Here is a 144,179-nt window from a genome sequence, read left to right as displayed (position 1 = left end):
GCCTCAAAATCTTCGGTTTCGAAGCATCAAAATTGGTGTTTGGAGGACAAAAGGCTAATTTTGGTGCACATCGTGCTCTTAGAACCTCATTTCAAAGCTTGTGCCCCGAAAGCCTCAGTTTTAGAGCATCAAAATCAGTGTTTTGAGGCACAACAAGGTTTCAAGATGCAAGCCCCGATTCTAGAGCTAGTAGCATCAAAATTCAATTTTGATGCACATTGTGCTCTTAGAATCTTGTTTTAGAAATTGTACCTCAAAAGCCCCAGTTTTGGAGCATCAAAATTAATGTTTGGAGGCACAACAAGGTTTCAAAATGCACATCCTGATTCTGTAGCTGGCAGCGTCAAAATTTGATTTTGACGCACATCGTGCTCTTAGAACCTTGTTTTGGAGCTTATCTCTCAAAATATTCGGTTTCGAAGCATCAGAATTGGTGTTTGGAGGAACAACAAGCTTTCAAGACTCGAGTCCCTATTCTGGAGGCTACCGTGTAAAAACGTGATTTTGATGCACATTGTGCTCTTAGAACCTCATTTCGGAGCATGTGGCTCGAAAGCTCCGGTTTCAAAACGTCAAAATCAATGTTTAAAGGCACAATAATTGTTCAAGACACAAGTCCCAATTCTTCAGTTGATAGCATCAAAACATGATTTTGAGAAACATGGTGTTCTTAGAACCTCATTTCGGAGGTTGTGCCTCAAAAGCCTCATTTTTGGAGCATAAAAATTAGTGTTTGGAGACACAACAAAGGTTCAAGACACAAGTCCCAATTCCAGAGATGGTAGCTTCAAAATGCAATTTTCATGTACATCATGCTCTTCGAACCTCGTTTCGAAGGTTGTGTCTTGAAAGCCCTGATTTTGGAACATCAAAATTAATGTTTTGAGGCACAACAAGGTTTCAAGAAGCAAGTCCCTATTTTGGAGTCTATAGCGTCAAATTTCCATTTTCACGCACATCATTCTCTTAGAAGCTCATTTCGGAGCTTTTTCCTCGAAAGACCACACATCGTGCTCTTAGAGCCTCGTTTGCAGAGCTTGTGCCTCGAAAGCCCTGATTTTGGAACATCAAAATCAATGTTTTGAGGCACAACAAAGTTTCAAGAAGCAAGTCCCTATTCCAGAGCCTATAGCATGAAAATTCCATTTTGACACACATGATTCTCTTAGAAGCTCATTTCGGAGCTTGTGCCTCGAAAGACCTAGTTTTGGAGCATCGAAATCAATGTTTGGAGGCACAACAAGGTTTCAAGATGCAAGTCCCGATTCTAGACTCAATAGCATCAAAATCTGATTTTAGAGCACATCGTGCTCTTAGAACCTCATTTCGAAGCTTGTGCCTTGAAAGCCCTGGTTCCGGAACATAAAATCAGTGTTTTGAGGCACAACAAGTTTTCAAGATGCAAGCCCCGAGTCTAGAGCCAGTAGCATCAAAATTCATTTTTGATGCACATTGTGCTCTTAGAACCTCATTTCAGAAGTCATACCTCAAAAGCCTCATTTGTGGAGCATAAAAATTACTGTTTGGAGGCACAACAGGTTTCGAGACACGAGTCCCAATTCCAGAGTCGGTAGCGTCAAAACACAATTTTCATGTACATCATGCTCTTAGAACCTCATTTAGGAGCTTGTGTCTTGAAAGCCCTGATTATGAAACAATAAAATCAATTATTGGAGGCACAATAAGGTTTCAAGAAGCAAGTCCCTATTCAGGAGCTTGTACCATCAAAATTCAATTTTGACGCACATCATTCTCTAAGAAGCTCGTTTCGGAGCTTGTGCCTCGAAAGACCTAGTTTTGGAGTATCAAAATCAATGTTTTGAGGCACAACAAGGTTTCAAGATGCAAGTCCCGATTCTAGAGTCAATAGCGTCAAAATCTGGTTTTGTTACACATCATGCTCTTACAACCTCATTTCGAAGCTTGTGGCTCGAAAGCACCGGTTTCGGATCATCAAAATCAATATTTTGAGGCACAACAAGTTTTCAAGTGCAAGCCCCAATTCTAGAGCCAGTAGCATCAAAATTCAATTTTGATGCACATTGTACCTCAATAGCCCCTGTTTTGGAGCATCAAAATCGATGTTTGGAGGCACAACAAGGTTTCAAGATGCAAGTCCTGCTTCTGGAGCTGGTAGCGTCAAAATTTGATTTTGATGCACATTGTTCTCTTAGAATCTTTCTTTTGGAGCTTATGCCTCAAAATCTTCAGTTTAGAAGCATCCAAATTGGTGTTTGGAGGCACAACAAGCTTACAAGACACAAGTCCCTATTCCGGAGCCTGTAGTGTCAAAACATGATTTTGATGCACATCCTGCTCTTAGAACCTCATTTCGGAGCGTGTGGCTCGAATGCTCCAATTTCAAAACATCAAAATCAATGTTTAAAGGCACAACAATGTTTCAAGACACAAGTCGCAATTCTCAAACTGATAGCATCTCAAAATTCCATTTTGACGCACATCATTCTCGTAGAAGCTCATTTAAAAGCTTTTGCCTCGAAAGACTGAGTTTTGGAGCATCAAAATAAATGTTTGGAGCCACAACAATGTTTCAAGATGCAAGTCCCAATTCTAGAGTCAATAGCATCAAAATCTGATTTTGGCGCACGTCATGCTCTTAGAATCCTATTTTAGAAATTGAACCTCAAAAGCCCCAATTTTGGAGCGTCAAAATCAATGTTTGGAGGCACAACAAGGTTTCATAATGAAAGTCCTAATTCTGGAGCTGGTAGCGTCAGAATTTGATTCTGACGTACATCGTGCTCTTAGAACCTTGTTTTGGAGATTATGCCTCAAAATCTTCGGTTTCGAATCATCAAAATTGGTGTTTGGAGGCACAACAAGCTTTCAAGACGCATGTCCCTATTCCGGAGCTTGTAGTGTCAAAACGTGATTTAGATGCACATTGTGCTCTTAGAACCTCATTTCGGAGCATGTTGGTCGAAAGCTCCAGTTTCAAAACATCAAAATCAATGTTTAAAGGCACAACAAGGTATCAAGACACAAGTCCCGATTCTGAAGGTGATAGTGTCAAAACATGATTTTGACAAACATAATGTTCTTAGAATCCCGAAACGGAGGTTGTGCCTCAAAAGCCTTGTTTTTGGAGCATAAAAATTAGTTTTTTGGGGCACAACAAGGTTTCAAGATACAAGTCCCAATTCCAGAGTCGGTAGCATCAAAACGCAATTTTGATGTACATCGTGCTCTTAGAACCTCATTTCGGAGTTTTTGCCTTGAAAGCCCTGATTTTGGAACACCAAAATCAATGTTTTGAGGCACAACAAGCTTTCAAGAATCAAGTCCCTATTTCGGAGCCTGTAGTGTCAAAATTCCATTATGATGCACATGTTTGTTTTAGAAGCTCATCTCGGAGCTTGTGCCTCGAAAGACCCAGTTTTGGAGCATCAAAATCAATGTTTGGAAGCAAAACAAGGTTTCAAGATGCAAGTCTCGATTCTAGAGTCAATAACATCAAAAACTGATTTTGGTGCATATCGTGCTCTTAGAACCTCATTTTGAAGCTTTTACCTCGAAAACCCCAGTTTTGGAGCATCAAAATCAGTGTTTTGCGGTACAACAAGGTTTCAAGATGCAAGCCCAGATTCTAGAGCCACTAGCATCAAAATTCAATTTTGATGCACATTGTGCTCTTAGAACCTTATTTTAGAAATTGTGCCTCAAAAGCCATAGTTTTAGAACATCAAAATCGATATTTGGAGGTACAATAAGGTTTCAAGATGCAAGTCCCAATTCTAGAGTCAATATCGTCAAAATCTAATTTTGGCGCACATCGTGCTCTTAGAACCTCATTTCGAAGCTTGTGCCTCGAAAGCCCCAGTTTCAGAGCATCAAAATTAGTGTTTTGAGGCACAACAAGGTTTCAAGATGCAAGCCCCGATTCTAGAGCCAGTAGCATCAAACTTCAATTTTGATGCACATTGTGGTCTTAGAACCCTGTTTTAGAAATTGTGCCTCAAAAGCTCCAGTTTTGGAGCATCAAAATCGATGTTTGGAGGCACAACAAGGTTTCAAGATGCAAGTCTTGAATTTGGAGCCGGTAACATTAAAATTTGATTTAGAACCTTATTTTTATGCTTATGCCTCAGAATCTTCAGTTTCGAAGCATCGAAATTAGTGTTTGGAGGCACAACAAGCTTTGAAGATGCAAGTCCCTATTTCAGAGCATAAAAATTAGTGTTTGGAGGCAGAACAAGGTTTCAAGATACAAATCCCAATTCCAGAGTCGATAGCATCAAAACACAGTTTTTATGTAAATCATGCTCTTAGAACCGCATTTTGGAGCTTGTGCCTTTGAAGCCACGATTTTGGAACATCAAAATCAATGGTTTGAGGCACAACAAGGTTTCAAGAAGCAAGTCCCTATTTTGGAGCCTGTAGCGTCAAAATTCTATTTTGACGCACATCATTCTCTTACAAGCTCATTTCGGAGCTTGTGCCTCGAAAGACCCAGTTTTCGAGCATCAAAATCAATGTTTAGAGGCACAATAAAGTTTCAAAATGCAAGTCTCGATTCTAGAGTCAATAGCATCAAAAGATGATTTTGGCGCACATCGTGCTCTTAGAACCTCATTTTGAAGGTTGAAACTCGAAAGCCCCAGTTTTACAGCATCAAAATCAGTGTTTTGAGGCACAACAAGGTTTCAAGATGCAAGCCCCAATTCTAGAGCCAATACCATCAAAATTCAATTTTGATGCACATTGTCCTCTTAGAACCCTATTTTAGAAATTGTGCCTCAAAATCCTCAATTTTGGAGCATCAATATTGGTTTTTGGAGGCACAACAAGGTTTCAAGATGCAAGTCCTCATTCTTGAGCCGGTAGCATCAAAATTTTATTTTGACGCACATCATGCTCTTAGAACCTTGTTTTGGAGCTTATGCCTCAAAATCTTCGATTTCAAAACACCAAAATTGGTGTTTGGAGGCACAACAACCTTTCAAGATGCAAGTCCCTATTCCGGAGCCTGTAGTGTCAAAACATGATTTTGATGCACATCTTGCTCTTAGAACCTCATTTCGAAGCGTGTGGCTTGAAAGCTCTAGTTTCGAAACATAAAAATGAAAGTTTAAAGGCACAATAAGGTTTCAAGAAGCAAGTCCCTATTCCAGAGCCTGTAGTGTCAAAATTCAATTTTTACGCATATCATTCTCTTAGAAGCTCATTTCAGAGATTGTGCTTCAAACGACCCAGTTTAGGAGCATCAAAATCAATGTTTGGAGGCACAACAACGTTTCAAGATGCAAGTCCCTATTCTAGAGTCAATAGCATCAAAATCTGATTTGGGGCACATTGTGCTCTTAGAACCTTATTTCGAAGCTTGTTCCTTGAAAGCCCCAGTTGCGGAGGATCAAAATCAGTGTAGCACAACAAGGTTTCAAGATACAAGCCCCGATTCTAGAGCCATTAGCATCAAAATTCAATTTTGATGCACATTGTGCTCTTAGAACCCTGTTTTAGAAATTGTGCCTCAAAATCCCCAGTTTTGGAGCATCAAAATCAATGTTTGGAGGCACAACAAGGTTTCAAGATGCAAGTCTTGATTCTAGCGTCAATATCATCAAAATCTAATTTTGGCGCACATCGTGCTCTTAGAACCTCATTTTGAATCTTGTGCCTCGAAAGCCCTGGTTTCAGAGCATCATGCTCTTAGAACCTTGTTTTGGAGCTTATGCCTCAAAATCTTTGATTTAGATTTTGAAGCATCAAAATTGGTGTTTGGAGGCACAACAACCTTTCAAGACGCAAATCCCTATTCCGGAGCCTGTAGTGTCAAAACATGATTTTGATGCAAATCTTGGTCTTAGAACCTCATTTCGGAGCGTGTGGCTTGAAAGCTCCAGTTTCAAAACATCAAAATCAAAGTTTAAAGGCACAACAAGGATTCAAGAAGCAAGTCCCTATTCTAGAGCCTGTAGCGTCAAAATTCGATTTTGACGCAAATCATTCTCTTAGAAGCTCATTTCGGAGCTTGTGCCTCAAAAGACCTAGTTCAAGATGCAAGTCCCGATTCTAGAGTCAAAAGCATCAAAATCTGATTTTAGCGCACATTGTGCTCTTAGAACCTCATTTTGAAGCTTGTGGCTCGAAATCCCTGTTTTCGGAGCATCAAAATCAATGTTTTGAGGCACAACAAGGTTTCAAGATGCAAGTCCTAATACTAGAGCCAATAGCATCAAAATTCAATTTTGATGCACATTGTGCTCTTAGAGCCCTGTTTTAGAAATTGTGCCTCAAAAGCCCCTGTTTTAGATCATCAAAATTGATGTTTGGAGGCACAACAAGGTTTCAAAATGCAAGTCCTGATTGTGGAATCAATAGCATCAGAATTTGATTTTGATGCACATTGTGCTCTTAGAACCTTGTTTTGGAGCTTATCTCTCAAAATCTTTGGTTTTGAAGCATCAAAATTGGTGTTTGGAAGAACATCAATCTTTCAAGACGCAAGTCCCTATTCTGGAGCCTGTAGTGTCAAAACATGATTTTGATGCACATCGTCGTGGTCTTAGAACTTCATTTCGGAGCGTGTGGCTCGAAAGCTCTAGTTTTAGAAAATCAAAACCAATGTTTAAAGGCACAACAAGGTTTCAAGATACAAGTCCCAATTCTCAAGCTGATAGCGTTAAGACATGAATTTGACAACTATGTTGTTCTTAGAACCTCATTTCGGAGGTTGTGCCTCAAAAGCTTCATTTTTGGAGCTTAAAAATTAGTGTTTGGAGTCACAACAAGGTTTCAAGACAGAAGTACCAATTCTAGAGTTGATAGCATCAAAACACAATTTTGATGTACATCGTGCTCTTAGAACCTAATTTTGGAGCTTATGCCTCAAAATCTTTGGTTTTGAAGCATCAAAATTGATGTTTGGAGACACAACAAGCTTTCAAGACGCAAGTCCCTATTATGGAGCATGTAGTGTCAAATCATGATTTTGATGCACATCATGCTCTTAGAACCTCATTTCGGAGTGAGTGGTTCGAAAGCTCCAGTTTCAAAACATCAAAATCTGTTTAAACGCGCAACAAGGTTTCATGACAAAAGTCCCGCTTCTCAAGTTGATGGCGTCAAAACATGATATGGACAAACATGGTGTTCTTAGAACCTCATTTCGGAGGTTGTGCCTCAAAAGCCTCATTTTTAGAGCATAAAAATTAATGTTTTGAGGCACACCAAGGTTTTGAGACACAAGTCCCAATTCTAGAGTCGGTAGCGTCAAAACGCTATTTTGATGCAAGCCCCGATTCTAGAGCTAGTAGCATCAAAATTCAATTTTCATGCACATTGTGCTCTTATAACCAAGTTTTAGAAATTGTGCCTCAATAGCCCCAGGTTTGGAGCATTAAAATTGATGTTTGGAGGCACAACAAGGTTTCAAGATGTAAGTCCTGATTCTGGAGCCCGTAGAGTCAAAATTTGATTTTTATGCACATTGTGCTCTTAGAACCTTGTTTTGGAGCGTATGCCTCAAAATCTTCGGTTTCGAATCATCAAAATTGGTGTTTGGAGGCACAACAAGCTTACAAGACACAAGTCCCTATTCTAGAGGCTTTAGTGTCAAAATGGGATTTTGATGCACATCGTGCTCTTAGAACCTCATTTCGGAGCGTGTGGCTCGAAAGCTCCGATTTTAAAACATCAAAATCAATGTTTCAAGGCACAACAAGGTTTCAAGACACAAGTCCTGATTCTCAAGTTGATAGCATCAAAACACAATTTTGACAAACATGATGTTCTTAGAAACCCATTTCAAAGATTGTGCCTCAAAAGCTTCATTTTTGGAGCATAAAAATTAGTGTTTGGAGGGACAACAAGGTTTCAAGACACAAGTCCCAATTCCAAAGTCGGTAACGTCAAAACGCAATTTTGATGTACATCATGCTTTTAGAACCTCATTTCGAAGCTTGTGCCTTGAAAGCCCTGATTTCGGAACATCAAAATCAATGTTCTTAGGCACAACAAGCTATCAAGAAGCAAGTCTCTATTCTAGCTTGCAGTGTCAAAATTCCATTTTGACGCACATCATTCTCTTAGAAGCTCATTTCGGATCTTGTGCCTCAAAAGATCCAGTTTTGGAGCATCAAGATCAATGTTTGGAGGCACAACAAGGTTTGAAGAAGCAAGTGCCGATTTTAGAGTCAATAGCATCAAAATCTGATTTTGACACACATCATGCTCTTAGAATGTTATTTTGAAGCTTCTCTTTTGAAAGCCCCAGTTTCAGAGCATCAAAATCAGTTTATTGAGGCACAACAATGTGCCTCAAAATCTCGAATTTTGGAGCACTAAAATTGCACATTGTGCTCTTAGAACCCTATTTTAGAAATTGTCAAAATTTGATTTTCACGCACATCGTGCTCTTAGTACCTTGTTTTGGAGCTTATGCCTCAAAATCTTCAGTTTCAAAGCATCAAAATTGGTGTTTGGAGGCAAAACAAACTTTCAAGACGCAAGTCCTCATTTCGAAGCTTGTGCCTTGAAAGCCCAGATTTTGGAACATCAAAATCAATATTTTGAGACACAACAAGGTTTCAAGAAGCAAGTCCCTATTCCAGAGCCTGTAGCATCAAAATTCCATTTTGACGCACATCATTCTCTTAGAAGCTCATTTCGGAGCTTGTGCCTCAAAAGACCTGTTTTGGAGCATCAAAATCAATGTTTGGAAGCACAACAAGGTTTCAAGATGCAAGCCCCGATTCTAGAGGCAGTAGCATCAAAATGTAATTTTGATGCACATTTTTCTCTTAGAACCCTGTTGTAGAAATTGTGCCTCCAAAGCCCCCAGTTTTGGAGCATCAAAATCGATGTTTGGAAGCACAACAAGGTTTCAAGATGCAAGTCTTGATTCTAAAGCCGGTAGCGTAAAAATTTGTTTTTGACACACATCATGCTCTTAGAAACTTGTTTTGGACCTTATGCCTCAAAATTTTTGGTTTCGAAGCATCAAAATTGGTGTTTGGAGGCACAACAAGCTTTCAAGATGCAAGTCCCTATTCCGGAGCCTATAGTGTCAAAAGATGATTTTGATGCACATCGTGCTCTTAGAACCTCGTTTCAGAGCGTGTGGCTCAAAAGCTCCAGTTTCAAAACATCAAAATCAATGTTTAAAGGCACAACAAGGTTTCAAGACACGAGTCCCAATTCTCAAGCTGATAGCGTCAAAACACGATTTTCACAAACATGGTATTCTTAGAACCTCATTTCAGAGGTTGTGCCTCAAAAGCTTCATTTTTGGAGCTTAAAAATTAGTGTTTGGAGGCACAACAAGGTTTCGAGACACAAGTCTGAATTCCAGAGTTAGTAGCATCAAAATGCAATTTTGATGTACATCATGCTCTTAGAACCCCATTTCAGAGCTTGTGCTTTCAAAGCCCTGATTTTGGAACATCAAAATCAATGTTTTAAGGGACAACAAGGTTTCAAGAAGCAAGTCCCTATTCCGGAGCCTATAGCGTCAAAATTCCATTTTGACGCATGTCATTCTCTTAGAAGCTTATTTCAGAGCTTGTGCCTCAAAAGACCCAATTTTGGAGCATCAAAATCAATATTTGGAGGCACAACAAGGTTTGATGCAAGTCCGGATTCTAGAGTCATTGTCAATAGCGTTAAAATCTAATTTTGGCGCACATTGTGCTCTTAGAATCCTTTTTTAGAAATCGTGCCTCAAAAGCCCCAGTTTTGGAGCATCAAAATTGGTGTTTGGAGGCACAACAAGCTTCCAAGACGAAGTCCCTATTCCGGAGCCTATAGAGTCAAAACATGATCTTGATACACATCGTGCTCTTAGAACCTCATTTCAAGACACAAGTCCCGATTCTCAAGCTGATAGCACCAAAACACGATTTTGACAAACATGGTGTTCTTAGAACCTCATTTTGAAGGTCGTGCCTCAAAAGCCTCATTTTTTGAGCATAAAAATTAGTGTTTGGAGGCACAAAAAGGTTTCAAGACACAAGTCTTTATTCCAGATTCGGTAGCATTAAAATGCAATTTTGATGTATATCATGCTCTTTGAACCTCGTTTCGGAGCTTGTGCCTTGAAAGCCTTGATTTTAGAACGTCAAAATAAATGTTTCTAGGCACAAAAAGGTTTCAAGAAGCAAGTCCCTATTCCATAGCCTGTAGCGTCAAAATTCCATTTTGACGCACATCATTCTCTTAGAAGCTCATTTCGGAGTTTGTCCCTCGAAAGACCTAGTTTTGGAGCATCAAAATCAATGTTTGGAGGCACAACAAGGTTTCAAGATGCAAGCCCCGATTCTAGAGCCAGTAGCATCAAAATTCAATTTTGATGCATATTGAGCTCTTAGAACCCTATTTCAGAAATTGTGCCTCAAAAGCCCCAGTTTAAGGGCATCAAAATCGATGTTTGGAGGCAAAACAAGGGTTCAAGATGCAAGTCCTCATTCTAGAGCCAGTAGCATCAAAATTTGATTTTGATGCACATGGTGCTCTTAGAACCTTATTTTGGAACTTAGGCCTCAAAATCTTCAGTTTCGAAGCATCAAAATTGGTGTTTGGAGGCACAACAAGCTTTCAAGACCCAAGTTCCTATTCCGGAGCCTTTAGTGTCAAAACGTGATTTTGATGCACATCGTTCTCTTAGAACTTTGTTTCGGAACATGTGTTTTCAAAATGCAAGTCCCGATTCTAGAGTCAATAGCGTCAAAATCTGCTTTTGGCGCACATCGTCTTCTTAGAATCTCATTTCGAAGCTTGTGCCTCGAAAGCCTCGGTTTCAGAGCATCAAACTCAATGTTTTGAGGAACCACCAGGTTTCAAGATGCAAGCCCCGATTCTAGAGCTAGTAGCATCAAAATTCAATTTTGATGCACATTGTTTTCTTAGAACCCTGTTTTAGAAATTGTGCCTCAAAAGCGCCCTAGTTTTGGAGCATCAAAATCGATGTTTCAGGCACAACAAAATTTCAAGATGCAAGGTCTGATTCTGTAGTCGGTAGCATCAAAATTTGAGTTTGACGACATCGTGCTCTTAGAACCTTGTTTTGGAGCTTATGCCTCAAAATGTTTGGTTTTTAAGCATCGAAATTGGTGTTTGGAGGCACAACAAGCTTTCAAGACGCAAGTCCCTATTCTGTACCCTGTAGTGTCAAAATGTGATTTTGATGCACATTGTGCTCTTAGAACCTCATTTTGGAGCGTGTGGCTCAAAAGCTCCAATTTCAAAACATCGAAATCAATTTTTAAAGGCACAAATGGGTTTAAAAGAGACAAGTAGCGATTCTCAAGCTGATAGCATCAAAATAGATTTTGAAAAACATGGTGTTCTTAGAACATCATTTCAGAGGTTGTGCCTCAAAACCCTCATTTTTGGAGCATAAAAATTAGTGTTTGGAGGCACAACAAGGTTTCAAGACACATGTCCCAATTCCAGAGTCGGTAGCATGAAAAGGTAATTTTGACGTACACCATGCTCTAAGAACCTCATTTCCGAGCTTGTGCCTTGAAAGCCCTGATTTTGGAATATCAAAATCAATGTTTTGCGCCACAACAAGGTTTCAAAAAGCAAGTCCCTATTCTAGAGCCTGTAGCGTCAAAATTCCATTTTGATGCACATCATTCTCTTAGAAGATCATTTAGGAGCTTGTGCCTCAAAAGACCTAGTTTTGGAGCATCAAAATCAATGTTGGGAGTCACAACAAGGTTTCAAGATGCAAGTCTTGATTCTAGAGTCAATAGCGTCAAAATCTGATTTTGGCGCACATCGTGCTCTTAGAACATCATTTCGAAGCTTGTGCCTCGAAAGCCCCTATTTCAGAGCATCAAATCAGTGTTTTGAGGCACAACAAGGTTTCAAGATGCAAGTCCTGATTCTAGAGCCATTAGCATCAAAATCTAATTTTGATGCACATTGTGCTCTTAGAACCCTGTTTTAGAAATTGTGCCGCAAAAGCCTCAATTTTGGAGCATCAAAATCGACGTTTGGAGGCACAATAAGGTTTCGAGATGCAAGTCCTGATTTTGGAGTCGGTAGTGTCCAAACGTGATTTTGATGCACATCGTGCTATTAGAACCTCATTTTGGAGTGTGTGGCTTGAAAGCTCCAGTTTCAAAACATCAAAATCAATGTTTAAAGGCACAACAAGGTTTCAAGACACAAGTCCTGATTCTCAATTTGATAGCGTCAAAACAGATTTTGACAAACATGGTGTTCTTAGAACCTCATTTTGAAGGTTGTGCCTCAAAGCCTCATTTTTGGAGCATAAAAATTAGTGTTTGGATGCACAACAAGGTTTCAAGACACAAGTCCCAATTCCAGAGTCGGTAGCATGAAAACACAATTTTGATGTACATCGTGCTCTTAGAACCTCATTTAGGAGCTTGTGCCTTGAAAGCCCTGATTTTGGAATATCAAAATCAATGTTTTGAGGCACAACAAGGTTTCAAAAATCAAGTCCTTATTCCGGAGCCTATAGCATCCAAATTCAATTTTGAAGCACATCATTCTCTTAGAAGCTCATTTAGGAGCTTGTTCCTTGAAAGACCCAGTTTTGGAGCATCAAAATCAATGTTTGGAGGCACAACAAGGTTTCAAAATGCAAGTCCCGATTCTAGGGTCAATAGCATAAGAATATGATTTTGGCGCACATTATGCGCTTAAAACCTCATTTTGAAGATTGTGCCTCAAAAGCCCCTGTTTCAGAGCATCAAAATTAGTGTTTTGAGGCACAACAAGGTTTCAGAGATGCAAGCCCTGATTCTAGAGCAAGTCCTGATTCTGGAGCCAGTAGTGTCAAAATTTGATTTTGACGCACATCTTGCTCTTAGAACCTTGTTTTAGAGCTTATGCCTAAAAATCTTTAGTTTCAAATTATCAAAATTGGTGTTTGGAGGCACAACAAGCTTTCAAGACGCAAGTCCCTATTCCGGAGCCTATAGTTTCAAATCATGATTTTGATGCACATCGTGCTCTTCGAACCTCATTTCGGAGCATGTGGCTTGAAAGCTCCAGTTTTAAAACGTCGAAATCAATGTTTAAAGGCACAAAAAGATTTCAAGACATAAGTCCCGATTCTCAAGCTGATAGCGTCAAAACACGATTTTGACAAAATGGTGTTCTTAGAACCTCATTTCGGAGGTTGTTCCTCAAAAGCCTCGTTTTTGGAGCATAAAAATTAGTGTTTGGAGGCACAAAAAGGTTTCAAGACACAACTCCCAATTCCTAAGTCAGGAGTGTCAAAACGAAATTTCAATGTACATTGTGTTCATAGAACCTCATTTCGGAGCTTGTGCCTTGAAAGCCACGATTTTGAAACATCGAAATCAATGTTTTCAAGCACAACAAAGTTTCTAGAAGCAAGTCCCTATTCCAGAGACTGTAGCATCAAAATTCCATTTTGACGCACATCATTCTCTTAGAAGATCATTTCTGAGCTTGTGCCTCCAAAGCCCTTGTTTTGGAGCATCAAAATCAATGTTTGGAGGAACAACAAGGTTTCAAGATGCAAGTCTCGATTCTAGAGTCAATAGCGTCAAAATCTGATTCTGGGCCCACATTGTGCTCTTAGAACCTCATTTCGAAGCTTATGCCTCGAAAGACCCGGTTTCAGAGCATAAAAATCAGTGTTTTGAGGCACAACAAGGTTTCAAGATGTAAGCCCTGATTCTAGAACCAGAAGCATCAAAATTCAATTTTGATGCACATTGTGCTCTTAAAACCATATTTTAGAAATTGTGCCTCAATTTTGATGCACATTGTGCTCTTAGAACCTAGTTTTGGAGCATCAAAATCGATGTTTGGAGGCACAACAAGGTTTCAAGATGCAAGTCCTGATTTTGGAGCCCGTAGCATCAAAATTAGATTTTTATGTACATCGTGCTCTTAGAACCTTGTTTTGGAACTTATGCCTCAAAATCTTTGGTTTTGAAGCATCAAAATTGGTGTTTGGGGGCACAATAGGCTTTCAAAAGGCAAGTCCCTATTCCGGAGCCTGTAGTGTCAAAACGTGATTTTGATGCACATTGTGCTTTTAGAACCTCGTTTCGGAGCGTGTGGCTTGAAATCTCCAATTTGGAAACATCAAAATCAATGTTTAAAGGCACAATAAGGTTTCAACACACATGTCCCAATTCTAGAGTCCGTAATGTCAAAATGCAATTTTGATGTACATCGTGCTCTTAGAACCTCATTTCGGAGCTTGTGCCTTAAAAGCCCTGATTTTGGAACATCAAAATCAATGTTTTGAGGCACAATAAGGTTTCAAGAAGCAAGTCCCTATTCCAGAGCCTGTAGCGTCAAAATTCAGAGCTTTTGCCTCAAAAGACCGAGTTTTGACCCACATCATTCTCTTAGAAGCTCATTTCAGAGCTTTTGCCTTGAAAGACCAAGTTTTGGAGCATCAAAATCAATGTTTGGAGGCTCAACAATGTTTCAAGATGCAAGTCCCGATTCTAGAGTCAATAGCATTAAAATCTGATTTTGGCGCACATCGTGAAAGCTCCGATTTCAGAGCATCAAAATCAGTGTTTTGAGGTACAACAAAGTATCAAAATGCAAGCCCTGATTCTATAGCCAGTAACATCAAAATTCAATTTTGATGCACATTGTGCTCTTAGAACCCAGTTTTAGAAATTGTTCCTCAAAAGCTCTAGTTTTGGATCATCAAAATCGTTGTTTGGAGGCACAACAAGGTTTCAAGATGCAATTTTGATGTACATCGTGGTCTCTTAGAACCTCATTTTGGAGCTTGTGCCTTGAAAGCCCTGATTTTGGAACATCAAAATCAATGTTTTGAGGCAAAACAAGGTTTCAAGAAGCAAGTCCCTATTTCGGAGCCTGTAGCATCAAAATTTCATTTTGACACACATATCTTAGAAGCTCATTTCAGAGTTTGTGCCTCGAAAGACCCAGTTTTGGAGCATCAAAATCATTGTTTGGAGGCACAACAAGGTTTCAACATGCAAGTATCGATTCTAGAGTCAATAGCGTCAATATATGATTTTGGCACACATCGTACTCTTAGAACCTTATTTCGAAGCTTGTGTCTCGAAAGCCCCAGTTTTGGAGCATCAAAATCAATATTTTGAGGCACAACAAGGTTTCAAGATGCAAGCCCTGATTCTATAGCCAGTAGCATCAAAATTCAATTTTGATGCACATTGCGCTCTTAGAACCCTGTTTTAGAAAATATGCATCGAAATTGGTGTTTGGAGGCACAACAAGCTTTCAAGACGTAAGTCCCTATTCTAGAGCCTGTAGTGTCAAAACGTGATTTTGATGCACATTGTAATGTTAGAACCTCGTTTCAGAGCATGTGGCTCGAAAGCTCCAGTTTTAAAACATCAAAATTAATGTTTAAAGACACAATAAGGTTTCGAGACACAATTCCTGATTCTCATGCTGATGATAGCATCAAAACATGATTTTGACAAACATGGTGTTCTTAGAACCTCATTTCGGAGGTTGTGCCTCAAAAGCCTCATTTTTGGATCATAAAAATTAGTGTTTGGAGGTGCAACAAGGTTTCGAGACACAAGTCCTAATTCCAGAGTCAGTAGCCTCAAAACACAATTTTGATGTACATCATGCTCTTAGAACCTCATTTCAGAGCTTGTGCCTTGAAAGCCCTGATTTTGGAACATCAAAATCAATGTTTTGAGGCACAACAAGGTTTCAAGAAGTAAGACCGTATTCCAGAGCTTGTACAATCAAAATTCCATTTTGACGCACATCATTCTCTTAGAAGCTCACTTCGGAGCTTGTGCCTCGAAAGACCTAGTTTTTTAGCATCAAAATCAATGTTTGGAGGCACAACAAGGTTTCAAAGAAGGTTTCATGATGCAAGCCGATTCAAGAGCCAGTAGCATCAAAATTCAATTTTGATGCACATTGTGCTCTTAGAAGCATGTTTTAGAAATTGTGCCTCAAAAGCCCCAGTTTTGGAGCATCAAAATCGATGTTTAGAGACACAACAAGGTTTCAAGATGCAAGCCCCGATTCTAGAGCAAGAAGCATCAAAATTCAATTTTGATGCACATTGTGCTCTTAGAACCCTATTTTAGAACCTCATTTTGGAGCGTGTGGATCGAAAGCTCCAATTTTAGAACATCAAAATCAATGTTTAAAGGCACAACAAGTTTTCAAGACACAAGTCCCGATTCTCAAGCTGATAGCGACAAAACACGATTTTGACAAACATGGTGTTCTTAGAACCTCATTTTAGAGGTTGTGCCTCAAAAGCCTCATTTTTGGAGCATAAAAATCAATGTTTTGAGGCACAACAAGGTTTCAAGAAACAAGTCCCTATTCCAAAGCCTGTAGCATCAAAATTCTATTTTGACGCATTCTCTTAGAAGCTCATTTCGGATCTTCTGCCTTGAAAGACCCAGCTTTGGAGCATCAAAATCAATGTTTTGAGGCACACCAGGGTTTCAAGATACAAGTCCCGATTCTAGAGTCAATAGCGTCAAAATCTGATTTTGGCACACATCGTGCTCTTAGAATCTCATTTCGAAGCTTGTGCCTCGAATGCCCTGGTTTTGGAGCATCAAAATCAGTGTTTTGAGGCACAACAAGGTTTCAAGATGCAAGCCCTGATTTTAGAGCCAGAAGCATTGAAATTCAATTTTCATGCACATTGTGCTCTTAGAACCCTGTTTTAGAAATTGTGCCTCAAAAGCTCCAGTTTTGGATCATCAAAATCATTGTTCTGAGGCACAACAAGGTTTAAAGAAACAAGTCCCTATTCCGGAGCCTCTAGCGTCAAAATTCCATTTTGACGCACATAATTCTCTTAAAAGTTCATTTCAGAGCTTGTGCTTCGAAAGACCTAGTTTTGGAGAATCAAAATCAATGTTTGGAAGCACAACAAGGTTTCAAGATACAAGTCCCGATTCTAGAGTCAATAGCATCAAAATCTAATTTTGGCGCACATCATGCTCTTAAAAACTCATTTTGAAGCTTGTAAAGCCCTGGTTTCAGAGCATCAAAATCAGTGTTTTGAGGCACAACAAGGCATCAAAAGCTCCAGTTTTGGATCATCAAAATCGATTTTTGGAGGCACAACAAGGTTTCTTGATGCAAGTCCTAATTCTTAAGCCGGTAGCATCAAAAAAAAAATTTCAGGCACATCGTCCTCTTGGAACCTTGTTTTGGAGCTTATACCTCAAAATATTTGGTTTCAAAGCATCAAAATTGGTGTTTGGAGGGACAACAAGCTTTCAAGACGCAAGTCCCTATTCTGGAGCCCATAGTGTCAAAACATGATTTTGATGCACATCGTGCTCTTAGAACCTCATTTCGAAGCGTGTCGCTCGAAAGCTCCACTTTAAAAACATCAAAATCAATGTTTAAAGGAACAACAAGGTTTCACGACACAAGTCCCAATTCAGAAGCTGATGGTGTCAAAACATGATTTTGACAAACATGGTGTTCTTAGAACCTCATTTCGGAGGTTGTGCCTCAAAAGCCTCAATTTTGGAGCATAAAAATTAGTGTTTGGAGGCACAACAAGGTTTCAACACACAATTCCCAATTCTAGAGTCGGTAATGTCAAAACGCAATTTTGATGTACATCGTGCTCTTAGAACCTCATTTTGGAGCTTGTGCCTTGAAAGCCCTGATTTTGGAACATCATAATGTTTTGAGGCACAACAAGGTTTCAAGAAGCAAGTCCCTATTCCGGAGCCTGTAGCGTCAAAATTCCATTTTGACGCACATCATTCTCTTAGAAGCTTATTTCGGAGCTTGTGCCTCGAAAGACCCAGTTTTGGAGCATCAAAATCAATATTTGGAGGCATAACAAGGTTTGAAGATGCAAGTCCCGATTCTAGAGTCAATAGCATTAAAACCTTATTTTGGCACACATCGTGCTCTTAGAACCTCATTTCGAAGCTTGTGCATCAAAATCAGTGTTTTGAGGCACAACAAGGTTTCAAGATAAAAATTAGTAGGTTGTGCCAGAAAATCCTCGTTTATGGAGTATAAAAATTAGTGTTTGGAGGCACATCAAGGTCTCAAGACACAAGTCACAATTCCAGAGGCTGTAGCGTCAAAACGCAATTTTGATGTACATCGTGCTTTTAGAACCTGATTTCGGAGCTTGGGCCTTCAAAGCCCTGATTTTGGATCATCAAAATCAATGTTTTGAGGCACAACAAGGTATCAAGAAGCAAGTCCCTATTCTGGAGATTGTAGCGTCAAAATTCCATTTTGACGCACATCATTGTTTTAGAAGCTCATTTCAGAGCTTGTGCCTCGAAAGATCCAGTTTTGGAGCATCAAAATCAATGTTTGGAGGCACAAAAAGGTTTCAAGATGCAAGTCCCGATTCTTGAGCCAATAATATCAAAATTCAATTTTGATACACATTGTGCTCTTAGAACCCTGTTTTAGAAATTGTGCCTCAAAGCCCCATTTTTGGAGGATCAAAATCGATGTTTGAAGGCACAACAAGGTTTCAAGAAGCAAGTCCTGATTCTAGAGCCGGTAGCATTAAAATACGATTTTGATGCACATCGTGCTCTTAGAACCTTGTTTTGGAGCCTGTAGTGTCAAAACGTGATTTTGATGCATATCGTGCTCTTAAAACCTCATTTCGGAGCGTGTCGCTTGAAAGCTCTAGTTTCAAAACATCAAAATCAATGTTTAAAGGCACAACAAGATTTCAGAGGTTGTGCCTCAAAAGCCTCATTTTTGGAGTATAAAAATTAGTGTTTGGAGGCACAACAAGGTTTCAAGACACAAGTGCCAATTCCAGAGTCGGTAGCATCAAAATGCAATTTTGATGTACATCATGCTCGTAGAAGTTCATTTCGGAGCTTGTGCCTTCAAAGCCTTGATTTTGGAACATCAAAATCAATGTTTTGAGGCACAACAAGGTTTCAAGAAGCAAGTCCCTATTCTGGAGCTTGTAGCGTCAAAATTCCATTTTGACGCACATCATTCTTTTAGAAGCTCATTTCGGAGCTTGTGCCTCAAAAGACCCAGTTTTGGAGCATTAAAATCAATGTTTGGAGGCACAACAAGGTTTGAAGATGCAAGTCCTGATTCTAGAGTCAATAGCACTCAAATTTGATTTTGGCCCACATCCTACTCTTAGAACCTCATTTCGAAGCTTGTGCCTCCAAATCCCTGGTTTTGGAGCATCAAAATCTGTGTTTTGAGGCACAACAAGGTTTCAAGATGCAAGCCTCGATTCTAGATCCAGTAGCATCAAAATTCAATTTTGATGCACATTGTGCTCTTAGAACCTTGTTTTAGAAATTGTGCCTGAAAAGCCCCAGTTTTGGAGCATTAAAATCAATATTTCGACGCACAACAAGTTTTCACAACGCAATGCCCTATTCCGGAGCTTGTAGTGTCAAAACATGATTTTGATGCACATCGTGCTCTTAGAACCTCGTTTCGGAGCGTGTTGCTCAAAAGCTCCAGTTTCAAAACATTAAAATCAATGTTTAAAGGCACAACAAGGTTTCAAGACACAAGTCCTGATTCTCAAGCTGGTAGCGTCAAAACACGATTTTGACAAACATGGTGTTCTTAGAACCTCATTTCGAAGGTTGTGCCTCAAAAGCCTCCTTTTTGGAGCATAAAAATTAGTGTTTGGAGGAACAACAATGTTCGGAGCTTGTATTCAAAGCCCTAATTTGGGAACATCAAAATCAATGTTTTGAGGCACAACATGGTTTCAAAATGCAAGCCCTGGTTCTAGAGCCAGTAGCATCAAAATTCAATTTTGATGCACATTGTGCTCTTAGAACCCTGTTTTAGAAATTGTGGCTCAAAAGCCCTAGTTTTGCAGCATCAAAATCGATGTTTGGAGGCACAAAAAGGTTTCAAGATGCAAATCTTGATTCTAGAGCCGGTAGCTTCAAAATTTGACATCGTGCTCTTAGAACCGTGTTTTGGAGCTTATGCCTCAAAATCTTTGATTTCGAAGCATCAAAATTGGTATTTGGAGGCACAAAAGGCTGATTTTGGTGCACATCGTGCTCTTAGAACATCATTTCAAAGCTTGTGCACGTAGTGTTTGGAGCCACAAGAAGGTTTCAAGACACAAGTCCCAATTCCAAAGTCAGTTGTGTCAAAATACAATTTTGATGTACATCGTAGTCTCAGAACCTCATTACGGAGCTTGTGCCGTGAAAGCCCTAATTTTGGAACATGAAAAACAATGTTTTGAGGCACAACAGGTTTCAAGATGCAAGTCTCGATTCTAGGGTCAATAGTGTAAAAATCTGATTTTGGTGCACATCGTGCTCTTAAAACCTTATTTTGAAGATTGTGCCTCGAAAGCCCCTGTTTCAAAGCATCAAAATTAGTGTTTTGAGGCAAAATAATGTTTCAAGATGCAAGCCCTGATTCTAGAGCCAGTAGCATCAAAAATTCAATATTGATACAAATTATGCTGTTAGAACCCTGTTTTAGAAATTGTGCCTCAAAAGCCCCAATTTTGGAGCATCAAAATCGATGTTTGGAGGGACAACAAGGTTTCAAGATGCAAGTCCTGATTTTGGAGCCGATAGTGTCAAAATTTGATTTTGACGCACATCCTGCTCTTACAACCTTGTTTTAGAGTTTATGCCTCAAAATCTTTAGTTTTGAATTATCAAAATTGGTGTTTGGAGGCACAACAAGCTTTCAAGATGCAAGTCCCTATTCCAGAGCCTATAGTGTCAAAACATGATTTTGATGCACATCGTGCTCTTAGAACCTCATTTCGGAGTGTGTGGCTTGAAAGATCTAGTTTTAAAACATCAAAATCAATGTTTAAAGGCACAAAAATGTTTCAAGACACAAGTCCCGATTCTCAAGCTTATAGTGTCAAAACATGATTTTGACAAAATGGTGTTCTTAGAACCTCATTTCGGAGGTTGTTCCTCAAAAGCCTCATTTTTGGAGCATAAAAATTAGTGTTTGGAGGCACAACAAGGTTTCAAGACACAAGTCCCAATTCCAGAGTCGGTAGTGTCAAAACGCAATTTCGATGTACATCGTGTTCATAGACCCTCATTTCGAAGCTTGTGCCTTGAAAGCCCTGATTTTGAAACATCAAAATCAATGTTTTCAGGCACAACAAAGTTTCCAGAAGCAAGTCCCTATTCTAGAGACTGTAGCGTCAAAATTCCATTTTGACGCACATCATTCTCTTAGAAGATCATTTCGGAGCTTGTGCCTCGAAAGCTCCTGTTTTGGAGCATCAAAATCAATGTTTGGAGGAACAACAAGGTTTCAAGATGCAAGTCTCGATTCTAGAGTCAATAGCGTCAAAATTTGATTTTGGCGCACATCGTGCTCTTAGAACCTCATTTTGAAGCTTGTGCCTCGAAAGCCCTAGTTTCGAAGCATCAAAATAAGTGTTTTGAGGCATAACAAGGTTTCAAGATGCAAGCCCCGATTCTAGAGCCAGTAGCATCAAAATTCAATTTTGATGCACATTGTGCTCTTAGAACCCTGTTTTAGAAATTTTTGCTGAAAAGGTCCAATTTTGTAGCATCAAAATCGATGTTTCGAGGCAAAACAAGGTTTCAAGATGCAAGTCCGGATTCTTGAGCCAGTAGCGTCAAAATTTGATTTTGACGCACATTGCGCTCTTAGAACTTTGTTTTGGAGCTTATGCCTCAAAATCTTCAATTTCAAAGCATCAAAATTCATGTCTGGAGGCACAACGAGCTTTCATGACGCAAGTCCCTATTCCGGAGCTTGTAGTGTCAAAACATGATTTTGATGCACATCGTTCTCTTAGAACCTCGTTTCGGAGCGTGTTGCTCAAAAGCTCCATTTTCAAAACATCAAAATCAATGTTTAAAGGCACAACTAGGTTTCAAGACATCGTGCTCTTAGAACCTCATTTCGGAGCTTGTGCCTTGAAAGCCCTGATTTGGGAACATCAAAATCAATGTTTTGAGGCACAAAAAGGTTTCAAGAAGCAAGTCCCTATTCTGAATCCTGTAGCGTCAAAATTCCATTTTGACGCACATCATTCTGTTAGAAGCTCATTTCGGAGCTTGTGGCTTGAAAGACCCAGTTTTGGAGCATCAAAATCAATGTCTGGAGGCACAACAAGGTTTCAAGAAGCAAGTCCCGATAGTAGAGTCAATATCGTCAAAATCTGATTTTGGCGCACACCGTGCTCTTAGAACCTCATTTTGAAGCTTGTGCCTCGAAAGCCACAGTTTCAGAGCATCCAAATAAGTGTTTTGAGGCACAACAAGGTTTCAAGATGCAAGCCCGGATTCTAGAGTAAGGAGCATCAAAATTCAATTTTGATGCACATTGTGCTCTTAGAACCTTGTTTTAGAAATTGTGCCTCAAAAGCCCTAGTTTTGGAGCATGAAAATTGATGTTTGGAGGCACAACAAAGTTTCAAGATGCAAGTCCTGATTCTTGAGCCGGTAGAATCAAAACACAACCAGGTAGAGTCAAGATACAAGTCCCAATTCCAGTGTCGGTAGCGTCAAAATGCAATTTTGATGTACATCATGCTCTTAGAACCTCATTTCGGAGCTTGTGGCTTGAAAGCCCTGATTTTGGAACATCAAAATCAATGTTTTGAGGCACAACAATATTTGAAGATGCAAGTCTCGATTCTAGAGTCCATTGCGTCAAAAACTGATTTTGGTGCACATCGTCCTCTTATAACCTTATTTCGAAGCTTGTGCGTCGAAAGCCTGTGTTTCAGAGCATCAAAATCAGTGTTTTGAGGCACAACATGGTTTCAAAATGCAAGTCCTAATTCTAGAGCCAGTAGCATCAAAATTCAATTTTGATGCACATTGTGCTCTTAGAACCCTGTTTTAGAAATTATGCCTCGAAAGTTCTAGTTTTGGATCACCAAAATCAATTTTTGGAGGCACAACAAGGTTTCTTGATGCAAGTCCTGATTCTGGAGCCGGTAGCATCAAAATTTGATTTTGAGGCACATCATCCTCTTGGAACCTTGTTTTGGATCTTATGCCTCAAAATCTTCGGTTTCCAAGCATCAAAATTGGTGTTTCACATCACAAGTCGCGATTCTCAAGCTGATGGCATCAAAACACGATTTTGACAAACATGGTGTTCTTAGAACCTCACTTCGGAGGTTGTGCCTTAAAAGCCTCATTTTTGGAGCATAAAAATTAGTGTTTGGAGGCACAACAAGGTTTCAAGACACAAGTCCCAATTCCAGAGTCGGTAACATCAAAACGCAATTTTGATGTACATCATGGTCTTAGAACCTCATTTTGGAGATTTTACCTTGAAAGCCCTATTTTTGGAACATCAAAATCAATGTTTTGAGGCACAACAAGGTTTCAAGAAGTCCCTATTCTGGAGCCTATAGCATCAAAATTTCATTTTGACACACATATCTTAGAAGCGTCAAAATTCCATTTTGAGGCACATCATTTTGGAGCTTGTGCCTCGAAAGAACCAGGTTTGGAGCATCAAAATCAATGTTTAGAGGCACAACAAGGTTTCAAGATGCAAGTGTCGATTCTAGAGTCAATAGCATCAAAATATGATTTTGGCTCACATCGTGCTCTTAGAACATTATTTCAAAGCTTGTGGCTAGAAAGCCCCAGTTTAGGAAAATCAAAATCAATGTTTTGAGGCACAAGAAGGTTTCAAGATGCAAGCCCTGATTCTAGAGCAACTAGCATCAAAATTCAATTTTGATGAACATTGCGCTCTTAAAACCCTATTTTAGAATTTATGCATCGAAATTGGTGTTTGGAGGCATAACAAGCTTTCAAGACGTAAGTCCCTATTTTGGAGCCTGTAGTGTCAAAACATGATTTTGATGCACATCGTAATGTTAGAACCTCGTTTCAGAGCGTGTGTCTTGAAAGCTCCAGTTTCAAAACATCAAAATTAATGTTTAAAGGCACAATAAGGTTTCAAGACACAATTCCCAATTCTCATGCTGATAGCATCAAAACAAAAATTTGACAAACATCGTGTTCTTAGAACCTCATTTCGGAGGTTGTGCCTCAAAAGCCTCATTTTTGGAGCATAAAAATTAGTGTTTGGAGCCACAACAAGGTTTAAAGACACAAATCCCATTTCCAAAGTCAGTAGCATCAAAACACAATTTTGATGTGCATCATGCTCTTAGAACCTCATTACGGAGCTTGTGTCGTGAAAGCCCTGATTTTGGAACTTGAAAATCAATGTTTTGAGGCATAATAAGGTTTCAAGACCTAAGTCCCGATTCTCAAGCTGATAGCGTCAAAACACGATTTTGACAAACATGGTATTGTTAGAACGTCATTTTGGAGGTTGTGCCTCAAAAGCCTCATTTTTGGAGCATAAAAATTAGTGTTTGGAGGCGCAACAAGATTTCAAGACACAAGTCCCAATTTGAGAGTTAGAAGCGTCAAAACACAATTTTGATGTACATCATGCTCTTACAACCTCATTTCGGAGCTTGTGCCTTGAAAGCCCTGATTTTGGAACATAAAAATCAATGTTTTGAGGCACAAGAAGGTTTCAAGAAGCAAGACAGTATTTCGGAGCCTGTAGCATCAAAATTCCATTTTGACGCACATCATTCTCTTAGAAGCTCATTTCGAAGCTTGTGCCTTGAAAGACCCAGTTTTTGAGCATCAAAATATATGTTTGGAGGCACAACAAGGTTTCAAGATGCAAGTCCTGATTTTGGAGCCGGTAGCATCAAAATTTGATTATGACGCACATGATGCTCTCAAAACCTTGTTTTGGAGCTTATGCCTCAAAATCTTCGGTTTCAAAGCATCAAAATTGGTGTTTGGATGCACAACAAGCTTTCAAGACACAAGTCCCTATTCCGAAGCCTGTATTTTCAAAACGTGATTTTGATGCACAGTGTGCTCTTAAAACTTCATTTCGGAGTGTGTGGTTCGACAGCTCTAGTTTCAAAACATCAAAATCAATGTTTAAAGAAAGGCACAACAAGGTTTCAAGACACAATTCTCGATTCTCAAGCTGATAGCGTGAAAACACAATTTTGACAAACATGGTGTTCTTAGAAACTCATTTCGGAGGTTGTGCCTCAAAAGCCTCATTTTTGGAGCATAAAAGAAAGCGTTTGGAGGCACAAAAAGGTTTCAAGACATGAGTCCCAATTTCACAGTCGGTAGCGTCAAAACACAATTTTGATATACATCGTGCTCTTAGAACCTCATTTCGGAGCTTGTGCCTTCAATGCCTTGATTTTGGAACATGAAAATCAATTTATTGAGGCACAAAAAGGTTTCAAGAAGAAAGTCCCTACTCCAAATCCCGTCGCGTCAAAATTCCATTTTGACACACATGATTCTCTTGGAAGCTCATTTCGGAGTTTCTGCATCGAAAGACCTAGTTCTGGAGCATCAAAATCAATGTTTTGGGGCACAACAAGGTTTCAAAATGCAAGTCCCGATTCTAGAGTCAATAGAGTCAAAATCTGATTTTGGTGCACATCATGCTCTTAGAACCTCATTTCGAAGCTTGTGCCTCGAAAGACGTGGTTTCAGAGCATCAAAATCAGTGTTTTGAGGCAATACAAGCTTTCAAGATGCAAGCCCCGATTCAAGAGCCAGTAGCATCAAAATTCAATTTTGATGCACATTGTGCTCTTAGAAGCCTATTTTAGAAATTGTGCCTCAAAAGCCCTAGTTTTGGAGTATCAAAATCGATGTTTAGAGATTCAACAAGGTTTCAAGATGCAAGCCCCGATTCTAGAGCCAGAAGCATCAAAATTCAATTTTGATGCACATTATGCTCTTAGAACCCTGTTTTAGAACCTCGTTTTGGAGCGTGTGGATCGAAAGCTCCAATTTCAGAACATCAAAATCAATGTTTAAAGGCACAACAAGTTTTCAAGACACAAGTCCCGATTCTCAAGCTGATAGCGTCAAAACATGATTTTGACAAACATGGTGTTCTTAGAACCTTATTTCAGAGGTTGTGCCTCAAAATCCTCATTTTTGGAGGATAAAATTAGTGTTTGGAGGCACAACAAGGTTTCAAGACACAAGTCCTAATTCCAGAATCGGTAGCATCAAAACGCAATTTTGATGTACATCTTGCTTATAGAAGCTCATTTCAGAGATTGTGCCTTCAAAGCCCTAATTTTTTAACATTAAAATCAATGTTTTGAGGCACAACAAGGTTTCAAGAAGCAAGTCCCTATTCCGGAGCCTGTAGCGTCAAAATTCTATTTTGACGCATTCTCTTAGAAGCTCACTTCGAAGCTTGTGCCTTGAAAGACCCAGCTTTGGAGCATCAAAATCAGGGTTTCAAGATACAAGTCCCATTTCTAAAGTCAATAGCATCAAAATCTGATTTTGGCGCACATCGTGCTCTTAGAATCTCATTTCGATGCTTGTGCCTCGAAAGCCCTGGTTTTGGAGCATCAAAATCAGTGTTTTGAGGCACAACAAGGTTTCAAGATGCAAGCCCCGATTCTAGAGCCAGAAGCATTGAAATTCAATTTTGATGCACATTGTGCTCTTAGAACCCTGTTTTAGAAATTGTGCCTCAAAAGCTCCAGTTTTGGATCATCAAAATCATTGTTTTGAGGCACAACAAGGTTTCAAGAAACAAGTCCCTATTCCAGAGCCTGTAGCGTCAAAATTCCATTTTGACACACATAATTCTGTTAAAAGCTCATTTTAGAGCTTGTGCTTCGAAAGACCTAGTTTCGGAGAATCAAAATCAATGTTTGGAAGCACAACAAGGTTTCAAGATGCAAGTACCAATTCTAGAGTCAATAGCATCAAAATCTGATTTTGGTGCTCATTGTGCTCTTACAAACTCATTTTGAAGCTTGTAAAGCCTTGGTTTTGGATTATCAAAATCAGTGTTTCGAGGCACAACAAGGCATCAAAAGCTCCAGTTTTGGATCATCAAAATCGATTTTTGGAGTCACAACAAGGTTTCTTGATGCATGTCTTGATTCTTAAGCTAGTAGCATCAAAATTTTATTTTGAGGCGCATCGTCCTCTTGGAACCTTGTTTTGGAGCTTACACCTCAAAAATGTTTGGTTTCGAAGAATCAAAATTGGTGTTTGGAGGGGAAACAAGCTTTCAAGACGCAAGTCCCTATTCCGGAGCCCATGGTGTCAAAACGTGATTTTGATGCACATTGTGCTCTTAGAACCTCATTTCGGAGCGTGTGGCTCGAAAGCTCCAATTTAAAAATATCAAAATCAATGTTTAAAGGAACAACAACGTTTCACAACACAAGTCCCGATTCTGAAGCTGATGGTGTCAAAACATGATTTTCACAAACATGGTGTTCTTAGAACCTCATTTCGGAGGTTGTGCCTCAAAAGCCTCATTTTTGGAGCATGAAAATTAGTGTTCGGAGGCACAACAAGGTTTCAAGACACAATTCCAAATTTCAGAGTCGGTAATATCAAAATGCAATTTTGATGTACATCGTGCTCTTAGAACCTCATTTTGGAGCTTGTTCCTTGAAAGCCCTGATTTTGGAACATCACAATCAATGTTTTGAGGCACAACAAGGTTTCAAGAAGCAAGTGCCTATTCCGGAGCCTGTAGCATCAAAATTCCATTTTGACGCACATCATTCTCTTAGAAGCTTATTTCGGAGCTTGTGCCTCGAAAGACCCAGTTTTGGAGCATCAAAATCAATATTTGGAGGCACAACAAGGTTTGAAGATGCAAGTCCCGATTCTACAGTCAATAGTGTCAAAATCTTATTTTGGTGCACATCGTGCTCTTAGAACCTCATTTAGAAGCTTGTGCCTCGAAAGGGCCTGTTTCAGATCGTCAAAATCAGTGTTTTGAGGCACAACAAGGTTTCAAGATGAAAGCCCCCATACTAGAGCGAGTAGCATCAAAATACAATTTTGAGAAACATGGTGTTCTTAGAACTTCATTTCGGAGGTTTCGCCTCAAAATCCTCATTTATGGAGTATAAAAATTAGTGTTTAGAGGCACAACAAGGTTCCAAGACACAAGTCGCAATTCCAGAGGCTGTAGCGTCAAAACACAATTTTGATGTACATCGTGCTTTTAGAACCTGATTTCAGAGCTTGGGCCTTGAAAGCCCTGATTTTGGATCATCAAAATCAATGTTTTGAGGCACAACAAGGTATCAAGAAGCAAGTCCCTATTCTAGAGACTTTGGCACAACAAGGTATCAAGAAGCAAGTCCCTATTCCATTTTGACGCACATCATACTTTTAGAAGCTCATTTCGGAGCTTGTGCCTCGAAAGACCCAGTTTTGGAGCATCAAAATCTATGTTTGGAGGCACAACAAGGTTTGAAGATGCAAGTCTTGATTCTAGAGTCAATAGCGTTAAAATTTGATTTTGGCGCACATCCTGCTCTTAGAACCTCATTTTGAAGCTTGTGTCTCCAAAGCCCCATTTTTGGAGTATCAAAATCGATGTTTGAAGGCACAACAAGGTTTCAAGAAGCAAGTCCTGATTCTGGAGCCGATAGCATCAAAATCTGATTTTGATGCACATCGTGCTCTTAGAACCTTGTTTTGGAGCTTATGCCTCAAAATCTTCTGTTTCGAAACATCAAAATTGGTATTTGTTGGCACAACAAGCTTTCAAGACACAAGTCCCTACTCCGGAGCCTGTAGTGTCAAAACATGATTTTCATGCACATCGTGCTCTTAAAATCTCATTTCGGAGCGTGTGGCTCGAAAGCTCTAGTTTCAAAACATCAAAATCAATGTTTAAAGGCACAACAAGGTTACAAGACACAAGTCCGGATTCTCAAGCTGATTGCGTCAAAATACGATTTTCACAAACATGGTGTTCTTAGAACCTCATTTCGGAGGTCGTACCTCAAAAGCCTCATTTTTGGAGCATAAAAATTTGTGTTTGGAGGCACAACAAGGTTTGAAGACACAAGTCCTAATTTAAGAGTTAGTAGCATCAAAACACAATTTTGATGTACATCGTGCTCTTAGAACCTCGTTTCGGAGCTTGTGCCTTGAAAGCCCTGATTGCTTGTGCCTTGAAAACATGATTTTGACAAACACGGTGTTGTTAGAACCTCATTTTGGAGGTTGTGCCTCAAAAGCCCCATTTTGTTAGCATAAAAATTAGTGTTTGGAGACACAAAAAGGTTTCCAGAAACAAGTCCCAATTCTAGAGTTGGTAGCATCAAAATGCAATTTTGATGTACATCATGCTCTTAGAACCTCATTTCGGAGCTTGTGCCTTGAAAGCCCTAATTTAGGAACATCAAAATCAATGTTCTGAGGCACAACAAGGTTTCAAGAAGCAAGTCCCAATTCAAAAAATCAAAATCAATGTTTAAAGCCTTGAGAGTGTGGCTTGAAAGCTCGAGTTTCAAAACATTAAAATCAATGTTTAAGGGCACAACAAGGTTTTGAGACACAAGTCCCGATTCTCAAGCTAATAGCGTCAAAACACAATTTTGACAAACATGGTGTTCTTAGAACCTCATTTCGGAGGTTGCGCCTCAAAAGCCTTTTTTTTGGAGCATAAAAATTAGTGTTTGGAGGCAAAAACAAGGTTTCAAGACACAAGTCCCAATTCCAGAGTCAGTAGCGTCAAAACACAATTTTGATGTACATCGTGCTCTTAGAAGCTAATTTCGGAGCTTGTGCCTTGAAAGCTCTAATTTTAGAACATCAAAATCAATGTTTTGAGGCACAAGAAGGTTTCCAGAAGCAAGACTGTATTCCGGAGCCTGTAGCATCAAAATTCCATTTTGACGCACATCATTCTCTTAGAAGCTCATTTCGGAGCTTGTGCCTCGAAAGACCTAGTCTTGTAGCATCAAAATCAATGTTTGGAGGTACAACAAGGTTTGAAGATGCAACCCCCGATTCTAGAGCCAGTAGCATCAAAATTCAATTTTGATGCACATTGTGCTCTTAGAACCCTGTTTTAGAAATTCTGTCTCAAAAGCCTTGGTGTTGGAGCATCAAAATTGATTCTGGATGCAAGTCCTGATTCTAGAGCTTGTAGCGACAAAATTTGATTTTGACAAACATATTAGTCTTAGAACCTTATTTTTGAGCTTATACCTCAAAAACTTTTGTTTCAAAGCATCAAAATTGGTGTTTGGAGGCACAACAAGCTTTCAAGATGCAAGTCCCTATTCCGGAGCCTGTAGTGTCAAAACGTTATTTTGATGCACATCGTGCTCTTAGAACCTCATTTCAGAGCATGTTGCTCGAAAGCTCCAGTTTCAAAACATCAAACTTAATGTTTAAAGGCACAACAAGTTTTCAAGACACAAGTCTTGATTCTCAAGCTGATAGCATCAAAACACGATTTTGACAAACATGGTAATCTTAGAACCTCATTTCGGAGGTTGTGGCTCAAAAGTCTCATTTTTGGAGCATAAAAATTAGTGTTTTGAGGCAAAATAAGGTTTCAAGATGCAAGTCTTGATTCTCGAGCCGGTAGAGTCAAAATTTTATTTTGACGCACATCATGCTGTTAGAACCTTGTTTTGGAGCTTATGCCTCAAACTCTTTGGTTTCAAAGCATCGAAATTCATGTTTGGAGGCACAAGAAGCTTTCAATATGCAAGTCCCTATTTCGGACCCTGTAGTGTCAAAACGTGATTTTGATGCACATCGTGCTCTTAGAACCTCGTTTTGGAGCGTGTGGCTTGAAAGCTCTAGTTTCAAAACATCAAAATCAATGTTTAGACGCACAACAAGGTTTCAAGACACAAGTCCCAATTTTCAAGCTCATAGCGTCAAAACACGAATTTGACAAACATGGTGTTCTTAGAACCTCATTTCGGAGGTTGTGGCTCAAAAGTCTCATTTTTGGAGCATAAAAATTAGTGTTTTGAGACAAAACAAGGTTTCAAGACAAAAGTCCCAATTCCAAAGTCGGTAGCTTCAAAACACAATTTGGATGTACATCGTGCTCTTAGAACCTCATTTAAAAGATTGTGCCTTGAAAGCCCTAATTTTGGAACATCAAAATCAATGTTTTGAGGCGCAACAAGGTTTCAAGAAGCAAGTCTCTATTCGACAGCCTATAGCGTCAAAATTCCATCTTAACGCACATCATTCTATTAGAAGCTCATTTCGAAGCTTGTGCCTCGAAAGACCCAGTTTTGGAGCATCAAAATCAATGTTTTGAGGCACAACAAGGTTTCAAGATGCAAGTCCCAATTCTAGAGTCAATAGCATCAAAATCTGATTTTGGCACACATCGTGCTCTTAGAACCTCATTTTGAAGCTTGTACCTCGAAAGCCTAGGTTTTGGAGCAGTGTTTTGAGGCAAAACAAGGTTTCAAGATGCAAGCCCCAATTCTAGAGCCAGTAGCATCAAAATTCAATTTTGATGCACATTGTGCTCTTAGAACCCTGTTTTAGAAATTGTGCCTCAAATGCCCCTATTTTAGAGCATCCAAATCGATGTTTGGAGGCACAACAATGTTTCAAAAAGCAAGCCCTGATTTTGGAGCCAGTAGCATCAGAATTTGATTTTGATGCACATCGTGCTCTTAAAACCTTGTTGTGGAGCTTATCTCTCAAAATCTCCAGTTTTGAACCATCAAAATTGGTGTTTGGAAGAACAACAAGCTTTCAAGACGCAACTCCCTATTCTGGAGCCTCTAGTGTCAAAACATGATTTTGATGCACATCGTGGTCTTAGATCTTCGTTTCGGGGCGTGGGGCTCAAAAGCTCTAGTTTCAGAACATCAAAATCAATTTTTAAAGGCACAACAATGTTTCAAGACACAACTCCCGATTCTCAAGCTGATAGCATCAAAACACGATTTTGAAAAAACATGGTGTTCTTAGAACCTCATTTCAGAGGTTGTGCCTCAAAAGCCACATTTTTGGAGCATAAAAATTAGTGTTTGGAGGCAAAACAAGATTTCAAGACAAAAGTCCCAATTCCAGAGTCGGTAGCGTCAAAATGCACTTTTGATGTACATCATGCTCTTAGAACCTCATTTCGGAGCTTGTGCCTTGAAAGCCCTGATTTTGGAACATCAAAATCCATGTTTTGAGGTGCAACAAGGTTTTAAGAAGCAAGTCCCTATTCGAGAGCCTGTAGCATCAAAATTCCATCTTGACGCACATCATTCTATTAGAAGCTCATTTCGGAGCTTGTGCCTCGAAAGACGCAGTTTTGGAGTATCAAAATTAATGTTTTGAGGCACAACAAGGTTTCAAGATGCAAGTCCCAATTCTAGAGTCAATAGCATCAAAATCTGATTTTGGCACACATCCTGCTCTTAGAATCTCATTTCGAAGCTTGTACCTCGAAAGCCCCCGGTCTCTGAGCATCAAAATCAGTGTTTTGAGGCACAACATGGTTTCAAAATTTAATTTTGATGCACATTGTGCTTGTAGAACCTTGTTATAGAAATTGTGCCTCGAAAGCTCCAGTTTTGGATCACCAAAATCAATTTTTGGAGGCACAAAAATGTTTCTTGATGCAAGTCCTGATTTTGGAGATGGTAGCATCAAAATTTAATTTTGAGGCACATCGTCCTCTTGGAACCTTGTTTTGGAGCTTATGCTTCAAAATCTTCGGTTTCAAAGTATCAAAATTGGTGTTTGCAGGCACAACAAGCTTTCGAGATGCAAGTCCCTATTCTGGAGCCCATAGTGTCAAAACATGATTTTGATGCACATCGTGCTCTTAGAACATCATTTCGGAACATGTCGCTCGAAAGCTCCAGTTTCAAAACATCAAATTCAATGTTTAAAGGAACAACAAGGTTTCACGTTACAAGTCTTGATTCTCAAGCTGATGGCGTCAAAACGCGATTTTGACAAACATGGTGTTCTTAGAACCTCATTTCGGAGTTTGTGCCTTAAAAGCCTCATTTTTGGAGCATAAAAATTAGTGTTTGGAGGCACAACAAGGTTTCAAGACACAAGTCCCAATTCCAGAGTCGGTAATGCCAAAATGCAATTTTGATATACATCGTGCTCTTAGAACCTCATTTTGGAGCTTGTGTCTTGAAAGCCCTAATTTTGGAACATCAAAATCAATGTTTTGAGGCACAACAAGGTTTTAAGACACACGTCCCTATTCTGGAGCCTGTAGCATCAAAATTCCATTTTGACGCACATCATTCTCTTAGAAGCTCATTTCGGAGCTTGTGCCTCAAAAGACCCAGTTTTCTAGCATCAAAATCAATGTTTGGAGGCACAACAAGTTTGACGCTCCTAGCTCTAGAATCAGGATTTGCATCTTGAAACCTTGTTGTGCCTCAAAAAACTGATTTTGATGCTCCAAAATTTGGTCTTGCAAGGCACAAGCTCTGAAATGAGCTTCTAAAAGAATGATGTGCGTCAAAATGGAATTTTGACACTACAGCCTCCGTAATAGGGACTTGCTTTTTGAAACCTTGTTGTCCCTCAAAACATTGATTTTGATGTTCCAAAATCCAGGCTTTCAAGGCACAAGCTCCAAAATGAGGTTCTAAGAGCACAGATACATAAAAATTGCGTTTTGATGTTACGGACTCTGGAATTGGGACTTGTGTCTTGAAACCTTGTTGTGCCTCCAAACACTAATTTTTATGCTCCAAAAACAAGGCTTTCGAGGCACAACCTACGAAATGAGGTTCTAAGAACACCATGTTTGTCAAAATCATGTTTTGACACCATCAGCATGAGAATCGGGACTTGTGTCGTGAACCCTTGTTGTTCCTTTAAACATTGACTTCGATGTTTTGAAACTGGAGCTTTCGAGCCACACGCTCCGAAACAAGGTTCTAAGAGCACGATATGCATCAAAATCACATTTTGACACTACGGGCTCCGCAATAGGAACTTGCTTCTTGAAAGCTTGTTGTGCCTCCAAAAACCAATTTTGATGCTTCAAAACTGAAGATTTTGAAGCATAAGCTCCAAAACAAGGTTCTAAGAGCACGATGTGCGTCAAAATCAAATTTTGATGCTACCGGCTCTAGAATGAGGCCTTGCATCTTGGAACCTTGTTGTGCCTCCAAAAATCAATTTTGATGATCCAAAACTTGAGCTTTTGAGACACAATTTCTAAAATAGGGTTCTAAGAGCACAATGTGCATCAAAATTGAATTTTGATGCTACTCGCTCTACAATAGGGGCTTCAGTTTGAAGCCTTGTTGTGCCTCAAAACACTGATTTTGATGCTCTGAAATAGGGGCTTTTGGGGCACAAGCTTCGAAATGAGGTTCTAAGAGCACGATGTGCACCAAAATCAGATTTTGACGCTATTGACTTTAGAATCGGGACTTGCATCTTGAAACCTTGTTGTACCTCCAAACATTGATTTTGATGCTCCAAAATCAGGGCTTTCAAGGCACAAGCTCCGAAATGAGGTTCTAAGAGCATGGTGAACATCAAAATTGCATTTTGAAACTACCGACTCTGGAATTGGGACTTTTGTCTTGAAACCTTGTTGTGCCTCCAAACACTAATTTTTATGCTCAAAAAATGAGGCTTTTGAGGCACAACCTCCGAAATGAGGTTCTAAGAACACTATGTTTGTGAAAATCGTGTTTTGACACTATTAGCTTGAGAATCAGGACTTGTGTCTTAAAACCTTGTTGTGCCTTTAAACATTGATTTTGATGTTTTGAAACTGGAGCTTTCAAGCCACACGCTCCGAAACAAGGTTCTAAGAGCACGATGTGCATCAAAACCACATTTTGACACTACGGGCTCCAGAATAGGGACTTTCTTCTTGAAAGCTCGTTGTGCCTCCAAACACCAATTTTGATGCTTTGAAACCGAAGATTTTGAGGCTTAAGCTCCAAAACAAGGTTCTAAGAGCACGATGTGCGTCAAAATCAAAATTTGACGCTATCGGCTCCAGAATCAGGACTTGCATCTTGAAACGTTGTTGTGCCTCCAAAACTGGGGCTTTTGAAGCACAATTTGTAAAACAGGGTTCTAAGAGCACAATGTGCATCAAAATTGAATTTTGATGCTACTGGCTCTAGAATAGGGACTCAATTCTTGAAACCTTGTTGTGCCTCAAAATATTGATTTTGATGTTCCAAAATCAGGGCTTTTAAGGCACAAGCTTGAAAATGAACTTCTAAGAGCATGATGTACATCAAAATTGTGTTTTGACTTTACCGACTCCGGAATTGGGACTTGTGTCTTGAAACCTTGTTGTGTCTCCAAACACTAATTTTTATGCTCCAAAAATGAGACTTTTGATGCACAATCTCTGAAATGAGGTTCTAAGACCACCATGTTTGTCAAAATTGTGTTTTGACATGATCAACTTGACAATCGGGAATTGTGTCGTGAAACCTTGTTGTTCCTTTAAACATTGACTTTGATGTTTTGAAACTGGAGCTTTTGAGCCACATGCTCCGAAATGAAATTCTAAGAGCACGATGTGCATCAAAATCACATTTTTACACTACAGGCTCCGGAATAGGGACTTGCATTTTGATAGCTTGTTGTGCCTCCCAACACCAATTTTGATACTTGGAAATTGAAGATTTTGAAGCATAAGCTCCAAAATAAAGTTCTCAGAGCACGATGTGCGTCAAAATCAAAGTTTGACGCTACCGGCTCCAGAATCAAGACTTGCTTCTTGAAATCCTATTGTGCCTCCAAACATCAATTTTGATGATCCAAAACTGGAGCTTTTGAGGCACAATTTCTAAAACTTGGTTCTAAGAGCACAATGTGCATCAAAATTGAATTTTGATGCTACTGGCTCTAGAATCAGGGCTTGCATCTTGATACTTTGTTGTGCCTCAAAACACTGATTTTGATGCTCCGAAACCGGGGCTTTTGAGGCACAACCTTTGAAATGAAGTTCTAAGAGCACGATGTGCGCCAAAATAAGATTTTGATGCTATTGACTCTAGAATCGGGACTTGCATCTTGAAACATTGTTGAGCCTCCAAACCTTATTATGACTCTAGAATAGGGACTTGCTTCTTGAAACCTTATTGTGCCTCAAAACATTGATTTTGATGTTCTAAAATCAAGGCCTTCAAGGCACAAGCTCCGAAATGAGGTTTTAAGAGCATGATGTACATCAAAATTGTGTTTTGACATTACCGACTCTGGAATTGGGACTTGTGTCTTGAAACCTTGTTGTGCCTCCAAACACTAATTTTTATACTCCAAAAATGAGGCTTTTGAGGGACAACCTCCGTAATGAGGTTCTAAGAACACCATGTTTGTCAAAATCATGTTTTGAGGCTATTAGCATGATGTACGTCAAAATTGTGTTTTGACGCTACCGACTCTAGAATTGGGACTCGTGTCTTGAAACCTTGTTGTGCCTCCAAACACTAATTTTTGTGCCTAAAAAATGAGGCTTTTTAGGCATGATCTCTGAAATGAGGTTCTAAGAACACCATGTTTGTCAAAATTGTGTTTTGATGCTATCAGCTTGAGAATTGCGACTTGTGTCTTGAAACCTTGTTGTGCCTTTTTAAACATTGATTTTGATGTTTTGAAACTGGATCTTTAGAGTACACACTCTAAAATGAGGTTCTAAGAGTACGATGTCCATCAAAATCATGTTTTGACACTATAGGCTCCGGAATAGGGACTTGCGTCTTGAAAGCTTGTTGTGCCTCCAAACACCAATTTCGATGCTTCGAAAATGAAGATTTTGAGCCATAAGCTCCAAAAGAAAGGTTCTAAGAGCACGATGTGCGTCAAAATCAAATTTTGATGCTACCAGCTCCAGAATAAGGACTTGCATTTGGAAACCTTGTTGTGCCTCCAAACATTGATTTTGATGCTCCAAAATAGGGGCTTTTGAGGCACAATGTCTAAAACAGGGTTCTAAGAGCACAATCTGCATGAAAATTGAATTTTCATGCTATTGACTCTAGAATCGGGGCTTGCACTTGAAAACTTGTTGTGCCTCAAAATACTAATTTTGATGATCCGAAACCGGTGCTTTCGAGCCACAAGCTTTGAAATGAGGTTCTGAGAGCACGATGTGCAACAAAATCATATTTTGACACTATTGACTCTAGAATCGGGACATGGATCTTGAAACCTTGTTGTGCCTCAAAACATTGATTTTGATAATCCAAAACTAGATCTTTCGAGGTACAAGCTCCGAAATGAGCTTCTAAGAGAATGATGTGAGTCAAAATGGAATTTTTACGGTACAGGCTCTAGAATAGGGACTTGCTTCTTGAAACCTTATTGTGCCTCCAATCATTGATTTTCATGTTTCAAAATCGGGACTTTCAAGACACAAGCTCCAAAATGAGGTTCTAAAAGCATGATGTACATGAAAATTGCGTTTTGATGCTACTGACTCTGGAATTGGGACTCATGTCTTGAAACTTTGTTGTGCCTCCAAACACTAATTTTTAAGCTCCAAAAATGAGTCTTTTGAGGCACAACCTCCGAAATGAGGTTCTAAGAACACCATGTTTGTCAAAACCATGTTTTGATGCTATCAGCTTAAGAATCAAGACTTGTGTCTTGAACACTTATTGTGCCTTTACACATTGATTTTGATGTTTTGAAACCAAAGCTTTTGAGCAACACGCTCCGAAATGAGGTTCTAACAGCACAATGTGCATCAAAATCACGTTTTGACATGATAGCCTCTAGAATATGGACTTGCGTCTTGAAAGCTTCTTGTTCCTCCAAACACGAATTTTGATGCTTCGAAAAAAAATATTTTGAGAGATAAGCTCCAAAACAACGTTCTAAGAGCACGATGTGCGTCAAAATCAAATTCTGACACTACCGGCTCCAGAATCAGGACTTGCATTTTTAAACCTTGTTGTGCCTCCAAACATCGATTGTGATGCTCCAAAACTGGGACTTTTGAGGTACAATTTCTAAAACAGAGTTCTAAGAGCACAATGTGCATCAAAATTGAATTTTGATGCTACTGGCTCTAGAATCGAGGCTTGCATCTTGAAACCTTGTTGTGCCTCAAAACACTGATTTTGATGCTCCCAAACTGAGGCTTTCGGGGCACAAGCTTCAAAATGAGGTTCTAAGAGCACAACGTGCACCAAAATCAGCCTTTTGTGCCTCCAAACACCAATTTTGATGCTTCGAAACCGAAGATTTTGAGGCATAAGCTCCGAAGATTTTGAGCCATAAGCTCTGAAACAAGGTTCTAAGAGCATGATGTGCGTCAAAATCAAAATTTGATGCTACTGGCTCTAGAATCAGGATTTACATCTTGAAACCTTGTCGTGCCTTGAAACATCAATTTTGATGCTCCAAAACTGGGCCTTTTGAGGCACAATTTTCTAAAATAGGGTTCTAAGAGCACAATGTGCAATTTTAATGCTCTAAAATTGGGGATTTTCAGGCACAAGTTCTAATACAAGGTTGTAAGAGGACAATGTGCATCAAAATTGAAATTTGATGCTACTGGCTCAAGAATCGGGGCTTGCATCTTGACACATTGTTGTGCCTCAATAAACTGATTTTGATGCTCCGAAACTAGGGCTTTCAAAGCTGAGGCTTCAGAATTGGGACTTGTGTCTTGAAACCTTGTTGTCCCTCCAAACACTAATTTTTATGCTCCAAAAATGAGGCTTTTGAGGCACAATCTTCGAAATAGGGTTCTAAGAACATCATGTTTGTCAAAATCGTGTTTTGACGCTATCAACTTGAGAATCGAGACTTGTGTCTTGAAACCTTGTTGTGCCTTGAAACATTAATTTTGATGTTTTAAAACTGGAGCTTTCGAGCTACATGCTCCGAAATGAGGTTCTAAGAGCACGATGTGCTTCAAAATCACATTTCGACACTAAAGGCTCTAGAATAGGGACTTGTGTCTTGAAAGCTTGTTGTGCCTCCAAACACCAATTTTGATGATTTGAAACCAATTGTGTTTTCACGGTACCGACTCTGGAATTGGGACTTGTGTCTTGAAACCTTGTTGTGCCTCCTAACACTACTTTTTATGCTCCAAAAATGAGAGTTTGGAGGCACAACCTCCAAAATGAGGTTCTAAGAACACCATGTTTGTAAAAATCTATTTTGGCGCTATCAAATTGAGAATCGGGACTTGTGTCTTGAAACCTTGTTGTGCCTTTAAACATTGATTATGATATTTTGAAACTAGAGCTTTCAAGCCACACACTCCGAAACGAGGTTCTAAGAGCACGATGTGCATCAAAATCACATTTTGACACTATAGGCTCAGGAATATGGACTTGCATCTTGAAAGCGTGTTGTGCCTACAAACATGAATTTTGATGATTCGAAACCAAAGATTTTGAGGCATAAGCTCCAAAACAAGGTTCTAAGAGCACGATGTGCATCAAAATCAAATTTTGACTCTACGGGCTCCAGAATCAGGACTTACATCTTGAAACCTTGTTGTACCTCCAAACATCAATTTTAATGCTTCAAACCTGGGGTTGTTGAGGCACAATTTCTAAAATAGGGTTATAAGAGCACAATGTGCATCGAAATTGAATTTTGATGCTACTGGCTCTAGAATCGAGGCTTGCATCAAAATTGCATTTTGAAGCTGCCAACTCTGGAATTGGGACTTGTGTCTTGAAACCTTGTTGTGCCTCCAAACATTAATTTTTATGCTCCAAAAATGAGGCTTTTGAGGCACAACCTCCAAAATGAGGTTCTAAGAACACCATGTTTGTCCATATCATGTTTTGATGCCATCGGCTTGAGAACTGGGACTTTTGTCATGAAACCTTGTTGCGCCTTTAAATATTGATCTTGATGTTTTGAAACTAGAGCTTTCGAGACACTCGCTCCGAAACGAGGTTCTAAGAGCACGATGTGCATCAAAATCACATCTTGACACTACATGATCAAATTAGTGTTTTGACCAATTTTGATGCTTCAAAACCGAAGATTTTGAAGCATAAGCTCCAAAACGAGGTTCTAAGAGCACAATGTACATCAAAAATGTGTTTTGACAGTACCGACTTTGGAATTAGGACTTGTGTCTTGAAACTTTGTTGTGGCTCCAAACACTAATTTTTATGCTCTAGAAATGAGGCTTTTGAGGCACAACCTCTGAAATGAGGTTCTAAGAACACCATGTTTGTAAAAATCATGTTTTGACCCTATCAGCTTGAGAATCGGGACTTGTGTCTCGAAACCTTGTTGTGCCTTTAAACATTGATTTTCATGTTTTGAAACTGGAGCTTTCAAGCGACCAATCCAAAACGAGGTTCTAAGAGCACGATGTGCATCAAAATCACGTTTTGACACTATAGGCTCCGGAATAGGGACTTGCATCTTCAAAGCTTGTTGTGCCTACAAACACGAATTTCGATGCTTCGAAACCGAAGATTTTGAGGCATAAGCTCCAAAACAAGGTTCTAAGAGCATGATGTGCGTCAAAATCAAATTTTGACTCTACCGGCTCAACAATCAGGACTTGTATCTTGAAACCTTGTTGTTCCTCCGAACATCGATTTTGATGCTCCAAAACTGGGGCTTTTTAGGCACAATTTCTAAAACAGGGTTCTAAGAGCACAATGTGCATCAAAATTGAATTTTAATGATACTGGCTCTAGAATTCGGGCTTGCATCTTGAAACCTCGTTGTGCCTCAAAACACTGATTTTGATGCTTTGAAACTAGGGCTTTCGAGGCACAAGCTTCGAAATGAGGTTCTAAGAGAATGCTAAAATTAGATTTTGACGATATTGACTCTAGAATTGGGACTTGCATCTTGAAACCTTGTTGTGCCTCCAAACATCGATTTTGATGCTCCAAAATTGGGGCTTTTGAGGCACAATTTCTAAAACAGGGTTCTAAGAGCACAATGTGCCTCAAAATTGAATTTTGATGCTACTGGCTCTAGAATCGGGGCTTACATCTTGAAACCTTGTTGTGCCTCAAAACACTAATTTAAATGCTCCGCAACCGGGGCTTTCAAGGCACATGCTTCGAAATAAGGTTCTAAGAGCACGATGTGCCCCAAATCAGATTTTGATGCTATTGACTCTAGAATCAGGCCTTGCATCTTGAAATGTTGTTGTGCCTCCAAACATTGATTTTGATGCTCCTAAACTGAGTCTTTCGAGGCACAAGCTCTGAAATTGCGTTTTGACAATACCGACTCTAGAATTGGGACTTGTGTCTTGAAACCTTGTTGTGCCTCCAAAAATGAGGCTTTTGAGGCACAACCTCCGTAATGGGATTCTAAGAACATTATGTTTGTCAAAATCTTGTTTTGATGCTATCAGCTTGAGAACCGGGACTTTTGTCTTGAAACCTTGTTGTGTGCCTTTAAACATTGATTTTGATGTTTTGAAATTGGTGCTTTCGAGCCACACGCTCTGAAATGAGGTTCTAAGACCACAATGTGCATCTAAATCACGTTTTGACACTACAGGCTCCGGAATAGAGACTTGCGTCTTGAAATCTTGTTGTGCCTCTAAACACCAATTTTGATGATTCAAAATCGAAGATTTTGAGGCATAAGCTCCAAAACAAGGTTCTAAGAGCACGATGTGCATCAGAATCAAATTCTGATGCTACCGGCTCTAGAATCAAGACTTGCATTTTGAAACCTTGTTGTGCCTCCAAACATCGATTTTGATGATGCAAAACTGGGGCTTTTGAGCCACAATTTCTAAAAAAGGGTTCTAAGAGCACAATGTGCATCAAAATTTAATTTTGATGCTCCTGGCTCTAGAACTGGGGCTTGCATTTTGAAACCTTGTTGTGCCTCAAAAAACTGATTTTGATGCTTCGAAACTGTGGTTTTCTAAGCATAAGATTCGAAATGAGGTTCTAAGAGCACGATGTGCACCAAAATCAGTTTTTGATGCTATTGACTCTACAATCGGGACTTGCATCTTCAAACCTTGTTATGCCTCAAAACATTGATTTTGATGTTCCAAAATCAGGGCTTTCAAGGCACAAGCTCGGAAATGAGGTTATAAGAGCACGATGTACATCAAAATTGTGTTTTGACACTACTGACTCTGGATTGGGACTTGTGTCTTGACTCTACCTTGTTGTGCTTTTACTCTACTGACTCAAGGTTTAGGACTTGCATCTTGAAACCTTGTTGTGCCTCTAAACATCGATTTTGATGCTTCCAAACTAGGGCTTTTGAGGCACAATTTCTAAAACAGGGTTCTAAGAGCACAATGTGCATCAAAATTGAATTTTGATGCTACTAGCTCTAGAATCAGGACTTGCATTTTGAAACCATGTTGTGCCTCAAAACACTGATTTTGATGCTCTGAAACTGAGGCTTTCGATGCACAAGCTTCGAAATAAGGTTCTAAGAGGATGATTTGCACCAAAATCAATTTTTGATGCTATGGACTCTAGAATCGGGACTTGCATCTTCAAATATTGTTGTGCCTCAAAACATTGATTTTGATGTTCCAAAATTAGGGCTTTCAAGCCACAAGCTCCGAAATGAAGTTCTAAGAGCATGATGTACATCAAAATTGTGTTTTGATGCTACCGACTCTGGAATTGGGTGTTGTGTCTTGACTCTACCTGGTTGTGTTTTGACTCTACTAGCTCAAGAATCAGGACTTGCATCTTGAAACCTTGTTGTGCCTCCAAACATCGATTTTGATGCTCCAAAACTGGGGCTTTTGAGGCATAATTTCTAAAACAGGGTTCTAAGAGCACAATGTGCATCAAAATTGAATTTTGATGCTCCTGGCTCTAGAATCGGGGCTTGCATCTTGAAACCTTGTTGTGCCTCAAAACACTGATTTTGATGCTCCGAAACTGTGGCTTTCGAGGCACAAGCTTCGAAATGAGGTTCTAAGAGCACGGTGTGTGCCAAAATAAGATTTTGACGATATTGACTCTACTATGGGGACTTGCATCTTGAAACCTTGCTTTGCCTCCAGACATTGATTTTGATGCTCCAAAACTGGGTCTTTCGAGCCACAAGCTCCGAAATGAGCTTCTAATAGAATGATATGCGTCAAAAAGGAATTTTGATGCTACAGGATTCGGATAGGGACTTGCTTCTTGAAACCTTGTTGTGCCTCAAAACATTGATTTTGATGTTCCCAAATTAGGGCTTTCAAGGCACAAGCTATGAAATGAGGCTCTAAAAGCACGATGTCTTGAAACCTATTTGCGCCTTTAAACATTGATTTTGATGTTTTGAAAATGGAGCTTTTGAGCAACACGCTCCGAAATGAGGTTCTGAGAGAACGATGTGCATCAAAATCACGTTTTGACACTACAAGCTCCGGAATAGGGACTTGCATTGTGAAAGCTCGTTGTGACTCCAAACACGAATTTTGATGCTTTGAAACTGAAGATTTTGAGGCATAAGCTCCAAAACAAAGTTCTAAGAGCACAATGTGCGTCAAAATCAAATTTTGATGCTACTGGCTCAAGAATCCGGACTTGCATCTTGAAACCTTGTTTTGCCTGTCCTGATTATGGAGCCGGTAGCATCAAAATTTGATTCCGGTGCACATCGTGCTCTTAGAACCTTGATTTGGAGCTTATGCCTCAAAATATTTGGTTTCAAATCATCGAAATTGGTGTTCGGAGGCACAACAAGCTTTCAAGACACAAGTCCCTATTCCGGAGCCTGTAGTGTCAAAACGTGATTTGGATGCACATCAAAATCAATGTTTAAAGGCACAACAAAGTTTCAAGACACAAGTCTCGATTCTCAAGCTGATAGCATCAAAACACAATTTTGACAAACATAATGTTCTTAGAATCCCATTACGGAGGTTGTGCCTCAAAAGCGTTGTTTTTGGAGCATAAAAATTAGTGTTTTGAGTCACAACAAGGTTTCAAGATACAAGTCCCTATTCTAGAGTTGGTAGCATAAAAATGCAATTTTGAATGTACATCGTACTCTTAAAATCTCATTTCAGAGTTTTTGCCTTGAAAGCCCTGTTTTCAGAGCATAAAAATCAATGTTTTGAGGTACAAGGTTTCAAGATGCAAGCCCCGATTCTAGAGCAAGTAGCTTCAAACTTCAATTTTGATGCACATTGTGCTCTTAGAACCCTGTTTTAGAAATTGTGCCTCAAAAGCCCCAGTTTTGGAGCATCCAAATTGATGTTCAGAGGCACAACAAGGTTTCAAGATGCAAGTCCTGATTCTGGAGTTGGTAGCCTCAAAATTTGATTTAGAACCTTGGTTTGGAGCTTATGCCTCAAAATCTTTGGTTTCGAAGCATCAAAATTGGTGTTTGGAGGCACAATAAGCTTTGAAGATGCAAGTCCCTATTCCGGAGCACAACATGGTTTCAAGACACAAGTCCTGATTCTCAAGCTGATTTTGAAAAACATGGTGTTCTTAGAACCTCATTTCGGAAGTTGTGCCTCAAAAGCCTCATTTTTGGAGCATAAAAATAAGTATTTGGAGGCACAACAAGATTTCAAGATACAAATACCAATTCCAGAGTCGGTAGCATCAAAACACAATTTTTATGTACATCTTGCTCTTAGAACCTCATTTTGGAGCTTGTGCCTTGAAAGCCCTGATTTTGGAACATCAAAATGAATGGTTTGAGGCACAACAAGGTTTCAAGAAGCAGTCCCTATTCTGGAGCCTGTAGCGTCAAAATTCCATTTTGACGTACATTTTCTCTTAGAAGCTCATTTTGGAGCTTGTGCCTCGAAAGACCCAGTTTTGGATCATCAAAATCAATGTTTGGAGGCACAATAAAGTTTCAAAATGCAATTCTCGATTCTAGAGTCAATAGTGTCACAATATGATTTTGGCACACATCGTGCTCTTAGAACCTCATTTTGAAGTTTGAAACTCGAAAGCCTCGATTTCGGAGCATCAAAATCAATGTTTTGAGGTACAACAAGGTTTCAAGATGTAAGTCATCATTCTTGAGCCGATAGCATCAAAATTTGATTTTGATGCACATCATGCTCTTAGAACCTTGTTTTGGAGCTTATGCCTCAAAATCTTCAATTTCGAAGCATCAAAATTGGTGTTTGAAGGCACAACAACCTTTCCAGACGCAAGTCCCTATTCTGGAGACTGTAGTGTCAAAACATGATTTTGATGCACATCTTTCTCTTAGAACCTCCTTTCGGAGCGTGTGGCTTGAGAGCTCTAGTTTCGAAACATCAAAATCAAAGTTTCAAGACACAAGTCCCAATTCTCAATCTGATAGCGTCAAAAGAGGATTTTGACAAACATGGTGTTCTTAGAACCTCATTTTTGGAGGCACAAAAGGGTTTCAAGACACAAGTCCCAATTCTAGAGTCAGTAGCATCAAAACCCAATTTTGGAGCTTGTGCCTCAAAAGACCCAGTTTAGGAGCATCAAAATCAATGTTTGGAGGCACAACAACGTTTCAAGATGCAAGTCCCGATTCTAGAGCCAGTAGCATCAAAATTCAATTTTGATGCACATTGTGCTCTTAGAACTCGGTTTTAGAAATTGTGCCTCAAAAGCCCCAGTTTTGGAGCATCAAAATCGATGTTTGGAGGCACAACAAGGTTTCAAGATGTAAGTCCCAATTCTAGAGACAATATCGTCGAAATCTAATTTTGGCGCACATCGTTCTCTTAGAACCTCATTTCGAAGCTTGTGCCTCGAAAGCCCTAGTTTCAGAGCATCAAAATCAGTGTTTTGAGGCACAACAAGGTTTCAAGATGCAAACCTTGATTCTAGAGCAAGTATCATCAAAATTCAATTTTGATGCACATTGTGCTCTTAGAACCCTGTTTTAGAAATTATGCCTCAAAATCCCCAGTTTTGGAGCACCAAAATCGATGTTTGGAGGCACAACAAGGTTTCAAGATGCAAGTCTTGATTGTTCAGTCGGTGGAGTCAAAATTTGATTTTGACACATGTCATGCTCTTAGAACCTCATTTTGGAGCTTATGCCTCAAAATCTTCGGTTTCAAAGCATCAAAATTCCTGTTTGTAGGTACAACAAGCTTTCAAGATGCAAGTCCCTATTCCGGAGCCTGTAGTGTCAAAATGTGATTTTGATGCACATCATGCTCTTAGAACCTCGTTTCGGAGCGTGTCACTCGAAACCTCCAGTTTCAAAGCATGAAAATCAATTTGCGATTCTCAAGCTGATAGGGTCAAAACACAATTTTTACAAACATGGTGTTCTTAGAACCTCATTTCAGAGGTTGTACCTCAAAAGCCTCATTTCTGAAGCGTAAAAATTAGTGTTTGGAGGCACAAAAAGGTTTCAAGACACAAGTCCCAATTCCAGAGTCGGTAGCATCAAAACACAATTTTAATTTACATCATGCTCTTAGATCCTCATTCCGGAGCTTCTACCTTGAAAGCCCTGATCTTGGAACATCAAAATCAATGTTTCGAGGCACAACAAGGTTTCAAGAAGCAAGTCCCTATTCTGGAACCTGTAGCGTCAAAATTACATTTTGAGGCATATCATACTCTTAGAAGTTCATTTCGGAGCTTGTGCCTCGAAAGACCCAGTTTTGGAGCATCAAAATCAATGTTTGGAAGCACAACAAGGTTTTAAGATGCAAGTCCTGATTCTAGAGCCAAAAGCATCAAAATCTGATTTTAGCGCACATCGTGCTCATAGAACCTCATTTTGAAGCTTGTGGCTCGAAAGCCCTGATTTCAGAGCATAAAAATCAGTGTTTTGAGGCACAACTAGGTTTCACGAAGCAAGTACCTATTCCAGAGCCTGTAGCATCAAAATTCTATTTTGATGCATGTCATTCTCTTAGAACACAACAAGGTTTCAAGATGCAAGTCCCAATTCTAGAGTCAATAGCGTCAAAATCTGATTTTGGAGCACATCGTGCTCTTAGAACCTCATTTTGATTCTTGTGCCTCGAAAACCCTGGTTTCGTAGCATCAAAATTAGTGTTTTGGGGCACAACAAAGTTTCAAGATACAAGCCCCAATTGTAGAGCCAGTAGCATCAAAATTCATTTTTGATCCAAATTATGCTCTTAAAACCCTATTTTAGAAATTATGCCTCAAAAGCCCTAGTTCTGCAGCATCAAAATCAATGTTTGGAGGCACAACAAGATTTCAAGATGCAAGTCCTGTTCTAGAACCGGTAGTGTCAAAATTTGATTTTCATGCACTTTGTGCTCTTAGAACCTTGTTTTGGAGATTATGCCTTAAAATATTCGGTTTGAAAGCATCAAAATTGGTGTTTGGAGGCACACCAAACTTTTAGGACGCATGTTTCTATTCCGGAGCCTGAAGTGTGAAAACGTGATTTTGATGCACATCGTGCTTTGAGAACCTCGTTTCAGAGCGTGTGGCTAGAAAGCTCTAGTTTCATAACATCAAAATCAATATTTAAAATCACAACAAGTCCCGATTCTCAAGCTGATAGCGTCAAAACATGATTTTGACAAACATGGTGTTCTTAGAACCTCATTTCGGAAGTCGTGCCTCAAAACCATCATTTTTGGAGCATAAAAATTAGACTTTGGAGGCACAACAAGGTTTCAAGACACAAGTCCCAATTCCAGAGTCGGTAGCCTCAAAACACAATTTTGAAGCTCTTAGAACCTCATTTCGGAGCTTGTGCCTTGAAAGCCCTAATTTTGGAACATCAAAATCAATGTTTTCAGGCACAACAAGATTTCAAGAAGAATGTTTCTATTCCAGAGCCTGTAGCGTCAAAATTCCATTTTGACGCACATCACTCTCTTAGAAGCTCATTTCGAAGCTTGTGCCTTGAAAGACCCAGTTTTGGAGCATCAAAATTAATGTTTGGAGGCACAACAAGGATTCAAGATGCAAGTCCCTATTCCGGAGCCTGTAGTGTCAAAACATGATTTTGATGCGCATCGTGCTCTTAGAACCTCATTTTAGAGCATGTGGCTCGAAAGCTCCAGTTTCAAAACATCAAAATCAATGTTTAAAGGCACAACAAGGTTTCAAGACACAAGTCCCGTTTCTCAAGCTGATAGCGTCAAATCATGATTTTGACAAACATGGTGTTTTTAGAACCTCATTTTAGAGGTTGTGCCTCAAAAGCCTCATTTTTGGAGCATAAAAATTAGTGTTTGGAGGCACACCAAGGTTTCAAGATACAAATCCCAATTCCAGAGTTGGTAGAGTCAATACACAATTTTAATGTACATCGTGCTCTTAGAACCTCATTTCAAAGCTTGTTCCTTGACAACCCTAATTTTGGAGCATCAAAATCAATGTTTGAAGGCACGACAAGGTTTCAAGATGCAAGTCTCGATTCTAGAGTCAATAGCATGAAAATCTGATTTTGGCGCACATCGTGCTCTTAGAGCCTCATTTTGAAGCTTGTGCCTTGAAAGCCCTAGTTTCGGAGAATCAAAATCAATGTTTTGAGGCACAACAAGGTTTCAAGATGCAAGCCCCGATTATCAAGCCAGTACCATCCAAATTCAATTTTGATGCACATTGTGCTCTTAGCAACCTGTTTTAGAAATCGTCCCTCAAAAGACCCAGCTTTGGAGTATCAAAATTGATGTGTGGAGGCACAACAAGGTTTCAAGATGCAAGTCCTAATTCTAGATCCGGTAGCGTCAAAATCTGATTTTGATGAACATAGTGCTCTTAGAACCTTGTTTTGAAAATTATGCATCAAAATCTTTGGTTTCGAAGCATAAAAATTGGTGTTTGGAGCCACAACAATGTTTCAAGACAAAAGTCCCAATTCCAGAGTCGGTAGTATCAAAACAGAATTTTGATGTACATCGTGCTCTTAGAACCTCATTTCGGAGCTTGTGCCTTGGAAGCCTTGATTTTGGAACATCAAAATCGATCTTTTGAGGTGCAACAAGGTTTCAAGAAACAAGTCCCTATTCGAGAGCCTGTAGCATCAAAATTCCATCTTGATGCACATCATTCTCTTAGAAGCTCATTTCAGAGCTTGTGCCTCGAAAGACCTAGTTTTTGAGCATCAAAATCAATGTTTGGAGGCAAAACAAGGTTTCAAGATGCAAGTCCCGATTCTAGAGTCAATAGCGTCAAAATCTGATGTTGGCGCACATCGTGCTCTTAGAAACTCATTTTGAAGCTTGTGCCTTGCATTTTCGGAGCATCAAAATCAGTGTTTTGAGGCACAACAAGGTTTCAAGATGCAAGCCCCGATTCTAGAGCCAGTAGCATCAAAATTCAATTTTGATACACATTGTGCTCTAAGAACCCTGTTTTAGAAATTGTGCCTCAAAAGCCCTAGTTTTGGAGAATCAAAATCGATGTTTGGAAGCACAACAAGATTTCAAGATGCAAGTCTCAATTCTAGAGTCAATAGCATCAAAATATAATTTTGGTGCACATCGTTCTCTTAGAACCTCATTTCAAAGCTTGTGCCTCGAAAGCCCCGGTTGTGGAGCACCAAAATCAATGTTTTGAGGCACAATAAGTTTTCAAGATGCAAGCCTCGATTCTAGAGACTGTAGTATCAAAATTCAATTTTGATGCACATTGCACTCTTAGAACCCTGTTTTAGAAATTGTGCTTCAAAAGCCCCAGTTTTGGAGCATCAAAATCGATGTTTAGAGGCACAACAAGCTTTCAAGATGCAAGTCCCTATTCCGGAGCCTATAGTGTCAAAACGTGATTTTGATACACATCGTGCTCTTAGAACCTCGTTTCGAAGCATGTGGCTCGAAAGCTCTAGTTTCAAAACATCAAAATCAATTTTTAAAGGCACAACAAGGTTTCATGCCACAAGTCCCGATTCTCAAGCTGATAGTGTCAAAACACGATTTTGACAAACATGGTGTTCTTAGAACCTCATTTCGGAGGTTGTGACTCAAAAGCCTCATTTTTGGAGCATAAAAATTAGTGTTTGGACGCACAACAAGGTTTCAAGACACAATTCCCAATTACAAAGTCGGTAACGTCAAAATGCAATGTTGATGTACATCGTGCTCTTAGAACCTCATTTTGGATCTTGTGCCTTGAAAGCCATGATTTTGGAACATCACAATCAATGTTTTGAGGCACAACAAGGTTTCAAGAAGCAAGTCCCTATTTCGGAAGCCTGTAGCGTCAAAATTCCATTTTGACGCACATCATTCTCTTAGAAGCTCATTTCGGAGCTTGTGCCTTGAAAGACCCAGTTTTGGAGCATCAAAATCAATGTTTGGAGGCACAACAAGGTTTGAAGATGCAAGTTTTGATTCTAGAGTCAATAGCGTCAAAATTTGATTTTGGCGCACATCCTACTCTTAGAACCTCATTTCAAAACTTGTGCCTCGAAAGCCCTGGTTTCGAAACATCAAAATCGTTGTTTTGAGGCACAACAAGGTTTCAAGATGCAAGCCCCGATTCTTGAGCTAGTAGCATCAAAATTCAATTTTGATGCACATTGTGCTCTTAGAACCCTGTTTTAGAAATTGTGCCTCAAAGCCCCATTTTTGGAGCATCAAAATCGATGTTTCAAGAAGCAAGTCCTGATTCTGGAGCCGATAGCACCAAAATTTGATTTTGACTCACATCGTGCTCTTAGAACCTTATTTTGGAGCTTATGCCTCAAAATCTTCTGTTTCGAAGCATAAAAATTGGTGTTTGGTGGCAAAACAAGCTTTCAAGACACAAGTCCTCAAAGCTCCAAAACAAGGTTTAGAAATTGTGCCTAAAAAATGAGGCTTGCATTTTTAAAAATTGGTGTTTAGAAATTGTGCCTCAAAGCTCCATTTTTGGAGCATTAAAATTGATGTTTGAATGCACAATAAGGTTTCAAGAAGCAAGTCCTTATTCTAGAGCTGGTAGCATCAAAATTTGATTTTGACGCACATCGTGCTCTTAGAAACTTATTTCGAAGCGTGTGGCTCGAAACCTCCAGTTTCAAAACATCAAAATCAATGTTTAAAGGCGCAACAAGGTTTCAAGACACAAGTCGCAATTGTCAAGCTGATAGCATCAAAAACACGATTTTGACAAACATGGTGTTCTTAGAACCTCATTTCGGAGGTTGTGCCTCAAAAGCCTCAATTTTGGAGCATAAAAATTAATGTTTGGAGGCACAACAAGGTTTCAAGACACAAGTACAAATTCCAGAGTCGGTAGTGTTAAAACGCAATTTTGATGTACATCGTGCTCGTAGAAGCTCATTTCAGAGCTTGTGTCTTCAAAGCACTGATTTTGGAACATTAAAATCAATGTTTTGAGGCACAACAAGGTTTCAAGAAGCAAGTCCCTATTCCGGAGCCTGTAGTGTCAAAATTCCATTTTGACGCACATCATTCTCTTAGAAGCTCATTTCGGAGCTTGTGCCTTGAAAGACCCAGTTTTGGAGCATCAAAATCAATGTTTGGAGGCACAACAAGGTTTCAAGATGCAAGTCCTGATTCTATGGTCAATAGCATCAAAGTCTGATTTTGGCACACATCGTGCTCTTAGAACCTCATTTCAAAGCTTGTGTCTCGAAAGCCCAGGTTTTGTAGCATCAAAATCAGTGTTTTGAGGCACAACAAGGTTTCAAGATGCAAGCCCCAATTCTAGAGCTAGTAACATCAAAATTTAATTTTGATGCATATTGTGCTCTTAGAACCCTGTTTTAGAAATTGTTGTGCCTCCAAAGCCCCAGTTTTGGAGCATCAAAATCGATGTTTGGAGGCACAACAATGTTTGACAATGCAAGTCCTGATTCTAGAGGTGGTAGCATCAGAATTTGATTTTAACGTACATCATGCTCTTAGATCCTTGTTTTGTAGCTTATGCCTCAAAATCTTCAGTTTTGAAACATCAAAATTGGTGTTTGGAGTCACAACAAGCTTTCAAGATGCAAGTCCCTATTCTGGAGCCTGTACTATCAAAACATGATTTTGATGCACATTGTGCTCTTAGAATCTCGTTTCAGAGCGTGTGGCTCGAAAGCTCTAGTTTCAAATCATCAAAATCAATGTTTAAAGGAACAACAAGGTTTCAAGACACAAGTCCCGATTCTCAAGCTGATAGATTCAAAACATGATTTTGACAAACATGGTGTTTTTAGAAACTCATTTCGGAGGTCGTGCCTCAAAATCCTCATTTTTGAGGCATAAAAATTAGTGTTTGGAGACGCAACAAGGTTTCAAGACAAGAGTCCCAATTCCAGAGTCGGTAGCGTCAAAACGCAATTTTGATGTACATCGTGCTCTTAGAACCTCATTTCGAAACTTGTGCCTTGAAAGCCCTGATTTTGGATGTAGTGGATCCTGTCTCTCAAATCTATAAATCTTCTGTCAAGTGGGAGCCTCTAAATAGTGTCCAAGAAATGTTGTCAGTGGTGTCCAAATGTGGCTAAATGATAGGTGAAATCGGCTAAGGTAAAGGGTTAGCGAGGACCAAGTGATCTAAGCAATCTAATATGGTCTATTGATGTGGTAATGCGGAAAAGAGTAAGCATATACAGTTCAGGATGTATCGATTCATTTCATCGAGTCATGTCCTTCTCTAATTCCCCTTCAATATGGAAATAGGGGGAAAGGAGAAAGGCGTGGTTCTGGGAACTTAAGAGAGAGAGGGTCAGCGAGTGATGACAACTAGAATGGGGTTGGGGGTCCTTCGTTCTGCCATTTTGATGTTTTGAGGCACAACAAGGTTTCAAGAAGTCCCTATTCCAGAGCCTATAGCGTTAAAATTCCATTTTGACGCACATCATTCTCTTAGAAGCTCATTTCGGAGCTTGTGCCTTGAAAGACCCAGTTTTGGAGCATCAAAATCAATGTTTGGAGGCACAACAAGGTTTCAAGATGCAAGTCCCGATTCTAGTGTCAATAGAATCAAAATCTGATTTTGGCGCACATCATGCTCTTAGAACCTCATTTCGAAGCTTGTGCCTCGAAAGCCCTAGCTTCGAAGCATCAAAATCAGTGTTTTGAAGCACAACTAGGTTTCAAGATGCAAGCCCCGATTCCAGAGCCAATAGCATCAAAATTCAATTTTGATGTACATTGTGCTCTTAGAACCTCATTTCGGAGGTCGTACCTCAAAAGCCTCATTTTTAGAGCATAAAAATTAGTGTTTGGAGGCACTACAACTTTTCAAGATGCAAGTCCCAATTCTAGAGTTGGTAGCGTCAAAACACAATTTTGATGTACATCGTGCTCTTAGAACCTCATTTCGGAGCTTGTACCTTGAAAGCCTCAAGTTTGAAACATGAAAATAAGTGATTGGAGGCACAATAAGGTATCTAGAAGCAAGTTCCTATTCTGGAGCTTGCAGCGTCAAAATTGCATTTTGACGCACATCATTCTCTTAGAAGCTCGTTGCGGAGCTTATGCCTCGAAAGACCCAGTTTTGGAGCATCAAAATCAATGGTCTGAGGCACAACAAGGTTTCAAGATGCAAGTCCCAATTCTAGAGTCAATAGTGTCAAAATCTGATTTTAGCGCACATCATGCACTTAGAACCTCATTTCGAAGCTTTTGCCTCAAAAGCCCCAGTTGGAGGCACTACAACTTTTCAAGATGCAAGTCCCAATTCTAGAGTTGGTAGCGTCAAAACACAATTTTGATGTACATCGTGCTCTTAGAACCTCATTTCGGAGCTTGTACCTTGAAAGCCTCAAGTTTGAAACATGAAAATAAGTGATTGGAGGCACAATAAGGTATCTAGAAGCAAGTTCCTATTCTGGAGCTTGCAGCGTCAAAATTGCATTTTGACGCACATCATTCTCTTAGAAGCTCGTTGCGGAGCTTGTGCCTAGAAAGACCTAGTTTTGGAGCATCAAAATCAATGGTTGGATGCACAACAAGGTTTGAAGATGCAAGTCTCGATTCTATAGTCAATTGCGTATAAATTTGATTTTGGTACACATCATTCTCTTACAACCTCATTTTGAAGCTTGTGCCTCGAAAGCCCTAGTTTGGGAGCATCAAAATCAGTGATTTGAGGCACAACAAGGTTTCAAAATGCAAGCCCCGATTCTAGAGCTAGTAGCATCAAAATTAAATTTTGATGCACATTGTGCTCTTAGAACCCTGTTTTAGAAATTATGCCTCAAAAGCCCCAGTTTTGGAGCATCAAAATCGATATTTCGAGGCACAACAAGGTTTCACTACGATATTTCAAATCGATATTTTGAAAGCCCTGATTTGGGAACATCAAAATCAATGTTTTGAGGCACAACAAGGTTTCAAGAAACAAGTCCCTATTCCGAATCCTATAGCGTCAAAAGCGTCGAAATGGAATTTTGACGCACATCATTCTCTTAGAAGCTCATTTCGGAGCTTGTGGCTCGAAAGATCTAGTTTTGGAGCATCAAAATCAATGTCTGGAAGCACAACAAGGTTTCAAGATGCGAGTCCCGATTGCGCCTCAAAAGCCGCAGTTTTGGAGCATCAAAATTGATATTTCGAGGCACAACAAGGTTTCAAGATTCAAGTCTGGATTCTTGAGCCGGTTGCGTCAAAATTTGATTTTGACGCACATTGTGCTCTTAGAACATTGTTTTGGAGCTTATGCCTCAAAATCTTCAGTTTCAAAGCACCAAAATGGTGTCTGGAGGCACAACAAGCTTTCACTACGCAAGTCCCTATTCCGGAGCTTGTAGTGTCAAAACGTGATTTTGATGCACATTGTGCTCTTAGAACCTCATTTCGGAGCGTGTTGCTCAAAAGCTCCAGTTTCAAAACATCAAAATCAATATTTAAAGGCACAACAAGGTTTCAAAACACAAGTCTCGATTGTTAAGTTGATAGCGTTAAAACATGATTTTGATAAACATGGTGTTCTTAGAAACCTATTTCGGAGGTTGTCCCTCAAAAGCCTCCTTTTTAGAGCATAAATTAGTGTTTGGAGGCACAACAAGGTTTCTAGACACAAGTCCCAATTCCAGAGTCGGTAGCATTAAAACGCAATTTTGATGGACATCGTGCTCTTAGAACCTCATTTCGGAGCTTGTGCCTTGAAAGCCCTGATTTGGGAACATCAAAATCAATGTTTTGAGGGACAACAAGGTTTCAAGACGCAAGTCCCAATTCTGAATCCTATAGCGTCAAAATTCCATTTTGACGCACATCATTCTCTTAGAAGCTCATTTCGGAGCTTGTGGCTCGAAAGATCTAGTTTTGGAGCATCAAAATCAATGTCTAGAAGCACAACAAGGTTTCAAGATGCGAGTCCTGATTGCGCCTCAAAAGCCGTAGTGTTGGAGCATCAAAATCGATATTTCGAGGCACAACAAGGTTTCAAGATTCAAGTCTGGCTTCTTGAGCCGGTAGCGTCAAAATTTGATTTTGACGCACATTGTGCTCTTAGAACATTGTTTTGGAGCTTATGCCTCAAAATCTTCAGTTTCAAAGCACCAAAATGGTGTCTGGAGGCACAACAAGCTTTCACTACGCAAGTCCCTATTCCGGAGCTTGTAGTGTCAAAATGTGATTTTGATGCACATCGTGTTCTTAGAACCTCGTTTCGGAGCGTGTTGCTCAAAAGCTCCAGTTTCAAAACATCAAAATCAATATTTAAAGGCACAACAAGGTTTCAAAACAAAAGCCTCCTTAGAGCATAAATTAGTGTTTGGAGGCACAACAAGGTTTCCAGACACAAGTCCCAATTCCAGAGTCGGTAGCGTTAAAACGCAATTTTGATGGACATCGTGCTCTTAGAACCTCATTTCGGAGCTTGTGCCTTGAAAGCCTTTATTTGGGAACATCAAAATCAATGTTTTGAGGCACAACAAGGTTTCAAGACGCAAGTCCCTATTCCGAATCCTATAGCGTCAAAATTCCATTTTGATGCACATCATTCTCTTAGAAGCTCATTTCGGAGCTTGTGGCTCGAAAGATCTAGTTTTGGAGCATCAAAATCAATGTCTGGAAGCACAACAAGGTTTCAAGATGCAAGTCCTGATTGCGCACATCATGCTCTTAGAACCTCATTTCAAAGCTTGTGCCTCGAAAGCCACAGTTTCAGAGCATCAAAATCAGTGTTTTGAGGCACAACAAGGTTTCAAGATGCAAGCCCCGATTCTAGAGCCAGGAGCATCAAAATTCAATTTTGATGCACATTGTGCTCTTAGAACCCTGTTTTAGAAATTGTGCCTCAAAAGCCCCAGTTTTGGAGCATCGAAATAGATGTTTGGAGGAAAAACAAGGTTTCAAGATGCAAGTCCTGAATCTTGAGCTGGTAGAGTCAAAACAAACCAAGGTAGAGTCAAGACACAAGTCCCAATTCCAGAGTCGGTAGCGTCAAAACGTAATTTTTGAACATCAAAATCAATGTTTTGAGGCACAACAAGGTTTGAAAATGCAAGTCCTGATTCTAGAGTCAATAGCGTCAAAAACTAATTTTGGTGCACATCATGCTCTTAGAACCTCATTTCCAAGCTTGTGCCTCGAAAGCCCCAGTTTCGGAGCATCAAAATAAGTGTTTTGAGACACAACAAGGTTTCAAGATGCAAGCCCTGATTCTAGAGCCACTAGCATCAAAATTTAATTTTGATGCACATTGTGCTCTTACAACCCTGTTTTAGAAATTGTGCCTCAAAAGCCCCAATTTTGGAGCATCAAAATCGATGTTTGGAGGCACAAAAGGGTTTCAAGATGCAAGGCCTGATTCTGGAGTCGGTAGAGTCAGAATTTGATTCTGATGCACATCATGCTCTTAAAACCTTGTTTTATAGCTTATGCCTCAAAATCTTCGGTTTCAAAGCATCGAAATTGGTGGTTGCAAGCACAACAAACATCCAAGATGAAAGTCCATATTCCAGAGCCTACAGTTTCAAAACATGATTTTGATGCACATCGTGTTCTTAGAACCTCATTTTGAAGCGTGTGGCTCGAAAGCTCCAGTTTCAAAACATCAAAATGAATGTTTAAAGGCACAATAAGGTTTCAAGATGCAAGTCTCAATTCTAGAGTCAATAGTGTCAAAATCTGATTTTGGCACACATTGTGCTCTTAGAACCTCATTTCGAAGCTTGTGCATCAAAAGCCTCAGTTTCGAGCATCAAAATCAGTGTTTTGAGGCACAACAAGGTTTCAAGATGCAAGCCCCAATTCTAGAGCCAGTACCATCAAAATTCAATTTTGATGCACATTGTGCTCTTAGAACGCTATTTTTGAAATTGTGCCTCAAAATCCCCAATTTTGGAGCATCAATATCGATGTTTGGAGGCACAACAAGGTTTCAAGATGCAAGTCCTCATTCTGGAGCCGGTACTGTCAAAATCTGATTTTGACGCACATCATGCTCTTAGAACCTTGTTTTGGAGGTTATGCCTCAAAATCTTCGATTTCAACGCATCAAAATTGGTGTTTGGAGGCACAACAACCTTTCAAGACGCAAGTCCCTATTCCAGAACCTCGTTTAGGAGTGTGTGGCTCGAAAGGTCTAGTTTCGAAACATCAAAATCAAAGTTTAAAGGCACAACAAGGTTTCAAGAAGCAAGTCCCTATTCCAACTGTAGCGTCAAAATTTGATTTTGATGCACATCATGCTCTTAGAAGCTCATTTCGGAACTTGTGCCTCGAAAGACCCAGTTTAGGAGCATCAAAATCAATGTTTGGAGGCACAACAATGTTTCAAGATGCAAGTCCCGATTCTAGAGTCAATAGCGTCAAAATCTGATTTGGGCCACATCGTGCTCTTAGAACCTTATTTCGAAGCTTGTGACTCAAAAGCCACAGTTGTGGAGCATCAAAATCAGTGTTTTGAGACACAACAAGGTTTCAAGATGCAAGCCCCGATTCTAGAGCCAGTAGCATCAAAATTTAATTTTAGAAATTAAATTGATGCACATCATGCTCTAGAAGCTCATTTCGAAACTTGTGCCTCGAAAGACCCAGTTTAGGAGCATCAAAATCAATGTTTGGAGCCACAACAATGTTTCAAGATGCAAGTCCCGATTCTAGAGTCAATAGCATCAAAATCTGATTTGGGCCACATCGTGCTCTTAGAACATTATTTCGAAGCTTGTGACTCGAAAGCCACAGTTGTGGAGCATCAAAATCAGTGTTTTGAGACACAACAAGGTTTCAAGATGCAAGCCTCGATTCTAGAGCTAGTAGCCCACATTGTGCTCTTAGAACCCTGTTTTAGAAATTGTGCCTCAAAAGCCCTAGTTTTGGAGCATCAAAATTGATGTTTGGAGGCACAACAAGGTTTCAAGATGCAAGTCGCAATTCTAGCATCAGTATCATCAAAATCTAATTTTGGCGCACATCGTGTTCTTAGAACCTCATTTCGAATCTTGTGCCTCGAAAGCCCTGGTTTCAGAGCATCAAAATCAATGTTTTGAGGCACAACAAGGTTTCAAGATGCAAACCCTGATTCTAGAGCCAGTAGCATCAAAATTCAATTTTGATGCACATTGTGCTCTTAGAACCCTTCTTTAGAAATTGTGCCTCAAAAGCCCCAATTTTGGAGCATCAAAATCGATGTTTGGAATCACAACAAGGTTTAAAGATGCAAGTTCTGATTCTTGAGCCGATAGAGTCAAAATTTGATTTTGCGCACATCGTGCTCTTAGAATCTTGTTTTGGAGCTTATGCCTCAAAATCTTTGGTTTCGAAGCATTAAAATTCATGTTTGTAGGCACAACAAGCTTTCAAGATGCAAGTCCCTATTCCGGAGCCTATAGTGTCAAAACGTGATTTTGATGCACATCGTGCTCTTAGAACCTCGTTTCGGAGCGTGTTGCTCGAAAGCTCCTGTTTAAAAACATCAAAATCAATGTTTAAAGGCACAACAAGGTTTCAAGACACAAGTCCTGATTCTCAAGCTGATAGCATCAAAACATGATTTTTACAAACATAGTGTTCTTAGAACCTCATTTTTGAGGTTGTCCCTCAAAAGCCTCATTTCTGGAACATAAAAATTAGTGTTTGGAGGCACAACAAGGTTTCAAGACACAAGTCCCAATTCCAAAGTTGGTAGTGTTAAAATTCAATTTTGATGTACATCGTGCTCTTAGAACCTCATTTCGAAGCTTCTCCCTTGAAAGCCCTGATCTTGGAGCATCAAAATCGATGTTTGGAGGCACAACAAGATTTCAAAATGCAAGTCCTGATTCTAGAGCCAATAGCATCAGAATTTGATTTTGATGCACATCGTGCTCTTAGAACCTTGTTTTGGAGCTTATCTCTTAAAATCTTCAGTTTTGAAGCATCAAAATTGGTGTTTGGAAGAACATCAAGCATTCAAGATGCAAGTCCCTATTCTAGAGCCTGTAGTGTCAAAACGTGATTTTGATGCACATTGTGGTCTTAAAACTTCCTTTCGGAGCATGTGGCTCCAAAGCTTGATTTTCAAAACATCAAAATTAGTGTTTAGAGGAACAACAAGGTTTGAAGATGCAAGTCCTGATTCTAGAGTCAATAGCATCAAAATTTGATTTTGGCGCACATCGTGCTCTTAGAACCTCATTTTGAAGCTTGTGCCTCGAAAGCCCTAGTTTCGGAGCATCAAAATCAGTGTTTTGCGGCACAACAAGGTTTCAAGATGCAAGCTCCGATTCTAGAGCCAGTAGCATCGAAATTCAATTTTGATGCACATTGTGCTCTTATAACCCTGTTTTAGAAATTTTGCCTCAAAAGGCCCAATTTTGGAGCATCAAAATCAATGTTTCAAGGCAAAACAAGATTTCAAGATGCAAGTCCGGATTCTTGAGCCAATAGCATCAAAATTTGATTTTGACGCACATTGTGCTCTTAGAACATTGTTTTGGAGCTTATGCCACAAAATCTTTAGTTTCGAAGCATGAAAATTCGTGTCTGGAGGCACAACGAACTTTCACGATGCAAGTCCAAATTCCAGAGTCGGTAGCATCAAAACACAATTTTGATGTACATCGTGCTCTTAGAACCTCATTTCGGAGCTTGTGCCTTGAAAGCCCTGAGTTTGGAACATCAAAATCATTGTTTTCAGGCACAACAAGATTTGAAGACGCAAGTTCCGATTCTAGAGTCAATAGCGTCAAAAACTGAATTTGGTACACATCGTGCTGTTAGAATCTCATTTCAAAGCTTGTGCCTCGAAAGCCCTGGTTTCGGAGCATCAAAATCAGTGTTTTGAGACACAACAAGTTTTCAAGATGCAAGCCCCGATTCTAGAGCCAGTAGCATCTAAATTTAATTTTCATGCACATTGTGCTCTTAGAACCCTGTTTTAGAACTTGTGCCTCAAAAGCCCCAATTTTGGAGCATCAAAATCGATGTTTGGAGGCACAACAAGGTTTCAAGATGCATGTCCTGATTTTGGAGCCGGTGGAGTCAGAATTTGATTCTGATGCACGTCCTGCTCTTAGAACCTTGTTTTGGAGCTTATGCCTTGAAATCTTCAGTTTCGAAGCATCGAAATTAGTGTTTGCAAGCACCACAAGCATCCAAGTTGAGAGTCCCTATTCCAGAGCCTGTAATGTCAAAACATGATTTTGATGCACATCATGTTCCTAGAACCTCACTTCGGAGCGTGTGGCTCAAAAAATCTAGTTTCAAAACATCAAAATCAATGTTTAAAGGCACAACAAGGTTTCAAGATGCAAGTCCCGATTCTAGAGTCTATAGCGTCAAAATCTGATTTTGGCGCACATCGTGCTCTTAGAACCTCATTTCGAAGCTTGTGCGTCGAAAGCCTCAGTTTCAAAGCATCAAAATTAGTGTTTTGAGGCACAACATGGTTTCAAAATGTAAGTCCTGATTCTAGAGCCAGTAGCATCTAAAATTCAATTTTGATGCACATTGTGGTCTTAGAACCGTGTTTTAGAAATTGTGCCTAAAAGCCCTAGTTTTGGAGCATCAAAATTGATGTTTGGAGGCACAACAAGGTTTCAAGATGCAAATCCTGATTCTGGAGCCGATAACGTCAAAATTTGATTTTGATGCACATCGTGCTCTTATAACCTTGTTTTGGAGCTTATGCTTCAAAATCTTCGGTTTCGAAGTATCAAAATTGGTGTTTGGAGGCAAAACAAACTTTCAAGATGCAAGTCCTCATTTCGAAGCTTGTGCCTTGAAAGCCCAGATTTTGGAACATTAAAATCAATGTTTTGAGACACAACAAGGTTTCAAGAAGCAAGTCCCTATTCCAGAGCCTATAGCATCAAAATTCCATTTTGACGCACATCATTCTCTTAGAAGCTCATTTCGGAGCTTGTGCCTCGAAAAACATTGTTTTGGAGCATCAAAATCAATGTTTGGAAGCACGACAAGGTTTCAAGATGCAAGCCCCGATTCTAGAGCCAGTAGCATCAAAATGTAATTTTGATGCACATTGTGCTCTTACAACCCTGTTGTAGAAATTGTGCCTCCAAAGCCCCAGTTTTGGAGCATCAAAATCGATGTTTGGAAGCACAACAAGCTTTCAAGATGCAAGTCTTGATTCTGGAGCCGGTAGCATAAAAATTTGTTTTTGACACACATCATTCTCTTAGAAACTTGTTTTGGACCTTATGCCTCAAAAATTTTAGTTTCGAAGCATCAAAATTGGTGTTTGGAGGCACAACAAGCTTTCAAGACGCAAGTCCCTATTCCGGAGCCTATAGTGTCAAAAGATGATTTTGATGCAAATCGTGCTCTTAGAACCTCGTTTCGGAGCGTGTGGCTCGAAAGCTCCAGTTTCAAAACATCAAAATCAATGTTTAAAGGCACAACAAGGTTTCAAGACACAAGTCCCAATTCTCAAGCTGATATCGTCAAAACATGATTTTGATAAACATGGTATTCTTAGAACCTCATTTCGGAGGTTGTGCCTCAAAAGCCTCATTTTTGGAGCTTAAAAATTAGTGTTTGGAGGCACAACAAGGTTTCGAGACACAAGTCTCAATTCCAGAGTTGGTAGCATCAAAATGCAATTTTGATGTACATCGTGCTCTTACAACCCCATTTCGGAGCTTGTGCCTTCAAAGCCCTGATTTTGGAACATCAAAATCAATGTTTTAAGGGACAACAAGGTTTCAACAAGCAAGTCCCTATTCCGGAGCCTATAGCGTCAAAATTCCATTTTGACGCATGTCATTCTCTTAGAAGCTTATTTCGGAGCTTATGCCTCAAAAGACCCAATTTTGGAGCATCAAAATCAATGTTTGGAGGCACAACAAGGTTTGATGCAAGTCCGGATTCTAGAGTCATTGTCAATAGCGTTAAAATCTAATTTTGGTGCACATTGTGCTCTTAGAATCCTTTTTTAGAAATCGTGCCTCAAAAGCCCCAATTTTGGAGCATCAAAAATGATGTTTTGAGGCACAACAAGGTTTCAAGATGCAAGTCCTGATTTTTGAGCCGGTAGCGTCAAAATTTGATTTTGACGCACATCGTGATCTTAGAACCTTGTTTTGGAACTTATGTCTCAAAATCTTCAATTTCGAAGCATGAAAATTGGTGTTTGGAGGCACAACAAGCTTCCAAGATGAAGTCCCTATTCCGGAGCCTATAGTGTCAAAACATGATTTTGATACACATCGTGCTCTTAGAAATTTGTTACGGAGCGTGTGGCTTGAAAGTTCCACTTTTAAAAATCAAAATCAATGTTTAAAGACACAACAAGGTTTCAAGACACAAGTCCTGATTCTCAAGCTGATAGCGTCAAAACATGATTTTGACAAACATAGTGGTCTTAGAACCTCATTTCGGAAGTCCCAATTCTAGAGTCAATAGCATCAAAATCTAATTTTGGCACACATCATGCTCTTAGAACCTCATTTCGAAGCTTGCGCCTCGAAAGCCCACGTTTCGGAGCATCAAAATAAGTGTTTTGAAGCGCAACAAGGTTTCGAGACACAAGTCTTGATTCTCAAGCTGATAGCACCAAAACACGATTTTGACAAACATGGTGTTCTTAGAACCTCATTTTGGAGGTCGTGCCTCAAAAGGCTCATTTTTGGAGCATAAAAATTAGTGTTTGGAGGCACAAAAAAGTTTCAAGACACAAGTCTTTATTCCAGATTCGGTAGCGTCAAAATGCAATTTTGATGTATATCATGCTCTTTGAACCTCATTCCGGAGCTTGTGCCTTGAAAGCCTTGATTTTAGAATGTCAAAATAAATGTTTTGAGGCACAAAAAGGTTTCAAGAAGCAAGTCCCTATTCCGTAGCCTGTAGCGTCAAAATTCTATTTTGACGCACATCATTCTCTTAGAAGCTCATTTTGGAGTTTGTCCCTCGAAAGACCTAGTTTTGGAGCATCAAAATCAATGTTTGGAGGCACAACAAGGTTTCAAGATGCAAGCCCCGATTCATGCATATTGTGCTCTTAGAACCCTGTTTCAGAAATTGTGCCTCAAAAGCCCCAGTTTAAGGGCATCAAAATTGATGTTTGGAGGCACAACAAGGGTTCAAGATGCAAGTCCTCATTCTAGAGCCAGTAGCATCAAAATTTGATTTCGACGCACATGGTGCTCTTAGAACCTTGTTTTGGAGCTCAGGCCTCAAAATCTTTAGTTTCGAAGCATCAAAATTGGTGTTTGGAGGCACAACAAGCTTTCAAAACCCAAGTTCCTATTCCGGAGCCTTTAGCGTCAAAACGTGATTTTGATGCACATCGTGCTCTTAGAACCTCGTTTCGGAACATGTGGCTCGAAAGCTCCCATTTTAAAACATCAAAATCAATGTATAAAAGAACAAAAAGGCTTCACAACACAAGTCCCGATTCTCAAGCTGATAGCGTCAAAATATGATTTTGACAAACATCATGCTCTAAGAACCTCATTTCAGAGCTTGTGCCTTGAAAGGGATTTTGGAACGTAAAAATCAGTATTTTGAGGCACAACAAGGTTTCAACAAGCAAGTCCCTATTCTGGAGCCCGTAGCGCCAAAATTTCATTTTGACGCCCATCATTCTCTTAGAAGCTCATTTCGGAGGTTGTACATCGGAAGACCAAGTTTTGGAGCATTAAAATCAATGTTTGCAGGAACAACAAGGTTTCAAAATGCAAGTCCCGATTCTAGAGTCAATAGCATCAAAATCTGCTTTTGGCGCACATCGTCCTCTTAGAATCTCATTTTAAAGCTTGTGCCTCGAAAGCCCCGGTTTCAGAGCATCAAACTTAGTGTTTTGAGGAACCACAAGGTTTCAAGATGCAAGCCCCGATTCTAGAGCCAGTAGCATCAAAATTAAATTTTGATGCACATTGTTTTCTTAGAACCCTGTTTTAGAAATTGTGCCTCAAAAGCGCCCTAGTTTTGGAGCATCAAAATCGATGTTTGCAGGCACAACAAAATTTCAAGATGCAAGGTCTGATTCTATAGCCGGTAGCATCAAAATTTGATTTTGACGACATCGTGCTCTTAGAACCTTGTTTTCAAGCTTATGCCTCAAAATGTTCAGTTTTTAAGCATCGAAATTGGTGTTTGGAGGCACAACAAGATTTCAAGACGCAAGTCCCTATTCTGTAGCCTCTAGTGTCAAAATGTGATTTTGATGCACATTGTGCTCTTAGAACCTCATTTTGGAGCGTGTGGCTCGAAAGCTCCAATTTCAAAACATCGAAATCAATTTTTAAACTCACAAATGGGTTTAAAGAGACAAGTAGCGATTCTCAAGCTGATAGCATCAAAATAGATTTTGAAAAACATGGTGTTCTTAGAACATCATTTCGGAGGTTGTGCCTTAAAACCCTCATTTTTGGAGCATAAAAATTAGTGTTTGGAGGCACAACAAGGTTTCAAGACACATGTCCCAATTCCAGAGTCGGTAGCGTGAAAAGGTAATTTTGATGTACATCGTGCTCTAAGAACCTCATTTTCGAGCTTGTGCCTTGAAAGCCCTGATTTTGGAATATCAAAATCAATGTTTTGTGCCACAACAAGCTTTCAAAAAGAAAGTCCCTATTCTAGAGCCTGTAGCGTCAAAATTCCATTTTGATGCACATCACTCTCTTAGAAGATCATTTAGGAGGTTGTTCCTCGAAAGACCTAGTTTTGGAGCATCAAAATCAATGTTTGGAGTCACAACAAGGTTTCAAGATGCAAGTCTTGATTCTAGAGTCAATAGCGTCAAAGTCTGATTTTGGCGCACATCGTGCTCTTAGAACCTCATTTCGAAGTATCAAAATCAATGTTTTGAGGCACAACAAGGTTTCAAGATGCAAGTCCTGATTCTAGAGCCATTAGCATCAAAATCTAATTTTGATGCACATTGTGCTCTTAGAACCCTGTTTTAGAAATTGTGCCACAAAAGCCTCAATTTTGGAGCATCAAAATCGACGTTTGGAGGCACAACAAGCTTTCAAGATGCAAGTCCTGATTTTGGAGCCGGTAGCGAAAATATTTGATTTTGACGCACATCATGCTCTTAGAACTTTGTTTTGGAGCTTATGCCTCAAAATATTCGGTTTTGAATAATCAAAATTGGTGTTTGGAGGCACAACAAGCTTTCAAGACGCAAGTCCCTATTCTGGAGCCTATAGTGTCCAAACGTGATTTTGATGGACATCATGCTACTAGAACCTCATTTTGGAGTGTGTTGCTTGAAAGCTCCAGTTTCAAAACATCAAAATCAATGTTTAAAGGCACAACAAGGTTTCAAGACACAAGTCTTGATTCTTAATTTGATAGCGTCAAAATAGATTTTGACAAACATGGTGTTCTTAGAACCTCAATTCGAAGGTTGTGCCTCAAAACCTCATTTTTGGACCATAAAAATTAGTGTTTGGACGCACAACAAGGTTTCAAGACACAAGTCCCAATTCCAGAGTCGGTTGCGTGAAAACACAATTTTGATGTACATCATGCTCTTAGAACCTCATTTAGGAGCTTGTGCTTTGAAAGCCCTGATTTTGGAATATCAAAATCAATGTTTTGAGGCACACAACAAGGTTTCAAAAATCAAGTCCCTATTCCGGAGCCTGTAGCATCCAAATTCAATTTTCACGCACATCATTCTCTTAGAAGCTCATTTAGGAGCTTGTGCCTTGAAAGACCCAGTTTTGGAGCATCAAAATCAATGTTTGGAGGCACAACAAGGTTTCAAAATGCAAGTCCCGATTCTAGGGTCAATAGCGTAAGAATATGATTTTGGCGCACATCGTGCGCTTAAAACCTCATTTTGAAGATTGTGCCTCAAAAGCCCCTATTTCAGAGCATCAAAATTAGTGTTTTGAGGCACAACAAGGTTTCAGAGATGCAAGCCCTGATTCTAGAGCCAGTAGCATCAAAATTCAATATTGATGCACATTGTGCTGTTAGAACCCTGTTTTAGAAATTGTGCCTCAAAAGCCCCAATTTTGGAGCATCAGAATCGATGTTTGGAGGCACAACAAGGTTTCAAGATGCAAGTCCTGATTCTGGAGCCAGTAGTGTCAAAATTTGATTTTGACGCACATCTTGCTCTTAGAACCTTGTTTTAGAGCTTATGCCTCAAAATCTTTAGTTTCAAATTATCAAAATTGGTGTTTGGAGGCACAACAAACTTTCAAGACGCAAGTCCCTATTCCGGAGCCTATAGTGTCAAATCATGATTTTGATGCACATCGTGCTCTTAGAACCTCATTTTGGAGCATGTGGCTTGAAAAGCTCCAGTTTTAAAACATCAAAATCAATGTTTAAAGGCACAAAAAGATTTCAAGACACAAGTCGTGATTCTCAAGCTGATAGCGTCAAAACATGATTTTGACAAAATGGTGTTCTTAGAACCTCACTTCGGAGGTTGTTCCTCAAAAGCCTCATTTTTGGAGGCACAACAAGGTTTCAAGACACAAGTCCCAATTCCTGAGTCAGGAGTGTCAAAACGAAATTTTGATGTACATCATGTTCATAGAACCTCATTTCGGAGCTTGTGCCTTGAAAGCCCTGATTTTGAAACATCAAAATCAATATTTTTAGGCACAAAAAAGTTTCTAGAAGCAAGTCCCTATTCCAGAGACTGTAGCATTAAAATTCCATTTTGATGCACATCATTCTCTTAGAAGATCATTTCCGACCGTGTGCCTTGAAAGCCCCTATTTTGAAGCATCAAAATCAATGTTTGGAGGAACAACAAGGTTTCAAGATGCAAGTCTCGATTCTAGATTCAATAGCATCAAAATCTGATTCTGGGCCCACATCGTGCTCTTAGAACCTCATTTCGAAGCTTATGCCTTGAAAGACCCGGTTTTAGAGCATCAAAATCAGTGTTTTGAGGCACAACAAGGTTTCAAGATGCAAGCCCTGATTCTAGAACCAGAAGCATCAAAATTCAATTTTGATGCACATTGTGCTCTTAAAACCATGTTTTAGAAATTGTGCCTCAAAAGCCCTAGTTTTGGAGCATCAAAATCGATGTTTGGAGGCACAACAAGGTTTCAAGATGCAAGTCCTGATTTTGGAGCCAGTACCATCAAAATTTGATTTTTATGTACATCGTGCTCTTAGAACCTTGTTTTGGAACTTATGCCTCAAAATCTTTGGTTTTGAAGTATCAAAATTGGTGTTCGGGGGCACAATAGGCTTTCAAAAGGCAAGTCCCTATTCCGGAGCCTTTAGTGTCAAAACGTGATTTTGATGCACATTGTGCTTTTAGAACCTCATTTCAGAGCGTGTGGCTTGAAATCTCCAGTTTGGAAACATCAAAATCAATGTTCAAAGGCACAATAAGGTTTCAACACACATGTCCCAATTCTAGAGTCGGTAATGTCAAAACGCAATTTTGATGTACATCGTGCTCTTAGAACCTCATTTCGGAGCTTGTGCCTTAAAAGCCCTGATTTTGGAACATCAAAATCAATGTTTTGAGGCACAATAAGGTTTCAAGAAGCAAGTCCCTATTCCAGAGCCTGTAGCGTCAAAATTCAGAGCTTTTGCCTCGAAAGACAGAGTTTTGATGCACATCATTCTCTTAGAAGCTCTTTTCAGAGCTTTTGCCTTGAAAGACCAAGTTTTGGAGCATCAAAATCAATGTTTGGAGGCTCAACAATGTTTCAAGATACAAGTCCCGATTCTAGAGTCAATAGCATTAAAATCTGATTTTGGCGCACATCGTGAAAGCTCCAGTTTCAGAGCATCAAAATCAGTGTTTTGAGGTACAACAAAGTATCAAGATGCAAGCCCTGATTCTAGAGCCAGTAACATCGAAATTCAATTTTGATGCACATTGTGCTCTTAGAAGAGGCACAACAAGGTTTTAGAAATTGTTCCTCAAAAGCTCTAGATTTGGATCATCAAAATTGTTGTTTGGAGGCACAACAAGGTTTCAAGATGCAATTTTGATGTACATCGTGGTCTTAGAACCTCATTTTGGAGCTTGTGCCTTGAAAGCCCTAATTTTGGAACATCAAAATCAATGTTTTGAGGCACAACAAGGTTTCAAGAAGCAAGTCCCTATTCCAGAGCCTGTAGCATCAAAATTTCATTTTGACACACATATCTTAGAAGCTCATTTCAGAGTTTGTGCCTCAAAAGACCCAGTTTTGGAGCATCAAAACAATGTTTGGAGGCACAACAAGGTTTCAACATGCAAGTATCGATTCTAGAGTCAATAGCGTCAATATATGATTTTGGCGCACATTGTGCTCTTAGAACCTTATTTCGAAGCTTGTGGCTCGAAAGCCCCAGTTTCGAAGCATCAAAATCAATGTTTTGAGGCACAACAAGGTTTCAAGATGCAAGCCCTGATTCTACAGCCAGTAGCATCAAAATTCAATTTTGATGCACATTGCGCTCTTAGAACCCTGTTTTAGAAAATATGCATCGAAATTGGTGTTTGGAGGCACAACAAGCTTTCAAGACGTAAGTCCCTATTCTGGAGCCTGTAGTGTCAAAACATGATTTTGATGCACATTGTAATGTTAGAACCTCGTTTCGGAGCGTGTGGCTTGAAAGCTTCAGTTTCAAAACATCAAAATTAATGTTTAAAGACACAATAAGGTTTCGAGACACAATTCCTGATTCTCATGCTGATAGCATCAAAACATGATTTTGACAAACATGGTGTTCTTAGAACCTCATTTCGGAGGTTGTGCCTCAAAAGCCTCATTTTTGGAGCATAAAAATTAGTGTTTGGAGGCGCAACAAGGTTTCGAGACACAAGTCCTAATTCCAGAGTTGGTAGCCTCAAAACACAATTTTGATGTACACCATGCTCTTAGAACCTCATTTCAGAGCTTGTGCCTTGAAAGCCCTGATTTTGGAATATCAAAATCAATGTTTTGAGGCACAACAAGGTTTCAAGAAGTAAGACCGTATTCCAGAGCTTGTACAATCAAAATTCCATTTTGACGCACATCATTCTCTTAGAAGCTCACTTCGGAGCTTGTGCCTCGAAAGACCCAATTTTTTAGCATCAAAATCAATGTTTGGAGGCACAACAAGGTTTCAAAGAAGGTTTCATGATGCAAGTCCTGATTCTGGAGTCGGTAGCGTCAAAATTTGATTTTGACGCACATTGTGCTCTCAAAACCTTGTTTTGGAGTTTATGCCTCTAAATCTTTGGTTTCAAAGCATCAAAATTGGTGTTTGGAGGCACAACAAGCTTTCAAGACACAAGTCCCTATTCCGAAGCCTGTATTGTCAAAACATGATTTTGATGCACAGTGTGCTCTTAAAACTTCATTTCAAAGTGTGTGGCTCGAAAGCTCTAGTTTCAAAACATCAAAATCAATGTTTAAAGGCACAACAAGGTTGAAAGACAAAATTCCCAATTCTCAAGCTGATAGCGTGAAAACACGATTTTGACAAACATGGTGTTCTTAGAAACTCATTTCGGAGGTTGTGCCTCAAAAGCCTCATTTTTTGAGCATAAAAAAAAGTGTTTGAAGGCACAACAAGGTTTCAAGACATGAGTCCCAATTTCACAGTCGGTAGTGTCAAAATGCAATTTTGATATACATCATGCTCTTAGAACCTCATTTCGGAGCTTGTGCCTTCAAAGCCCTGATTTTGGAACATGAAAATCAATTTATTGAGGCACAACAGTGTTTCAAGAAGCAAGTCCCTACTCCATAGCCTGTAGTGTCAAAATTCCATTTTGACACACATGATTCTCTTGGAAGTTCATTTCAGAATTTCTGCCTCAAAAGACCTAGTTTTCGAGCATCAAAATCAATGTTTTGAGGCACAACAAGGTTTCAAAATGCAAGTCCCGATTCTAGAGTCAATAGCATCAAAATCTGATTTTCGTGCACATCATGCTCTTAGAACCTCATTCCGAAGCTTGTGCCTCGAAAGACCCAGTTTTAGAGCATCAAAATTACTGTTTTGAGGCAATAGAAGCTTTCAAGATGCAAGCCCCGATTCAAGAGCCAGTAGCATCAAAATTCAATTTTGATGCACATTGTGCTCTTAGAAGCCTGTTTTAGAAATTGTGCCTCAAAAGCCCTAGTTTTGGAGCATCAAAATTGATGGTTAGAGACACAACAAGGTTTCAAGATGCAAGCCCCGATTCTAGAGCAAGAAGCATCAAAATTCAATTTTGATGCACATTGTGCTCTTAGAACCTTGTTTTAGAACCTCATTTTGGACCTTGTGGATTGAAAGCTTCAATTTCAAAACATCAAAATCAATGTTTAAAGGCACAACAAGTTTTCAAGACACAAGTCCCAATTCTCAAGCTGATAGCGACAAAACACGATTTTGACAAACATGGTGTTCTTAGAACCTCATTTCAGAGGTTGTGCCTCAAAAGCCTCATTTTTGGAGGCACAACAAGGTTTCAAGACACAAGTCCCAATTCCAGAGTTTGTAGCATCAAAACGCAATTTTGATGTACATCTTGCTCATACAAGCTTTTTTCGGAGCTTGTGCCTTCAAAGCCCTGATTTTGGAACATTAAAATCAATGTTTTGAGGCACAACAAGGTTTCAAGAAGCAAGTCCCTATTTCGGAGCCTGTAGCGTCAAATATCTATTTTGATGCATTCTCTTAGAAGCTCATTTCGGATCTTCTGCCTTCAAAGACCCAGCTTTGGAGCATCAAAATCAATGTTTCGAGGCACACTAGGGTTTCAAGATACAAGTCCCAATTCTAGAGTCAATAGCGTCAAAATCTGATTTTGGCACACATCATGCTCTTAGAATCTCATTTCGAAGCTTGTGCCTTGAAAACCCTGGTTTTGGAGCATAAAAATCAGTGTTTTGAGGCACAACAAGGTTCCAAGATGCAAGCCCTAATTCTAGAGCCAGATGCATTGAAATTCAATTTTGATGCACATTGTGCTCTTAGAACCCTGTTTTAGAAATTGTGCCTTAAAAGCTCCAGTTTTGGATCATCAAAATCATTGTTTTGAGGCACAACAAGGTTTCAAGAAACAAGTCCCTATTCTAGAGCCTGTAGCGTCAAAATTCCATTTTGACACACATAATTCTCTTAAAAGCTCATTTCAGAGCTTGTGCTTCGAAAGACCTAGTTTTGGAGAATCAAAATCAATGTTTGGAAGCACAACAAGGTTTCAAGATGCAAGTCCCGATTCTAGAGTCAATAGCGTCAAAATATAATTTTGGCTCACATCATGCTCTCAGAAACTCATTTTGGAGCTTGTAAAGCCCTGGTTTCAGAGCATCAAAATCAGTGTTTTGAGGCCCAACAAGGCATCAAAAGCTCCAGTTTTGGATCATCAAAATCGATTTTTGGAGGCACAACAAGGTTTCTTGATGCAAGTCCTAATTCTTAAGCGGGTAGCATCAAAAAAAATTTTGGGGGCACATCGTCCTCTTGTAACCTTGTTTTGGAGCTTATACCTCAAAATATTTGGTTTCAAAGCATCAAAATTGGTGTTTGGAGGGACAACAAGCTTTCAAGACGCAAGTCCCTATTCTGGAGCCCATAGTGTCAAAACGTGATTTTGATGCACATCGTGCTCTTAGAACCTCATTTTGGAGCGTGTGGCTCGAAATCTCCAATTTAAAAACATCAAAATCAATGTTTAAAGGAACAACAAGGTTTCACGACACAAGTCCCAATTCAGAAGCAGATGGTGTCAAAACACGATTTTGACAAACATGGTGTTCTTAGAACCTCATTTCGGAGGTTGTAACTCAAAAGTCTCTATTTTGGAGCATAAAAATTACTGTTTGGAGGCACAACAAGGTTTCAAGACACAATTCCCAATTCTAGAGTCGGTAATGTCAAAACACAATTTTGATGTACATCGTGCTCTTAGAACCTCATTTTGGAGCTTGTGCCTTGAAAGCCCTGATTTTGGAACATCACAATGTTTTGAGGAACAACAAGGTTTCAAGAAGCAAGTCCCTATTCCGGAGCCTGTAGCGTTAAAATTCCATTTTGACGCACATCATTCTCTTAGAAGCTTATTTCGGAGCTTGTGCCTCGAAAGACCCAGTGTTGGAGCATCAAAATCAATATTTGGAGGCAAAACAAGGTTTGAAGATGCAAGTCCCGATTCTAGAGTCAATAGCGTTAAAATCTTATTTTGGCGCACATCATGCTCTTAGAACCTCATTTTGAAGCTTGTGCATCAAAATCAGTGTTTTGAGGCACAACAAGGTTTCAAGATGAACGCCCTGATACTAGAGCGAGTAGCGTCAAAATACAATTTTGACAAACATGGTGTTCTTAGAAACTCATTTTGGAGGTTGCACTTGAAAATCCTCGTTTATGGAGTATAAAAATTAGTGTTTGGAGGCACAACAAGGTTTCAAGACACAAGTCACAATTTCAAAGGCTGTAGCATCAAAACGCAATTTTGATGTACATCGTGCTTTTAGAACCTGATTTCGGAGCTTGGGCCTTGAAAGCCCTAATTTTGGATCATCAAAATCAATGTTTTGAGGCACAACAAGGTATCGAGAAGCAAGTCCCTATTCTGGAGATTGTAGCGTCAAAATTCCATTTTGACGCACATCATTCTTTTAGAAGCTCATTTCGGAGCTTGTGCCTCGAAAGACCCAGTTTTGGAGCATCAAAATCAATGTTTGGAGGCACAAAAAGGTTTCAAGATGCAAGTCTCAATTCTTGAGCCAATAATATCAAAATTCAATTTTGATACACATTGTGCTCTTCGAACCCTGTTTTAGAAATTGTGCCTCAAAGCCCCATTTTTGGAGCATCAAAATCGATGTTTGAAGGCACAACAAGGTTTCAAGAAGCAAGTCTTGATTCTGGAGCCGGTAGCATCAAAATACGATTTTGACGCACATCGTGCTCTTAGAACCTTGTTTTGGAGCTTATGCCTCAAAATCTTCTATTTCGAAACAGCAAAATTGGTGTTTGGAGGCACAAGCAGCTTTCAAGACACAAGTCCCTATTCCGAGCCTGTAGTGTCAAAACGTGATTTTGATGCATATCGTGCTCTTAAAACCTCATTTCAGAGCGTGTGGCTCGAAAGCTCTAGTTTCAAAACATCAAAATCAATGTTTAAAGGCACAACAAGATTTCAGAGGTTGTGCCTCAAAAGCCTCATTTTTGGAGTATAAAAATTAGTGTTTGGAGGCACAACAAGGTTTCAAGACACAAGTTCCAATTCCAGAGTCGGTAGCGTCAAAATGCAATTTTGATGTACATCATGCTCATAGAAGTTCATTTCGGAGCTTGTGCCTTCAAAGCCTTGATTTTGGAACATCAAAATCAATGTTTTGAGGCACAACAAGGTTTCAAGAACCAAGTCCCTATTCTGGAGCCTGTAGCGTCAAAATTCCATTTTGACGCACATCATTCTTTTAGAAGCTCATTTCGGAGCTTGTGCCTCAAAAGACCCAGTTTTGGAGCATCAAAATCAATGTTTGGAGGCACAACAAGGTTTGAAGATGCAAGTCCTGATTCTAGAGTCAATAGCACTAAAATTTGATTTTGGTGCACATCCTGCTCTTAAAACCTCATTTCGAAGCTTGTGCCTCCAAATCTTTCATTTTGGAGCATCAAAATCTGTGTTTTGAGGCACAAAAAGGTTTCAAGATGCAAGCCCCGATTCTAGATCCAGTAGCATCAAAATTCAATTTTGATGCACATTGTGCTCTTAGAACCCTGTTTTAGAAATTGTGCCTCAAAAGCCCCAGTTTTGGAGCATCAAAATCAATATTTTGAGGTGAAACAAGCTTTCACAATGCAATGCCCTATTCCAAAGCTTGTAGTGTCAAAACATGATTTTGATGCACATCGTGCTCTTAGAACCTCGTTTCGGAGCGTGTTGCTCAAAAGCTCCAGTTTCAAAACATTAAAATCAATGTTTAAAGGCACAACAAGGTTTCAAGACACAAGTCCTGATTCTCAAGCTGGTAGCGTCAAAACACGATTTTGACAAACATGGTGTTCTTAGAACCTCATTTCGAAGGTTGTGCCTCAAAAGCCTCCTTTTTGGAGCATAAAAATTAGTGTTTGGAGGAACAACAATGTTTCAAGACACAAGTCCCAATTCTAGAGTCAGTAGCATTAAAACGCAATTTTGATGGACATTGTGCTCTTAGAAACTCATTTCAGAGCTTGTATTCAAAGCCCTGATTTGGGAACATCAAAATCAATGTTTTGAGGCACAACATGGTTTCAAAATGCAAGCCCTGATTCTAGAGACAGTAGCATCAAAATTCAATTTTGATGCACATTGTGCTCTTCGAACCCTGTTTTAGAAATTGTGCCTCAAAAGCCCTAGTTTTGCAGCATCAAAATCGATGTTTGGAGGCACAACAAGGTTTCAAGATGCAAATCTTGATTCTGGAGCCGGTGGTGTCAAAATTTGACATCGTGCTCTTAGAACCATGTTTTGGAGCTTATGCCTCAAAATCTTCAATTTCGAAGCATCAAAATTGGTATTTGGAGGCACAAAACGCTGATTTTGGTGCACATCGTGCTCTTAGAACATCATTTCAAAGCTTGTGCATGTAGTGTTTGGAGCCACAAGAAGGTTTCAAGACACAAGTCCTAATTCCAAAGTCGGTTGTGTCAAAATACAATTTTGATGTACATCGTAGTCTCAGAACCTCATTACGGAGCTTGTGCCGTGAAAGCCCTGATTTTGGAACATGAAAATCAATGTTTTGAGAAACAACAAGGTTTCAAGACATAAGTCCCGATTCTCAAGCTGATAGCGTCAAAACACGATTTTGACAAACATGGTATTGTTAGAACCTCATTTCGGAGGTTGTGCCTCAAAAGCCTCATTTTTGGAGCATAAAAATTAGTGTTTGGAGGCACAAAAAGGTTTCAAGACACAAGTCCCAATTCCAGAGTCGGTAGTGTCAAAACAAAATTTTGATCTACATCGTGCTCTTAGAACCCCATTTCGGAGTTTGTGCCTGCCTTGAAAGCCCTGATTTTTGAACATCAAAATCAATTTTTTGAGGCACAACAAGGTTTCAACAAACAAGACCCTATTCCAGAGCCTGTGGCATCAAAACTCCATTTTGATGCACATCATTCTCTTAGAAGCTCATTTTGGAGCTTGTGCCTCGAAAGACCCAACTTTCGAGCATCAAAATCAATGTTTGGAGGCATAACAAGTTTTCAAGATGCAAGTCCTGATTCTGGAGCCGGTAGCATCAAAATTTGATTTTGACACACATCATGCTCTCAAAACCTTGTTTTGGAGCTTATGCCTCAAACTCTTTGGTTTCAAAGCATCAAAATTGGTGTTTGGAGGCACAACAAGCTTTCAAGACACAAGTCCCTATTCCGGACCCTGTTTTGTCAAAACGTGATTTTGATGCACATTGTGCTCTTAGAACCTCATTTCAGAGTGTGTGGCTTGAAAGCTCCAGTTTCAAAACATCAAAATCAATGTTTAAAGGCACAACAAGGTTTCAAGACACAATTCCCAATTCTCAAGCTGATAGCGTCAAAACAAGATTTTGACAAACATGGTGTTCTTAGAAACTCATTTCAGAGGTTGTGCCTCAAAAGCCTCATTTTTGGAGCATAAAATAAGTGTTTGGAGGCACAACAAGGTTTCAAGACATGAGTCCCAATTTCAGAGTTGGTAGCGTCAAAATGTAATTTTGATGTACATCGTGCTTTTAGAACCTCATTTCGGAGCTTGTGCCTTCAAAGTCCCTACTCCAGAGCCCATAGCGTCAAAATTCCATTTCGACACACATGATTCTCTTGGAAGCTCATTTTGGAGCTTCTACCTTGAAAGAGCTAGGTTTGGAGCATCAAAATCAATGTTTGGAGGCACAACAAGGTTTCAAAATGCAAGTCCTGACTCTAGAGTCAATAGCGTCAAAGTCTGATTTTGGTGCACATCGTGCTCTTAGAACCTCATTTCGAACCTTGTGCCTCAAAAGCCACAGTTTCAGAGCATCAAAATCAGTGTTTTGAGGAACAAAAATGTTTCAAGATCCAAGCCCCGATTCTAGAGCCAGGAGCATCAAAATTTAATTTTGATGCACATTGTGCTCTTAGAACCCCGTTTTAGAAATTGTGCCTGAAAAGCCCCAATTTTAAAGCATCAAAATTGATGTTTGGAGGCACAACAAGGTTTCAAAATGCAAGTCCTGATTGTGGAGCCGGTAGCTTCAGAATTTGATGTTGACACACATCATGCTCTTAGAACATTGTATTGGAGCTTATGCCTAAAAATCTCCAGTTTTGAACCATTAAAATTGGTATTTGGAGGAACAACAAGCTTTCAAGATGCAAGTCCTTATGCCAGAGTCTGTAGTGTCAAAACGTGATTCTGATGCACATCGTGCTCTTAGAACCTCATTTCGAAGCTTGTGCCTCGAAAGACTTGGTTTTAGAGCATCAAAATGAGTGTTTTGAGGCACCACCAGGTTCCAAGATGCAAGCCCCAATTCAAGAGCCAGTAGCATCAAAATTCAATTTTGATGCACATTGTGCTCTTAGAACCCTGGTTTAGAAATTGTGCCTCAAAAGCCCCAGTTTTGGAGCATCAAAATCGATGTTTTGAGACACAACAAGGTTTCAAGATGCAAGTCCTGATTCTGGAGCCGGTAGCGTTGAAATTTGATTTTGACACACATCATGCTCTTAGAACCTCGTTTTGGAGCTTATCTCTCAAAATCTTCAGTTTCAAATTATCAAAATTGGTGTTTGGAGGCACAACAAGCTTTCAAGACGCAAGTACCTATTCCGAAGCCTGTAGTGTCAAAATGTGATTTTCATGCACATCAACCTTGTTTTGAAGTGTGTGGCTCGAAAGCTCTAGTTTCAAAATATGGTGTTCTTAGAACCTCATTTCAATGGTTGTGCCTCAAAAGCCTCATTTTTTGAGCATAAAAATTAGTGTTTGGAAGCACAACAAGGTTTCAAGACACAAGTCCCAATTCCATAGTCGATAGCGTCAAAACGCAATTTTTATGCACATCATGCTCTTACAACCTCATTTCGGAGCTTGTGCCTTGAAAGCCTAAAAATCTTCAGTTTCGATCCATTAAAATTGGTATTTGGAGGAACAACAAGCTTTCAAGACGCAAGTCCTTATTCTGGAGCAAAACATGATTCTGATGCACATCGTGCTCTTAGAACCTCATTTAAGAGCCTGTGGTTCAAAAGCTCCAATTTCAAAATAGCAAAATCAATGTTTAAAGGCACAACAAGGTTTCAAGACACAAGTACCAATTCTCAAGCTGGTAGCGTCAAAACACGATTAGTGTTTGGAGGCACAACAAGGTTTCAAGACACAAGTCCCAATTCAAAAGTTGGTAGCGTTAAAATGCAATTTTGATGGACATCGTGCTCTTAGAACCTCATTTCGGAGCTTGTGCCTTGAAATCCCCGATTTGGGAACATCAAAATCAATGCTTTGAGCCACAACAAGTTTTCAAGAAGCCACAGTTTCGGAGCATCAAAATCGATGTTTGGAGGCACAACAAGGTTTCAAGATGCAAGTTCTGATTCTTGAGCCGGTAGAATCAAAACACAAAAAAGGTAGAGTCAAGACACGAGGCACAACAAGGTTTGAAGATGCAAGTCTGGATTCTAGAGTCAATAGCTTCAAAAACTAATTTTGGTGCACATCATACTCTTAGAACCTCATTTTGAAGCTTGTGCCTCGAAAGCCCTAGATTCGGAGCATCAAAATCAGTGTTTTGAGACACAACAAGGTTTCAAGATGCACATCGTGCTCTTCAAACCATGTTTTGGAGCTTATGCCTCAAAATATTCGGTTTCAAAGCATCAAAATTAGTGTTTGGAGGAACAACAAGCTTTCAAGATGCAAGTCCCTATTCTGGAGGCTATCGTGTCAAAACATGATTTTGATGCACATTGTGCTCTTAGAACCTCATTTCAGAGCGTGTGGCTCGAAAGCTCCAGTTTCAAAACATCAAAATGAATGTTTAAAGGCACAATAAGTGTTCAAGAAACAAGTCCCGATTCTTAAGCTGATAGCATCAAAACATGATTTTGGAAAAACATGGTGTTCTCAGAACCTCAATTCAGAGGTTGTGCCTCGAAAGCCTCATTTTTGGAGCATAAAAATTAGTGTTTGGAGGCATAACAAAGTTTCAAGACACAAGTCCCAATTCCAGAGATGGTAGCATCAAAACGCATTTTTTTTCTACATCATGCTCTTCGAACCTCGTTTCGGAGGTTGTGCCTTGAAAGCTCTGATTTTGGAACATCAAAATTAATGTTTTGAGGCACAACAAGGTTTCAAGAAGCAAGTCCCTATTTTGGAGTCTATAGCATCAAATTTCAATGTTATAAGAGCATGATGTGCGTCAAAATCAAATTTTGACGCTACCGGCTCCAGAATGAGGACTTGCATCTTTAAACCTTGTTGTGCCTCCAAACATCAATATTGATGCTCCAAAACTGGGGATTTTGAGGCACAATTTCTAAAATAGGGTTCTAAGAGCACAATGTGCATCAAAATTGAATTTTGATGGTACTGGCTCTAGAATTGGGGCTTGCATCTTGACACCTTGTTGTGCCTCAAAACACTGATTTTGATGCTCTGAAACTGAGGCTTTCGACGCACAAACTCCAAAATGAGGTTCTAAGAGCATGATGTGCGCCAAAATCAGATTTTGATGCTATTGACTCTAGAATCTAGACTTGCATCTTGAAAGCTTGTTGTGCCTTTAAACATTGATTTTGATGTCTTGAAACTGGAGCTTTCGAGCCACACGCTCTGAAATGATATTCTAAGAACACGATGTGCATCAAAATCATGTTTTGACACTGCTCTGGAATAGGGACTTTCATCTTGGATGCTTGTTGTGCTTGCAAACACCAATTTCGATGGTTTGAAACCAAAGATTTTGAGGCATAATCTCCAAAACAAGGTTCTAAGAGTACGATGTGCATCAGAATCAAATTGTGACTCTAACGGATCCAAAATCAGGACTTGCATCTTGAAACCTTGTTGTGCCTCCAAACATCGATTTTGATGCTCCAAAACTGGGTCTTTTGAGGCACAATTTCTAAAACAGGGTTCTAAGAGCACAATGTGCATCAAAATTGAATTTTGATGCTCCTGGCTCTAGAATTTGGGCTTGCATCTTGAAACCTTGTTGTGCCTCAAAACACTGATTTTGATGCTCTGAAACTATGGTTTTTGAGGCACAAGCTTCGAAATGAGGTTCTAAGAGCACGATGTGAGCCAAAATCAGATTTTGATGATATAGACTCTACAATTGGGACTTGCATCTTGAAACCTTATTGTGCCTCCAGACATTGATTTTGATGCTCCAAAACTAGGTCTTTCGAGGCACAAGCTCCGAAATGAGCTTCTAAGAGAATGATGTGTGTCAAAATGAAATTTTGACGCTACAGGCTCGGGAATAGGGACTTTCTTCTTGAAAACTTCTTGTGCCTCAAAAAATTAATTTTGATGTTCTAAAATCAAGGCTTTCAAGGCACAAGTTCCGAAATGAGGTTCTAAGAGCACGATGTACATGAAAATTGCATTTTGACGCTACCGACTCTGGAATTGGGACTTGTGTCTTGAAACCTTGTTGTGCCTCCAAACACTAATTTTGATTATTTGAAACCGAAGATTTTGATAGATAAGCTCCAAAACAAGGTTCTAAGAGCATGATGTGCGTCTAAATCAAATTTCAATGCTACCGGCTCCAAAATTAGGACTTGCATCTTGAAATCTTGTTGTGTCTCCAAATATCGATTTTGATGCTCCAAAACTGGGGCTTTTGAGGCACAATTTCTAAAACAGGGTTCTAAGAGCATAATGTGCATCAAAATTGAATTTTGATGCTACTGGCTCTAGAATCGAGGCTTGCATCTTGAAACCTTGTTGTGCCTCAAAACACTGATTTTGATGCTCCGAAACCGGGGCTTTTGAGGCACAAGCTTTGAAATGAGGTTCTAATAGCACAATGTGTGCCAAAATCAGATTTTGATGATATTGATCTAGAATCGAGACTTGCATCTTGAAACCTTGTTGTGCCTCCACACATTGATTTTGATGCTCCAAAACTGGGTCTTTTGAGGCAGAAGCTCCAAAATGAGCTTCTAAGAGAATGACATACGTTAAAATAGAATTTTGACGCTACAGGCTCTGGAATAGGGACTTGCTTCTTGAAACCTTGTTGTGCCTCAAAACATTGATTTTGATGTTCCAAAATTAGGACTTTCAAGGCACAAGCTCCGAAAAGAGGTTCTAAGAGAATGATGTATATCAAAATTGCCTTTTGATGCTACCAACTCTGGAATTGGGACATGTGTCTTGAAACCTTGTTGCGCCTCCAAACACTAATTTTTACGCTCCAAAAATGAGGCTTTTGAGGCATAACCTCCGAAATGAGGTTCTAAGAACACCACGTTTGTCAAAATCATGTTTTGATGCTATCAGCTTGAGAATCGGGACTTGTATCTTGATATCTCATTGTGCCTTTAAACATTGATTTTGGTGTTCTGAAACTGGAGGTTTTGAGCCACACGCTCCGAAACGAGGTTCTAAGAGCACGATGTGCATCAAAATCATGTTTTGACACTACAGGCTCCAAAATAGGGACGCGTGTCTTTAAAGCTTGTTGTGCCTCCAAACATCAATTTTGATGATTTGAAATCGAAGATTTTGAGGCATAAGCTCCATATCAAGGTTCTAAGAGCACAATGTGCATCAAAATCAAATTCTAATGCTACCGGCTCTAGAATCAGGACTTGCATCTTGAAAGCTTGTTGTGCCTCCAAACATCAATTTTTATGCTTCAAAACAAGGGCTTCCGAGGCACAATTTCTGAAACAGGGTTCTAAGAGCACAATGTGCATCAAAATTGAATTTTTATACTACTCGCTCTAGAATCGGGGCTTTCGAGGCACAAGGTTCAAAATGAGGTTCTAAGAGCACGATGTACGCCAAAATCAAATTTTGACGCTATTGACTCTAGAATCGGGACTTGCATTTTCAAACCTTGTTGTGCCTTTAAACATTGATTTTGATGCTCCAAAACTGGGTCTTTCGAGGCACAAGCTCCGAAATGAGATTCTAAGAGAATGATGTGCGTCTAAATGGAATTTTGACACTACAGATTCCAGAATAGGGACTTGCTTCTCGAAACCTTGTTGTGCCTCAAAACATTGATTTTGATGATCCAAAATCAGGGCTTTCAAGGCACAAGCTCCGAAATGAGGTTTTAAGAGCACGATATACGTCAAAGTTTTTTTTTGACGCTACCGACTTTGGAATTAAGACTTGGATCTTGAAACCTTGTTGTGCCTCCAAACACTAATTTTTATGCTAAAAAAATGAGGCATTTGAGGCACAACCTCCAAAATGAGGTTCTAAGAACACCATGTTTGTAAAAATCATGTTTTGACGCTATCAGCTTGAGAATTGGGACTTGTGTGTTGACACCTTGTTGTGCCTTCAAACATTGATTTTGATGTTCTAAAACTAGAGCTTTCGATCCACACGCCCCGAAAAGAGGTTCTAAGAGCACGATGTGCATCAAAATCACGTTTTGACAGTACAGGCTCTAGAATAGGGACTTCCATCTTGAAAGCTTGTTGTCTCTCCAAACACCAATTTTGATGCTTCAAAACTGAACGTTTTGAGGCATAAGCTCCAAATCAAGGTTCTAAGAGCACGATGTGTGCCAAAAGCAGATTTTATCGCTATTGACTCTAGAATCGGCACTTGCATCTTCAAACCTTGTTGTGCCTCAAAACATTGATTTTGATGCTCCAAAATCTTTTGAGGCACAAGATCCGAAATGAGCTTCTAAGAGAATGATGTGCGTCAAAATGGAAGTTCGACGCTACAGGCTCCAAAATAGAGACTTGCTTCTTGAAACCTTGTTGTGCCTCAAAACATTGATTTTGATGTTCCAAATTCAAGGCTTCCAAGGCACAAGCTCCGAAATGAGGTTCTAAAACGACGATGTACATCAAAATTGTGTTTTGATGCTACCAATTCTGGAATTGGGACTTGTGTCTTGAAACCTTGTTGTGCCTCAAAACACTAATTTTGATGCTCCAAAATCGGGGGTAACGAGGCACAAGCTTTGAAATGAGGGTCTAAGAGCACGATGTGCGCCAAAATCATATTTTTACGCTATTCACTCTAGAATGGGGACTTGCATCTTGAAACCTTGTGGTGCCTCTAAACATTGATTTTGATGCCCAAAACTGGGTCTTTCGAGGCACAAACTCTGAAATGAGCTTCTAAGAGAATGATGTGCATTAAAATGGAATTTTGACGCTACAAACTCCGTAATAGGGACTTGCTTCTTGAAACCTTAGTCCCTATTCTGGAGCCTGTAGCATCAAAATTCCATTTTGACGCACATCATTCTCTTAGAAGCTCATTTCCGAGCTTGTGCCTCGAAAGACCCTGTTTTGGAGCATCAAAATCAATTTTTGGAAGCACAACAAGGTGTCAAGACGCAAGTCTCGATTCTAGAGTCAATAGCATCAAAATTTGATTTTGGCGCACATCATGCTCTTAAAAGCTCATTTCAAACCTTGTGCCTCAAAAGCCCCGATTTCGAAGCATCAAAATCAGTCTTTTGAGGCACAACAAGGTTTCAAGATGCAAGCCCCAATTCTAGAGCCAGTAGCATCAAAATTCAATTTTGATGCACATTGTACTATTAGAACCCTATTTTAGAATTTGTTCCTCAAAAGCCCTAGTTTTGGAGCATCAAAATCCATGTTTGGAGGCACAAGAAGGTTTCAAGATGCAAGTCCTTATTCTGGAGCTGGTAGCGTCAAAGTTTGATTTTGATGCGTATCATGCTCTTAGAACCTTGTTTTGGAGCTTATGCCAGAAGGTCTTCGGTTTGGAAGCATCAAAATTGGTGTTTGGAGGCAGAACAAGCTTTCAAGATGCAAGTTCCTATTCCAGAGCTTGTAGTGTCAAAACTTGTAGTGTCAAAACATTATTTTGATGCACATAGTGCTCTTAGAACCTCATTTCGGAGCGTGTGGTTGGAAAGCTCCAGTCTAAAAACTTCAAAATCAATGTTTCAAGGCACAACAAGGTTTCAACACACAAGGCTCGATAATCAAGCTGAAAGCATCAAAACATGATTTGGACAAACATGGTATTCTTAGAACCTCATTTTAGAGCTTGTGCCTTGAAAGCCCTGATTTTGGAGCATCAAAATCAATGTTTTGACGCTCAACAAGGTTTCAATTTGCAAGTCCCGATTCTCATGCTGGTAGCATCAAAATTTAATTTTGATGCACATTGTTCCCTTAGAACCTTGTTTCAAATCTTGCACCTAAAATACCCCAGTTTCGGAACATCAAAATTGGTGTTTGGAGGCACAACAATGTTTCAAGACGCAAGTCCCGATTCCAGAGCCGGTAGTGTCAAAATGCAATTTTGAAGCACATTTTACTCTTAGAACCTTACTTAGGAGCTTGTGCCTTGAAAGCCCTGGATTGGGAGCATCAAAATTGGTGTTTGGAGGCACAAGGTTGATGCAAGTCACGATTTCAGAACCGGTAGCGTCAAAACATGATTTTGACACACATCATGTTCTTAGAGCCTCGTTTGCAGAGCGTGTGTCTCGAAAGCCCTGATTTTGGAACATCAAAATAAATATTTTGAGGCACAACAAGGTTTCAAGAAGCAAGTCCCTATTCTGGAGCCTATAGCATAAAAATTATATTTTGACGCACATGATTCTCTTAAAAGCTCATTTCAGAGCTTGTGCCTCGAAAGACCCAGTTTTGGAGCATCAAAATCAATGTTTCGAGGCACAACAAGGTTTAAAGATTCAAGTCTCGATTCTAAAGTCAATAGCATCAAAATCTGATTTTGGCGCACATCGTGCTCTTAGAACCTCATTTCGAAGCTTGTGCCTCTAAAGCCCCGATTTCAGAGCATTAAAATCAGTCTTTTGAGGCACAACAAGGTTTCAAGATGCAAGCCTCGATTCTAGAGCCAGTAGCATCAAAATTCAATTTTGATGCACGTTGTGCTCTTATATCCTCATTTCGAAGGTCGTGCCTCAAAAGCTTCATTTTTGGAGCATAAAAATTAGTGTTTGGAGGCACAGGTCCCAATTCCAGAGTCGGTAGCATCAAAATGCAATTTTGATGTACATTATGCTCTTAGAACCTCATTTTGGAGCTTGTGCCTTGAAAGCCCCAATTTTGAAAAATAAAAATCAGTGATTGGAGGCTCAATAAGGTTTCAAGAAGCAAGTCCCTATTCTCTTAGAAGCTCATTGCGGAGCTTGTGCCTCGAAAGACCCAGTTTTGGAGCATCAAAATCAATGTTTTGAGGCACAACAAGGTTTCAAGATGCAAATCGCAATTCTAAAGTCAATAGCATCAAAATCTGATTTTGGTGCACATCGTGCTCTTAGAACCTCATTTTGAAGCTTTTGCCTCGAAAGCCCCAGTTTCGAAGCATCAAAATCAGTGTTTTGAGGCACAACAAGTTTTCAAGTGCAAGCCCCGATTCTAGAGCCAGTAGCATCAAAATTCAATTTTGATGCACATTGTGCTCTTAGAACCCTGTTTTAGAAATTGTGCCTCAAAAGCCCAGGTTTTGGAGCATCAAAATCGATGTTTGGAGGCACAACAAGGTTTCAAGATGCAAGTCCTGATTCTAGAGCCGGTAGCGTCAAAATTTGATTTTGTCGCACATCATGCTCTTAGAACCTTGTTTCAGAGCTTATGCCTCAAAATCTTTGATTTCAAAGCATCGAATTGGTGTTTGGAGGCACAACAAGCCCTAATTCTGAAGCTGATAGCGTCATAAAAATTAGTGTTTGGAGGCACAACAAGGTTTCAAGACACGAGTCCCAATTCCAGAGTCGGTAGCATCAAAATGCAATTTTGATGTACATCGTGTTGATTGCTTCAAAACATGATTTTGACAAACATGGTGTTCTTAGAACCTCATTTCGGAGCTTGTGCCTTGAAAGCCTCATTTTTGGAGAATAAAAATTAGTGTTTGGAGACACAATAGGTTTCAAGATACAAATCCCAATTCCAGAGTCGCTAGCATGAAAGCACAATTTTTATGTACATCGTGCTCTTAGAACCTCATTTTGGAGATTGTGCCTTGAAAGCCCCAATTTTGGAACATCAAAATCAATGGTTTGAAGCACAACAAGGTTTCAAGAAGCAAGTCCCTATTTTGGAGCCTGTACATGTCAAAATTCCATTTTGACGCACTTCATTCTCTTACAAGCTCATTTCGAAGTTTGTGTCTCGAAAGACCCAGTTTTCAAGCATCAAAATCAATGTTTGGAGGCACAATAAAGTTTCAAAATGCAAGTCTTGATTCTAGAGTCAATAGCATCAAATTATGATTTTGGCGCACATCGTGCTCTTAAAACCTCATTTTGAAGCTTGAAACTTAGAAGCCCCGGTTTCAGAGCATCAAAATTAGTGTTTTGAGGCACAACAAGGTTTCAAGATGCAAGCCCCAATTCTAGAGCCAATACCATCAAAACCAAAGTTTAAAGGCACAACAAGGTTACAAGAAGCAAGTCCCTATTCTAGACCCTGTAGCATCAAAATTCGATTTTGAGGCACATCATTCTCTTAGAAGCTCACTCCAGAGCTTGTGCCTCGAAAGACCCAATTTAGGAGCATCAAAATCAATGTTTGGAGGCACAACAATGTTTCAAGATGCAAGTCCCAATTCTAGAGTCAATATCATCAAAATCTGATTTGGGGCACATCGTGCTCTTAGAACCTTATTTCGAAGCTTGTGCCTCGAAAGCCCTAGTTGCGGAGCATCAAAATTAGTGTTTTGAGGCACAACAAGGTTTCAAGATGCAAGCCCCAATTGTAGAGCTAGTAGCATTAAAATTCAATTTTGATGCACATTGTGCTCTTAGAACCCTATTTTAGAAATTGTGCCTCAAAAGCCCCAATTTTGGAGCATCAAAATCGATGTTTGGAGGCACAATAAGGTTTCAAGATGCAAGTCCTGATTCTTGAGTCGGTAGAGTCAAAATTTGATTTTGACGCACATCGTGCTCTTAGAACCTTGTTTTGGAGCTTATGCCTCAAAATCTTTGGTTTTGAAGAAATGAAATTTGTGTTTGTAGGCACAACGAGCTTTCAAGATGCAAGTCCCTATTTCGGAGCCTATAGTGTCAAAACATGATTTTGATGCATATCGTGCTCTTAGAACCTCATTTCAGAGTGTGTCACTCGAAATCTCTAGTTTCAAAAGATCAAAATCAATGTTTAAAGGCACAAAAAGGTTTCAAGACACAAGTCCCGATTATCAAGCTGATAGCATCAAAACATGATTTTTACAAACATGGTATTCTTAGAACCTCATTTCTTAGGTTGTGCCTCAAAAGCCTCATTTCTGGAGCATAAAAATTAGTGTTTGGAGGCACAACAAGGTTTCAAGATACAAGTCCCAATTCCAAAGTTGGTAGCATCAAAACGCAATTTTGATGTACATCGTGCTCTTAGATCCTCATTTCGGAGCTTCTGCCTTGAAAGCCCTGATCTTGGAACATCAAAATCAATGTTTCAAGGCACAACAAGGTTTCAAGAAGCAAGTCCCTATTCCGGAACCTGTAGCATCAAAATTCCATTTTGAGGCACATCATTCTCTTAGAAGCTTATTTCGGAGCTTGTGCCTCGAAAGACCCAGGTTTGGAGCATCAAAATCAATGTTTGGAGGCACAACAAGGTTTCAAGATGCACGTCCCGATTCTAGAGTCAAAATCATCAAAATCTGATTTTAGCGCACATCGTGCTCTTAGAACCTCATTTTGAAGCTTTTGGCTCGAAATCCCTGATTTCGGAGCATCAAAATCAGTGTTTTGAGGCACAACAAGGTTTAAAGATGCAAGCCCTGATTCTAGAGCCAATAGCATCAAAATTCAATTTTGATGCACATTGTGCTCTTAGAACCCTGTTTTAGAAATTGTGCCTCAAAAGCCCCTGTTTTGGAGCATCAAAATCGATGTTTGGAGGCACAACAAGGTTTCAAAATGCAAGTCCTGATTCTGGAGCCAATTGCATCAAGCTTTCAAGATACAAGTCCCTATTCTAGAGCCTGTAGTGTCAAAACATGATTTTGATGCACATCGTGGTCTTAGAACTTCGTTTCGGAGCATGTGGCTCGAAAGCTCTAGTTTTAGAAAATCAAAATCAATGTTTAAAGGCACAACAAGGTTTCAAGACACAAGTCCCGATTCTCAAGCTGATAGCGTTACGACACGAATTTCACAAACATGTTGTTCTTAGAACCTCATTTCGGAGGTTGTGCCTCAAAGGCCTCAATTCTGGAGCTTAAAAATTAGTGTTTGGAGGCACAACAAGGTTTCAAGATAGAATTACCAATTCCAGAGTTGGTAGCGTCAAAACAAAATTTTGATGTACATCGTGCTCTTAGAACCTCGTTTTGGAGCTTATGCCTCAAAGGTTTCAAGATGCAAGTCCTGATTATTGAGCAGGTATAGTCAAAATTTGATTTTGACACACATCATGCTCTTAGAACCTTGTTTTGGAGCTTATGCCTCAAAATCTTCGGTTTCAAAGCATCGAAATTCGTGTTTGTAGGCACAACAAGCTTTCAAGATGCAAGTCCCTATTTCGGAGCCTATAGTGTCAAAACGTGATTTTGATGCACATCGTGCTTTTAGAACCTCATTTCGGAGTGGTCTCTTGAATGCTCCAGTTTCAAAACATGAAAATCAATGTTTAAAGGCACAACAAGTTTTCGAGACATAAGTCCCGATTCTCAAGCTGATAGGGTCAAAACACGATTTTTACAAACATGGTGTTCTTAGAACCTCATTTCAGAGGTTGTGCAGCAAAAGCCTCATTTCTAGAGCATAAAAATTAGTGTTTGGAGCCACAACAAGGTTTCAAGACACAAGTCCCAATTCCAGAGTCGGTAGCATCAAAACACAATTTTGATGTACATCGTGCTCTTAGAACCTCGTTTTGGAGCTTATGCTTCAAAATCTTCAGTTTTGAAGCATTAAATTTGGTCAAAACACTAATTTGAGCATTTAGTGTCAAGACGTGATTTTGATGCACGTCGTGCTCTTAGAACCTCGTTTCGGAGCGAGTGTCTCGAAAGCTCCAGTTTCAAAACATCAAAATCAATGTATAAACACACAACAAGGTTTCAAGACACAAGTCCCGATTCTCAAGTTGATAGCATTACAACATGATTATGATAAACATGGTGTTCTTAGAAACCCATTTCGGAGGTTGTGCCTCAAAAGCCTCCTTTTGATACACATCATTCTTTTAGAAGCTCAATCCGGAGCTTGTGGCTCAAAAGATCCGGTTTTGGAGCATCAAAATCAATGTCTTGAGGCACAATAAGGTTTCAAGATGCACGTCCCTATTGTAGAGTCAATATCAACAAAATCTGATTTGGGTGCACATCGTGCTCTTAGAACCTCATTTCAAAGCATCAAAATCAGTGTTTTGAGGCACAACAAGGTTTCAAGATGCAAGCAGCATCAAAATTCAATTTTGATGCACATTATGCTCTTAGAAACCTGGTTTAGAAATTGTGCCTCAAAGGCCCTAGTTTTGGAGCATCAAAATCATTGTTTCGAGGCACAACAAGGTTTCAAGATGCAAGTCGTGAACCTTCAGTCAGTAGAGTAAAAACACAACAAGGTAGAGTCAAGACACAAGTCCCAATTCCAGAGTCGGTAGCGTCAAAATGCAATTTTGATGTACATCGTGCTCTTATAACCTCATTTCAGAGCTTGTGCCTTGAAAGCCCTGATTTTGGAACATCAAAATCAATGTTTTGAGGCACAACAAGGTTTGAAGATGCAAGTCCCGATTGTAGAGTCAATAGCATCAAAAACTGATTTTGGTGCACATCGTGCTCTTAGAACCTCATTTCGAATCTTGTGCTTCGAAAACCACAGTTTCGGAGCATCAAAATCAGTGTTTTGAGGCACAACAAGGTTTCAAAATGCAAGCCCCAATTCTAGAGCCAGGAGCATCAAAATTAAATTTTGATGCACATTGTGCTCTTAGAACCCTTTTTTAGAAATTGTGCCTCAAAAGCCCCAGTTTTGCAGCATCAAAATCGATGTTTGGAGACACAACAAGGTTTGAAAATGCAAGTCCTGATTCTGGAGCCGGTAGCGTCAAAATTTGATTCTGACACACATCGTGCTCTTAGAACCTTGTTTTGGAGCTTATGCCTCAAAATCTTCGGTTTGGAATCATCAAAATTGGTGTTTGAGGCACAACAAGATTTCAAGATGCAAGTCTCTATTCCGGAGCCTGTAGTGTCAAAACGTGATTTAGATGCACATTGTGCTCTTAGAACCTCGTTTCGGAGCATGTGGCTCAAAAGCTCCAGTTTCAAAACATCAAAATCAATGTTTAAAGGCACAACAAGATTTCAAGACAAAAGTCTCGATTCTCAAGCTGATAGCATCAAAACAAGATTTTGACAAACATAATGTTCTTAGAATCCCATTACGGAGGTTGTGCCTCAAAAGCCTTGTTTTTCGATCATAAAAATTAGTGTTTTAAGGCACAACAAGGTTTGAAGATACAAGTCCCAATTCCAAACTCGGTATGTACATCGTGCTCTTAGAATATCATTTCAAAGTTTTTGCCTTGAAAGCCCTAATTTTGGAACATCAAAATCAATGTTTTGAGGCACAACAAGGTTTCAAGAATCAAGTCCCTATTCTGGAGCCTGTAGCGTCAAAATTCCATTATGACGCACATGTTTGTCTTAGAAGCTCATCTCGGAGCTTGTGCCTCGAAAGACCCTGTTTTGGAGCATCAAAATTAATGTTTGGAAGCACAACAAGGTTTCAAGATGCAAGTGTCGATTCTAGAGTCAATAACATCAAAAACTGATCTTGGTGCATATCGAGCTCTTAGAACCTCATTTCAAAGCTTGTGCCTCGAAAGCCCCAGTTTTGGAGCATCAAAATCAGTGTTTTGTGGCACAACAAGGTTTCAAGATGCAAACCCCGATTCTAGAGCCAGTAGCATCAAAATTCAATTTTTATGCACATTGTGCTCTTAGAACCCTGTTTTAGAAATTGTGCCTCAAAAGCCCCAGTTTTGGAGCATCAAAATTGATGTTTGGAGGCACAACAAGGTTTCAAGATGCAAGTCCCTATTCCGGAGCACAAGGTTTCAAGACACAAGTCCTGATTCTCAAGCTGATTTTGAAAAAAATGGTGTTGTTAGAACCTCATTTCGGAGGTTGTGCCTCGAAAGCCTCGTTTTTGGAGAATAAAAATTAGTGTTTGGAGTCACAACAAGGTTTCAAGATACAAAGCCCAATTCCAGAGTCGGTAGCATCAAAACAGAATTTTTATGTACATCGTGCTCTAAGAACCTCATTTTGGAGCTTGTGCCTTGTAAGCCCTGATTTTGGAACATCAAAATCAATGGTTTGAGGCACAACAAGGTTTCAAGAAGCAATCCCTATTCTGGAGCCTGTAGCGTCAAAATTCCATTTTGACATACATCATTCTCTTAGAACCTCATTTCGGAGCTTGTGCCTTGAAAGACCCAGCTTTGGAGCATCAAAATCAATGTTTGGAGGCACAATAAAGTTTCAAAATGCAAGTCTCAATTCTAGAGTCAATAGCGTCAAAATATGATTTTGGCGCACATCGTGCTCTTAGAACCTCATTTTGAAGCTTGAAACTGGAAAGCCCCAGTTTCGGAGCATCAAAATCCATGTTTGGAGGCACAACAAAGTTTCAAGATGCAAGTCCTAATTCTAGAGCCGGTAGCATCAAAATTTGATTTTGACGCACATCATGCTCTTAGAACCTTTTTTTGGAGCTTATGCCTCAAAATCTTCGATTTCAAAGCATCAAAATTGGTGTTTGGAGGCACAACAACCTTTCAAGATGCAAGTCCCGATTCTCAAGCTGATAGTGTCAAAACATAATTTTGACAAACATGGTGTTCTAAGAACCTCATTTCGGAGGTTGTGCCTCAAAAGCCTCATTTTTGGAGGCACAACAAGGTTTCAAGACACAAGTCCCAATTCTAGAGTCGGTAGCGTCAAAATGCAATTTCAGAGCTTGTGCCTCGAAAGACTTAGTTTAGGAGCATCAAAATCAATGTTTGGAAGCACAACAACGTTTCAAGATGCAAGGCCCGATTCTAGAGTCAATAGCATCAAAATCTGATTTGGGGCACATCGTGCTCTTAGAACCTTATTTCGAAGCATGTGCCTCAAAAGCCCCGATTGCAGAGCATCAAAATTAGTGTTTTGAGGCTCAACAAGGTTTCAAGATGCAAGCCCCGATTCTAGAGCCAGTAGCATCAAAATTCAAATTTGATGCACATTGTGCTCTTAGAACTCTGTTTTAGAAATTATGCCTCAAAAGCCCCAGTTTTGGAGCATCAAAATCGATGTTTGGAGGCACAACAAGGTTTCAAGATGCAAGTCCTGATTGTTGAGCTGGTAGAGTCAAAATTTGATTTTGACGCACATCATGCTCTTAGAACCTTGTTTTGGAGCTTATGCCTCAAAATCTTTGATTTCGAAGCATCGAAATTCGTGTTTGTAGGCACAACAAACTTTCAAGATGCAAGTCCCTATTCCGGAGCCTATAGTGTCAAAATGTGATTTTGATGCACATCGTGCTCTTAGAACCTCGTTTTAGAGCAGTCGCTCGAAAGCTCTATTTTCAGAACATGAAAATCAATGTTTAAAGGCACACCAAGGTTTCGAGACACAAGTCCCGATTCTCAAGTTGATAGGGTCAAAACACGATTTTTACAAACATGGTGTTCTTAGAACCTCATTTCAGAGGTTGTGCCTCAAAAGCCTCATTTCTAGAGCATAAAAATTAGTGTTTGGAGCCACAACAAGGTTTCACGACAAAAGTCCCACTTCTCAAGTTGATGGCGTCAAAACATGATATGGACAAACATGGTGTTCTTAGAACCTCATTTTTGGAGCATAAAAATTAATGTTTGGAGGCACAACAAGGTTTCAAGAGACAAGTCCCAATTCTAGAGTTGGCAGCGTCAAAATGCAATTTTGAGGCTAGCCCAGATTCTAGAGCCAGTAGCATCAAAATTCAATTTTGATGCAAATTGTGCTCTTATAACCCTGTTTTAGAAATTGTGCCTCAACAGCCCCAGGTTTGGAGCATTAAAATTGATGTTTGGAGGTACAACAAGGTTTCAAGATGTAAGTCCTGATTTTGGAGCCCGTAGAGTCAAAATTTGATTTTGATGCACATCGTGCTCTTAGAACCTTGTTTTGGAGCTTATGCCTCAAAATCTTCGGTTTCGAATCATCAAAATTGGTGTTTGGAGTCACAACAAGCTTTCAAGACACAAGTCCCTATTCTAGAGCCTTTAGTGTCGAAATGTGATTTTGATGCACATCGTGCTCTTAGAACCTCATTTTGGAGCATGTGGCTTCAAAGCTCCAGTTTTAAAACATCAAAATTAATGTTTCAAGGCACAACAAGGTTTCAAGACACAAGTCTTAATTCTCAAGTTGATAGCGTCAAAACACGATTTTGACAAACATCATGTTCTTAGAACCCTATTTCGAAGATTGTGCCTCAAAAGCCTCATTTTTGGAGCATCAAAATTAGTGTTTGGAGGGACAACAAGGTTTCAAGACACAAGTCCCAATTCTGAAGCTTCAGCTTTGAAAGCCCCAGTTTCGGAGCATCAAAATCAGTTTATTGAGGCACAATAATGTGTCAAGATGCAAGCCCCGATTCTTGAGCCAGTAGCATCAAATTTCAATTTTGATGCACATTGTCCTCTTACAACCCTGTTTCAGAACTTGTGCCTCAAAATCCCCAATTTTGGAGCATTAAAATTGCACATTGTGCTCTTAGAACCCTATTTTAGAAAATTGTGCCTCAAAACGCCCAGTTTTGGAGCATCAAAATCGATGTTTCGAGGCACGACAAGGTTTCAAGATGCAAATCTTGATTCTAGAACCGATAGCTTCAAAATTTGATTTTGACGCACATCGTGCTCTTAGAACCTTGTTTTGGGGCTTATGCCTCAAAATCTTCGGTTTCAAAGCATCAAAATTGGTGTTTGGAGGCACAAAAGGCTGATTTTGGTGCACATCGTGCTCTTAGAACCTCATTTCGAAGCATCAAAATCAGTGTTTTGAGGCACAACAAGGTTTCAAGATGCAAGCCCCGATTCTAGAGCCAGTTGCATCAAAATTCAATTTTGATGCACATTGTGCTCTTAGAACTCTGTTTTAGAAATTGTACCTCAAAAGCCCTAGTTTTGGAGCATCACAATCGATGTTTGGAGGCACAACAAGGTTTCAAAATGCAAGTCCTGATTCTGGAGCCGGTAGTGTTAGAATTTTATTTTGACACACATCGTGCTCTTTGAACGTTTTTTTGGAGCTTATCTCTCAAAATATTTTGTTTTGAAGCATAAAAATTGGTGTTTGGAGGAACAACAAGCTTTCAAGACGCAAGTCCCTATTCTGGAGGCTATCGTGTCAAAACGTGATTTTGATGCACATTGTGCTCTTAGAACCTCGTTTTGGAGCATGTTGTGCCTCAAAAGACTCATTTTTGGAGCATAAAAATTAGTGTTTGGAGGCACAACAAAGTTTCAAGACATGAGTCCCAATTCCAGAGTCAGTAGCGTCAAAACGCAATTTTCATGTACATCATGCTTTTAGAACCTCATTTTAGAGCTTGTGTCTTCAAAGTCCCGATTTTGAAACATGAAAATCAATGATTGGAGGCACAATAAGGTTTCAAGAAGCAAGTCCCTATTCTAGAGCTTGTACCGTAAAAATTCCATTTTGACGCACATCATTCTCTTAGAAGCTCATTTCGGAGATTCTGCCTCGAAAGACCTAGTTTTGGAGTATCAAAATCAATGTTTTGAGGCACAACAAGGTTTCAAGATCCAAGTTCTTATTCTAGAGTCAATAGCGTCAAAATCTGATTTTGTTACACATCGTGCTCTTAGAACCTCATTTTGAAGGTTGTGGCTTGAAAGCACCGGTTTCAGATCATCAAAATCGGTATTTTGAGGCACAACAAGTTTTCAAGTGCAAGCCCCGATTCTAGAGCCAATAGCATCAAAATTCAATTTTCATGCACATTGTGCCTCAAAAGCCCCTGTTTTGGAGCATCAAAATCAATGTTTGGAGGCACAACAAGGTTTCAAAATGCAAGTCCTGATTCTTGAGTTGGTAGCATCAAAATTTGATTTTGACGCACATCGTGCTCTTAGAACCTTTCTTTTGGAGCTTATGGCTCAAAATCTTTAGTTTCGAAGCATCGAAATTGGTGATTGGAGGCACAACAAGCTTTCAAGACACAAGTCCCTATTCTAGAGCCTGTAGTGTCAAAACATGATTTTGATGCACATCGTACTCTTAGAACCTCATTTTAGATTGTGTGCTCTAAAGATCCAGTTTCAAAACATCAAAATCAATGTTTAAAGGCACAACAAGGTTTGAAGACACAAGTCGCAATTCTCAAGCTGATAGTGTCAAAACACAATTTTGACAGACATGGTGTTCTTAGAACCTCATTTCAGAGATCGTGCCTAAAAAGCCTCATTTTTTAGGCATAAAAATTAGTGTTTGGAGGCACAACAAGGTTTTAAGACACGAGTCCCAATTCCAGAGTCGATAGCGTCAAAACGCAATTTTGATGTACATCGTGCTAATAGCCTCAAAACATGATTTTGACAAACATGGTGTTCTTAGAACCTCATTACGGAGGTTGTCTCTCAAAAGCCTCATTTTTGGAGTATAAAAATGAGTGTTTGGAGGCACAATAAGGTTTCAAGACACAAGTCCCAATTCTAGAGTCAGTAATGTCAAAACACAATTTTGATGTACATCGTGCTCTTAAAACCTCATTTCGGAGCTTGTGCCTTGAAAGCCTTGATTTTGGAACATCAAAATCAATGTTTTGAGGCACAATAAGTTTTCAAGAAGCAAGTCCCTATTCTAGAGTCACAATAAGGTTTGGAGGCTCAACAATGTTTCAAGATGCAAGTCCCGATTCTAGAGTCAATAGCATCAAAATCTGATTTTGGCGCACATCGTGCTCTTAAAACTTCATTTCGAAGGTTGTGCCTTGAAAGCCCCAGTTTCAGAGCATCAAAATCAGTGTTTTGAGGCACAACATGGTTTCAAGATGCAAGCCCTGATTCTAGAGCCAGTAGCATCAAAATTCAATTTTGATGCACATTGTGCTCTTAGAACCAAGTTTTAGAAATTGTGCCTCAAAAACTCCAATTTTGGATCATCAAAATTGATGTTTGGAGGCACAACAGGGTTTCAAGAAGCAAGTCCTGATTTTGGAGCCGGTAGCGTCAAACTTTGATTTTGACGCACATCGTGCTCTAAGAACTTTATTTTGGAGCTTATGCCTCAAAATCTTCAGTTTCCAAGTATCAAAATTGGTGTTGGGAGGCACAACAAGCTATCAAAAGGCAAGTCCCTATTCCGGAGCCTGTAGTGTAAAAATGTGATTTTGATGCATATCGTGCTCTTAGAATCTCATTTCGGAGCATGTGGCTCGAAAGCTCCAGTTTCAAAACATCAAAATCAATGTTTAAAGGAACAACAAGGTTTCACGACACAATTCCCGATTGTCAAGCTGATCGCGTCAAAACACAATTTTGACAAACATGGTGGTCTTAGAACCTCATTTCAAAGATTGTGCATTAAAATTGAATTTTGATGCTACTAGCTTTAGAATCAGAGCCTGCATCTTGAAACCTTGTTATGCCTCAAAACACTGAGTTTGATGCTCCGAAATCGGGGCTTTCGAGGCTTAAGCTTCAAAATGAGGTTCTAAGAGCATGATGTGTGCCAAAATCAAATTTTGATGTTATTGACTCTAGAATCAGGACTTGCATCTTGAAACCTTGTTGTGCCTCCAAACATTGATGTTGATGCTAAAAAACTGGGTCTTTCAAGGCACAAGCTTTGAAATGAGCTTCTAAGAGAATGATGTGCATCAAAATTCTATTTTGACGCTACAGGCTCCATAATAGGGACTTGCTTCTTGAAATCTTGTTGTGCCTCAAAACATTGATTTTGATGTTCCAAAATCACAGCTTTCAAGGCACAATCTCCGAAATGAGGTTCTAAGAGCACGATGTACATCAAAAATGCGTTTTGATGCTACCGACTTTGGAATTGGGACTTGTGTCTTGAAACCTTGTTGTGCCTCCAAACACTAATTTTTATGCTTCAAAAATAGGATTTTGACGCACAACCTTTGAAATGAGGTTCTAAGAACACCATGTTTGTCAAAATTATGTTTTGATGCAAACAACTTTAGAATCGGGACTTGTGTCTTGAAACCTTGTTGTGCCTTTAAACATTGATTTTGATGTTTTGAAAATTGTGTTTTTACGCTACCGACTCTGGAATTGGGAGTTGTTTCTTGAAACCTTGTTGTGCCTCCAAACACTAATTTTTATGCTCCAAAAAGAAGGGTTTTGAGGCACAACCTCCAAAATGAGGTTTCGAGCCACATGCTCTGAAATGAGGTTCTAGGAGCACGATGTGCATTAAAATCACATTTTGACACTACAGGCTCTGGAAAAGAGACTTGCGTCTTGAAAGCTTGTGCCTCCAAACACCAATTTCAATGCTTCAAAACTGAACATTTTGAGGCATAAGCTCCAAAAGAAGGTTCTAAGAGCACGATGTGCGTCAAAATCAAATTTTGATGCTACCGGCTCCAGAATCAGACCTTGCATCTTGAAACCTTGTTGTGCTTGCAAACATCGATTTTGATGCTCCAAAACTGGGGCTTTTGAGGGACAATTTCTAAAAAGGGGTTCTAAGAGCACAATGTGCATCAAAATTGTGATTTGATGCTATTGGCTCTAGAATTGAGGCTTGCATCTTGAAACCTTGTTGTGCCTCAAAACACTTACTTTGATGCTCCGAAACTGAGGCTTTCAAGGCACAAGCTTAGAAATGAGGTTCTAAGAGCACGATGTGCACCAAAAGCAGATTTTGACTCTATTGACTCTAGAATCGGTACTTGCATTTTGAAACCTGGTTGTGCCTCCAAACATTGATTTTGATGCTCCAAAACTGGGTCTTTCAAGGCACAAGCTTCGAAATGAGCTTCTAAGAGAATGATGTGCGTCAAAATGGAATTTTGACGCTACAGGCTCCGTAATAGGGACTTTCTTCTTGAAACCTTGTTGTGCCTCAAAACATTGATTTTGATGTTCCAAAATCACAGCTTTCAAGGCACAATCTCCGAAATGAGGTTCTAAGAGCACGATGTACATCAAAAATGTGTTTTGATGCTACCAACTCTGGAATTGGGACTTGTGTCTTGAAACCTTGTTGTGCCTCCAAACACTAATTTTTATGCTTCAAAAATAGGATTTTGAGGCATAACCTTTGAAATGAGGTTCTAAGAACACCATGTTTGTCAAAATTGTGTTTTGATGCAAACAACTTGAGAATCAGGACCTGTGTCTTGAAACCTTGTTGTGCCTTTAAACATTGATTTCGATGTTATGAAACTGAAGCTTTCGAGCTACACGCTCTGGAATGAGGTTCTAAGAGCACGACGTGCATCAAAAGCAAGTTTGACACTACAGGCTCTGGAATAGGGACTTGCGTCTTGAAAGATTGTTGTGCCTCCAAACACCAATTTTGATGCTTTGAAACTGAAGATTTTGAGGCATAAGCTCAAAAACAAGGTTCTAAGAGCACTATGTGCGTCAAAGTCAAATTTGGATGCTATTGGCTACCAAATCAAGACTTGCATCTTCAAACCTTGTTGTGCCTCCAAACATCGATTTTGAAGCTCCAAACATGGGGCTTTTGAGGCACAATTTCTAAAAAAGGCTTGTAAAAGCATAATATGCATCAAAATTGAATTTTGATGTTACTGGCTCTAGAATCGGGGCTTGCATCTTGAAACCTTGTTGTGCCTCAAAACACTGATTTTGCTGCTTCAAAACCGGGGCTTTCGAGCACAAGCTTCGAAATGAGAGTCTAAGAGCACAATGTGTGCCAAAATCAAATTTTAACGCTATGGACTCTAGAATCGGGACTTGCAAATCTTGAAACCTTGTTGTGCCTCCAAACATTAATTTTGATGCTCCAAAAGTGGGTCTTTCAAGGCACAAGCTCCGAAATGAGCTTGTCAGAGAATGATGTGCGTCAAAATGGAATTTAACGCTACAGGTTCTGGAATAGGGACTTGCTTCTTGAAACCTTGTTGTGCCTCCAAACACTGCTTTTGATGTTCCAAAATGAGGGCTTCCAAGGCACAAGTTCTAAAATGAGGTTCTAAAAGCACAATGTACATCAAAATTGTATTTTGATGCTACCGACTCTGGAATTGGGACATGTGTCTTGAAACCTTGTTGTGCCTCCAAACACTAATTTTTATACTCCAAAAATGAGGCTTTTGGGGCACAACCTCCGAAATGAGGTTCTAAGAACACCATGTTTGTCAAAATTGTGTTTTGACGTTATCAACTTGAGAATCAGGACTTGTGTCTTGAAACCTTGTTGTGCCTTTAAACATTGATTTTGATGTTTTGAAACTAGAGCTTTCAAGCCACACGCTCCAAAACGAGGTTCTAAGAGCACGATGTGCATCAAAATCACATTTTGGCACTACAGGCTCCTGAACAGGGACTTGAGTCTTGAAAGCTTGTTGTGCCTCCAAATACCAATTTTGATGCTATTGGGTCTAGAATCGGGGCTTGCATCTTAAAACCTTGTTGAGCCTCAAAACACTGATTTTGATGCTCCGAAATTGGGGCTTTCGAGGCACAAGCTTCGAAATGAGGTTGTAAGAGCATGATGTGTGCCAAAATTAGATTTTAACGCTATTGACTCTAGAATAGGGACTTGCATCTTGAAACCTTGTTGTACCTCCAAACATTGATTTTGATGCTCCGAAATGAGCTTCTAAGTGAATGATGTGCGTCGAAATTCCATTTTGACGCTACAGGCTCTGGAATAGGGGCTTGCTTCTTGAAACCTTGTTGTGCCACCAAACACTGCTTTTGTTGTTCCAAAATTAGGGCATTCAAGGCACAAGCTCCGAAATGAGGTTCTAAGAGCACGATGTACATCAAAATTGTGTTTTTATGCTACCGACTCTGGAATTGGGACTTGTGTCTTGAAACCTTGTTGTGCCTCCAAACACTAATTTTTATGCTCCAAAAACAAGGGTTTTGAGGCACAACCTTTGAAATGAGGTTTTAAGAACACCATGTTTGTCAAACTCTATTTTGATGCTATCAGCTTGAGAATCAAAACTTGTGTCTTGAAACATTTTGTTGTGCCTTTAAACATTGATTTCAATGTTTTGAAACTCGATCTTTCGAGCCACATGCTCTGAAACGAGGTTCTAGGAGCACGATGTGCATTAAAATCACATTTTGACACTACAGGCTTCGGAATAGAGACTTGTGTCTTGAAAGCTTGTTGTGCCTCCAAACACCAATTTCGATGCTTCAAAACCAAACATTTTGAGGCATAACCTCCAAAAGAAGGTTCTAAGAGCACGATGTGCGTCAAAATCAAATTTTGATGCTACTGGCTCCAAAATCAAACCTTGCATCTTGAAACCTTGTTGTGCCTGCAAACATCGATTTTGATGCTCCAAAACTGGGGCTTTTGAGGGACAATTTCTAAAATAGGATTATCAGAGCACAATGTGCATCAAAATTATGTTTTGATGCTATTGGCTCTAGAATCGAGGCTTGCATCTTGAAACCTTGTTGTGCCTCAAAACATTGACTTTGATGCTCCGAAACTGAGGCTTTCAAGGCAAAAGCTTAGAAATGAGGTTCTAAGAGCACGATGTGCACCAAAAGTAGATTTTGACTCTATTGACTCTAGAATCGGTACTTGCATTTTGAAACCTTGTTGTGCCTCCAAACATTGATTTTGATGCTCCAAAATTGGGTCTTTCGAGGCACAAGCTTCGAAATGAGCTTCTAAGAGAATGATGTGCGTCAAAATGGAATTTTGACGCTACAGGCTCCAGAATAGGGACTTGCTTCTTGAAACCTTGTTGTTCCTCAAAACATTGATTTTGATGTTCCAAAATTAGGGCTTTGAAGACACAAGCTCTGAAATGATGTTCTAAGAACACGATGTACATCGAAATTTTGTATTGACGCTACCGACTCTGGAATTGGGACTTGTGTCTTGAAACCTTGTTGTGCCTTTAAACAATAATTTTTAAGCTCAAAAAATGAGGCTTTTGAGGCACAACCTCCGAAATGAGGTTCTAAGAACACTATGTTTGTCAAAATCATGTTTTGAGGCTATCATCTTGAGAATCGGGACTTTTGTCTTGAAACCTTGTTGTGCCTTTAAACATTGATTTCGATGTTTTAAAACTGGAGCTTTCAAGCCACACGCTCCGAAATGAGTTTCTAAGAGCACGATGTGCATCAAAATCACATTTTGACACTACAGGCTCCAGAATAGGGTCTTGCATCTTGAAAGTTTGTTGTGCCTCCAAAGACCAATTTTGATGATTCGAAACCAAAGATTTTGAGGCATAAGCTCCAAAACAAGGTTCTAAGAGCATGATGTGCGTCAAAATCAAATTTTGAGGCTACCCGCTCCAAAATCAGGACTTACATCTTGAAACCTTGTTGTGCCTCCAAACATCGATTTTGATGCTCCAAAATTGGGGCTTTTGCGGCACAATTTCTAAAACAGGGTTCTAAGAGCACAATGTGCATCAAAATTTACTCGCTCTAGAATCAGGGCTTGTATCTTGAAACCTTGTGGTGCCTCAAAACACTGATTTTGATGCTCCGAAATAGGGGTTTCTGAGGCACAAGCTCTATAATAGGGACTTGATTTTTGAAACCTTGTTGTGCCTCAAAACATTGATTTTGATATTCCAAAATTAGGGCTTTCAAGGCACAAGCTCTGAAATGAGGTTCTAAGAGCACGATGTACAAGCTCCGAAATGTCTCTTGAAACCTTGTTGTGCCTCCAAAGACTAATTTTTATGCTCCAAAAATGAGGGTTTTTAGGCACAACCTCCGAAATGAGGTTCTAAGAACACCATGTTTGTCAAAATCTATTTTGACGCTATCGGCTTGAGAATCGTGACTTTTGTCTTGAAACCTTATTGTAACTTTAAACATTGATTTCGGTGTTTTGAAACTAGAGCTTTCAAGCCACACCCTCCGAAACGAGGTTTTAAGAGCACGATTTGCATCAAAATCACATTTTAACACTAGAGGCTCTGGAATAAGGACTTACATCTTGAAAGCTTGTTGTGCCTCCAAACACCAATATCGATGGTTCAAAACTGAACATTTTGAGGCATAAGCTCTAAAACAAATTTTGACGCTACCGGCTCTAGAATTGGGGCTTGCATCAAAATTGAATTTTGATGCTACTGGCTCTAGAATTGGGGCTTGCATCTTGAAACCTTGTTGTGCCTCAAAACACTGATTTTGATGCTCCAAAACCAGGGCTTTCGAGGCACAAGCTTCGAAATGAGGTTCTAAGAGCACGATGTGCGCCAAAATTAAATTTTGATGCTATTGACTTTAGAATCAGGACTTGCATTTTGAAACCTTGTTGTGCCTCCAAACATTGATTTTGATGCTCCAAAATTGGGTCTTTCGAGGCACAAGCTCCACAATGAGCTTCTAAGAGAATCATGTGCGTCAAAATGGAATTTTGACGCTACATGCTCCAAAATAGGAACTTGCTTCTTGAAACCTTGTTGTGCCTAAAAAAATTGATTTTGATGTTCCAAAATCAGGGCTTTCAAGGCACAAGCTCCGCATTGAAGTTCTAAGAGCATGATGTACATCAAAATTTTGTTTTGATGCTACCGACTCTGGAATTGGGACTCGTGTCTTGAAATGTTGTTGTGCCTCCAAACACTATTTTTTATGCCTAAAAAATGAGGATTTTTAGGCACGATCTCTGAAATGAGGTTCTAAGAACACCATGTTTGTCAAAATCATGTTTTGACGCTATCAGCTTGAAAATTATGACTTGTGTCTTGAAACCTTGTTTCTAAACATTGATTTTGATGTTTTGAAACTAGATCTTTCGAGCCACATGCTCTGAAATGAGGTTCTAAGAGCACGATGTGCATCAAAATCATGTTTTGACACTACAGGCTCCGGAATAGGCACAAGCTCCGAAATGAGGTTCTAAGAGCATGATGTCCATCAAAATTGCATTTTAACGCTACCGACTCTGGAACTGGGACTTGTGTCTTGAAACCTTGTTGTGCCTCCAAACACTAATTTTTATGCTCAAAAAATGTGGTTCTAAGAGCACAATGTGCATCAAAAATGAATTTTGATGCTACTGGCTCTAGAATCGGGGCTTGCATCTTGAAACCTTGTTGTGCCTCAAAACACTAATTTTGATGCTTCGAAACCAGGGCTTTCGAGGCACAAGCTTTGAAATGAGGTTCTAAGAGCACGATGTGCACCAAAATTAGATTTTGACGCTATTGACACTAGAATCGGGACATGCATCTTGAAACCATGTTGTGGCTCCAAACATTGATTTTGATGCTCCAAAACTGGGTCTTTCGAGGCACAAGCTCCAAAATGAGGTTCTAAGAACACCATATTTGTCAAAATCATGTTTTGACGCTACCCGCTTGAGAATTGGGACTTGTGTCTTGAATGCTTGTTGTGCCTTTAAACATTGATTTTGCTATTTTGAAACTGGAGCTTTCGAGCCACATGCTTCGAAACAAGGTTCTAAGAGCACGATATGCATCAGAATCATGTTTTGACACTATAGACTCCAGAATAAGGACGCAATTGAAAGCTTGTTGTTCCTCCAAATACCAATTTTAATGGTTCGAAACTGAAGATTTTTAGGTATAAGCTACAAGGTTCTAAGAGCATGATGTGTGTCAACATCAAATTCTGAAGCTACCGGCTCCACAATCAGGACTTACATTTTGAAACCTTGTTCTGCCTCCAAACATCGATTTTGATGCTGCAAAACTGGGCCTTTTGACGCACAATTTCTAAAACAGGGTTCTCAGAGCACAATGTGCATCAGAATTAAATTTTGATGCTCCTGACTCTAGAATCGGAGCTTGCATCTTGAAACCTTGTTGTTCCTCAAAACACTGATTTTGATGCTATGAAACTGTGGCTTTCGAGGCACAAGGTTCGAAATAAGGTTCTAAGAGCACGATGTGCGCCAAAAATCAAATTTTGATGATATTGACTCTATAATCGGGACTTGCATCTTGAAACCTTGTTGTGCCTCCAGACATTGATTTTGATGCTCCAAAACTGGGTGTTTCGAGGCACAGACTCTGAAATCAGCTTCTAACAGAATGATGTGCATCAAGATGAAATTTTGATGCTACAAGTTCCAAAATAGGGACTTGCTTCTTGAAAACTTGTTGTGCCTCAAAACAATGATTTTGATGTTCCCAAATCAGGGCTTTCAAGGCACAAGCTCCGAAATGAGGTTCTAAGAGCACGATGTACATCAAAATTGCATTTTGATACTACCGACTCTGGAATTGGGACTTGTGTGTTGAAACCTTGTTGTTCCTCCAAACACTAATTTTTATTCTCCAAAAAGGAGGCTTTTGAGGCACAACCTCCCAAATGAGATTCTAAGAACACCATGTTTGTCAAAATCGTGTTTTGACGCTACCAGCTTGAGTATCAGGACTTGTGTCTTGAAATTTTTTTGTGCCTTTAAACATTGATTTTACTGTTTTGAACCTGGAGCTTTCGAGCCACATGCTCCGAAATGAGGTTCTAAGAGCACGATGTGCATCAGAATCATGTTTTGACACTACAGACTACGGAATAAGGACTTGCATCTTGAAAGCTTGATACCAATTTTAATGGTTCGAAACCGAAGATTTTTAGTCATAAGCTCCAAAAGAAGGTTCTAAGAGCATGATGTGTGTCAACATCAAATTCTAAAGCTACCGGCTCCACAATCAGGACTTTTATTTTGAAGCCTTGTTGTGCCTCCAAACATCGATTTTGATGCTGCAAAACTGGGGCTTTTGAGGCACAATTTCTAAAATAGGGTTCTTAGAGCATAATGTGCATCAGAATTAAATTTTGATGCTCCTGGCTCTAGAATCGGGGCTTGCATCTTGAAACCTTGTTGTTCCTCAAAACACTGATTTTGATGCTCTGAAACTGTGGCTTTCGAGGCACAAGGTTCAAAATGAGGTTCTAAGAGCAGGATGTGTGCCAAAATCAGATTTTGACTCTATAATCGGGACTTGCATCTTGAAAACTTATTGTGCCTCCAGACATTGATTTTGATGCTCCAAAACTGGGTCTTTCGAGGCACAAACTCTGAAATCAGCTTCTAAGAGAATGATGTGCGTTAAAATGAAATTTTGACGCTACATGCTCTGGAATAGGGACTTGCTTCTTGAAAACTTGTTGTGCCTCAAAACATTGATTTTGATGTTCCCAAATCAGGGCTTTCAAGGCACAAGCTCCAAAATGAAGTTCTAAGAGCACGACGTACATCAAAATTGTGTTTTGACGCTACCAACTCTGGAATTGGGACTTGTGTCTTGAAACCTTGTCGTGCCTCCAAACACTAATTTTTATGCTCCAAAAGTGAGGCTTTTGAGGCACAACCGTTGAAATGAGGTTCTAAGAACACAATGTTTCGAAACTAGAGCTCCGAGCCACACGCTTTAAAATGAGGATCTAAGAGCACGATGTGCATCAAAATCATGTTTTGACACTACGCGCTTCAGAATAGGGACTTGTGTCTTGAAAGCTTGTTGTGCCTCCAAACTCCAATTTTTATAATTTGAAACTGAAGATTTTGAGAGATAAGCTCCAAAACAAGGTTCTAAGAGCACGATGTGCGTCAAAATCAAATTTCAACACTATCGGTTTCAGAATTAGGACTTGCATCTTGAAACCTTGTTGTGTCTCAAAACATCGATTTTGATGCTCCAAAACTGGGGCTTTTGAGACACAATTTCTAAAACAGGGTTCTAAGAGCACAATGTGCATCAAAATTGAATTTTGATGCTACTGGCTCTTGAATCAGGGCTTTCATCTTGAAACCTTGTGGTGCCTCAAAACACTTATTTTGATGCTCTAAAATGGGGTCTTTCGAGGCACAAGCTTCGAAATGAGGTTCTAAGAGCACGATGTGCATCAAAATCATGTTTTGACACTACAGACTCCGGCATAAGGACTTGTGTCTTGAAAGCTTGTTGTTCCTCCAAATACCAATTTTAGTGGTTCAAAACCGAAGATTTTTAGGCTTAAGCTCCAAAACAAGGTTCTAAGAGCATGATGTGTGTCAACATCAAATTCTAAAGCTACCGGCTCCACAATCAGGACTTGCATTTTGAAACCTTTTTGTGCCTCCAAACATCGATTTTGATGCTGCAAAACTGGGGCTTTTGAGGTACAATTTCTAAAACAGGGTTCTAAGAGCACAATGTGCATCAGAATTAAATTTTGATGCTCCTGGCTCTAGAATCGGGGCTTGCATCTTGAAACCTTTTTGTTCCACAAAACACTGATTTTAATGCTCTGAAACTGTGGCTTTCGAGGCACAAGGTTCGAAAAGAGGTTCTAAGAGCACAATGTGTGCCAAAATCAGATTTTGATGCTATTGACTCTAGAATCAGGACTTGCATTTTGAAACCTTGTTGTGCCTCCAAAATTTGATTTTGATGCTCCAAAACTAGGTCTTTCGAGGTAGAAGCTCCGAAATGAGCTTCCAAGAGAATCATGTGTGTCAAAATGGAATTTTGACGGTATGGGCTCTGGAGTAGGGACTTGCTTCTTGAAACCTTGTTGTGCCTCAATAAATTGATTTTCATGTTCCAAAATCAGGGCTTTGAAGGCACAAGCTTTGAAATGAGGTTCTAAGAGCACGATGTACATCAAAATTGCATTTTGACGCTACTGACTCTGAAATTGGGACTCGTGTCTTGAAACCTTGTTGTGCCTCCAAACACTTTTTTTATGCTCCAAAAATGAGGCTTTTGAGGCACAACCTCTGAAATGAGTTTCTAAGAACACCATGTTTGTCAAAATCTTGTTTTGACGCTATCAGCTTGAGAATTGGGAATTGTGTCTTGAAACCTTGTTGTGCCTCCAAACACCAATTTTGATGCTTCGAAACCGAAGATTTTGAGAGCATGATGTGTGTCAAAATCAAATTTTGATGCTACCGGCTCCAGAATCAGGACTTGCATCTTGAAAACTTGTTGTGCTTCCAAACATTGATTTTGATGCTCAAAAACTGGGTCTTTTGGGGCACAAGCTCCGAAATGAGGTTCTAAGAGAATGATGTGCGTCAAAATGGAATTTTGATGCCACAAGCTCCGAAATAGGGTCTTGCTTTTTGAAACCTTGTTGTGCCTCAAAAAATTGATTTTGATGTTCCAAAATCAAGGCTTTCAAGGCACAAACTACGAAATGAGGTTCTAAGAGCACGAAGTACATCAAAATTGTGTTTTGATGCTACCGACTCTGGAATTGGGACTTGTGTCTTGAAACCTTGTTGCGCCTCCAAACACTAATTTTTAACCTCCAAAAACAAGGCTTTTGATGCAGAACCTCTGAAATGAGGTTCTAACAACTTGAGAATCGAGACTTATTTCTTGAAACCTTGTTGTGCCTCAAAACATTGATTTTCATGTTCCAAAATTAGGGCTCTCACGGTACAAGCTCCGTAATGAGGTTCTGAGACTATGATGTAAATCAAAATTGCATTTTGACACTATCAACTTTGGAATTGGGACTTGTGTCTTGAAACCTTGTTGTGGCTCCAAACACTACGTGCACAAGCATTGAAATGATGTTCTAAGAGCATGATGTGCACCAAAATCAGCCTTTTGTGCCTCCAAACACCAATTTTGATGCTTCGAAATGGAAGATTTTGAGGCATAAGCTCCAAAACACGGTTCTAAGAGCACGATGTCAAATTTTGATGCTACCGGCTCCAAAATCAAGATTTGCATCTTGAAACCTTGTTGTGCCTCCAAACATCGATTTTGATGCTCCAAAACTAGGGCTTTTGAGGCACAATTTCAAAAATAGGGTTATAAGAGCACAATGTGCATCAAAATTGAATTTTGATGCTACTGGCTCTAAAATCAGGGCTTGCATTTTGAAACCATTTTGTGCCTCAAAACACTAATTTTGATGCTCCGAAACTGAGGCTTTCGACGCATAAGCTTCGTAATGAGGTTCTAAGAGCACGTTGTGCCCCAAAATCAGATTTTGACACTACGGACTCTAGAATCGAGACTTCCATCTTGAAACCTTATTGTGCCTTTAAACATTGATTTTGATGTTTTGAAACTGGAGCTTTCGAGCCACACGCTCCGAAAGGAGGTTCTAAAAACACGATGTGCATCAAAATCATGTTTTGACACTACAGGCTTTGGAATAGGGACTTTCCTCTTGGATGCTTGTTGTGCTTGCAAATACCAATTTCGACGGTTCGAAAGCAAAGATTTCGAGGCATAAGCTCCAAAACAAGGTTCAAAGAGCACGATGTGCGTCAAAATCAAGTTCTGACTCTACCGGCTCCTGAATCAAGACTTGCATCTTGAAACCTTGTTGTGCCTCCAAACATCGATTTTAATGCTCCAAAATTGGGGCTTTTGAGGCACAATTTCAAAAACAAGGTTCTAAGAGCACAATGTGCATCAAAATTAAATTTTGATGCCAGTGGCTCTAGAATCAGGGCTTGCATCTTGAAACCTTGTTGTGTCTCAAAACACCGATTTTGATGCTCCGAAACCGAGGCTTTTGAGGCACAACTTCGAAATGAGGTTCTAAGAGCATGATGTGCACCAAAATTAGTTTTTGGCACTATTGACTCTAGAATCGGGACTTGCATCTTCAAACCTTGTTGTGCCTCAAAACATTGATTTTGATGTTCCAAAATTAGGGCTTTCAAGGCACAAGCTTTGAAATGAGGTTATAAGAGCACGATTTACATAAAAATTGCATTTTGACGCTACCAACTCTGGAATTGGGACTCATGTCTTCACTCTACCTTCTTGTGTTTTGATTCTACCAGCTCAAGAATCAGAAATTGCATCTTGAAACCTTGTTGTGCCTCCAAACATCGATTTTGATGCTCCAAAACTTGGACTTTTGAGGCACAATTTCTAAAACTAGGTTCTAAGAGCACAATGTGCATCAAAATTGAATTTTGAGGCTCCTGGCTCTAGAACCAGGGCTTGCATCTTGAAACCTTGTTCTGCCTCCAAACATCAATTTTGATGCTCCGAAACTATGGCTTTCGAGGCACAAGCTTTGAAATGAGATTCTAAGAGCACGATGTGCGTCAAAATCAGATTTTGACAATATTGACTCTACAATTGGGACTTGCATCTTGAAACCTTGTTGTGCCTCTAGACATTGATTTTGATGCTATAGGATTTGGAATAGGGACTTGCTTCTTGAAAACTTGTTGTGCCTCAAAATATTGATTTTGATGTTCCCAAATCAGGCCTTTCAAGGCACAAGCTCCAAAATGAGGTTCTAAGAGCACGATGTCCATCAAAATTGCGTTTTAACGCTACTGACTCTGGAATTAGGACTTGTGTCTTGAAACCTTGTTGTGCCTCCAAACACTAATTTTTGTGCTCCAAAAAGGAGGCTTTTGAGGTACAACCTTCGAAATGAGGTTCTAAGAACACCATGTTTGTCAAAATCATGTTTTGATGCTACCAGCTTGAGAATCAAGACTTGTGTCTTGAAACCTTATTGTGCCTTTAAACATTGATTTTGCTGTTTTGAAACTGGAGCTTTCGAGCCACACGCTCCGAAATGAGGTTCTAAGAGCACGATGTGCATCAGAATCACATTTTGACACTATAGACTCTAGAATAAGGACCGGCATCTTGAAAGCTTGTTGTTCCTCATAATACCAATTTTAATGGTTCGAAACTGAAGATTTTTAGGTATAAGCTCTGAAACAAGGTTCTAAGAGCATGATGTGTGTCAACATCAAATTCTAAAGCTACCGGCTCCATAATCAGGACTTGCATTTTGAAACCTTGTTGTGCCTCCAAACATCGATTTTGATGCTACAAAACTGGGGCTTTTGAGGCACAATTTCTAAAACAGGGTTCTAAAAGCACAATGTGCATCAGAATTAAATTTTGATGCTCCTGACTCTAGAATCGGAGCTTGCATCTTGAATCCTTGTTGTTCCTTAAAAAACTGATTTTGATGCTATGAAACTATGGCTTTCGAGACACAAGGTTCGAAATGAAGTTCTAAGAGCACGATGTGCGCCAAAATCAGATTTTGATGATATTGACTCTACAATCGGGATTTGCATCTTGAAACTTTGTTGTGCCTCCAGACAATGATTTTGATGCTCCAAAACTGGGTCTTTCAAGGCACAAACTCCGAAATCAGCTTCTAACAGAATGATGTGCGTCAAAATAAAATTTTGACTCTACAGGCTCAAGAATAGGGACTTGCTTCTTGAAAACTTGTTGTGCCTCAAAACATTGATTTTGATGTTCCTAAATCAGGGCTTTCAAGGCACAAGCTCCGAAATGAGGTTCTAAGAGTACAATGTACATCAAAATTGCGTTTTGATGCTACCAACTCTAGAATTGGGACTTGTGTCTTGAAACCTTGTTGTGCGTCCAAACACTAATTTTTATGCTCCAAAAATGAGGCTTTTGAGGCACAACCTCCGAAATGAGGTTCTAAGAACACCACGTTTCGAAACTAGAGCTTCTGAGCCACACACTTTGAAACAAGGTTCTAAGAACACGATGTGCATCAAAATCATGTTTTGACACTACAGGTTCTGGAATAGGGACTTGCGTCTTACAAGCTTGTTGTGCCTCCAAACACCAATTTTGATGATTCAAAACCGAAGATTTTGAGAGATAAGCTCCAAAACAAGGTTCTAAGAGCATGATGTGCGTCAAAGTCAAATTTCAACACTACTGGCTCCAGAATCAAGACTTGCATCTTGAAACCTTGTTGTGTCTCCAAACATCGATTTTGATGCTCCAAAACTGGGGCTTTTGAGGCGCAATTACTAAAATAGGGTTCTAAGAGCACAATGTGCATCAAAATTGAATTTTGATGCTACTAGCTCTTGAATCGGGGCTTGCATCTTGAAACCTTGTGGTGCCTCAAAACACTGATTTTAATACTCCGAAACTTGGTCTTTTAAGGCACAAGCTTCAAAATGAGGTTCTAAGAGCACGATGTGCGCCAAAATCAGATTTTGACACTATTGACTCTAGAATCAGGACTTGCATTTTGAAACCTTGTTTTGCCTCCAAACATTGATTTTGATGCTCCAGAACATAGGTCTTTCGAGGCAGAAGCTCCGAAATGAGCTTCCAAAAGAATCATGTGTTTCAGAATGGAATTTTGACGCTACGGGCTCTGGAGTATGGACTTGCTTCTTGAAACCTTGTTGTGCCTCAATAAATTGATTTTCATGTTCCAAAATGAGGGCTTTAAAGGTACAAGCTACGAAATGACGTTCTAAGAGCACGATGTACATCAAAATTACATTTTGACGCTACCAACTCTGAAATTGGGACTCGTGCCTTTAAACATTGATTTTGATGTTTTGAAACTTGAGCTTTCGAGCCACACACTCTGAAACAAGGTTCTAAGAGCACAATGTGCATCAAAATCACATTTTGATAGAACAGGTTATGGAATAGGGACTTGTGTCTTGAAAGCTTGTCGTGGCTCCAAACACCAATTTTGATGCTTTGAAATCAAAGAATTTGAGGCATAAGCTCCAAAACAAGGTTTTGAGAGCACGATGTGTGTCAAAATTAAATTTTGACGCTACCGGCTCCATAATCAGGACTTGCATTTTGAAAACTTGTGCCTCCAAACATTGATTTTGACATTCAAAAATTGGGTCTTTTGAGGCACAATTTTTGAAATGAGCTTCTAAGAGAATAATGTGCGTCAATTTGGAATTTTGATGCTACAGGCTCCGGAATAGGGTCTTGCTTGTTGAAACCTTGTTGTGCCTCAAAACATTGATTTTGATGTTCCAAAATCAAGGCTTTCAAGGCACAAGCTCCGAAATGAGGTTCTAAGAGCACGATGTACATCTAAATTGTGTTTTGATGCTACCGACTCTGCAATTGGGACTTGTGTCTCAAAACCTTGTTGCGCCTCCAAACACTAATTTTTATGCTCCAAAAATGAGGCTTTTGAGGCACAACCTCCAAAATCAGGTTCTAAGAACACCATGTTTGTCAAAATCGTGTTTTGACGCCATCAGCTTGAGAATCGGGACTTGTGACGTGAATGTGCATCAAAATTGAATTTTGATGCTACTAGCTAATCAGGGCTTGCATCTTGAAACTTTGTTGTTCCTCAAAACACTGATTTTCATGCTCCGAAACTGGGGCTTTCGAGCCACAAGCTTCGAAATAAGGTTCTAAGAGCACGATGTGTGCCAAAATCATATTTTGACGCTATTGACACTACTGACTCTGAAATTGGGTCTCGTGTCTTGAAACCTTGTTGTGCCTTTAGACATTGATTTTGATGTTTTGAAACTAGAGCTTTCGAGCCACACACTCTGAAATGAGGTTCTAAGAGCACAATGTGCATCAAAATCATGTTTTGACAGTACAAGCTTCGGAATAGGGACTTGTGTCTTGAAAGCTTGTTGTGGCTCCAAACACCAATTTTGATGCTTCGAAACCGAAGATTTTGAGGTATAAGCTCGAAAACAAGGTTTTGAGAGCACGATGTGTTAAAATCAAATTTTGACGCTACCGGCTCCATAAACAGGACTTGCATCTTGAAAACTTGTTGTGCCTCCAAACATTGATTTTGATGCTCGAAAACTGGGTCTTTTGACGCACAAGCTCCAAAATGAGCTTCTAAGAGAATGATGTGCGTCAAAATGGAATTTTGATGCTACAGGCTCTGGAATAGGGACTTGCTTCTTAAAACCTTGTTGTGCCTCAAAACATTGATTTTGATGTTCTAAAATTAGGGCTTTCAAGACACAAGCTCCAAAATGAGGTTCTAAGAGCACGATGTACATCAAAATTGCATTTTGACATTACCGAATCTGGAATTGGGACTTGTGTCTTGAAACCTTGTGCCTCCAAACACTAATTTTTATGATTCAAAAATGAGGCTTTTAAGGCACAACCTCCGAAATGAGGTTCTAAGAACACAATGTTTTTCAAAATCGTGCTTTGACACCATCAGCTTGAGAATCGAGACTTGTAATGTGAAACCTTGTTGTTCCTTTAAACATTGAATTTGATGTTTTGAAACTCGAGCTTTCAAGCGACATGCTCCAAAATGATGTTCTAAGAGCACGATGTGCATCAAAATCACGTTTTGACACTATCGGCTCCCGAATAGGGACTTGCGTCTAAAAAGCTTGTTGTTCCTCCAAAGACCAATTTTGATGCTTCAAAACCGAAGATTTTGAGGCATAAGCTCCAAAACAAGCTTCTAAGAGCACGATGTACGTGAAAATCAAACTCTGACGCTATCGGCTCCAAAATTAGGACTCGCATCAAGAAACATTTTTGTGCCTCCAAAACTGGAGCTTTTGAGGCAGAATTTCTAAAACAAGGTTCTACAAGCACAATGTGCATCAAAATTAAGTTTTGATGCTACTTGCTCTAGAATCCGGGCTTGCATCTTGAAACCATGTTGTGCCTCAAAACATTGATTTTGATGCTCAGAAACTGGGGCTTTCGAGGTACAAGCTTCGAAATGAGATTCTAAGAGCACGATGTGCGCCAAAATCAGATTTTGATGCTATTGACTCTAGAATTGGAACTTGCATCTTGAAACCTTGTTGTGCCTCAAAACATTGATTTTGATACTCCAAAACTAGGTCTTTTGAGGCACAAGCTCCGAAACGAGCTTCTAATAGAATGATGTGCATCAAGATGGAATTTTGATGCTATAGGCTCTCGAATAGGGACTTGCTTCTTGAAACCTTGTTGCACCTCAAAACATTGATTTTGATGTTCCAAAATCAGGGCTTTCAAGGCACAAGCTCTAAAATGAGGTTCTAAGAACACGATGTACATCAAAATTATGTTTTGACGCTACCAACTCTGGAATTGGCACTTTTGCCTTGAAACCTTGTTTTGCCTCCAAACACTAATTTTTATGCTCCAAAAACAAGGCTTTTGAGGTGTACCTCCGAAATGAGGTTCTAAGAACACCATGTTTGTCAAAATCATGTTTTGACACAATCAGCTTGAGAATCGGGACTTGTGTCTTGAAACCTTGTTGTGCCTTTAAAAATTGATTTTGATGTTTTAAAACTAGAGCTTTCGAGCTCCACGCCCCGAAACGAAGATCATGTTTTGACACTAGAGGCTCCAGAATAGGGACTTGCATCTTGAGAGCTTGTTGTTCTTCCAAACACCAATTTTGATGCTTCAAAACCGGAGATTTTGAGAGATAAGCTCCACAACAAGGTTTTAAGAGCACGATGTGCATCAAAATCAATTTCTGATGCTACTGGCTCCAGAATTAGGACTTGCTTTTTGAAACCTTCTTGTGCCTCCACACGTCGATTTTGATGCTCCAAAATAGGGGCTTTTGAGGCACAATTTCTAAACCAGGGTTCGAAGAGCACAATGTACATCAAAATTGAATTTTGATGCTACTGGCTCTAGAATCCGGGCTTGCATCTTGAAACCTTGTTTTGCCTCAAAACACTGATTTTGATGCTTTGAAACCCGGGCTTTCAAGGCAAAAGCTTCGAAATGAGGTTCTAAGAGCACGATGTGCGCCAAAATCGGATTTTGATGCTATTGACTCAAGAATTGGGATTTGCATCTTGAAACCTTGTTGTGCCTCAAAACATTGATTTTGATGCTCCAAAACTGGGTCTTTCGAGGCACAAGCTCCGAAATGAGCTTCTAATAGAATGATGTGCTTTAACATGGAATTTTGACGCTACAGGCTCTCGAATAGGGACTTGCTTCTTGAAACCTTGTTGCGCCTCAAAACATTTATTTTGATGTTCCAAAATTAGGGCTTTCAAGGCGCAAGCTCTGAAATGAGGTTCTAAGACCACGATGTACATCAAAATTGCATTTTGAAGCCACTGACTTTGAAATTGGAACTTTTGTCTTGAAACCTTGTTTTGCCTCAAAAAATTAATTTTTATGCTCCAAAAATGAGACTTTTGAGCCACAACCTCCGAAATGAGGTTCTAAGAACACCATGTTTGTCAAACTCGTGTTTGGACGCTATGAGCTTGAAAATTGGGACTTGTGTCTTGAAACCTTGTTGTGCATCTAAACATTGATTTTGATGTTTTGAAACTGGAGCTTTCAAGCCACACGCTCCAAAAAAAGGTTCTAAGAGCACGATGTGCATCAAAATCATGTTTTGACACTACAGGCTCCAGAATAGGGACTTGCATATTGAAAGCTTGTTGTGCCTCCAAACACGAATTTCGATGCTTTGAAATTGAAGAGTTTGAGGCATAAGCTCCAAAACAAGTTTCTAATAGCACGATGTGCGTCAAAATCGAATTTTGACTCTACCGGCTCGAGAATCAAGACTTGCATCTTGAAACCTTGTTCTGCCTCCAAACATTGATTTTGATGCTCCAAAACTGGCGCTTTTGAGGCACAATTTCTAAAATAGGGTTCTAAGAGAACAATGTGCATCAAAATTGAATTTTGATGCTCCTGGATCTAGAATGGGGGCTTGCATCCTGAAACCTTATTGTGCCTCAAAACTCTGATTTTGATGCTTTGAAACTATGGCTTTCGAGGCAGAAGATTCGAAATGACGTTCTAAGAGCACGATATGCGGAAAAATCAGATTTTGACGATATTGACTCTACAATCAAGACTTGCATCTTCAAACCTTGTTGTGCCTCCAGACATTGATTTTGATGCTCCAAAACTGGGTCTTTTGAGGCACAGGCTCTGAAATGAGCTTCTAAGAGAATGATGTGTGTCAAAATGAAATTTTGATGCTATAGGCTCTGGAATTGGGACTTGTGTCTTTAAACCTTGTTGTGCCTCCAAACACTAATTTTTTTGCTAAAAAAATGAGGCTTTTGAGGGACAACCTCCGAAATGAGGTTCTAAGAATACCATGTTTGTTAAAATCATGTTTTGACACTATCAGCTTGAGAATTGGGACTTGTGTCTTGAAACCTTGTTGTGCCTTTAAACATTCAGTTTGATGTTTTGAAACTGGAGCTTTTGAGCCACATGCTTCGAAATGAGGTTCTAAGAGCACGATGTGCATCAAAATCATGTTTTGACACTACAGGCTCCGGAATAGGGATCTTGAAAGCTTGTTGTGCCTCCAAACACCAATTTTGATGCTTTGAAACTAAAGATTTTGAGGCATAAGCTCCAAAAAAAGGTTCTAATACTAGGATGTGTGTCAAAATCAAATTTTGTCGCTATAACCTCTAGAATCAGGACTTGCATCCAAAATCAATTTTGATGCTCCAACAGTGAGGCTTTTGAGACACAATTTCTAAAACAGGGTTCTAACAGCACAATGTGCATCAAAATTGAATTTTGATGCTATTGGCTCTCGAATCGGGGGTTTGCATCTTGAAACCTTGTTGTACCTCCAAACATTGATTTTGATGCTCCAAAACTAGGTCTTTCGAGGCACAAGCTCTGAAATGAACTTCTAAGAGAATGATGTGCGTCAAAATCGAATTTTGACGCAACAGGCTCCGGAATAGGGACTTGCTTCTTGAAACCTTGTTGTGCCTCAAAACATTGATTTTGATGTTCCAAAATTAGGGGTTTCAAGGCACAAGCTCCGAAATTAGGTTCTAAGAGCACGATGTACATCAAAATTGTGTTTTGACGCTACCAACTCTGGAATTGGGACTTGTATCTTGAAACCTTGTTGTGGCTCCAAACACTAATTTTTATGCTCCAAAAATGAGGCTTTTGAGGCAAAACCTCCGAAATGAGGTTCTAAGAACATCATGTTTGTCAAAATTGTGTTTTGATGCTATCAGCTTGAGAATCAGGACTTGTGTCTCGAAACCTTGTGTCTTTAAACATTGATTTTGATGTTTTGAAACTGGAGCTTTCAAGCCACACTCTCCGAAACAAGGTTCTAAGAGCACACAATGTGCATCAAAATTGAATTTTGATGCTACTGGCTCTAGAATCAGGGGTTGCATCTTGAAACCTTGTTGTGCCTCAAAACACTAATTTTGATGCTTCAAAATCGGGGCTTTCAAGGCACAAGCTTTGAAATGAGGTTCTAAGAGTACAATGTGCGCCAAAATCAAATTTTTGACGCTATTGACTCTAGAATCGGGACTTGCATCTTCAAAGCTTGTTGTGCCTCCAAACATTGATTTTGATGCTCCAAAACTGGATCATTCGAGGCACAAGCTCCGAAATGAGCTTCTAAGAGAATGATGTGTGTCAAAATGCAATTTTGATGCTACAAAATCTAGAATAGGGACTTCCTTCTTGAAAGCTTGTTGTGCCTCAAAACATTGATTTTGATGGTCCAAAATCAGGGCATTCAAGGCCCAATTTCCAAAATCAGGTTATAGGAGCACGATGTACATCAAATTGCATTTTGATGCTACAGGCTCCGGAATAGGGACTTGCATCTTGACAGCTTGTTGTGCCTCCACACACTAATTTCGATGCTTCGAAACCAAATATTTTGAGGCATAAGCTCCAAAACAAGGTTCCAAGAGCACGATCTGCGTCAAAATCAGTACTTGCATCTTGAAACCTTGTTGTGCCTCCAAACATCAATTTTGATGCACCAAAACTTGGGCTTTTGAGGCATAATTTCTAAAACAGGGTTCGAAGAGCACAATGTGCATCAAAATTGAATTTTGATGCTAGCTCTACAATTGGGGCTTACATCTTGAAACCTTGTTGTACCTCAAAACACTTATTTTAATGCCAAAATCAGATTTTAACGCTATTGACTCTAAGAGCATGATGTACGCCAAAATCAGATTTTAAAACTATTGACTCTAGAATCAGGACTTGTATCTTGAAACATTGTTATGCCTCCAAACAATAATTTTTATGCTCCAAAATCAAGGCTTTTGAGGCACAACCTCCGAAATGAGGTTCTAAGAATAGCACGTTTGTCAAAATCATGTTTTGACAGTATCTGCTTGAGAATCGGGACTTGTGTCTTGAAACCTTGTTGTACCTTTAAATATTGATTTTGATATTTTGAAACTGGAGCTTTGAAATAGTGTTCTAAGAGCACAATGTGGATCAAAATTGAATTTTGATGCTACTAGCTCTAGAATTGGGGCTTGCATCTTGAAACTTTGTTGTCCCTCAAAACACTTATTTTGATGCTCCGAAAACGGGGCTTTCAAGGCACAAGCTTCGAAATGAAGTTCTAAGAGCACGATGTGCACCAAAATAAGATTTTGACGCTATTGACTCTAGAATCAGAAAATGCATCTTGAAACCTTGTTGTGCCTCCAAACATTGATTTTGATGCTCCAAAATTGGGTCTTTCGAGGCACAAGGGCCGAAATGAGCTTCTAAGAGAATGATGTTGGTCAAAATGGAATTTTGACGCTACAGGCTCCGGAATAGGGACTTGCTTCTTGAAACTTTGTTGTGCCTCAAAACATTGATTTTAATGTTCCAAAATCAAGGCTGGAATTGGGACTTGTGTCTTGAAACCATTTTGTGCCTCCAAACAATAATTTTTATGCTCCAAAAATGAGGCTTTTGAGGCGCAACCTCTGAAATGAGGTTCTAAGACACCATGTTTGTCAAATTCGTGTTTTGATGCTATCAGCTTGAGAATCGGGACTTGCATCTTGAAACCTTGTTGTGCCTTTAAACATTGATTTGGATGTTTTGAAACTGGATCTTTCAAGCGACACACTGTGAAACGAGGTTCTAAGAGCACGATTTGCATCAAAATCACGTTTTGACACTACAGGTTCCGAAATAGGGACTTGCGTCTTGAAAGCTTGTTGTGCCTCCAAACACCAATTTTGATGCTTCGAAACTGAAGATTTTGAGGCATAATTTCCAAAACAAGGTTCTAAGAGCATTATGTTTGTCAAAATCAAATTTTGACGCTACCGGATCCAGAATCAGGACTTGCATCTTGAAACCTTGTTGTGCCTCCAAAGATCAATTTTGATACTCCAAAGCTGGGTCATTTGAGGCACCATTTCTAAAACAGGGTGCTAAGAGCACAATGTGCATCAAAATTGAATTTGGATGCTACTGGCTTGAGAATCGGGGCTTGCATTTTGAAACCTTGTTGTGCCTCAAAACATTGATTTTGATTCTCTAAAACCGGGGCTTTCGAGGCACAAGCATCGAAATGAGGTTCTAAGAGCACGATGTGCGCCAAAATCTGACTTTGACGCTATTGACTCTAAAATCGGGACTTCCATCTTGACACCTTGTCGTGCCTTCAAACATTGATTTTGATGCTCCAAAATTAGGGCTCTCAAGGCACAAGCTTCAAAATGAGGTTCAAAGAGCACGATGTACATCAAAATTTTGTATTGACGCTACTGAGTTTGGAATTTGGATTTGTGTCTTGAAACCTTGTTGTGCCTCCAAACACTAATTTTTATGCTCCAAAAATGAGGCTTTTGAGGCACAACCTCCGAAATGAGGTTCTAAAAACACTATGTTTGTCAAAATCATGATTTGATGCTATCAGCTTGAGAAACAGGACTTATGTCTTAAAACCTTGTTGTGCCTTTAAACATTGATTTTGATGTTTTGAAACTGGAGCTTTCAAGCCACACACTCCGAAATGAGGTTATAAGAGTACGATGTGCATCAAAATCACGTTTTGACACTACAGGCTCCCGAATAGAGACTTGCATCTAAAAAGCTTGTTGTTCCTCCAAAGACCAATTTTGATGCTTCAAAACCGAATATTTTGAGGCATAAGCTCCAAAACAAGCTTCTAAGAGTACGATGTGTGTGAAAATCAAACTCTGACGCTATCGGCTCCAAAATCAGAACTTTCATTTTGAAACCTTGTTGTGCCTCCAAACATCAATTTTGATCTAGGGCTTTTGAGGTACAATTTCTAAAATAGGGTTCTAAGAGCACAATGTGTATCAAAATTGAACTTTGATGCTACTAGTTTTAGAATCAGGGCTTGTATCTTGAAACCTTTTTGTGCCTCAAAACACTATTGAATCTAGAATTGGGAATTGTGTCTTGAAACCTTATTGTGCCTCCAAACACTAATTTTTATGCTCCAAAAATGAGGCTTTTGAGGCACAACCTCTGAAATGAGGTTCTAAGAACACCATGCTTGTAAAAATTGTTTTTTGACGCTACCAGCTTGAGAATCAAGACTTGTGTCTTGAAATCTTGTTGTGCCTTTAAACACTGATTTTGTTGTTATGAAACTAGAGCTTTCGAGCAACACGCTCTGAAATGAGGTTCTAAGAGCACGATGTACATGAAAATCACGTTTTGACAATACAAACTACGGAATAGGGACTTGCCTCTTGAAAGCTTGTTTTTCCTCCATATACCAATTTTGATACTTCGAAACCAAAGATTTTGAGGCATAAGCTGGTTGCATTTTGAAACCTTGTTGTGCCTCCAAACATCGGTTTTGATGCACCAAAACTTGGGCTTTTGAGGCACAATTTTTAAAACAGGGTTCGAAGAGCACAATGTGAATCAAAATTGAATTTTGATGCTATTGGCTCTACAATAGGGGCTTGCATCTTGAAACCTTGTTCTGCCTCAAAACACTGATTTTGATGCTCTGAAACTGGGGCTTTCAAGACATAAGTCCCTATTCCAGAGCCTATAGTGTCAAAACATGATTTTGATGCACATCGTACTCTTAGAACCTCATTTCAGAGTGTGTGCTCTAAAGATACAGTTTCAAAACATCAAAATCAATGTTTAAAGGCACAACAAGGTTTGAAGACACAAGTCGCAATTCTCAAGCTGATAGCGTCAAAACACAATTTTGACAAACATGGTGTTCTTAGAACCTCATTTCAGAGATTGTGCCTAAAAAGCCTCATTTTTTAGGCATAAAAATTAGTGTTTGGAGGCACAACAAGGTTTCGAGACACGAGTCCCAATTCCAGAGTCGGTAGCGTCAAAACGCAATTTTCACGTACATCATGCTAATAGCCTCAAAACATGATTTTGACAAACATGGTGTTCTTAGAACCTCATTACGAAGGTTGTCCCTCAAAAGCCTCATTTTTAAAGTATAAAAATTAGTGTTTGGAGGCACAACAAGGTTTCAAGACACAAGTCCCAATTCTAGAGTCGGTAATGTCAAAACACAATTTTGATGTACATCGTGCTCTTAAAACCTCATTTCGGAGCTTGTGCCTTGAAAGCCTTGATTTTGGAACATCAAAATCAATGTTTTGAGGCACAATAAGGTTTCAAGAAGCAAGTCCCTATTCTAGAGTCACAATAAGGTTTGGAGGCTCAACAATGTTTCAAGATGCAAGTCCCGATTCTAGAGTCAATAGCATCAAAATCTTATTTTGGCGCACATCGTGCTCTTAGAACTTCATTTCAAAATTTGTACCTCGAAAGCCCCGGTTTCGGAGCATCAAAATCAGTGTTTTGAGGCACAACATGGTTTTAAGATGCAAGCCTTGATTCTAGAGCCAGTAGCATCAAAATTCAATTTTGATGCACATTGTGCTCTTAGAACCAAGTTTTAGAAATTGTGCCTCAAAAGCTCTAGTTTTGGATCATCAAAATTGATGTTTAGAGGCACCACAGGGTTTCAAGAAGCAAGTCCTGATTCTGGAGCCCGTAGCGTCAAACTTTGATTTTGATGCACATCGTGCTCTGAGAACTTTATTTTGGAGCTTATGCCTCAAAATCTTCAATTTCCAAGTATCAAAATTGATGTTGGGAGGCACAACAAGCTATCAAAACGCAAGTCCCTATTCCGAAGCCTGTAGTGTAAAAATGTGATTTTGATGCACATCGTGCTCTTAGAATTTCATTTCAGAGCATGTGGCTCGAAAGCTCCAGTTTCAAAACATCAAAATCAATGTTTAAAGGAACAACAAGGTTTCACGACACAATTCCCGATTGTCAAGTTGATCGCGTCAAAATACAATTTTGACAAACATGGTGGTCTTAGAAGCTCATTTCAGAGATTCTGCATCAAAAGCCTCATTTTTGGAGCATAAAAATTAGTGTTTGGAGACACAACAAGGTTTCAAGACACAAGTCCCAATTCCGTAGTCGGTAAAGTCAAAACACAATTTTGATGTACTTCATGCTCTTAGAAGTTCATTTTCAAGCTTGTGCCTTAAAAGCCCTGATTTTGGAACATGAAAATCAATATTTTGAGGCACAACAAGGTTTCAAGAATCAAGTCCCTATTCTAGAGCCAGTAGCATCAAAATTCAATTTTGATGCACATTGTGCTCTTAGAACCCTGTTTTACAAATTGTGCTTCAAAAGCCCCAGTTTTGGAGGCACAACAACGTTTCAAGATGCAAGTCCTGATTCTGGAGCCGATAGCATCAAATTTTGATTTTGACGCACATCGTGCTCTTAGAACCTTGTTTTGGAGCTTAAGCCTCAAAATCTTCGGTTTCAAAGCATCAAAATTGGTGTTTGGAGGCACAACGAGCTTTCAAGAAGAAAGTCCCTATTCTGGAGCCTGTAGTGTCAAAATGTGATTTTGATGCACATCGTGCTCTTAGAATTTTGTTTCGGAGCGTGTGGCTCGAAAGCTCCAGTTTCAAAACATCAAAATCAATGTTTAAGGGCACAACAAGGTTTCAAGACACAAGTCCCGATTCTCAAGCTGATAGTGTCAAAACACGATTTTGACAAACATAGTGTTCTTAGAACCTCATTTCGGAGGTTGTGCCTCAAAATCCTCATTTTTTGAGCATAAAAATTAGTGTTTGGAGGCACAACAAGGTTTCAAGACACAAGTCCCAATTCCAGAGTCGATAGTTTCAAAATGTAATTTTGATGTACATCATGCTCTTAGAACCTCATTTTGGAGCTTGTGCCTTGAAAGCCATGATTTTCGAACATCAACATCTATGCTTTGAGGCACAACAAGGTTTCAAGAAGCAAGTCCCTATTCTAGAGCCTGTAGCATCAAACTTCCATTTTGAGGCACATCATTCTCTTAGAAGCTCATTTCGGAGCTTGTGCCTCGAAAGACCCTATTTTGGAGCATCAAAATCAATGTTTGGAGGCACAACAAGGTTTCAAGATGCAAGTCCCGATTCTAGAGTCAATAGCATCAAAATCTAATTTTGGCGCACATCGTGCTCTTAGAAGCTCATTTCGAACCTTGTGCCTTGAAAGCCCCGATTTTGAAGCATCAAAATCAGTGTTTTGAGGCACAACAAGGTTTCAAGATGCAAGCCCCAATTCTAGAGCCAGTAGCATCAAAATTCAATTTTGATGCACATTGTGCTATTGGAACCCTATTTTAGAATTTGTGCCTCAAAACACTGATTTTGATGCTTCAAAATTGTTGTTTGGAGGCACAACAAGGTTTCAAGATGCAAGTCCTTATTCTTGAGCTGGTAGCGTCAAAATTTGATTTTGATGCACATCGTGCTCTTAGAACCTTGTTTTGGAGCTTATGCCGGAAAGTCTTCAGTTTCAAAGCATCAAAATTGGTCTTTGGAGGTAGAACAACATTTCAAGATGCAAGTTCCTATTCTGGAGGCTATCGTGTCAAAACATGATTTTGATGCACATTGTGCTCTTAGAACCTCGTTTCGGAGCGTGTGGCTCGAAAGCTCCGGTTTCAAAACATCAAAATCAATTATTAAAGGCAGAATAAGTGTTCAAGACACAAGTCTCGATTCTTAAGCTGATAGCATCAAAACATGGTTTTGACAAACATGGTGTTCTTAGAACCTCATTTCGGAGGTTGTGCCTCAAAAGCCTCATTTTTGGAGCATAAAAATTAGTGTTTGGAGGCACAACAAAGTTTCAAGAATGAGGCAAAACAAGGTTTCAAGATCCAAGGCCCGATTCTAGAGCCAGTAGCATCAAAATTCAATTTTGACAGACATTGTGCTCTTAGAACCCTGTTTTAGAAATTGTGCCCCAAAAGCCCAAGTTTTGGAGCATCAAAATTGATGTTAGGAGGCACAACAAGGTTTCAAGATGGAAGTCCCTATTCCGGAGCCTGTATTGTCAAAACGTGATTTTCATGCACATCGTGCTCTTAGAACCTCGTTTCGGAGCGTGTGGCTCGAAAGCTCTAGTTTCAAAACATCAAAATCAATGTTTAAAGGCACAATAAGGTTTCAAGGCACAACTCCCGATTCTCAAGCTGATAGCATCAAAACATGATTTTGACAAACATGGTGTTCTTAGAACCTCATTTCGGAGGTCATGCCTGAAAAGCCTCATTTTTGGAGCATAGAAATTAGTATTTGGAGGCACAACAAGGTTTCAAGACACAAGTCCCAATTCCAACGTCGGTAGCATCAAAACGCAATTTTGATGTACATCGTGCTCTTAGAACCTCATTTCAGAGCTTGTGCCTTGAAAGCCCTAATTTTGGAACATCAAAATCAATGTTTTGAGGCACAACAAGGTTTGAAGATGCATGCCCCGATTCTAGAGCTAGTAGTCTCAAAATTCAATTTTGATGCACATTGTGCTCTTAGAACCCTGTTTTAGAAATTGTGCCTCAAAATCCTCAATTTTGGAGCATCAAAATCGATGTTTGGAGGCACAACAAGGTTTCAAGATGCAAATCCTGATTCTAGAGCCAGGAGCATCAAAATTTGATTTTGACATACATCGTGCTCTTAGAACCTTGTTTTGGAGCTTATGCCTCAAAATCTTGGGTTTCGAAACATCAAAATTGGTGTTTTGAGGCACAACAAGCTTTCAAGATGTGATTTTGATGCACATCGTGCTCCTAGAACCTCATTTTAGAGCGTGTGGCTCGGAAGCTCCAGTTTCAAAACATCAAAATCCATGTTTAAAGACACAACGAGGTTTCAAGACACAAGTCCCGATTCTCAAGTTAATAGTGTCAAAACACGATTTTGACAAACATTGTGTTCTTAGAACCTCATTTCGGAGGTTGTGCCTCAAAAGCCTCATTTTTTGAGAATAAAAATTAGTGTTTGGAGGCACAACAAGGTTTCAAGACACAAGTCCCAATTCCAGAGTCGGTAGCGGCAAAACACAATTTTGATGTACATCATGCTCTTAGAACCTGATTTCGGAGCTTGTGCCTTGAAAGCCCTGATTTTGGAACATTTAAACAAATCTTTTGAGGCACAACAAGGTTTCAAGATGCATGCCCTGATTCTAGAGCTAGTAGTCTCAAAATTCAATTTTGATGCACATTGTGCTCTTAGAATCCTGTTTTAGAAATTTTGCCTCAAAATCTTCAATTTTGGGGCATCAAAATCGATGTTTGGAGGCATAACAAGGTTTCAAGATGCAAATCCTGATTCTGCAGCCGGGAGCGTCAAAATTTGATTTTGAAACACATCGTGCTCTTAGAACCTTGTTTTGGAGCTTATGCCTCAAAATCTTGGGTTTCAAAACATTGAAATTGGTGTTTGGAGGCACAACAAGCATTCAAATTAGTTTTTGGAGGCGCAACAAGGTTTCAAGACATGAGTCCCAATTCTAGAGTCGGTAGCGTCAAAACGCAATTTTCATGTACATCGTGCTCTTAGAACCTAATTTTGGAGCTTGTGCCTTGAAAGCCATGATTTTCGAACATCAACATCAATGCTTTGAGGCACAACAAGGTTTCAAGAAGCAAGTCCCTATTCTAGAGCCTGTAGCATCAAAATTCCATTTTGACGCACATCATTCTCTTAGAAGCTCATTTTGGAGCTTGTGCCTCGAAAGACCCTGTTTTGGAGCATCAAAATCAATGTTTGGAGGCACAACAAGGTTTCAAGATGCAAGTCCCAATTCTAGAGTCAATAGCATCAAAATCTAATTTTGGCGCACATCATGCTCTTAGAAGCTCATTTCGAACCTTGTGCCTTGAAAGCCCCAATTTTGAAGCATCAAAATCAATGTTTTGAGGCACAACAAGGTTTCAAGATGCAAGCCCCAATTCTAGAGCCAGTAGCATCAAAATTCAATTTTGATGCACATTGTGCTATAAGAACCCTATTTTAGAATTTGTGCCTCAAAAGTCCTAGTTTTGGAGCATTAAAATAGATGTTTGGAGGCACAACAAGGTTTCAAGATGCAAGTCCTTATTCTTGAGCTGGTAGCATCAAAATTTGATTTTGACGCACATCGTGCTCTTAGAACCTTGTTTTGGAGCTTATACCGGAAAGGCTTCGGTTTCAAAGCATCAAAATTGGTGTTTGGAGGCAGAACAACATTTCAAGATGCAAGTTCCTATTCTGGAGGCTATCGTGTCAAAACGTGATTTTGATGCACATTGTGCTCTTAGAACCTCATTTCGGAGCGTGTGGCTCGAAAGCTCTAGTTTCAAAACATCAAAATCAATAATTAAAGGCAGAATAAGTGTTCAAGACACAAGTCTCGATTCTTAAGCTGATAGCATCAAAACATGGTTTTGACAAACTTGCTGTTCTTAGAACCTCATTTCGAAGGTTGTGCCTCAAAAGACTCATTTTTGGAGCTTAAAAATTAGTGTTTGGAGGCACAACAAAGTTTCAAGACACGAGTCCCAATTCCAGAGTCAGTAGCGTCAAAACACAATTTTCATGTACATCATGCTCTTAGAACCTCATTTCGGAGCTTGTGTCTCGATAGCCCTAATTTTGAAACATGAAAATCAATGATTGGAGGCACAATAAGGTTTCAAGAACAAAGTCCCTATTCTGGACCCTGTACCGTAAAAATTCCATTTTGACGCACATCATTCTCTTAGAAGATTGTTTCAGAGCTTGTGCCTCAAAAGACCTAGTTTTGGAGTATCAAAATCAATGTTTTGAGGCACAACAAGGTTTCAAGATCCAAGTCCCAATTCTAGAGACTATAGCATCAAAATCTGATTTTGTTACACATTGTGCTCTTAGAACCTCATTTCGAAGCTTGTGGCTCGAAAGCACCTGTTTTGGATTATCAAAATTAGTATTTTGACGCACAACAAGTTTCCAAGTGCAAGCCCTGATTCTAGAACCAGTAGGATCAAAATTCAATTTTGATGCACATTGTACTCTTAGAACCCTGTTTTAGACATTGTGCCTCAAAAGCCCCTGTTTTGGAGCATCAAAATCAATGTTTGGAGATACAACAAGGTTTCAAAATGCAACTCCTGATTCTGGAGCTGGTAGCGTCAAAATTTGATTTTGACACACATCATGCTCTTAGAACCTTTCTTTTGGAGCTTATGGCTCAAAATCTTCAGTTTCAAAGCATCGAAATTGGTGTTTGGAGGCACAACAAGCTTTCAAGACACAAGTCCCTATTCCAGAGCTTGTAATGTCAAAACATGATTTTGATGCACACCGTGCTCTTAGAACCTCATTTCAGAGCGTGTGGCTTGAAAGCTCCAGTTTCAAAACATCAAAATCAATGTTTAAAGGCACAACAAGGTTTCAAGACACAAGTCGCAATTCTCAAGCTGATAGCGTCAAAACACGATTTTGACAAACATGGTGTTCTTAGAACCTCATTTCAGAGATCGTGCCTAAAAAGCCTCATTTTTTAGGCATAAAAATTAGTGTTTAGAGGCACAACAAGGTTTCAAGACACGAGTCCCAATTCCAGAGTCGGTAGCGTCAAAACGCAATTTTGACGTACATCATGCTGATAGCCTCAAAACACGATTTTGACAAACATGGTGTTCTTAGAACCTCATTACAGAGGTTGTCCCTCAAAAGCCTCATTTTTGGAGTATAAAAATTAGTGTTTGCAGGCACAACAAGGTTTCAAGACACAAGTCCCAATTCCAGAGTCGGTAATGTCAAAACACAATTTTGATGTACATCATGCTCTTAAAACCTCATTTCGGAGCTTGTGCCTTGAAAGTCTTGATTTTGGAACATCAAAATCAATGTTTCAAGAAGCAAGTCCCTATTCTAGAGTCACAATAAGGTTTGGAGGCTCAACAATGTTTCAAGATGCAAGTCTCGATTCTAGAGTCAATAGCATCAAAATCTTACTTTGGCACACATCGTTCTCTTAGAACTTTATTTCAAAGGTTGTGCCTCGAAAGCTCCGATTTCGGAGTATCAAAATCAGTGTTTTGAGTCACAACATGGTTTCAAGATGCAAGCCTTGATTCTAGAGCCAGTAGCATCAAAATTCAATTTTGATGCACATTGTGCTCTTAGAACCAAGTTTTAGAAATTGTGCCTCAAAAGCTCCAGTTTTGGATCATCAAAATTGATGTTTGGAGGCACAACAGGGTTTAAAGAAGCAAGTCCTGATTCTGGAGCTGGTAGCGTCAAACTTTGATTTTGACGCACATCGTGCTCTAAGAACTTTATTTTGGAGCTTATGCCTCAAAATGTTCAGTTTCCAAGTACCAAAATTGGTGTTGGGAGGCACAACAAGCTATCAAAATGCAAGTCCCTATTCCAGAGCGTGGAGTGTAAAAATGTGATTTTGATGCATATCGTGCTCGTAGAATTTCATTTCGGAGCATGTGGCTCGAAAGCTCCAGTTTCAAAACATAAAAATCAATGTTTAAAGGAACAACAAGGTTTCACGACACAATTCCCGATTGTCAAGCTGATCGCGTCAAAACACAATTTTGACAAACATGGTGGTCTTAATACCTCATTTCAGAGATTGTGCATCAAAAGCCTCATTTTTGGAGCGTAAAAATTAGTGTTTGGAGACACAACAAGGTTTCAAGACACAAGTCCCAATTCTGGAGTCGGTAAAGTCAAAACACAATTTTGATGTACATCATGCTCTTAGAAGTTCATTTTCAAGCTTGTGCCTTAAAAGCCCTGATTTTGGAACATCAAAATCAATCTTTTGGGCACAACAAGGTTTCAAGAATCAAGTCCCTATTCTAGAGCCAGTAGCATCAAAATTCAATTTTGATGCACATTGTGCTCTTAGAACCCTGTTTTACAAATTGTGCTTCAAAAGCCCCAGTTTTGGAGCATCAAAATTGATGTTTGGAGGCACAACAAGGTTTCAAGATGCAAGTCCTGATTTTGGAGCCTATAGCGTCAAATTTTGATTTTGACACACATCGTGCTCTTAGAACCTTGTTTTGGAGCTTAAGCCTCAAAATCTTTGGTTTCAAAGCATCAAAATTGGTGTTTGGAGGCACAACAAGCTTTCAAGAAGAAAGTCCCTATTCTGGAGCCCGTAGTGTCAAAATGTGATTTTGATGCACATCGTGCTCTTAGAACCTTGTTTCGGAGCGTGTGGCTTGAAAGCTCCAGTTTCAAAACATCAAAATAGATGTTTAAAGGCACAACAAGGTTTCAGGACACAAGTCCCGATTCTCAAGCTGATAGCATCAAAACACGATTTTGACAAACATAGTGTTCTTAGAACCTCATTTCGGAGGTTGTGCCTCAAAAGCCTCATTTTTTGAGCATAAAAATTAGTGTTTGAAGGCACAACAAGGTTTCAAGACACAAGTCCCAATTCCTGAGTCGGTAGTTTCAAAATGCAATTTTGATGTACTTCATGCTCTTAGAACCTCATTTCGGAGCTTGTGCCTTGAAAGCCCTGATTTTGGAACATCAAAATCAATGTTTTGAGGCACAACAAAGTTTCAAGAAGCAAGTCCCTATTCCAGAGCTTGTAGCGTCAAAATTCCATTTTGATGCACATCATTCTTTTAAAAATCAATGTTTAAAGGCACAAAAAAGTTTCAACACACAAGTCCCGATTCTCAACCTGATAGCGTCAAAACACGATTTTGACAAACATGGTGTTCTTAGAACCTCATTTCGGAGGTTGTGCCTCAAAAGCCTTGTTTTTTTAGCATAAAAATTAGTGTTTGGAGGCACAACAAGGTTTCAAGACACAAGTCTCAATTCCAGAGTCGGTAGCATAAAAATAGAACTTTGATTTACATCTTAGAACCTCATTTCGGAGCTTGTGCCTTGAAAGCCCTAATTTTGGAACATCAAAATCAATGTTTTGAGGCACAACAAGGTTTCAAGAAGCAAGTGCCTATTCTAGAGCCTGTAGCATCAAAATTCCATTTTGACACACATCATTATCTTAGAAGCTCATTTCGGATTTTGTGCGTCGAAATACCCAGTTTTGGAGCATCAAAATCAATGTTTGGAGGCACAACAAGGTTTCAAGATATAAGCCCCGATTCTAGAGCCACTAACATCAAAATTCAATTTTGATGAACATTGTGCTATTACAACCCTGTTTTAGAAATTGTGTCTCAAAAGCCCTAGGTTTGGAGCATCAAAATCGATGTTTGGAGGCACAACAAGGTTTCAAGATGCAAGTCCTTATTCTCGAGTCGGTAGCGTCAAAATTTGATTTTGACGTACATCGTGCTCTTAGAACCTTGTTTTGGAGCTTATGCCTCAAAATCTTCGGTTTCGAAGAATCAAAATTGGTGTTTGGAGGCACAACAAGGTTTCAAGATGCAAGTCCCTATTACGGAGCCTATAGTGTCAAAACATGATTTTGATGCAAATCATTCTCTTAGAACCTCATTTCAGAGCGTGTGGCTCGAAAGCTCCAGTTTCGAAACATCAAAATCAATCTTTAAAGGCACAACATGTTTTCAAGACACAAGTCCTGATTCTCAAGTTGATAGCATCAAAACACAATTTTGACAAACATGGTGTTCTTAGAATGTTATTTCAGAGATTGTCCTTCAATTCCAGAGTCGGTAACGTCAAAATGCAATTTTGATGTACATCATGCTCTTAGAACCTAATTTTCGAGCTTGTGCCTTGAAAGCCCTAATTTGGGAACATCAAAATCAATGTTTTGAGGCACAACAAGGTTTCAAGAAGCAAGTCCCTATTCTGAAGCCTGTAGCATCAAAATTTCATTTTCACGCACATCATCATTCTCTTACAAGCTCATTTCAGAGCTTGTGCCTAGAAAGACCTAGTTTTGGAGCATCAAAATCAATGTTTGGAGGCACAACATGGTTTCAAGATGCATGTCTCGATTCTAGAGTCAATAGCGTCAAAATCTCATTTTGGCACACATCATGCTCTTAGAACCTCATTTCACAGCTTGTGCCTCGAAAACCCTGGTTTCAGAGCATCAAAATCAGTGTTTTGAGGCACAAAAGGTTTCAAGATTCAAGCTCCGATTCTAGAGCCAGTAGCATCAAAATTCAATTTTGATGCACATTGTGCTCTTAGAACCCTGTTTTAGAAATTGTACCTCAAAAGCCCCACTTTTGGAGCATCAAAATCAATTTTTGGAGACACAACAAGGTTTCAAGATGCAAGTCCTGATTTTGGAGCCGGTAGCATTGAAATTTGATTTTGGCACACATCCTGCTCTTAGAACCTTGTTTTGGAGCTTATCTCTCAAAATCTTCGATTTTGAATGATAAAAATTGGTGTTTGGAGGCACAACAAGCTTTCAAGACTCAAGTCCCTATTCCGGAGCTTGTAGTGTCAAAACGTGATTTTGATGCAAATCGTAATCTTAGAACCTCGTTTTGAAGCATGTGGCTCTGAAGCTCTAGTTTCGAAACATCAAAATCAATGCTTAAAGGCACAACAAGGTTTCAAGACACAAGTCTCGATTCTCAAGCTGATAGTGTCAAAACATGATTTTGACAAACATGGTGCTCTTAGAACCTCATTTCGGAGGTTGTGCCTCAAAAGCCTCATTTTTTGAGCATAAAAATTAATATTTAGAGGCACAATAAGGTTTCAAGAACCAAGTCCCAATTCCAGAGTCGGTAGCATCAAAACGCAATTTTGATGTACATCATGCTCTTAGAACCTCATTTCGGAACTTGTGCCTTGAAAGCCCTGATTTGAGAACATCAAAATCAATGTTTTGAGGCACAACAAGTTTTCAAGAAGCAAGTCCCTATTCTGGAGCCTGTAGCTTCAAATTTTCATTTTGACGCACATCATTCTCTTAGAAGCTCATTACGGAGCTTGTGTGTCTCGAAAGACCCATTTTTGGAGCATCAAAATCAGTGTCTGGAGACACAACAAGGTTTCAAGATGCAAGTCCCTATTTTAGAGTCAATATCATCAAAATATGATTTTGGCTCACATCGTGCTCTTAGAACCTCATTTCGAAGCTTGTGCCTTGAAAACCATAGTTTTGGAGCATCAAAATCAGTGTTTTGAGGCACAACAAGGTTTCAAGATGCAAGCCCCAATTCTAGAGCTAGGAGCATCAAAATTCAATTCTCATGCACATTGTGCTCTTAGAACCCTGTTTTAGAAATTGTGCCTCAAAAGCCCCAGTTTTGTAGCATCAAAATCGATGTTTGGAGGCACAACAATGTTTCAAAATGCAAGTCCTAATTTTTGAGCTGGTAGCGTCATAATTTGATGTTGACGCACATCATGCTCTTAGAACCTTTTTTTTAGAGCTTATGCCTAAAAATCTTCGATTTCGAACCATTAAAATTGGTATTTGGAGGAACAATAAGCTTTCAAGACGCAAGTCCCTATTCCGGAGTTTGTAGTGTCAAAACATGATTTTGATGCACATCGTGCTCTTAGAACCTCGTTTTGGAGCGTAAGGCTCAAACGCTCCAGTTTGTAAACAAAAAAATCAATGTTTAAAGGCACAACAAGGTTTCAAGACACAAGTCCCGATTCTCAAGCCGGTAGTGTCAAAAAATGATTTTGAAAAACATGGTGTTCTTACAACCTCATTTCGGATGTTGTGCCTCAAAAGTCTCATTTTTGGAGCATAAAAATTAGTGTTTGGAGGCACAACAAGGTTTCAAGGCAAAACTCCCAATTCCAGAGTTGGTAGCGTTAAAATGCAATTTTGATGGACATCGTGCTCTTAAAACCTCATTTCGGAGATTGTGCCTTGAAAGTCCTGATTTGGGAACATCAAAATCAATGTTTTGAGGCACAACAAGGTTTTCAAGAAGCTAGTCCCTATTCCGAATCTTGTAGCGTAAAAATTTCATTTTGACACACATCATTCTCTTAGAAGCTCATTGCAGAGCTTGTGCCTCGAAAGACCCATTTTTGGAGCGTAAAAATCGTTGTCTGGAGGTACAACAAGGTTTCAAGATGCAAGTCCCGATTGTAGAATCAATATCATCAAAATCTGATTTTGGCACAAATCCTACTCTTACAACCTCATTTCGAAGCTTAAAAATTAGTGTTTGGAGGCACAACAAGGATTCGAGACACAAGTTCCAATTCCAGAGTTGGTACAGTCAAAACACAATTTTGATGTACATCGTGCTCTTAGAACCCCATTTCAGAGCTTCTGCCTTGAAAGCCCTGATTTGGGAACATCAAAATCAATGTTTTGAGGCACAACAAGTTTTCAAGATGCAAGTCTCGATTCAAGAATCAATAGCGTCAAAATCTAATTTTGGTGCACATCGTGCTCTTAGAACCTCATTTCGAAGCTTGTGCCTTGAAAGCCCTTGTTTCAGAGCATCAAAATTAGTGTTTTGAGGCACAACAAGGTTTCAAGATGCAAGCCCTAATTCTAGAGCCATTAGCATCAAAATCTAATTTTGATGCACATTGAGCTCTTAGAACCCTATTTTAGAAATTGTCCCGCAAAAGCCCCAATTTTGGAGCATCAAAATTGATGTTTGGAGGCACAACAAGGTTTCAAGATGCAAGTCCTGATTTTGGATCGGGTAGCGTCAATATTTGATTTTGATGCACGTCATGCTCTTAGAACCTTGTTGTGGAGCTTATGCCTAAAAAACTAAAGTTTCGAATCATCAAAATTGGTGTTTGGAGGCACAACAAGCGTTCAAGACGCAAGTACCTATTCCGAAGCCTGTAGTGTCAAAATGTGATTTTGACGCACATCGTGCTCTTAGAACCTCAGTTTGGAGCGTGTGGCTTGAAAGCTCTAGTTTCAAAACATCATAATCAATGTTTAAAGGCACAACAAGGTTTCAAGACACAAGTCCCAATTCTCAATTTGATAACGCCAAAACAGATTTTGACAAACATGGTGTTCTTAGAACCTCATTTTGGAGGTTGTGCCTCCAAACTCTCATTTTTGGAGCATAAAAAATAGTGTTTGGAGGCACAACAAGGTTTCAAGGCACAAGTCCCAATTCCAGAGGTGGTACCATGAAAACACAATTTTGATGTACATCATGCTCTTAGAATCTCATTTAGGAGCTTGTGCCTTGAAAGCTCTGATTTTGGAATATCAAAATCATTGTTTTGAGGTACAACAAGGTTTCAAAAAGCAAGTCCCTATTCCAAAGCCGGAAGTGTCAAAATTCAATTTTGATGCACATCATTCTCTTAGAAGCTCATTAGCAGCTTGTACCTTGAAAGACCCAGTTTTGGAGCATCAAAATCAATGTTTGGAGGCACAACAAGGTTTCAAGATGCAAGTCCCGATTCTAGAGTCAATAGCTTCAAAATCTGATTTTGGCACACATCGTGCTCTTAAAAACTCATTTCGAAGCTTGTGCCTCAAAAGCCCCTATTTCGGAGCATCAAAATTAGTGTTTTGAGGCACAACAAGGTTTTAAGATGCAAGCCCTGATTCTAGAGCCAGTAGCATCAAAATTCAATATTGATGCACATTGTGCTCTTAGAACCTTGTTTCGGAGCATGTGGCTAGAAAGCTCTAGTTTTAAAACATCGAAATTAACGTTTAAAGGCACAACAAGGTTTCAAGACACAAGTCTCGATTCTCAAGCTGATGGCATCAAAACACAAGTTTGACAAACATGGTGTTCTTAGAACCTCATTTCAGACAGAGGTTGTGCCTCAAAAGCCTCATGTTTGGAGCATAAAAATTAGTGTTTGGAGGCAAAACAAGGTTTCAAGACACAAGTCCCAATTCCAGAGTCGGTAACATCAAAACACAATTTTGATGTACATGGTGCTCTTAGAACCTTATTTTGGAGCTTGTGCCTTGAAAGCCCTGATTTTAGAATATCAAAATCAATGTTTTGAAGCACAAGAAGGTTTCAAGAAGCAAGTCCCTATTCTGGAGACTGTAGCGTCAAAATTCCATTTTGACGCACTTCATTCTCTTAGAAGCTCATTTCGGAGCTTGTGCCTTGAAAGACCCAGTTTTGGAGCATCAAAATCAATGTTTGGAGGCACAACAAGGTTTCAAGATGCAAGTCCCGATTCTAAAGTCAATAGCGTCAAAATCTAATTTTGGCACACATTGTGCTCTTAGAACCTCATTGCAAAGCTTGTGAGTCAAAAGCCCCGGTTTCAGAGCACCAAAATCAGTGTTTTGAGGCACAACAAGGTTTCAAGATGCAAGCCCCGATTTTAGAGCCAGTAGCATCAAAATTCAATTTTGATGGACATTGTGCTCTTAGAACCCTATTTTAGAAATTGTGCCTCAAAAGCCGAAGTTTTGGAGCATCAAATTTGATGTTTTGAGGCACAACAAGATTTCAAGATGGAATTCCTGATTCTAGAGCCGGTAGTGTCAAAATTTGATTTTGATGCACATCGTGCTCTTAGAACCTTGTTTTGGAGCTTATGCCTCAAAATCCTTGGTTTCGAAGCATCAAAATTGGTGTTTGGAGGCACAACAAACTTTCAAGAGGCAAGTCCCTATTCCGTAGCCTATAGTGTCAAAATGTGATTTTGATGCACATCATGCTCTTAGAACCTGGTTTCAGAGCATGTGGCTCGAAAGCTCTAGTTTCAAAACATCAAAATCAATGTTTCAAGAAACAAGTCCGAATTCTCAAGCTGATAGTGTCCAAACATGATTTTGACAAACATGGTGTTCTTAGAACCTCATTTTTGGAGCATAAAAATTAGTGTTTGGATGGTGTTGGGTCTCAAATCAACAGATTGGATAGATTCTAAGGAAATGCCAACTCCTATGATCAAACCCTCCAATTGACTTGGCCAACTTATAGAGTGAACCTATTTGGTTACTAACTCTCTCACTTTAGGCTCTGCAGGACCTAGGCGGGTATACCTACTCACTAGTTGTTCCTTTAACTAATGCTTTTTATAGCAGATTTAGTTTCTTAATCTGATATCTCCTAGTCTCAGAATGGCATAAGTTCCTAGAATGGAGATACAGCAGATGAGTTCAAGATTGTTGTTGTAGAAGCTATTCGATCTATGTTTCCTAATTACTTCTGTTTGCTTTAAATGGTGAAATATAGTGATGAGTGTAATCTGTTTTTGACCAGTGCCTTCTTTGCTGTTTGGGCTACAGAGTCATTATACTTTCTTCAGGACTTATTATGCGAGCCTGTGAGACAGTTTTTTAATCCACCCTTTTATAGACCTGTCGGTTATTATTTCTTTTGAGATCAATTTGAATGCTTATATCATATGTTGATTGAATGAATTTAACCCTACCTTTAAGGGACCAATCAATGAAGTACTGCGAGGAACAATTACAATTCGCAAGCAAAACTTTTATTTCAACCTTATAACATGAAGCACAAATTTGATTTCAAGAATATGAATAACCTTATCACTTTAGATAATATTACAGACGATTGCCAAAACAAAGTGAAATAATCCACAACACATACGCAAAGAAAAACAACAGTTCATAGCATGTATTCCATTGAAGTTTGTAAAACTTACAGGCTGTCATACATCGCCATCTTCTTATTGTGTATTTTTTTTCGTCACCCCCTTTACTTTACAAAAACCATTCTCATATATATATGGGAATGAAAGCTATTCATGAAAAGACACGTCTTTTCGAAATGCTAATCATTAGTTTAAACGTTTCTAACAAACTTAAGCAAAAAGAGATTAAGAATTCCTAAATGATGAATATAATCATCATCTTTAAAGATTTTGATTTTAGCACTCTGTTTCTTCAATTCTTCTCCTTGCGACAGATATTTGAATATCATCTGGTTGACGGTAGGGGCCATGTCTTTACTTCGATCCATTTCTGACAAAGCCCAATCTTTGACGCTGATAAGCTCATTCCGCAAGTCCTCCAGGGATATTACATCTCCTTCTTTATAGACCGAAGGCATTCCAATAGGTCTCCCATCATCCAATTCCTTGAGATCTTTCCTTAGCGCATCTTCGAGTTTAACATGATTCTCCATGTACGCTATCCCTTCAGTCTTCTCCTCTGTCGTCATTGTATCGACACTATTCAGTACTTCATGTAGTCGTGCTTTTAATCTCTCATGCTCTGTTAATGCCTTTACAGTTCCATTATATACCTTCCAATATGGTTCGACATGCGAAAGCATGGTGTTAAACCGATGTCCGATGATATCATTGACCAGTTTATCCATCTTTTGTTGGATACTATTTGCATGTTTGGTGGCTTTATCTGCTTGATACTTCCAGTACAGAGCATCGGAAACATCATCCAAGCTACGTCCTGTGGGATATGAGGTGTATTTGCTTATGGGAGTCCCTATCTCAAGTTGCAATATTTTTGCTTGCAACTTTTGATTCTCCTCTTTGGATTTTTCATACAACCCCTTATATGTGATATTTTCTCTGACCAAAAATTTTGTCTGGTCCAGGTTTAATCTGGCAACATCCAAGTTCAATTTAGCAGTGACCCTAGGGTCAGTCTTTCCAACCTGATGAACCATGAGGTGTCCAAAGGTTTCTTCAATATCCACAATGATAGGCCTCTTCCCCTTTGGATATAATGCCCATTGTAGGAGAGCCTTCTTGTCAGGATCATATCCAGAGCCTAGGAATAATTTGTCTATCTCCTGAGGCAACATCTGTTGATTCAAATCTTGCTTTTTCAGGAACCCGTCAAACAGAAGTGCTAAGTTTATATCCCAACCAGAAAAGATGATTACACCGGCCTCTTTTAATAATTTTCTCCCTTTCTCAGGGGTCATATCTTTCATGAGGATATCAATCTCATCCTGCAATTTCTTCATCTGTTCTTCTTCTAGTCTTCCAGCCATGCTTCGTTTAACATGTGCTCCTTTGTACTGGTACAAAAATGAAAGGAATTCCCTAGAAGAGGCGAATCCATCATCAGCAACAAAATCTTCATGTTCAGTCATCCTTATATCGACAACATCCTTAATATTAATTTCACCAGTGTCCATATTTATCTCTGCTTCAAAACCAGGAGGATAATCTTCTCTAGGAGAATCAGCAGGGATACTAATAGCAGTTGATTTTGGTGACATGTGAGCTAAGGGTTGACTATCCTTCTCAGTATCAATAAAATGAAGGAATTGTGGGGGCACTCTATGCATGATCTCTGCTTCATGTTGAAGCAGCCTTTTAGCCACTTCCACTCTTTTCTCTCAAAACCCTGGCCTCTTCTCTTTCAAGATTTTTAATCAGGTCATCTGGCATTTTGGCTACATGTATTCCAGCTTTGAGTTTTTGTGACGCTCTGGCAGCTCTTATATACCCTTCAGGATCAAAGTTCTCTCTAGGCTCACCCAGAGTCATGCCATAGTAATCTAACTTATTCTGTAGTAAATGATAGCTTTTTGAACTTTTAACAATAAAGTCAGAAAAAACCAATAAACCTGGAACGATGGACTGTTTACCGAAATCTGTTAGGTGTTTAGCACTGACAATAGACAATTGTCTTATAATCTCCAGGCTAGCCACCCTATTTGGCACTGTAATTGGAAGCATGTGGGGTTTCCCTTCATATCCAAATACCTTGATTTCTGTGTGATTATCATGGCAATACCAATCACCCCAATTATGATCAATCTGTGACTCTGGAGAGAAGTCCTTTGGTCTGAGGAATCTCTTGATTTCAGGGGACAAAGTGTAATCCCCGTGTTGCCCAAAAGCTGCACTAAGAGGTTTCACAAAATATTCTTGAAAGTGCCAGTACTGGTTGTTCATGAACCTCTGGTCCCATGCAGAAACCCATAACTGAAATGCATTCCTCAAACCATTCTTATCATAAGATCTAATGCAGAAATCATCTGACCAGAAGTTAATCTCTTGTCCACAATAAAGAATGATAATGAAAAATGAACATTCACAAGATCCCCTTTCAATTTTTCCAACCCATGATTTAAGGCATCTACAACATAAGTGGCAAAATCAAATGACCTAGGGTCTTTTGACTGTAAGTCAGCACACAAAACCATAACCCCAATATCCATGAGTGGATGAGCCTCTAGGCCTAATACTTGGGCTGCAGCATAATATGTATATTTGAAATATGGATGGAAGTGGTTGACATCAAACGGCACCTTGTCATCTTTGCTGAACGGAACAAATGACCCACCCACTTTTGGACGGTGAATAGGTAGTCTCCAAGTCCTGTAGATGTTTTCCAGACTAAAGAATTCTTGTGAAAGTTTCTTCATATCAATACTCTCCTCCACCTCCCAGTCTAAATCAAATACCCTATCAATAGTTTGTTTGTTAATCACTACTAATGGATTCCCTCTGTAATCGCATATGGTTTTGGTTCTCGGATTATAACAATCTACCAGAGCTTTCATTAATTCAACATCTACAAACACGTTCGGGACTACCAATTTCCCTAAGTTCTTCTTCCATAGATTACATATGGGCTCGGGAGCATCCCTTCTTTTGTAGCTAAACAAGAATAATTCATGTCCTCTGATTTCAGTCCAAATGTCTCCTAGATTTTCAAATCTATCCTCCAATCCTTCTTCTTCACTTTTGATTTTTTTAGACCTTACACTAGATGAGGGACACTGGTCTAACAAATCCTGAGTCAGAGCTCTCCCTTCTTTCTTTTGTCTCTTGGGCTTCTCTTCAGGGTTTAGTTCTTTTCCTTTCCTACTCTTTTTAGAAGAAGAAGACGAAGGTTCCATGATTACAGCAAATATGAGAGACAACACTTACTTGGAGAAATGTCTAGCTCTTCTGACTGTCGTTCACAAGTTTCCGCAAGTTCTTTGCAATTTTCAGTCTTTTAGCATTGATCTGGTTCTTATGAAAATTCAATCAGTTCAACTGTAATCGTATGGGCAACTTGTGCACAGTTAATGTTCTGCATCTACAACGTCTACTCAAGTGTTTAAACTTAATTGCAGATGTGACATTCTTCACTTGGGCCTTTAACTCTTTTGCGGGAAGTACAGTTCAACCAAAGTGATCGTATTTCAAGTTATCGATGAAACCCTTGTCTTCGGTTGAGTGTTTAAATCTTCCATCGAAAGCCCATTCTCTTCGATACTATTCTTTCGGTGAATAGCCCATGTCGAGAAGCCGCCTTCAAGACTCATCCAAATCATTCTTTCATCGATAGACCTCTTTTTCGATAGGTCACTCGCAAGTTTCATCGAAATCATTCTTTCGATGAGTTCCTTTCTTCGGTGAAGGCTCATGTATGTTCATCGACAGTCCTTTTCCATCGATATCCTCCTTTATCGATGAAACACTTTTCCTTCTGTTCGACATTATGTCATCGATGAGATTTTGCATTTCGATGAATGCTTTATGAGTTTCTTCGGTAGTTATATTTCTTTGAAATCACTTTTTGCCTTTTGCCTTTTGTTTTTCACTTTTTCGATGAAACTTGGAGTATCGATGAGCGGTTTTCTGTATTCATCGAAGGTGACTTTTTGCCAAAGTATTTTTGCTTGGCACTTTATATACTTTATTTCAATGAAAATACTCTTTCGATGAAACTTTTTTCAGAGTGCTCGATACAAGTTGCTGGCCGAAACATCTTTTAGTCTTTACGCCTATGGAAATATACATTTTTTTATATATATTTTTTATTTTCAAATATAGTGTCCAACAGATGGACAACAAGGTTTCAAGACACAAGTCCAAATTCCAGAGTCGGTAGCGTAAAAACAAATTTTTGATGTGGCACAACAAGGTTTGAAAAAGAAAGTCCCTATTCCGAAGACTGTAGCGTCAAAATTCCATTTTAAAGCACATCATTCCCTTAGAAGCTCATTTTGGAGCTTGTGCCCCGAAAGACCCAGTTTTGGAGCATGAAAATCAATATTTGGAGGGACAAGAAGGTTTCAAGATGCAAGTCCTGATTCCAGAGTCAATAGCATTAAAAACTGATTTTGGCACACATCGTGCTCTTAAAACCTCATTTCAAAGCTTGTGCCTCAAAAGCTCTGGTTTAGGAGCATCAAAATTATTGTTTTGAGGCACAACAAGGTTTCAAGATGCATGCCTGGATTCTAGAGCCAGTAGTCTCAAAATTCTATTTTGATGCACATTGTGCTCTTAGAACCCTGTTTTAGAAATTGTGCCTCAAAAGCCCCAGTTTTGGAGCATCAAAATCAATATTTCGAGGCACAACAAGCTTTCACAATGCAATGCCCTATTCCGGAGCCTGTAGTGTCAAAATTCCATTTTGTTGCACATCATTCTCTTAGAAGCTCATTTCGGAGCTTATGCCTCGAAAGACCCAATTTTAGAGCATCAAAATCAATGTTTGGAGGAACAACAAGGTTTCAAGATGCAAGTCCCGATTCTAGAGTTAATAGCATCAAAATATTATTTTGCTTAGAACCTCATTTCGAAGCTTGTGCCTCGAAAGCCCCAGTTTCGGACCATCAAAATTAGTATTTTGAGGCACAACAAGGTTTCAAGATGCAAGCCCCGATTCTAGTGCCACTGGCATCAAAATTTAATTTTGATGCACATTGTGCTCTTACAACCCTGTTTTAGAAATTGTGCCTGAAAAGCCCCAGTTTTGGAGCATCAAAATCGATGTTTGGAGGCACAACAAGGTTTCAAGATGCAAGCCCCGATTCTAGTGCCACTAGCATCAAAATTTAATTTTGATGCACATTGTGCTCTTACAACCCTGTTTTAGAAATTGTGCTTGAAAAGCCCCAATTTTGGAGCATCAAAATCGATGTTTGGAGGCACAACAAGGTTTCAAGATGCAAGTCCTGATTCTGGAGCCGGTAGAGTCAGAATTTTATTCTGACGCACATCATGCTCTTAAAACCTTGTTTTGGAGTTTATGCCTCGAAATCTTTGGTTTCAAAGCATCGAAATTAGTGTTTGCAAGAACAACAAACATCCAAGATGAAAGTCCCTATTCCAGAGCCTTTAGTGTCAAAACATGATTTTGATGCACATCGTGTTCTTAGAACCTCATTTTCGAATGTGTGGCTCGAAAGCTCCAGTTTCAAAACATCAAAATCAATGTTTAAAGGCACAACAAGGTTTTAAGATGCAAGTCCCGATTCTAGAGTCAATAGTGTCAAAATCTGATTTTGGCGCACATCGTGCTCTTAGAACCTCATTTCGAAGCTTGTGCCTCGAAAGCCCCATTTTCAGAGCATCAAAATCAGTGTTTTGAGGCACAACAAGGTTTCAAGATGCAAGCCCCGATTCTAGAGCCAGTAGCTTCAAAGTCCAATTTTGATGCACATTGTGCTCTTAGAACCCTATTTTAGAAATTGTGCCTCAAAAGCCCCAGTTTTGGAGCATCAAAATCGATGTTTGGAGGCACAACAAGGTTTCAAGATGCAAGTCCTGATTCTCAAGCTGATTTTAAAAAACATGGTGTTCTTAGAACCTCATTTCTGAGGTTGTGCCTCAAAAGCCTCATTTTTTGAGGCACAACAAGGTTTCAAAATACAAATCCCAATTCCAGAGTTGGTAGCATCAAAACACAATTTTTATGTAGATCGTGCTCTTAGAACATCATTTTGGAGCTTGTGCCTTGAAAGCCCTAATTTTGGAACATCAAAATCAATGGTTTGAGGCACAACAAGGTTTCCAGAAGCAGTCCCTATTCTGGAGCCTGTAGCGTCAAAATTCCATTTTGACGTACATCATTCTCTTAGAAGCTCATTTCGGAGCTTGTGCCTCGAAAGACCCGGTTTCAAAATGCAAGTCTCGATTCTAGAGTCAATAGCGTCACAATATGATTTTGGCGCATATCGTGCTCTTAGAACCTCATTTTTAAGCTTGAAACTCGAAAGCCCCGATTTCGGGGAATCAAAATCAATGTTTTGAGGTACAACAAGGTTTCAAGATGCAAGCCACAATTCTAGAGCTAGTACCATCAAAATTCAATTTTGAAGCACATTGTGCTCTTAGAACCCTATTTTAGAAATTGTGCCTCAAAATCCCCAATTTTGGAGCATCAAAATCGATGTTTGGGGGCACAACAAAGTTTCAAGATGCAAGTCCTAATTTTGGAGCCGGTAGCATCAAAATTTGATTTTGATGCACATCATGCTCTTAGAACCTTGTTTTGGAGCTTATGCCTCAAAATCTTCGATTTCAAATCATCAAAATTGGTGTTTGGAGGCACAACAACCTTTCAAGATTCAAGTCCGTATTCTGGAGCCTGTAGTGTCAAAACATGATTTTGATGCACATCTTGCTCTTAGAACCTCTTTTCGAAGTGTGTGGCTCGAGAGCTCCAGTTTTCAAACATCAAAATCAAAGTTTAAAGGCACAACAAGGTTTCAAGACACAAGTCCCGATTCTCAAGCTGATAGCGTCAAAACACGTTTTTGACAAACATGGTGGTCTTCGAACCTCATTTCGGAAGTCGTGCCTCAAAAGGCTCATTATTAGAGCATAAAAATTAGTGTTTGGAGGCACAAGAAGGTTTCAAGACACAAGTCCCAATTCTAGAGTCTGTAGCGTCAAAATGCAATTTTTATGTACATCGTGCTCTTAGAACCTCATTATGGAGCTCGCGCCTTCAAAGCGTTGATTTTGGAACATCAAAAACAATGTTTTGAGGCACAACAAGGTTTCAAGAAGCAATTCCCTATTCCGAAGCCTGTAGTGTCAAAATTCCATTTTGACACTAATCATTCTCCTAGAAGCTCATTTCGGAGCTTGTGCCTCGAAAGACCCAGTTTTGGAGCATCAAAATCAATGTTTAGAGGCACAAGAAGTTTTCAAGATGCAAGTCCCTATTCTAGAGTCAATAGCATCAAAATCTGATTTTGGCGCACATCATGCTCTTAGAACCTCATTTCGAAGCTTGTGCCTCGAAAGCCTGGGTTTCGGAGCATCAAAATCAGTGTTTTGAAGCATAACAAAGTTTAAAGACACAAGTCCCAATTCTCAAGCTGATAGTGTGAAAACACAATTTTGACAAACATGGTGTTCTTAGAACCTCATTTCGGAGGTCGTGCCTCAAAAGCCTCCTTTTTGGAGCATAAAAATTAGTGTTTGGAGGCACAACAAGGTTTCAAGACACAAGTCGATAGCGTCAAAATGCAATTTTGATGTATATCGTGCTCTTTGAACCTCATTTTGGACATTGTGCCTTGAAAGCCCTGATTGTGGAATGTCAAAATAAATGTTTTGAGGCACAAAAAGGTTTCAAGAAACAAGTCCCTAATCCAGAGCCTATAGTGTCAAAATTCCATTTTGACGCACATCATTCTCTCAGAAGCTCATTTCCAAGTTTGTCCCTCGAAAGACCTAGTTTTGGAGCATCAAAATCAATGTTTGGAGGCACAACAAGGTTTCAAGATGCAAGCCTCGATTCTAGAGCCAGTAGCATCAAAATTCAATTTTGATGCATATTGTGCTCTTAGAACCCTGTTTCAGAAATTGAGCCTCAAAAGCTCCAATTTTGGAGCATCAAAATCGATGTTTGGAGGCACAACAAGGGTTCAAGATGCAAGTCCTCATTTTGGAGCCGGTAGCACAACAAGGTTTCACGAATCAAGTCCCGATTCTCAAGCTAATAGTGTCAAAACATGATTTTGACAAACATCATGCTCTTAGAACCTCATTTCGGAGCTTGTGCCTTGAAAGCCCTTATTTTGGAACATCAAAATCAATATTTTGAGGCACAACAAGGTTTCAACAAGCAAGTCCCTATTCCGGATCCTGTAGCATCAAAATTCCATTTTGACACCCATCATTCTCTTAGAAGCTCATTTCGGAGCTTGTGCATCGAAAGACCCAGTTCTGGAGCATCAAAATCAATGTTTGCAGCCACAACAAGGTTTCAAAATGCAAGTCCCGATTCTAAAGTCAATAGCGTCAAAATCTGCTTTGGACTCACATCGTCCTCTTAGAATCTCATTTCGAAGCTTGTGCCTCGAAAGCCCCAGTTTTGGAGCATCAAACTCAGTGTTTTGAGGCACCACAAGGTTTCAAGATGCAAGCCCCGATTCTAGAGCTAGTAGCATCAAAATTCAATTTTGATGCACATTGTGCTCTTTGAACCCTGTTTTAAAATTGTGAAAAGCCCCAATTTTGGAGCATTAAAATTTATGTTTGGAGGCAAAACAATGTTTCAAAATGCGACCAGCTTATGCCTCAAAATCTTTGGTTTCAAAATATCAAAATTGGTATTTGGAGGAACAACAAGCTTTCAAGAGGCAAGTCCCTATTACGGAGTCCGTATTGTCAAAATGTGATTTTGATGTACATCGTGCTCTTAGAACCTCGTTTTGGAGCATGTTGCTCGAAAGCTCTAGTTTCAAAA

This window comes from Cryptomeria japonica, chromosome 9 (genome assembly GCF_030272615.1).
Source record: "Cryptomeria japonica chromosome 9, Sugi_1.0, whole genome shotgun sequence".
NCBI lineage: Eukaryota > Viridiplantae > Streptophyta > Pinopsida > Cupressales > Cupressaceae > Cryptomeria > Cryptomeria japonica.
This window is presented reverse-complemented; position numbering follows the sequence as displayed.